This window comes from Cydia amplana, chromosome 13 (genome assembly GCF_948474715.1).
Source record: "Cydia amplana chromosome 13, ilCydAmpl1.1, whole genome shotgun sequence".
NCBI classification, from domain to species: domain Eukaryota; kingdom Metazoa; phylum Arthropoda; class Insecta; order Lepidoptera; family Tortricidae; genus Cydia; species Cydia amplana.
In genome coordinates this window covers 9,302,243-9,446,421 of record NC_086081.1, presented here as the reverse complement: position 1 = coordinate 9,446,421, position 144,179 = coordinate 9,302,243, and the positions used below count along the sequence as shown (strand labels likewise).

General features: G+C 37.6%; 11 protein-coding genes across 16 annotated transcripts; 7 read left to right on the top strand and 4 right to left on the bottom strand.

Annotated features, from left to right (window-relative positions):
- Nucleotides 1-34,337: 34,337 nt before the first annotated feature.
- LOC134653643 (uncharacterized) lies at nt 34,338-35,145 on the bottom strand. The gene has a single exon (XM_063509037.1). The coding sequence runs from the start codon at nt 34,941-34,943 to the stop codon at nt 34,338-34,340; it is 606 nt and encodes a 201-aa protein (XP_063365107.1). The 5' UTR covers nt 34,944-35,145.
- Nucleotides 35,146-36,462: 1,317 nt separating this feature from the next.
- Nucleotides 36,463-38,444, top strand: LOC134653274 (uncharacterized). Its single transcript, XM_063508599.1, has 3 exons — nt 36,463-36,705; nt 37,299-37,564; nt 38,049-38,444. Exons 1-3 carry the CDS (start codon nt 36,591-36,593, stop codon nt 38,433-38,435), a joined length of 768 nt encoding a protein of 255 aa, XP_063364669.1. The 5' UTR covers nt 36,463-36,590; the 3' UTR covers nt 38,436-38,444.
- A 22,979-nt stretch (nt 38,445-61,423) lies between these two features.
- Nucleotides 61,424-76,629, top strand: LOC134653469 (uncharacterized). Of its 5 annotated transcripts, none has more exons than XM_063508832.1 (7): nt 61,424-61,678; nt 73,275-73,380; nt 74,100-74,316; nt 74,448-74,644; nt 75,053-75,136; nt 75,318-75,568; nt 75,864-76,629. In XM_063508832.1, exons 2-7 carry the CDS (start codon nt 73,276-73,278, stop codon nt 75,988-75,990), a joined length of 981 nt encoding a protein of 326 aa, XP_063364902.1. In that variant the 5' UTR covers nt 61,424-61,678; nt 73,275; the 3' UTR covers nt 75,991-76,629. The 5 variants fall into 5 exon arrangements, with proteins under 5 accessions (XP_063364902.1, XP_063364905.1, XP_063364903.1 ...); XM_063508833.1 differs by having other exon boundaries at nt 61,425-61,678; nt 74,100-74,292; nt 74,427-74,644; XM_063508834.1 differs by having other exon boundaries at nt 61,426-61,678; nt 74,100-74,292.
- Nucleotides 76,630-76,924: 295 nt separating this feature from the next.
- Nucleotides 76,925-79,602, top strand: LOC134653273 (uncharacterized). Its single transcript, XM_063508598.1, has 3 exons — nt 76,925-77,181; nt 77,851-77,946; nt 79,133-79,602. Exons 1-3 carry the CDS (start codon nt 77,123-77,125, stop codon nt 79,566-79,568), a joined length of 591 nt encoding a protein of 196 aa, XP_063364668.1. The 5' UTR covers nt 76,925-77,122; the 3' UTR covers nt 79,569-79,602.
- A 1,802-nt stretch (nt 79,603-81,404) lies between these two features.
- Nucleotides 81,405-90,011, bottom strand: LOC134653467 (YLP motif-containing protein 1). 2 transcript variants are annotated; one of them, XM_063508829.1, is made up of 9 exons: nt 89,701-90,011; nt 87,191-89,171; nt 85,069-85,773; nt 84,813-84,961; nt 84,335-84,523; nt 84,039-84,263; nt 83,275-83,329; nt 82,202-82,311; nt 81,405-81,719 (listed from the first exon to the last, which is right to left on the bottom strand). In XM_063508829.1, the coding sequence occupies exons 1-9, from the start codon at nt 89,881-89,883 to the stop codon at nt 81,561-81,563; spliced, it is 3,756 nt and encodes a 1,251-aa protein (XP_063364899.1). In that variant the 5' UTR covers nt 89,884-90,011; the 3' UTR covers nt 81,405-81,560. The 2 variants fall into 2 exon arrangements, with proteins under 2 accessions (XP_063364899.1, XP_063364901.1); XM_063508831.1 differs by lacking the exon at nt 83,275-83,329 and having other exon boundaries at nt 81,578-81,719; nt 89,701-90,009.
- A 5,008-nt stretch (nt 90,012-95,019) lies between these two features.
- On the top strand, nt 95,020-96,743 carry LOC134653465 (uncharacterized). The gene has a single exon (XM_063508827.1). The coding sequence runs from the start codon at nt 95,296-95,298 to the stop codon at nt 96,724-96,726; it is 1,431 nt and encodes a 476-aa protein (XP_063364897.1). The 5' UTR covers nt 95,020-95,295; the 3' UTR covers nt 96,727-96,743.
- A 588-nt stretch (nt 96,744-97,331) lies between these two features.
- On the bottom strand, nt 97,332-98,909 carry LOC134653466 (ribokinase-like). The gene is made up of 6 exons (XM_063508828.1): nt 98,791-98,909; nt 98,560-98,692; nt 98,200-98,484; nt 97,990-98,111; nt 97,704-97,854; nt 97,332-97,571 (listed from the first exon to the last, which is right to left on the bottom strand). The coding sequence occupies exons 1-6, from the start codon at nt 98,856-98,858 to the stop codon at nt 97,383-97,385; spliced, it is 948 nt and encodes a 315-aa protein (XP_063364898.1). The 5' UTR covers nt 98,859-98,909; the 3' UTR covers nt 97,332-97,382.
- Nucleotides 98,910-100,558: 1,649 nt separating this feature from the next.
- Nucleotides 100,559-101,553, bottom strand: LOC134653272 (large ribosomal subunit protein bL17m). The gene is made up of 2 exons (XM_063508597.1): nt 101,289-101,553; nt 100,559-101,037 (listed from the first exon to the last, which is right to left on the bottom strand). The coding sequence occupies exons 1-2, from the start codon at nt 101,484-101,486 to the stop codon at nt 100,633-100,635; spliced, it is 603 nt and encodes a 200-aa protein (XP_063364667.1). The 5' UTR covers nt 101,487-101,553; the 3' UTR covers nt 100,559-100,632.
- Nucleotides 101,554-102,193: 640 nt separating this feature from the next.
- LOC134653485 (gamma-tubulin complex component 6) lies at nt 102,194-126,566 on the top strand. Its single transcript, XM_063508854.1, has 16 exons — nt 102,194-102,633; nt 103,242-103,434; nt 106,753-106,943; nt 107,705-107,825; nt 108,397-108,543; nt 111,029-111,240; nt 111,777-111,957; nt 114,143-114,275; nt 115,153-115,375; nt 116,454-116,685; nt 117,874-118,066; nt 118,936-120,103; nt 121,150-121,939; nt 122,436-122,659; nt 124,833-125,170; nt 126,307-126,566. The coding sequence occupies exons 1-16, from the start codon at nt 102,223-102,225 to the stop codon at nt 126,542-126,544; spliced, it is 4,995 nt and encodes a 1,664-aa protein (XP_063364924.1). The 5' UTR covers nt 102,194-102,222; the 3' UTR covers nt 126,545-126,566.
- Nucleotides 126,567-129,774: 3,208 nt separating this feature from the next.
- Nucleotides 129,775-130,927, top strand: LOC134653464 (uncharacterized). Its single transcript, XM_063508826.1, has 2 exons — nt 129,775-130,529; nt 130,619-130,927. Exons 1-2 carry the CDS (start codon nt 130,216-130,218, stop codon nt 130,677-130,679), a joined length of 375 nt encoding a protein of 124 aa, XP_063364896.1. The 5' UTR covers nt 129,775-130,215; the 3' UTR covers nt 130,680-130,927.
- A 7,581-nt stretch (nt 130,928-138,508) lies between these two features.
- Nucleotides 138,509-141,797, top strand: LOC134653642 (uncharacterized). The gene is made up of 3 exons (XM_063509036.1): nt 138,509-138,701; nt 140,805-141,136; nt 141,775-141,797. Exons 1-3 carry the CDS (start codon nt 138,607-138,609, stop codon nt 141,795-141,797), a joined length of 450 nt encoding a protein of 149 aa, XP_063365106.1. The 5' UTR covers nt 138,509-138,606.
- Nucleotides 141,798-144,179: the final 2,382 nt, after the last annotated feature.

Genomic DNA, 144,179 nt, shown 5'->3' with positions numbered 1-144,179 from the left:
CTACAGCCTTTGATCCTTTTGGGCTTAGCACGGTAGCAGTTATCACGCAATATGGTATAAAATATGTGAATAAAACGTTAGTTACCGACGATTTTATCATGCATACTATGGTAGCAGACGATATATGGAGTTATCCACATTTGACAGCGGTAGATGACAGAAGACAATTTGCATAACATGGGGGTTGGATAATTTGACATATTATCCCATTTTGACAGTTCAACTTAGTTAATTTTATCTAAGTGCTTCTTAGGTGACGATAAGCCTTGTCGTGAAAGCAAAACTAGTGAATAAACCTATTACAAATACAAATTACAGGTAAATATCCGTTTTTCTATGATTATATTGAGAGTTATTAGTTGCAATGTTCCGCTATATATAATATAGTCAATATTTAATTTGCAGGGAAGTCAAATTTTATTATTCCTACTCGCGGCTGCTGTTGAAGAAACAAAGCGTCGAAAAATCTCGTGCATAGCTTTAAGAAACGCTTGCAACCCGTTTGATATGCCAGACGAAGAGTTTCGGCATATTTACAGAGTGTAAGGAGTGTGCAGTGCATTTATGTGCCGAACTTAACGCAGAGTCTCAAAACGGTGATGGATTACCAAAACACCTTAAAGGTAAAGCTTAATAAAATTGTAGTGTTTCTTTAAAGTTAATATGTATTCCATGTAAGACAGGCGTCTCAATGACAATGCTACTAAACTCTTAAATACTATCTCATATTATAATTGTAAAAATTAGTATGTTAAGATATTCTGTTGCACAATCTTATACTTATGCTACTAACTTACTAACAGAGGTTACTTATTTAAGCCACTTTTTACCTCAACATTCATATCCTAACCTAAAGGGGAAAGTCTACTTACCTAGGTACTTGAAAATATTACATCTATGTTCTTATTTGTTTTAGGTTTTTACAGTATTAGCTGTAATACTGGTAGCTGATGGCAACTACCAACGCGGGACTAGTCAAGATGATGGCTTGTCCATAGGCCAGACTACTGTAAGTCAATACCTTTCTCGAGCAACTTGCACACAGAAGGTAAGTTCTTTTGAGCACTGAATTAAGTACTTACTAGACATAAAAAACTGTGACGTTCCACTAGGCGTGTCTTAGTAACTTTTTTGAATAAGTATGAGTGTGGCTGTATTGTGCAATGAGATAGGTAACTATTGTTTGATAGTTATGTTAAGTAGTTACTGGGTCTAGGATACATACTGTTATTCTTCATATTCAATTATTCATTATGTGAAAAAAACTGACAATCACAATATAAATTCCTGAAAATCTACCATGTGTAATTTTAAGTGAAATTGTATATTGTGAGATAAATAAATCATATCATATCATAATCTGGGAATGCATTTAAGGTTTAACTAAGGCATCCAGTTCTAGTTCTAATGTGCTGCATTGTTGACAAACATACTTAGTCATATTTTTATTCAAAAAAAAAAATACAGGCCTATTGCTTGATGACTAGCGGAATGCGCAGCAAGCAGCAACCTCGAGTCTAGGACAAATCTTAACTTTCATATTTTTGGTGTGCATCAGTAAGCGTTCATATTGCTCTTCACGAGACTCCAATGGATAATACATATATATAAAAACTAGCGGATAATATATATAAAAACCAATGGATATTATTCCCCGAAATGGTCGTTCCCGTCGATTAGTTACTAGTAGCTATATTTTGGGTGCAAATAGCCTGCACTCATGTGAAAATATTTCATTCATAGCTGCCACATGAACCTGCTGTTACTTATTTCCTTATTTTTCTTCCAGAAAACTTCTCGTGGATACAGGGGGAAATTAAGGAAGGCGCTCCCCGAGGACTTCCTAAGCATCATGCACAAAACCGGCTGTTGTTAAGAGCCCATCAACCTGCACACTAGCGCCACTGCTAAGTAATCGTGATTATTTCAATTTAACGAAATATATTTAAAAAAGGGGGCCGCTACGCATTGTATCTTGTATTAAAGTACCTTGTGAATATATCAAACTAGTTTCTATGTTGCTGAATTCGTCAATCTATAAACTCAAAACAAAAACGGCCGTTTTAACTTGGACGCATAGATTGACGATTGCATACTCGTACATCAAACTAGTTTCTATGTTGCTGGATTCGTCAATCTATGCGTCCAAGTTAAAACGGCCGTTTTTGTTTTGAGTTTATAGATTGACGAATTCAGCAACATAGAAACTAGTTTGATATATTCACAAGGTACTTTAATACAAGATACAGTACGTAGCGGCCCCCTTTTTTTAAATATCTTTCGTTAAATTGAAATAATCATGATTATTTAGCAGTGGCGCTAGTGTGCACGTTGATGGGCTCTTGAGAATGTGCGCGTGCGAGCCAGCTTAATAAATACTTATTTCGCCTATAACCAACTATGTTTTACTATCACACAAATACCTACCTAATCTATTTACCTATTTTTCTATGGTCAATCTTCATACAAAACAGCATTCCCCGCATGTAGGTGTCGCTTATTCTTATTTTTCATTTTAGCGTACAAAATCTGTCACTGTTACTACTTATAGCTTCTAAACGTATTTAATCCGACTTTCATATATATACACTATAGTATAATTAAAGCATTTTAAGCACGTTCTTATTTAAAGACGCATCTAGTTAGTCTGTGGCGGTCAAAAGGTTAAATAAGAATATTCCTAAATGCTCTATTATGCTATAAGTCTACCTACTTTAGTAACTATAACTACGGTCAGACAGAGTTTAATACTCTAATAATTAATGTTAAATTTTAAAAAACTATGTTAAATTCATTAACAACAATGTCAATATTCTCGCGGCGTTGGCACTGTTGTCAGTCTTCTATGTTTACTAGGTAAGTTAAGAGCCCGTCAACGTGCACACTAGCGCCACTGCTAAATAATCGTGATAATTTAAATTTAACGAAAGATTTTTTTAAAGGGGGCCGCTACGTATTGTATCTACATAGTATTAAAGTAACTTTTGAATACATCAAACTAGTTTTATGTTGCTGGATTCGCCGATCTATGAACTTAAAACAAAAACGGCCGTTTTAACTTTGGACGCATAGATTGAAGAATCCAGCAACATAAAAACTAGTTTGATGTATTCAAGAGGTACTTAAATGTGACGGAATCTATGAAAAGGGACCTTATTGTCGATGGCGCTTACGTCATTATTAAAGATGCTCCGATATAAATATAATGCCGCGCGATGTAAGCGCCATCGACAATAAGGTCCCTTTTCATAGATAATGCCCCAAATACAAAATACAGTACGTAGCGGCCCCCTTTTTTAAATACCTGACGTTAAATTTAAATAATCACGATTATTTAGCAGTGGCGCTAGTGTGCACGTTGATGGGCTCTTAACAATATCGGCTCTGTGCTGCTGGAGAGAATATTATAAATGGGTAAATAACACAACTATTGCCAAAAAGATAAACCAAGTTTATTTTCACATTAAATTATGGTATACAAACAAATCATTAATTGTCGTCCCCGGTGCGAAAGTGCCCATGATGCTAGCAACTTTTCAACGCTGGATTACTATGGGCAGCTTTTGCACCAGGAACGGCTCGGAGCGAGGGCCGTAATGTATAGGTATACATACGAGGGGTATTCAAAATATTCTCGGTATGAGAATGAAAACAAACAAGTACGAAAAGTTTGATATTTTTATTTTTCAATATACTCCCCCCCTATGTTCATACACTTAAAAGATCGATCAATTATTTTTTTTAATCCCTCGTAAAAATATTTTTTATCTTTCGTGTAAAAATGCTCCTCCACTGCCGCCTTCAATGCTTCATCGTCAGAAAATTTATTTCCACGCAGATCCTTTTTAAGATTGGGGAGCAAAAAGAAGTCGCTGGGGGCTAAGTCCGGACTATACGGTGGGTGAGTAACAGTTTTAAACCCACGTTCAACAATAGCTGCCTTGGCAATATGAGCAGTATGGACGGGGGCGTTGTCATGCAGAAGCAGAATACCTTTGGTTAACTTTCCTCGCCTCTTTTCTTTAATTACATCCTTTAATTGACGTAGAATGTTAGCGTAGTACTGTCCTGTGATATTTACACCTTTTTCTTTATAATCGATTAGTAATACTCCTTCACAATCCCAAAATATCGTGGCCATGACCTTGCCAGCTGAAGGGATGACCTTCAACTTCTTGGGATGAGCTGAACCCTTAATGTGCCACTGCATGGACTCTTGTTTACTCTCTGGGTCATAATGATGAACCCAGGTTTCATCTCCAGTAACTATTCTTTGCAGCACCTCATCAGGATTTTCACCGCACAGGTCAATAAAATCGGAACAACAAGCTACACGCATGTCTTTTTGAAGCCGAGTCAGCATTCGCGGAACCCATCTTGCACTTACTTTTGACATATTAAGATGGTCATGTATAATATCATGTACGGTACCAATAGAGAGATTGGTTACTTGTGCTATAGATTTTACCTTCACTCGACCATCTTCCAATATAAGTTTTTCCACTTTATCAATATTTTCTTGTGAAGTAGCTACTACAGGCCGGCCAGGTCTAGGGTCATCTTCAATACTCTCCCTTCCGCGTTTAAACTCGCTTGACCACTTTTGAATGGTAGATAAAGAAGGAGCGGACTCACGGTAAACACAATCCATTTCCTCTTTTATGGTTTTTTGATTTTTACCCTGTTTTGTCAAGAATTTTATCACGCATCGATGTTCTAATTTAGTTAACATTGTCAATTCGCACAGGATGTTCATGTTTGTTCAGCAATTGCAGAAAAACAAAAGACTATCTCGGTTCGAATTATACTTTTTTTTAATGTCAATGAATAAACCTTAGCGGCCAGTAACGAAAGAAATTTTAGAAGAGGTCGTAAGATATCAATACCGAGAATATTTTGAACGCCCCTCGTAGTAATGACCTGAAAAGGGAAAAAGTGTTTTGGTCTCAGACACACTCAGAGTACTCAGACAACGATATAACCGGAGAGTTAGCCACGGAAATAGGTACTTATGCAATTTATAGAGCAACGTAATCCCTCTAGTTAGTGTGCCATACTATCATTATTAATTAATCCGGTCGCCTGGCAGCAGTTCAGCGGTGGGTGTGAGAGTGGTTGGGCAACAACGGAGTTGTAAAATCAATTGAAGGTGTGCAATTTATAGAGCTCTGTGTTTGGTGTGATATTATAGCTAATTATGTATTTAATTCAAATATAACAATGCCAGGCGTTTTTGCTTTACGTATATAATCCACTCGTACTTTTCGCAATCGTACTTTTTGTACTCTGTCACAGAATAAATAATAGTACTACTCTGTTCGATTACGCCTAGGTATGTGTTAAGAAAAAGTAGAAGACATATACAACTATGCGTGAAGCAATTGTGAGTCAGGTGCAATTTGCTCATGGTCTTCCTGCAGGCGCTCAAGTGGTTTGTGTACTTTCATCACCTGACACTACTATTCCCCCAAATAAAACGCCTGGCATTGTTATATTTGAATTAAATATATAATTAGCTATGATATCATTTTACAACCCCTTTGTTGCCCATCCACTCACACACCCACCGCTGAACTGCTGCCATGCTGGATTAATTAATAATGATAGTATGGCCCACTAACTAGAGGGATTTCGTTGCTCTATAAATTGCATAAGTACCTATTTCCGTGGCTAGCTCTTAGACTAATATATATAATATACAAATACTTAAATACATAGAAAACATCCATGACTCGGGAACAAATATCTGTGCTCATCACACAAATTAATGCCCTTACCGGGATTCGAACCAGGACCGCGGCTTCACAGGCAGGGTGACTACCCATTAGACCAGACCGGTCGTCAAAACATATATATGTACTTACATAAGAGAATTTGGGACGTTAGCCGCGTACCCTGCCTCGTTTCCAGCCTTGGCCACCGGTGGACTTGATCACTTTATCTTTAGTGTATGACATCTATTTCAATTTATAAGAACTGAAACAAACTACTAATGATGTCGCGGGGTAAACTATAAAAATACTAACGCGTTGGCCACATTGCGCGACTGGCTCCGGCTAAGGCAGGGAAGGCTAGATGGGAACGAAAGGTCCGATCGCTGTGTCTCGCTACAACCTATGTTTGTCGCCTTAGCCGAAGCCAGTCGAGCAATGTCATGGCCAAGCCGTAAGGCTAAAGGCTTCGTCACACAGGCGCGTTTTCCGGGCGGGGCGTTAGCGGGGCGCGCCGCTTTTACATATAAAACGCTCACTCCCCGCCCGGGAAACGCGCCTGTGTGACGGAAACTTAAGCGTATGCTGAGACGCAGGCGACGTAGGTCACGCAGCGCAGCACAGAGCGATTTTTGTAAAGTATAGAACGTCCTTTAGGTACGCACACTCCAGAGTAAGGACGTTCCATACTTTACAAAATCTGCTCTGTGCTGCGCTGCATGAACTGCGTCGCCTGCGTCTCATAATACGCTTAGCCTAGTGGCATTATTCATAAAAGAGTTACTGCCCTGAATTAGCTATGAATCGTTTGTCTTTATCTGTCATTTTGACTTAGATAAAGATAAGATAAAAGATAGTTTATTCAAGTAGGCATAATTACAATGCGCTTATGAACGTCAAATAAAGCTAGGTAGACCGGCTCCCTTATGTATTTGAAAGAAAGGGATACAAAATTATTTAACTAAATCAGGTCCGTAAAGTTTTATGAATAAGGTGGTAAGTACATATCTTGTCAAATAAAAATGATATTTTTGATAAAAGTTTTTATTGCCGACTATAAAGGCCCCTGTACACAATGGGCCATCGCCGGCCAAACCAAGGGACGCAGCCATGCGGTAGAATGAGATAGCAATATCACTTGCTCCCTCTAACGCATAAATGCGTCCCCCAGAATGGCGCATTGTGTACTGGGGCCTTAACAGGCAATTAATACCTACTCATAAAAACAATTTCTAATAAACCCAAACACAAATTAGGTTGCTTTATATATATCAAAGAGTTTCTTTGACCACATCCTGCGTCCATCATCAGATATTCGGTGGTACCATAATATTGCGTTATCAGTTATCACCCAACTTAAATAATGTATATTAAGTTTTAGCTCAATCGAATAAAGAGACGTGGGGTCTAATTTATCTTGTAATATGTACTTGATACATTGCAACTTAAAGGTTTGTTAGAAAAAACCTTTTAAATACCACTGTAATAGTTTCACCTACATATGCTTAACAAATAAACACTTTTACTATTGACTTCGAAATGCATGGACGTGCCTGCTGAGAAGTGTGTTCCAGGCAGAAAGTCAGAACTTTTTTTGCCGCACTCTCTCGTTCTATAGCTAAATATTATGACTATCCCTTTTCTAAATAAGTCATTAAATAATTGAGGCTGCAGATTTTAGTTAATTTCTATCGTGTCCTCGATAACTTGAGTGTCCTCCAATATGTTATGACTGAAACAGAAACAAATAGATTAGATGAGGTCATGATTCTATAGTGGCGCAGGCTAGTACAGAGGTTCATTTGCAAATTATAAGAAATTAAAGTCATTTTTAGAAAGCTGTCGTTTTTAAGTCAGGGGGATTTTATAGTTTCATTGGTCCGATTTCGTTTCGACTGAAAATAAATTAAATTTTGTTCCAGTAACTATTAATCCGTTATTTAAAGCATTTTTGTTATTATTATTTTATTAAAGAGTACCTATTATGTATTAAAGTGTAGTCTATGCCACCTGCGGCATAAAAACATACCAATGAACATCTTATTCAACAATATTTGTCTCAGTAGTTAAGCTTTTATGCTAGGGTAATACACGACACAAACATACCCACACACATACATACATACCTACATACATAGGCTGCTAAAATCATAATTCTTCCCATTGTCACGTATACAATCAAACCACTTAGGGTATTGCAAATGAAAACATTTAAAATAAGAGTACCTACTTAAATCTTTCAATTAAACTGCTGGCAATACACACTAGGCTATGCCTGCGCAGTTTAGCATGTACACTGTACAGTTCAACTGCACAGGTAAAGCCGGTTTGGAAACTGCAGTCGAATGCCTTTTTACCTGTGCAGTTAGACTGTACATAAAAATTAAATATTAATAATATTTTATCCTTATGTCTTAGATTCATGGCACAAAGTGTGGTGGTGTTTTTCTTTTGTCAATACACTTGAATTCTTACATACAAAACCAGCTTCTACAATATTCAGACAGGGTAAAAAAAAACAATTTTGAAAGTGAGGTCTACGGGTTCCAAAGTTTTTAATTGTTGTTACAATCATTATGACCTTTTTCTGCAGTGTGAAAAAAATGTCAATTGGTAGTTTAGTAGTGTATCTTTCAATGTTGTTAACTCTAGTTTACCAAAAACAAGTATAACAAACTAGAACTTTCTAGTTAGGTAATTAATCTACAGTTGGATCAACTTTTACAACATCCATTGTTGCCATGACAACTTCATGCAATTATAGTAGTCATAGAACAGTTTTTAACAAACTTTTGTCACTTAGTAGAACATAGTCATAGTAGAAGATCAGTGTCAATAGTTTTAAATGGCACAATAAACTCTTCATGATTTTAGTTTAAGAAAGGTGTACTTACATCTCCAATCCTTGATTCTTCTGGATCCATTTTAGACAAGCCAGTTCTCCCGGTAATTGGTTGAGTTACCGCTCACTGCTAGCGGAGCCTGGGTTGCTGCCACATTGATTTTTCTAACTTTGCAGCTCAATTAATGACAAGTCTGACAATAAAAATAGAATTTATAGATAATTGACACATTTAACAGCTAAATTGTATTCAGTGATGACTTGATGACCCTACCTGCAACGGTAGTTAGAAACTGGATTTGGGCTAATATCAACAAGATAAACAACAAACATTAACACATTAACTGCCAGCGACTCACTAGGGGAGTTCACTGTTCGTAGGCGCTTTTTGCTACATACGGTTTTTCCCGTGTTATCGGCTACACTCGTAGCGCGTAGCTCGCGCTGGCACTGAATGTTTTAAGTAATGCTAAGTTATGGATGTTTCTTGTGTCCATACTACAAACTTTGCTTAGTTTGAGATGAGGTTGATCTGTATTAATTATTAGCATAGTACTTACCGACTTCCATGCCTGCTGCCACTGATCTGTACGGATCGTGCTCTCATAGAACTTGTATGCAGCACTGCACTTATCTCTGGCTTCCGAGAGGCTCATGGTCCTCCCTGTACTCCCTGTAGGCGAACAGGGGATGCTGAGTTATATATTTTGCTAGCATTTTCTTCTGCGTTAATGCATCGACTGAAAAACATATTCATGACAAAATCAGTTATGATCAAACGAATTATAACTTTTTCTGTAAATAAATTATTGGTTTTTAGAGAAACTTACATTATGCGTGGCATTTTCTTTAGATTTCACAGCAAATCAGTATTTTTCTTCAACTTGGTTTGTATTCTGATATTTTCACTGATCACGCGCGTACGCGATGCTTGTCAATGTCAAATTATTGTCAATTGACTCAATTGTCAAACACGATTATCCGTGCATGTTATAATGTAGGTCAATTTGTATAAAGCTGTCACTCATTTAAACACTTTTCAATTTGGAAGTGTAGTAATAAAATTGACTATTCATGTTCAAACTATGTCCGACACACGTCCGACATATGAATAAGGGCAGCCATTGAATAGATTTTTCATAAGCTCTACGCATAGACAGTCGTGGTCACTATCGTATGATAGTCGATAACTTTATTCAATATCGACGTGGTAGGCTTATCGTAGCTCGGGGCCATGCTCAGCGATATGACAAATTTACCAATAACGTTAGAAGACAACGTATCATACCACGTGCAATATGATACGCCCGTGCTAAGCCCGCAGGAGGACTTAAATATATTATACATTGATACCTATTCGTAGCTAATAGGTATTTATAACAATCATATACCTAAATATATTTATTTATAGTTAGTCAGCTGCAGAGAGAGGTGACCCCTTCTGCATATTATGTGATAATTTGACTTCTATCGCCAGTGGAACCTACTTCGTATGTTCGTGATTTTTTTTTATCGAGCAAAAGTCAAAACATCAGGTTTCAAATCGATGAAGTTACTTGAGAAATAAAAAAAATATATTTTTGGCAACTGTATTGTGATTGAAACAAGCCCTATGATTTTTCAAAAACTCTGCTGACTGTACCGTAACATCCGGACTTGACACACGCCGGCGCCGCGACGCATTCCTACCGTCCTAAGCACGTTAACATGAATCATCCTTTTAATTTTAATTTAATATTTAAGTTTTTCCAATCAACGCTTTTCATTGCCCACGTAGAGTTTATTAACGTCGCAAATTTTCTATTAAACCTTACGACTCTTAGCGCTATAAATGCCAGACACACCTAATAGAGAATTAGAATCACTATGCAATTAGTATCATTGCAGCAGTGGCTATTAAATTAGAATAAATGATTGGTCGTAGCAGGTCTTATATTGCAGCTACCCGCTGTTCTGACTGTTTAAGCGTTGAAAGCAGCTGGCAATTAACTTTACTTCAGAGAAACTATATATTTAGGTATGTAATATGTATTTGTATGTACGGTAGGTATATGTAACGGTCCTCACGATAATATCATACATAGCCGTATTTGTCCAGATATTCGTGATATATGTATATGTATTAATTTGTCAAAAATATTGTTTGAATTTCGCTGTTTTTATTATAGAATTTACAGAATTATTGGACATAGGTAACTACAAGACTGGTGTTTAAAAGCTAACTGAAAATACGAAAATAAGTATATTTTTTTGGCATTCGTGGTAAAATAATAGATTAAGTACCTACCTATTTTGTTTCGTTATCTTTGTAAATTTCATTATTATGTTTCATATTTTTCAGTTTTATAAACTAAAGGTACATAGGTATTAGGTACCAATAAACAACAATCAATCAAATCACCAAATGCACACGATAAGACCCACCAACAAATCTCCACTTAACTACCCAATAAACTGTGATAGACATTTAAAACTTAAAGATCTATAAATCACAACAGTTTATCACAATCCTGAAATCCTTGGCTTCCTCATTCGCGTAAGAATAGCTTTGATTCGATAGCTTTCCGGAAATCAAATGTTAGTATAGTTGGGTTTGATTAGATCGCTTTTAACGCTCTTATGTTTATGGTTTTAGAGTCTAATTTAGTCAGTTGTTAAAAGGAATCAAGTATTGGAAGATTTATTAAGTCTGTCATTGTTTGTGCTGTCGTAAATGTCTTGGGACGTCCACCGAGTTACGCGCCACAATTAGGCTATCGTGGGATTGAAATAAGTGCGTCAACAAACAGAGAATCCGGTCGGACAATGCCCTAAGCTCGCTAGTATCTGACCACGCTAACTTTTCACAAACTTGGCATTAAGAACGCATGCATATCCCTAAAAGCTCCATACTTGACGTAACACATGATTGTAACTTAATATGGTCCGACTCCATCGTAGAATTCACTTAAGTGTATCCATGTAAATACCGACTTGATTGAAAATGAAATACATATTTTAATAAATAGTAGGTACCTATGTATTTTTATTTTGTTGGTGACTGAACTGTACCGGAACATTTAAAAGGCTACATGTATGTTCAAGGAATTTAATTTCAGTAGCATCTCGTACCTTATCACAGTGAGGTCCCTAGCGACTTTCATATTGATTGTTACTGTGACAAGGTACAGTACGGCATGGTAGGTACGGAAATAAATATGTTTGACTGCACAAACGTCCCTAATTTATTTATAAGAGGGAGTTATAAAATTTTAAGCCAGGTAAAGATTTTTCTTAAAAAAAATTTTTAAGTCTAAATTTTCCCATACAAATAAGTAAGTCCCCAAGAAAACACACGCAGAACAGAAGAAACCTAGTCGGATAACCTGGCGCATATCGAAGATAACTTCATTAACACGATTCATTCCCAAACAATTAAATCTGCATTCAGTAATCGGAAGTCATTATCGAAGAAAAATCTTGATAGCGCGGTTGAGAATTATTGCTACACGATACAACGCTAGCGTCCCATTCGTAAATGAAATGTATAACTATTCCGAGAATTGTTTTTTTCTATTTCGAACAACGCCATCTTACGTTCAATTGGTGTAAAAAATAAAATCCATCAGTCTGCGGACATTATCAGAAAACAGCGAAACTAAAGCTATCGTGAGACTAATAAAATAAATTATCAAATCAAAACTGCAAATGGACAGATGTGCCCCTAGCTGAATCTGGTTTCCTAGAAACGTATATCTCTTTTAAACTGTCTACCTGAAAAAAAAAACAGGAAATCGCGTTGTCAGACAAAGTTTACTAAAGCTATAAATCAATTACATAGTAATAATTAAAGTGCATAAACACCTTAGATCGTGAGCAATGAAGCTTACACGAGAAGTGATATTAACACTAAAGCATGACTAAAATACAAATCAAGATCATAATATTGGGTGTCGGTGTCACAATAAATATTGAATAAAATAATAAATATTAAATATCGACGCTGTTAAAATATCCGCTTACAGTTTATGAGATCGCGCGGACATATTTACGTACGCGAGGAGGCAATCAATTGACTTTTTTCGTTCAAACTCACACACCTACTTTTTTGATACGCGCTTTCTCTGAATGCGTAATGCTTGAGATTCCGATATGATACAGGTCGTTTAGTGATTTAAGTGGTTTTTAAAGAGGCATGATGGAGAGCTGGGTTGGAAGTTAGCGAATTCTGAATAGGTAATATATTTTTCACTCTCAGCAGCTCGAACAAGGGTACTTTGCTACTTAAAAACAGTGAGCAAAATCGCATTTTGCTCACTGAGTGAGACAAAATGAGCAAAATGCGATTTTGCTCACTCGCGATTTTGCTCACTGTTTTTAAGTAGCAAAGTACCCTTGTTCGAGCTGCTGAGGTGAAAACTTAATTGTTGGTACAGTGAAACCTGGATAAGTGAGATCTCAAGGGACGAGCAGATTTGTCTCACTTAAAGAGGTATTCCACTTACCCAGGCTCTCAGTTAGCCAGGTACAAATAAATTTCTGTCTCATTTACAGAGGGTCCCACTAATAGAGGTGAGAATAGAGGATATATTTCAGTTATAGAGGTGGTTAATAAGGTATTTTGTAATTATCTTTAAAAATAAATAAGATAAAATAATCCTTGTCCCTAAATATTTTTTAAACCTGTTTAAATATTTCTTTGAATTTATTTTGGATGATTCTCCAAAGGTTATATTTTTTCAATTAAATTTGATACGGACTTCATTGCGTCTTAGAAATCTATTAAATGAAAATTTGTTTATTCGTGTTACTATCAAGATTTCAGCTTTCGTTTCGATAGTTTTAACTACATAAAGTACCTAAATGAAACTTGAAGTCGTTTAGACACAATTAAGCAAATGCGGAATTTGTGGATAGACTAAGATTTAGTAAGAATACGGAAATTGATCAATAAAGTCCAAGTTAGAGAGGTCAATTCCTATTAAATTCTAAAAAAAAACAATTAGGAAAATGTGATCTTATAACTATAGTCTCAGTAAAAGAGGTAAAATACACTCTCTGTCTCAATTATAGAGGTAAATGTGACTTTAAAATCACAACAACTAATCCCAGTTATAGAGGTTCGTTTTTTCTCACTAACAGAGGTAATTCAGTGCTAAAGTGTCGGGACCGCACCATGAGTCCCAGCTATAGAGGTTTCTCACTTATCCAGGTCCCACTTAACCAGGTTTCACTGTATATCTTAAGAAAACATGAGTGAATAGAGGTAAGTGATGAAGAAGGAATACATTTTTCGGGTTCTCTAATATGTTCTCACTGCTGAGGTGAAAAGTTTTGTGAACTACACGAGATCAAAGTTATTTACATCTCGTGCGCTTTTGAGTCCCGTGCAAGCGAAAGATTCTATACTAACTTTAGAATCTTTCGCTTGCACGGGACTCAAAATAAGCACTCGAAGAAATATCAAACTTTGATCTCTTGTTGTACAAATAACTATTACTTTGTGGTAACATGTAGGCAAGTACGTGCTAAAATACGTAAATATCATAATACATTTTACACGCAATTATCTACCATTTAACGTCACGTAACGTTTAATAGTTAAGTAGGTGCATTTACCATTTATTTAAGTAGGTATTTAGGTACCCCTACTGCATTCATTTTCATGAAATGTCTAGGTTAGGTTTCAGGAGACAATAAAATAATTTAAAATCGGTTAAAAGCGGTGGTTGCACCTGAGTCTGGGGCCTGGCTACACGCCTTGCCGTCTTCGCACTTGGGGACGTTGTTAGATAACGATTCCCTAAGGATTGGTGCTGCTTTAAGGCTCGGGTGTACTGTGTGCGAGCCTCATGTGTGCGTCTGTGGGTGGGGTGATGGTGGAGGCAAACGGGCACCATGGATTGAGTTGTGCGCGGTGTGCTGGTAGGTTTCCTCGACATCATGCGATTAATGATATTGTGCGCAGAGCGATGGTGTTGGCTAACCTGCCGTGCGTGTTAGAACCCCAGGGTCTTAGTCGGACGGACGGGAAGAGGCCAGACGGTCTCACTCTTGTTCCTTGGGCTAAAGGTCGGAGTCTGTTGTGGGATGCTACATGTGTGAGCACCTTTGCCGCATCGCATCTTGCACAGACAATACGTGCGGCTGGGGGGGCTGCGGAGAACGCCGCGAGACAGAAACATGCCAAGTACTCAAACTTGAAGCCGGTTTACGATTTTGTCCCTCTCGCTGTTGAGTCGGCTGGTCCTTGGTGTTCCGAGGCGAAGGTTTTTGTGAGGGACCTGGGAAAACGCTTGCGGGATAGGGGTTGCGATCCTAGGTCTGGTTCGTACCTGGTCCAGCGTATATCGTTGGCTATTCAGCGCGGGAACGCCGCTGGTATTTTGGGGACATTTGTGCCGGGTACTTACCGGATTAGGATATAGGTTTATGGCTTATTATTATGTATTTTGTAATGACCAATTTCCTTTATAATTTGACGATGCGTGTTGCGGATGACATATGTGACAAAATGCATTTTAATTTGACGAAGCCTGAGGTGGATGAGCTTTCTGTATGATTTGCTTTGTTATGAATTTCATTTCGCTTCGCAATAAATTCTTTTACTGTGATTACTTACATAGTTAAAACTTTTTCTAGCAAAAACGATGGATTGACAAAATAAAGCATCGAGAAACCTGTTATCTATAAGAAAAACAAGTAAAAGTAAAATATAGTTATTTAAAATAGGTAGTAGACTTTTTTTCATACTACTTAACGGAAGTACAGTACATACCTAATATAAATTATCAGCAAGAGACAGTTTAACCCTGTTTTAGTCGTTGAACTTTCGATGCCCCAAAGCGCAAATGGAAATTAATCACATCTCACCTTTAGCTTACACAATTGTTACTAAACACCCATTAAAATGAGATAAATCGTGCGCCTACGACCTTTAGAACACGTATTAATATTTAATTGTAGTCGATATCATCACGAAGCGCATAACTAACTCTTAATAAAGTGTACCGTTGACGTGAATTATCCACATAAGTCTGCCCGGTGTGTTCCACTTATACTTTTTAGTTGGATTATTTTAAAAGATGCACTGGACTTGCATTTTAATAAAGTGTTTGCTTCCTACTTTTCCTAGACTATTCTCTCAGCATGTCAGCAAGAATTTTATTCATAAAGATGTTATTTCTTAGACCATAAAAATTATCTGAATACTGATAGTACTGCGTAACAATTAGGCGGAAACGAAATGTATGTATATAGACATTTTAGACATACATATATGTATATTATATATTATAGTAGAGTCAGTAGACGTACGTAGTTAAACCTATATACCTACCTAAAACCTTTTTACTAGTGCCTCCAAAAAATATTTACGTATAAAAAGGAGTTCAAGAAACTGAGCCTCAATATAATATTTTAAACGCGATCAGTCGAGCCTTTTAAGATTTCTCTCAAATAACTTCATTCCTTAATGAAAAGCTCTTTCCTTTCTTTTTAATAAGAAATCGGTGCAGCGAATATACTTACGCCCTTTTTCTGTACGTACAGCTGACAGCAACATTGTTGCATAAGTCTCTTGAATATTCAATCAGGGCCCCTATTCGACATGTGCAACTGTCAAATTTCGCGTCATTTGAAATTCAACTGTTGAAGTTCATTTGAAGTTCATCAAGTGCTGAAGTTCATTTGGTACAAACAATAATTTAACAAAAAACAACTTTGTTTTATTATTACTTTAAGGTTTATAATGGTTTGGTTTGGTTGTCACCTAACTGTGGATTGCTAATGTCAAATTTTGACAAGTAATGATTCCAAATGTAGACTTTTTTCTCTATGACCTTCGGCTCCATCTTGGAGTTTTTGACGTGCGAAAGGGTAATTTATAGCAAAGAGTAAAACTTTTTTTTTTTCAGTACGTAAGTTTACATGAATTAATGACATCTTGTGAGCGATAGACTAACGAATGCGCTGTAGGCGATGCGGCGGCGAGTAGTGGAACTTACGTGACAATTTCCATCAATCAAAAAGGGACTACATTGCTGATGGTCGATAAAGGCTATTAATAATTGAATTTTAACAGCAAGAATGCCTTATTGACAAGCGATCTTTTTGTTGAACCCACACCTACACGTCAAATAATGCTTGCTCCACACATTCTCCTATAAACGCTCAAAATTGTAAAAAAATGAAACAATTTACTCATCACCTCTCTCAACTCAAGCTGCCTATTTCTAAACCACGTTAATAAACCACAAGTTGTACCTTAACACATTTCGTAAACCACATATTCAGAAAAGTCCGTATTTTATTACTAAGTGGAACATGAATAGCTTGTATTACTTTTTTGGCATAAAAATAATCTAAATTAGTCAAAATATTTTGACTAAATATTGCGCTACTGCTACCTACTATATAGGTACCTACTACCTTAGTAACTTGGTAACTTTGTCAGTCACCAACTATTTTGATGCTACCTACAAAGAGCATCAAAATAGTTGGTGACTGACAGGTCAGGCTCCGGTCTTGGTAAGTAATATAGTCAAATACAGTAGGTCATAAGACCTAACATTACTACCAAGACCTAAAAGTACCTATTGTTTAATATGTATCTACTCGGAGATGATTTTTAATTAAAGGAGATTAAATACATATATGTTATTCAACTACAAAGTAAAAATTTGATCTATTTCAGTTTACACATTTTTTTTTCGTTTAATTTTAATAAAACATTAAAGTTTTTAAGCATTCAACTTTATTTAATTTTCTTCACTTTATTATTTTCTGATATTTAGGTAGGTATGGTGTTTCAGGTTGGTAACAGGAAATAAGAAAACCACACCTCTCCAAAAACTCTGCTGGTGATTCACATCTGTAAGTTTAAATATGAAACATGATAAAAACACTTAAATTAAAAACTTAATGTCTGGGAGACCGAGTTTTGCTCTGGAAACATATAATAACCCAAAAATGCGCGTTTTCCCAGAGATAAAACCTAGCTAGATCGATTTTGCGCCCCCGTAAACCTCCATATAGCAAATTTCATCTAAATCCGTTTAGAGCCGTTCCCGAGATCCCCGAAATATATTATACATATAAATAAATAAATAAATATACAAGAATTGCTCGTTTAAAGGTATTAAAAACTTATAAATAAATTATTAGCCCTAAATCCTGGTAGTGAGTGTAGTGACCTACCAAGTGCGGTAGGGTGCCCTTCTGCAGGCTGGCCGCTTGCCCCGCTGGATAAGAATGCTGATCCGCATCATCAAAAGCATACAGATATAAAGCGCTTTGACAGCTCCTCATAGAGGCAACGCGCGCTAGGCCGCACGCCATAAATCTAAGCTAAAGTCTTAAATTCGAGATCATGAACATGAAATATTGTTCGCTATAATATTAAAATCATAGGTATTAGACCTATGATTTTACTATTATAGCGAAAAGTTAGCAGGAGACGGCCGTGCCGTGGTCGTGATAGGTACAGCATGCGTGGACCAGACAAGCAAACCCAGAATTATGTCCCTACCTATTTTACTATACCTTTGTTCACCATTATGTTCACCTATGTATATTTACTCTTCTTTCCAAGATAATCATCTTTTTCAAAATGTAACCCGTATAATCGGGCTGTATAATTGCCTCAATTTTTTTTACACAAAGTTGTATGTAATCTTAATTCGATAATTAATGATGTTTTACATATTTATCATATACTATTTTGCAAATTTTTCTTGGATATTACGTTGTTTATTTCGATTGACGTGTTTATTATTTTCGTTACTATGACAGCGTTTTTTTTTCTTTTTTGGCATTTACTACAGTAGCCAGTGTCATGTCGATATAAAAACACTTTAAAAATGGAAAGGTTGAGTCCTCAATACAGTGACATTATAACTCAAACAAGAACCATCCAAAGGGGGGTGGGGGGAAATTTCGTTATCTGCCTCTCTATCACTCTTGCATATACGAGCGAAATTTAATGGTGGCAGATAACGAAATTGGTTTCGCGGCAGGCCCTCTTTAAACAAACCGCCTTGATTCATCAATGTTATATTTATTAGGAACAAACGTTGACTGCCGACTGTCCTATATATTATACTACTCTTTGCTGCCCACTTCTAGCGCTGACGGTACACCGCGAAAATCAGTAAAATGCTGCAAATGGTGTTAAAGGTCTGAAAATCGGTACGATTGATCTTTAGGACATAAACAATTTGACCCGAAGCGCCAACAAATAAAAAAAAACGAGCGGAGTTATGACGTCATGTTTTTTTGTATGAAATAAAAAAAAAATGTTTAGAAACCTATCGTGTATGCTATTAAACGAAAGGGCTTTCTGAGACAATGCTAAAAATATATCACATAGTTACATTTCAGTCATTTTGTTTAAATTATAATAAAAATTGTTTTCAAAACATACCAAGTTTGGGCTTCTCCAGATACAATACCATAATTTTTTTTTTGTAAAATATACCTCAAATTATCCCTAATATCCTCATATCTAACCCTAATAAAGCAATTTTGAAATTATTTACATTTAGGTTTTTTTTTAATTTTTCAATTTTACAAAGTGTAATAATAGCCCTGCCGAATTACTCAATACGAGTAATAATGTCATTCGGGTAAAATAAGAGTATTGAAACTTGCTTTTTCTACTCCCGTACTTTTATTTGTCATTTAAAGGGTCGTGCACACACCTTTAAACCCCTAACTTATAGTTATCAACACAAGTCTTTAGTCTATTCCCCAAAAAAATATTTGTGCATACACGCAGTATCTTTTTGGCACTTTTACGATACTTCGTGTAATCACCATTTAAAAAATATTGTATGGAATACATTGTTTCCAACCTAATTTTAATTGTCATTTCTGACAGATGAGTAAACCATAGATATGTTTTGGTTAATGGTACGATTATTTTCATCTTTATAGGGCTGTATCTCCTAAACCGTGCGTCGTAGCACAAAAATAATCAAATTTTCGTTCCCCTTTGAAACTCCTAAGTAATATTTAGAAAACACGAAAAACAAAAAAAAATAAAGATTTTTTTTTATAGGGTTGTATCTCCTAAACCGTGCGTTGTAGCGCAAAAATATTAAAATTTTCATTCCTCTGTAAGAAACCCTAATTAATATTTAAAAAAAAAACACAAAAAAGAGATTAAAAAAAACTTTATAATGCTGTATCTCCTAAACCGTGCGTCGTAGCGCAAAAATAATCAAATTTTCGTTCCCCTTTAAGAAACCCTTAAGTAAGATTTAAAAAACACAAAAAAAGAAAAATAAAAGAAAAAAAAAAGAAAAAGAGGAAGAAAAATATTTATAGGGCTGTATCTCCTAAACCGTGCGTCGTAGCGCAAAAATAATAAAATTTTCGTTCCCCTTAAGAAACCTACGCACTGAACAACCTATCACATTAGGACATGAAACAATCATCATCATCCATTTTTATTATTATTTCATTGCATTTCAAAGTAAGTACTTGGTCGTAGAAAAAGTATTGTATGCAACGTTGTTTAACCGAGTCAAAAAATACTAGTGGCGTCTTTATTAACAATTTTCGGTTGTTGTTTGTTGTTATTGTTACTCACGCCACTCGCCTTTTTTGACCTCTCTTAAACAACAGTTGCGTAAAATACTATTACATGTTCCTTTGGTAATATCTAAGCTTTAAGTAAGAAAAAGTTCTGATGAGTGGGGGGTGGAGAACTCGGGAAAGGGGGGACGTTAAAGGTGAGTTTTTTCGGTTAATTCTTTCTTAATTATTACATAGACAATTTTTACTACGACTTATAGATTCCGAGATATAAGCGACTTTCTGAAAAAAACCGTTATATATTAATTTTATGCTTTCTTTTTAAATATTTAATTGAGAGATTCATAGATCACACTATGTAAAATTGAAAAATAAAAAAAAACCTAAATGTATATAATTTCAAAATTGCTTTATTAGGGTTAGATATGAGGATATTAGGTATAACATTAGAGGTATATTTTACAAAAAAAATTTTACCGTATTGTATCTGAAGAATCCCAAACTTAATTGGTATGTTTTGAAAATTATTTATATTATAATAAAAAAAAATACTGAAATGTAATGATGTGATATATGTTTGGAATCGGCTCAGAAAGCCCTTTCGTTTAATACCAAACACGATAGGTTTTTAAACAATATTTTTTTATTCCTTACAAAAAAAGATGACGTCATAACTCCTCTCGTTTTTTTTTTATTTGTTGGTGCTTCGGGTCAAATTGTTTCAAATGTTCTAAAGATCAATCGTACCGATTTTCATACCTTTAACATCATTTGCAGCATTTTACTGAATTTCTCGGTGTACCGCCAGCGCTATATAGGTATACTTGGTCAACCAGATCTTGACAGTAGAAAAAGTCGGCAATTTTGAAAAATGTAGGCGCGAAGGGATATCGTCCCATGGAAGATTTGAATTTCGTGCCTTTTTTTACTGACAAGATTTGGTTGACCAGCTATATACATATTATTACATATTATACTACTCTTTGCCTACGCCTTTGCTTTAAACTTTTTTTAACAAGTTTTCACAGACAATTAATAATTTGACATAGACACATCAAGGCGGTTTGTTTACAAAGGGGCCTATCGGGAAGTGCGAAAATCGAAACTCAGCTATTTGCCTCTTTATCGTTCGAATATGCAAGAGTGATAGAGAGGTTAGATAACAATATTTCTAATTTCTGACTGTATTTTTCTTTAAATATTTTCAAATATAATTAAGTTGCGTTGTTTTATCACAAAGTTAAAAAGACTTAAAAGACCACTGTCTGTATCATCACCATCAGATCAACTCGATGGTAACCATAAAAATATTGTATTGTCACCCATATTACATATTATGTACTTATGTAAATTTTCAGCTTCATTGAACACCCGAGAAGATAGGTCAAATCTAGACACGCGGTAGCGTGTCCAGCCAAGTTCAAAGAAAAAGGAACTGGCGACGCAGCAACCGTGTGTAATATTACACGAACCATTTCGAGCTACTTTTGACCCCTTCACAACTTGAAACCTACTTAACCTACACACATGAAATTTGGCACATGTATTCAAGTCCCTTAGCTTGTTAAAAATACACTATTTCATAAACATAGCTCAAATAGTTATTGATAAATTAACGTTTAAAAACCGGCATTTTTGTGACTGACTGACATATAGATCAAAAACCTAACCCACTTCCAGGTGACCTAGAAACTTGAAATTTGGCATCAAGGTGTATATAGAAGAAAAAATGTGAAAATTGGAAATGATTGATATTTTGATGGAAAAAAAATAATTAATACTTATAGACCAAAAACCTAACCCACTTCTAGATTACTTAGAAACTTGATATTTGGCAAGGTAGACTATTAGGTGCATATAGAAGGAAAAATGTGAAAACTGGAAATTATTGATATTTCGATGGAAAAAAAATAATTAATACTTATAGACCAAAAACCTAACCCACTTCTAGATGACTTAGAAACTTGATAGTTGGCATCAAGGTAGAATATTAGGTGCATATAGAGGGAAAAATCTGAAAACTGGAAATTATTGATATATCGATGGAAAAAAAAACTTATAGACCAAAAACCTAACCCACTTCTAGATTACTTAGAAACTTGATATTTGGAATGAAAGTAGACTATAAAGCGTATACAAAAGAAAAAATGTGAAACTGAAACTTTTTGGCAATTAACCGCGCGTTAGCAAGGGTCTCCTTTTCAGCTTAGGCAAACTGCTTTCATGATGAATACTATAGTAATTTCTGTACAAAAAGTAATGATATCCCAACAAAAACATAAATGTGAAATGAGAGCCAAGTTCAATATTGAGAATATGTGTCGTTGTTGACTCGCCGACAAAAGAATTGAGATCTATATGGGTGCCAAGTTCTGGGCTGTGTAGAAAATCCTGAAATTATAAAGGATTTGTCTTGGCTAGTTTTTACGTATAGGCATATAGGTAATATATATTTTTCTGTTAGTTTTTCAAAAACTTGGTTTGTTGTTAAAAACTAGCCAAGACAAATCCTTTATAATTTCAGGATTTTCTACACAGCACAGAACTTGGCACCCATATAGATCTCAATTCTTTTGTCGGCGAGTCAACAACGACACGTATTCTCAATATTGAACTTGGCTCTCATTTCACATTTATGTTTTTGTTGGGATTTAATTTGCATGATTTGATTGGAACCACATTGGAACAGACAGACAACCAACGGGACAGATAAAACTAAGTAAAAGCTTGAAAAAATGTGGCTTTTTCATTTTCTATTGCAACTTCAGATGAAAACGGGGTCTCTATTGTTTCCCAAATAGTTTTAAGCCATAATGTATTGTTTGCTCGAATTTTCGTTAGTCATAATTCATTTAGTTCAGAAACGCGTCAATTTTCAGGATTGCCATAAAACAAATCTAACCTAACCTAACCTATCTATAGGATAACCTAACTAAAATCTTGAAATGTTAACGGTTTCAGTTTTATGAGTAATGATAATATGACAAACAATACATTATGACTTAAAACTTTATGGGAAACAACGGGACCCCATGAAAACGTCCTTATTGAAGCATAAGGACCCTTAATTTATGGAAAGCCACATATAACAACCAATTCGAGGCTACGGGCCCTTACGCACTAGCGGTTAACCGCGGGGGCGGCTGGCCGCGCGGTCAGCCGCTTTTCCAATTTAATATGCAACCGCTTGTGATCGTACGCACTTAACCGCCACAAAATTTCAACCGCGGCGGTTGAATGAAGAGCTGCGGCCCGCTTCGCGGCTGGCCGCCAACTTGTCTATACGCACTGGCGGTTCAGGGTGCGGCGAGCCGCCGATGAGTTTGTAGCCGACGTATCCGTCCACGCGTGTATGTATGTATAATATTATTTAGCATGTAGATATAGCGCCGGCTGAGAATAGGGAGAATACGTTTGTGCCATATCCATTTTTGAGCAAAATCGTTTTTTAATTATTTCTAAAATAACAAAAAATATGCTATAATTGACACTAATCGGTTTTTGGTAAAACATATTTTTCAAAAATGTTGTGCCATATCCACATTTTACTATAGGATAATTACACTCTGTTAACAGAAAATTATGACAAAAGTGTGACATATCCAAAACTTTTGTGTTATATCATACATTGTACGTTTAATATTTACTCACCAAAAACGGATATGGCAATAATAAAATTGCTTTTATTTCATGATTACCACTATATATTACTTGTATAGAACTATATATAGTAAACATATGTGCCTAAATGATAAATAAGTTCAATATTTCCTAAATGTAAAACTTTTCGAGACATATTGTTTTTGCTTCTTTTCGCTCTCCTGTAAACTTTGTAATAAAAACATTCATATAAAACTTGCTTCTTCAATTCTTGAAAACAGCTTGCGAACTGGATTTCGTTAATGGACCCAAAATGCCGAGCGGTCCAACCGCTTAAAGCGGTTGCATCGCGGTTTCATCGCGGCTGGCCCCTATAGCGGCCAGCCGCTATATCAACCGCGTCAGGCGGCTGGCCGCTCAATCGAACCGCCTAAGCGGCCAGCCGCTAGTGCGTATGGGGCCTACTAGGTGGCAAAATACGACTCAATACGAGTAGGTAGGTCAAATACACGAGAGTATTAAAATAAGGATTTATATTTGGCCAAATATTCTTGTGACAAAGTTATTCTTCCTCGCGTTATCTCGATTTTGCCACGGATCATGAGAACCTATTGTTCTCTTGACAATTAATCCCAAGGATTGACGTAGGCACTAGTTTTTCCGAAAGCAACTGCCATCTGACCTTCCAACCCAGAGGGTAAACTAGGCCTTATTGGGATCTGTTAGGCTGTTAAAGTTTAAAGTTACCTACTCGTAAGTCTCGTAACACAACATATAAGTTTCACATAACAAAATTACTTACATATATATATTATGTACCTAAACATATTACTTTTCTAAAAAAAGGACTGAAATCTAGTGCTGCGAAGAAACGGTATTTTTGTTCGGCTTTTTTGTTGCTATTTTGGCATATGGATACATGGTAGAAGAAGTAAGTATGGAATCCTCCTCCGTTTTGCGTGGTCCGACGCACCTGGCCGGGTTTTCGCGATTTTCCGTCAATGTCTGTCAATACCTTATTTCTTACGAACACCTAAAATAATAAGTTTAAAATTAATCTCAATGTCTCCAGTTTGCTGTTCATTCAAACTGACAAAATCCAAATTTCTAAGGCAATATACGACCGCTGTCTTATATAAGCCATTAAAATTCATCATGAATAACCCCACGTTGCGTTGTTATAAATTTAATTAAATAAATAATTATTTAATTTAATTTATAACAACTAATTAGGCATAGCGTCCAATTTAGAATATGACACAGGCACTAGTTCTTACGAGTTTACCTTAATTTATTAATCAAAGGACCTGAGGTAAAAGTGAGAAGAGGTTAATAAGCAGATGCACCAGCTAGTCGCCGACGCTCCGCTTCCCCCGGGATTAGCCCTTAAGCCTGCACCTAATAGACTGGCTCATAGGGGGCTATGAGCTTACTGTTGCGTCAATTTTCATTTTTAGAAAAAAAACTAGTCTACTAACTACTAACAACACAATAAATGCTTATTTTGCCGCCTTCTTCACTATCTCTCCCTATTTCACTGCCATCTAACCCAGAGGACAAAAATATAGCTTATTGTGGCTACTGGCTACTCCGTCTTCCTCATGACTCATGATATTTTACTTCACCATAAAGTAATTGGTGTAATATCAAATGATATTTTTCACACAAGTTACAAGAAGTTCATTGCTAAGAGCCGGGGTTAGGACCCACGACGATTGGTTTAAAATTTAAACTTTATATACAATTTGTTACCTAGTTATTATACTAAATCTGTTTTCTTTTTGACATTTAGTGGTATATGTATTGCTGTATGTTTATTGTCAAGTTTTTTTTAATTCTGGACAATTGTCATATATTCGTTTTCATGATAGATCTACACCAACGCAACTGCATGTCATGTTCTTGCGGTTTATTTTTATAACGCCAAGATCGAAATTTGACTGTTAACTCCATCTTGCGTCGAGTAGAGGAATCAAAAAACTATAGAAAATAGAAATGCAATTTACTCTATGCCATAGAATCCCCTTTTAAATGTCATAAATCCGAACATGGCGGCCATACCAATAGACAAACAAGTCTAGCGATGAAATGATTTGTTTACATGAGATTCACTGACAGATAATGATCTTTACCTATTCGACAACCCATGATTGTTCAGATTCAAATGAACTTCAACATGCGACGTCAAAAGTGGCATGTCGAATAAGGCCCCTGATCACGGAATCATCATTTTGCATAAACTTATGTAAGTGGAATATAACTACTTTAGCATGGGATTCTATTCTGGAAACCATACTGATCACTTTGTGGGTTGTGGTTACATATAGGTACCTACTGCCTGCCTTCATAAGAAACATATGCTAGGTTATATATTTCGAAAAAAAAAAAACGAACTGTCAACACCTTTGGTAGCTAGTCATAAATTAATAACATTACCTACCTATGGCCAACTATGGCCATGGCAGCAAAAGTACGTAACGTTGTCAATTCTGGATTTTGTTCAACTCGGACAGGTATTTATTAAGATCCACGACATTCGTAATTTAAGTACAAATGAATGAGATCGATCAGATTGTAGAATAGGCCCGGGCCCGGCGCTGTGTCGCCTCGGGAAATGCTTTATACGGCGCAGGCGCTCCAATAAACGTCATAAATAATACTCGATCGTGTGAGACTCGCCACGGATATCCAACAAACGCGTATATCTGTTTATATTATACATTTAAATAAAAAAATACACACCGATAACCGTACATCACGGTTATTAGTTTCGATAAATAATACGAATAACTTTTCGATGTGATCGATTCAAATGTGTTGTTGTATTTATTGTAATTAGTTGAGCACTCCGGCGCGGCGGCCGCGCGGCGTGTGGAGCCCATCAAATATTTAAACTGTTTATTAAGAACTAATAATATTTGCATAATCGTATTTTAAAACATTAGTCTATATGAAATTCAATCTTAATCGGCCATTAATAATGAGAATTAGCTCGATCTGAGGCGGAGATAATTGAATAAATTTTATAGAAAAAATGCAAGCGGTTATAAAAATAATTCCAATAAATGTTTGAGATGTTTTTTTAGATCGATCATTACGTCTTTTAAAATAAATTTATATGGAATTCATATGTTACTTTACTGGTCGTTATCTTAGTAATCGTTCATAATGCAAAGCGGTTCCTTTGATTCTTTTTTATAAGATCAATGTACCATCATGAATAGAAGCCAAAAATGCAGTTAGGTACCTACTTTACATTAATATTTTAATACCTACTGGCACCGGTGATGTCCCTGACGTCATGTATTATGAATTTTCGCAAAATGTCCGCATTTCCGCAACTCACATGACTGACATGACTATGACTCGCATTGTAGGTACGAGAGGGCACAAAGGGAGTTTTGGCGTTTTGGGGTCACCTGTAAGCCCGCAAGAGTTTTTCGCGAATAAATAAAATGTCACAATTGGCACACGCGTTCTCAACAACCAGAACTGACTCAAACAGAAGCAACGGAATCCCAGGATCAATCGAACATCGATCACCGCTAACCGATCGTGCAGAATTAAAAAGGCACAAAGGTTATGTTCGCGTAAATCACAATAAAAGTCCGGAGAGACGCCTGGTGCCGCCGCGAGTTATTGCGCCGTAAACTTGTGCGGTGGACACGATGCAAGTGCAGCCAGGATTCGACATCTTCAAGTTTGAGAGCCTGTTTAATGTGTATTAAAATAATTAACTTAAATTACCTAACTAGAACAAGTTTTTTTTAACGCATATAAAAACTAAAGTGAATAAAAACACTAATGCGGGAACATTGTAGTTCGAAAAACTCGTGCAAAAATGAGGAATATGAGGATTTCTCCAGAACCAAGAGTGTAATTTAAATTTAGCGCTCGGTAATATCCGAGCTAATCTTCTGTTTTGTCCCGTCTATTAGTTAGCTTACTGAATTCCTGATGAATTATGGTATCGTAATTTTATAATAAAACAGCAATCGAACTCAACTACGTGCATATTAACCGCCCTAACTATAAACATTTAACTATCACATTTCAGCACTTGCAATTTGCAATTGTACCTACTGTAAATATTAGTGGAATATGTATGAAAATTATTAATTAATGGAAGGAGCGAGACATTCGAGGCGCATGGCGTGTAATATATAGCTGGTCAACCAAATCTTGTCAGTAAAAAAAGGCGCGAAATTCAAATTTTCTATGGGTCGATATCCCTTCGCGCCTACATTTTTCAAATTTGCCGCCTTTTTCTACTGTCAAGATCTGGTTGACCAAGTATAACGAATATAGGGGAGAGTGGGCGAATTGGGAAAGGCGGATAATTAAGTAAAAACAGTGAGATAATGATGGTGTCCCAGCGCGAGGGGAGGTGACCGTCCGTAAGCATTATAGCAGAAAAATAGACTTACATTGTAAAAAGCCTTATTAAAAAGTTTAACTACTTGATTTGAGCGGTTGTAATTTAGTACCTACAAATGCTAGTGGTATAATGATGGTGTCCCTACGCGGGGGAGGATTCCGTCCGCGCCGCGTGCAATATAGCATATACTTAATATAAAAATAGACTACCTTGTAAAAGGCCTTAAAACGTTTAACTACCTGATTTCAGCAGTTGTAATTAGTATAAATGCTGGTGGTATAATGATGGTGTCCCTACGCGGGGGGAGGTGTCCGGCCGCGCAGCGTGCGATAAAGCTGGCGCCGCGGGGTCCCCAGACCTCCAGCATGGCTGACACAAGACATGCAGAACGAGGACATGCCGTTCAATGGCCTTTTACAGCGAAAAACGATAATCGAAATTGCTGTATCTGCCTCGCTCGCTCGAAATATGCAAGAGCGATAGAGAGAGTCTGGTTGGTTTATTTTACTTTATAATGATGAGAACTGATTTAAACTTTAAAGCTTTTTATACATTATTATTTACTTAAACGAGACTTAAATCACTTAGGTATAATTACGAGTAAGCTACAATTACTCTCGACGACTATTTACTCTTAATATTTTATTTGTTTATTGACATTTATCATTTGTTAATGTTGACCTAGAGTATTGAAATTCAAAACGTATTACGTATATACGTTTAGTCTCTATTCATGTCAAATTTAACACAGACACAGGGCGTCCTATTTATCAAAGAGAACATTTTAGATTAAGACTACTAACGCAGAAATTATAGCAATTTATAATTTTATTTAAAACAAAAATGGTCACATTTAAAAAAAAAACACATAAGGTTAATTGGCCTATTTGAACCTGAAAAATTCTTTGAACCGACTTTTTTATTCCGCCATTATATATTTATGTTTCTTCAGGTGTACCAACATATTTTTATACGTAAATTATAAATGATTTAAAATATATAGGTACTACATATTTGCTGAATTAAACTTAACTTGTCCAGTTCTTAGTCATGTCCACTCAATTCTATCCCACGCGCGCGAGCCCACCGCACCGTGTAAATAATAATTAATTTTATTGTAAATGCTTATATTTTATTGCGGGATTTGTCAACAGTGCGCGCGATGTATTTTGTTGCCTGATATATTTATTGTTGGTTGCTTAATGTAGTGCCTAAGTGGACATGTGTCCGTGCTAGTCTTGTATCGCGTATGCAATTGCACACCTATGTAATCTACGTATATTTATATATATTTGTAGTTGTATGCATAGTCATTTGGTATTATAATTCCTTAGAGCTATGTTCATAACAGTAAGTTATTGTAGTCGTGGTCTTGTTATATGGATCTGACTAGGTCTAACTAGCTCTCGACAAACCGATTGCGTTTTCGAATAAAGGTCGGGTGTGTAAAATTTAGAATCGTTAGCCACATTTACATGCACATTTTGATTCATGACAATTGCTTGTAGGTAGTAGGTACTACCTAGGTACCGTTGAGAAACTGTTAGATAAGCAAGATAGGTAGGTACCCTTATACTTTTAAAGTAGCTACTTACTTTTTAAGTCGTTATTCTATTAACTTACCTAAAAAAATACATTGATTTCAATTTTTACTTAACTGACTGTACTTAAAATGTCGCATTAATTTAGATTACAATTGTGAGATTGAAGCTGCCTAACTTTATTAAGTTAACACAACATTAATCTTAAATATATAAAAAAAATCTATTTTATTAATGTACTAGCGACCCGCCCCGGCTTCACACGGTTCAAATTCCGTTCAGTAGTTTTTGAGTTTATCGCGAACATATACTACATCCGGGCCGGCAAAGAGAGTTTGAAATAGAGGCGGATTTTCAAAGTAAATTACATATGCAGCCACAGTAAATTTACTGCCATCTTTTGACAGAAGATTAAAACTCTGATAAGGTAATTTGACTTTTCTTTCACTGATATGTGTTCACACTATTCTCTTTGATCCAGGCAAGCCCCTTGATCCGCTTATTTGTCGATAGAAGCGCACGACACTGTTATTACTAGGATGTAAATGCGCTGCAGTTATGCAAAGGCAATGGATCTCGTTAGTAGTGACTTACGATAGCTCGCTTGAACGCCCGGGCCGCCCGGCGACTTAGCACGCAATACCATGCATTTGTATACTGTGACCAATGGTACATCTCGCTTTCTTTTCTTATTCCGTGTCGTAAATCTCAATACTTAGATACACATTTTAAAACTAAAGGAAAAATGGATAAATACAGGGCTTCGGGCAAGATTCGAAATGCGATTTTTTCTATTCCTTTCTTTTGTTTATATACGCCTTAGGGAATTTTCCGCAGACGATCTGATAGTTACTTTGTAGGTACTTTCGGTACCTTTAATGTAATTTTTAATACAGTAAAACATTGCTGTGGGTGTAGTTCGAAAATAGGAAGAGTCCTTACACCGGCGAACCGACCTTTTAGAATGTCTGATCATTGAATAAGTAAACATAAATCTACATACATATACTTACCTAATATTAATTGTGTTTAAATGAATGAAACCAGTTTACCACGAAATACGTTTTAGGAACAAATCTTCAATAGGAGTATGAACGCCAGGCCATACTCTTGTCAGCTGAAACACGTCCACTGCTCAACATAGGCTTTCCCCATTATCACATTATCAACGATCGCGTGCGTTCTCCTTATTCTACGGTCCGGTATAACGGGTGATGGGAACTTTATATAGGTCTAATTAATTCATCGCTTCATTATTTGTCGGTGCAGTAGTCGTCACTTTTCTTTATTCTCTGCCAAAGTCAAGTCTCTTGTACAATACAACTTAGCAGCCACACTCCCCTCCACTTGAGCTAAATATAAAATAGGTAATATCAAAACTAGGATCACATGCAATGTAGGTATGTACCTATAAATAAAATCGAATCGCCTTACACTACCGGATTCGATTTAGTACAAACACTAATGTCTATATTTAGTCGTCTATTAAATGTACGACATGGATACTTAACTGAAATGGGTCCTTACCCCCCTTATATGACATTCGATTTGAACGAAGTGCGTTTTACGAGGCATTTCAGTGGAATTCAATTTAGTCACGAAGGTAAACCTCTGACCTAAACACGATTTACGCCGATGGCAGGCATATTAGTACGTGAAACAGACGTACCATAATAATATGGTCGCATAAAACGGGTGGATTAAGTACCTGAAGTACCGGTGCTAGTTTAAATAGCTTTGCCTACACACAGTAAACGTACTTACACGGTTTCCATTGCCAATGTTGACGATGACTCGATCGTGAATTTGCCTGCACTGGGGCAATGGTACTCCATGCAAAGGTAGTACCTATTTTCCTCCTAATAAATAATTATGTGCCCCTTTCGTTTCTCTTTTTTTTTATTATTTTACTAGCTTTTGCCCGCGACTTCGTCTGCGTGGAGTTAGTAATTTTGGTAGCTTATTTTTACCCAATCTGCTTTTTAACGATTCCCCATACAAACTTTCACCCCCTTTTCACTCCTTTAAAGGGAGATTTTTGGGATAAAAACTACCCTATGTCCTTTCCCGGGACTCAAACTATCTCCATACCAAATGTCAACTAAATCGGTTCAGCGGTTATTGATTGCCCATACAAATTTCCACCCCTCTTTCCACCCCCTTAAGGGGTGAGTTCTGAGATAAAAAGTATGTATCCTATGTCAATCCCCGGGATTCAAACTATCTTCATACCAAATTTCAGCTAAATCGGTTCAGCGGTTTAAGAGGTAACACACAGACAGACAGACACACTTTCGCATTTATAATATTAGTATGGATGTGTTAGGAGCAAAAAACAAATTCCATGTAATATTTTAAAATCACCAGCCTTTTATAATAAATGTACCTACCTAATTAAAATTTAAAAAAAATCAAACGACCCATTTGCTATATATCTGTGGTTAATAGGTATACACCTATGTACCTATATCAAATTGTGTACAAATATTTTCTATATTTTTCCAAAGAGGAATACGTGGGGACGTTGGTATGGAAAGCAGTCACGTGACGTCGCCCCTTTCGTCTTAAATGTCAATGTCAGATATTAGAATGTCGAACTCGAAACATATGTGTAGATAGGTACATAAATAGGATCATTTATTTTTTTAATAATTTCTCGTTGTTATAAATCAAACCTTATTTAAATGCCTCGAAGCTATGTTAGCTAGCTGACAATACCCTGCATCCTGCAGCCATTAGGGTTGTCAATTACGACACGCCTGCGTACGTCACTTTCGCGAGTCAAATAGCACCCCTGAAGTGTTTACATTACGCGTCGTCATCCCGGGACATGTGTGCGGGCCTTATCTCACCACCGACGGCGTTAAAAGATGCCAGAGGTTCAATAGTTTTATGTCTATCAATTATTTGACTTCTCATTATATGCATGTTGGGTATTTTAGATAGTCTTTACAGACGTTACAACAGTTATTTAATGAAATTATAATTATAGATACTTATAGGTAACTTAAATCCTAATAGGGTGTACAACTGTACACCTTAGGAAAGGTACTTTCAAACCTTTAAATAGGTATTTATAAAAACATGGCTAGTAAAACTAGGTAATATAAAGTTTAATAACGTTTGTTGCTTTGTTGCTTTTTAGGGTTTCGTAGCCAAAATGTCAAAAATGGACCCCTTTAATGAAATTTCGAACATAGGTGTATTTTGTGAGCTGCTGCTAGGTCATGAAAAATATTTTTTTAATTCATTGTATACTTTTGGAAATAATTGCTCCAAAAGTTAAAATCATTGATTATTCTTATGGCTATTTTTAATTATTAGTAATAATATACAAATTTATATGTTGAAAGACACATCTTCTAATCAGCTACTTTAATCGTAGGTACTAGAATCGTACGAATTATCCTTTTCATATTAATTTGAAATATATTTATTAAATTATATTGCCTGTACAAAATTTACCAAATGTTTACCCACGCTTTTTAGAGCTGATATAAAATTATTACTTCACTAAATTACCCAACCGTATTTTTCACGAAAACAAGATGTTATATAAAAATATCAGCCAGTTTATAACATCACAATTTAGCTTCAGATCAGCTTCCAACAGTTCAAACCGATGCAAAGCCGGCCCGTAAACACAAGGCGATGACAGACCCAACACAGCAGCCGTAATTACCAGATCTTTACTTAAACAAAACAAAATACTTGTAATCTTCATGCCAATACAATACAGATAAAAATAAACCCTAAGGCTCAAGCCATAGAGACGCTTGCTAGCAACGAGTAATAAAAGCAAATCTTCCTCGAGTGGGATGTTCAATAGAATCTTTAAAGCCAACGCAGCTATTATTAGGTGCGAGCGTGATTATTTGACAGTTTGAAAACGTTTACAGATTGTAGGTACTTACAGCAACACTATTGACTGACCTTATGTGAACCTTATGTGTTTGGGATAAGGTTTAAGAATTGTTAGTCAACACTGTGGATATTGCAAGGCAATGTGGCTTCCCGCTTTTGAGGTAAACAGTGTTTTGTGGCCTCCGCTGAGAAACGCGGTGGTTCGCAGCGTTCTCATAAAGATTACAGATAAGGGTATCCGTTACATAAATAAACCTTAAACATAATTTATTTTATTTATAAAACATTACAAAATTTGCAATCACATTAATCATTCGAGAGATATAAATTGCCGCAGATAACAGAATATTGTAAATGAATGGATAATTATAAGTGCCAGTTGCACCATCCGCACTTGACAGACTGATCGTGATCAACGTCACCCAGCGCGCCGCGGCGCTTTACTATGAAACTCTCCATACAATAAAATTTAGCCAACTCTTTAACCATGACAAACAGTTTGGTGCAACCGACTCTAAGACTTCTAAGCTGCTCTTTAGGTATATACTTAATTTCTAGTCAGACTTAAAAATCGCATTCGCATCAGACAAACAACTAAAAACCACACTTAAATTATATTACACATGTTTCAATTAAACGAGGCTAATTGAGAATACCTACCTAAAATTATCTCTTACTTCATAGAATTTTGGGAGTTAACGAAATTAAAGTTAAACAGGTTGACATTGATTTGACAAAATTTAAACTAATCTAACTTAATCGGTTTCAATGCACAAAATATGGAAAAGGGCATTACGTATCCACTTTAATTAATAAATATCATTCTATCTGTCCGTAAGACACGAACAACAAAGTACACCAAATAAATAACATATTACATATTTTTATAATCCATCAGGACTTAATCTTCCCTCACTCCACTTCGCGTATCCTTCACACAACTGCAACAGCGCCGAAAACAGCTCCTCCGGCGGCAACTCCACATTCCTCAGCCTCCTCACTTCTCTACTCTCCCTCTTCCTCCTTCCGTAGCTCGCGAACTGGTTCTGTGGTCTCTTCTTTATCCCCGCGCTTAACACAAACGTCTGCGGCGTCGGCGCCGTTGGAGTCGGAAACGGATACTGCTGCTTAGCCTTCACAGCTTGAACTATAAGGCAAAGCAGATAACCCCCGAAAGCCAGGAAAGCCAACGTCGTCACAGACATTGAGAATAAATGGCTGATCTTACTTTCCTTCTTATGCTCAATCTCTTCGTAATCTCCTCTCTTTATCGGCGGTCCTTTCACAGCCATAGCCTGAGCCCCAAACCGCTCCAAATATGAAGGCTTTGGCGCCATAGTAACATTCTCATAACGCGCCGTGACCATATCTTGTAGCGACGTCTTCAGCCTCAATAGTTTGTCTAAAGGCAGCTCGTTCAGAAATTGTATTTCCTCCGTGGTGAAATCGGCTGAAACTTGCGTGACGATTATCAGTAGGAGTGGAAACATTTTTCCAGACACTTGCCTTAGTGGTTGGGCATGGAATGAGCAGTTTGAGACAGTTCGCTATTACCGTGGTCTGCTAAGCACGACAATCTAGCGGTCACGGCAAACAGGTCATGTGGAGATGACAAATGTATCTGTGCTAACTAACAGTGTCTTATCTTAAGACACATATTCATCTCTAAGACATCCTAACCTGGTAAACTAAATCTAATTTTCTAATTTGTAGTGTGAGGTTGTTGTTTGTCTTAACGGATTAGAAAACCAAGACGTAGGTAGGTAATTCTTAAAAAAATATATATTAATTCCAACAAACATTAATCGACCGAGCGAAGTGGAGTCATGGCCAAGTTGGCTTGCACTTTTCATGTTGTTAAGTTGTTAGATGATATCCTGATGAGTAACCTCTAACCAATGTTCATGGAATTTAGCAGGAAAGTAGTTCAGATAAATGCCATTATTAGGAATTTGAGAATAACCCGCCTAGAGGTTTGGAGATAAAGGGATCAAAACGTATGTATAATTTTTTCAGTTAGCGTAAAAAGTAAAAGCTATGACACCTTTACGTTGTAACAAACATTCGTACTTTTTTGGGCCTTAATTATGCGCCTTACGCCAGGCATTTGAGCCATATCAGCTAATGAACTCGTGGAGTTGTTTACTTTATTCTCGCATTCTCGCGCAATAAATTCCTAATTCAAACCGTTTTCTTTTTCAATGGCTAAGGTGCTAGGGTAAAAGGATAGTGCTAGAGTTTGTCTAACTCTGCACTGACTATGGCATGCTAGTGTGAAAGTGCCATAATAAATGTCATATTTAAATATGTAGGTATAAATTTTGCATTTATAAAGTTTGTGGCTAATTAACTAGCTTGTTTCAACTCAACTCCGAGCTGAGGGCTATACTTTCAACAATGACGAGGTTCTGACAGTCTTATTGATTATTTTTTGTCTTCGGATGTATTTAATATCTACCTGCCGAGATACGGAACACCTCAATTTAGGTAGATACCTAGGAATGTTAGGCAATGATGTCCCAATCCCAACACTTTAATATCGCTGATGAAAGTGTTGGAAGGCCGATGTTCTATTGTTTGTCTTTGTTTCATTTTCTTTGTATTTCGTTATATACAGCATGTTATACTCGTGACACTTTAATTTTTTACACAATAATAACATTTTGTAGGTTGTGATAAGTACTTATACCTACTATAAATACTGTCTATAGAGATGAAATATATTCTAAAATGCCTATTCTTATTCTAAAATAAGTTAAAAAATTATATTTCTCTTGAACGCTCTGTTTAACTACTTAGTAATAACTAATTACTCAAACTCAAATCAACTTATAAAAATATAAGTGAGGCGCGAGAATACCAGTAACGCCATCTATTAGCAGCGGCAAAATTAACTACAACACGCTCCTTTTGTTTACAACACGGCATTATTAACCTAATACCTAACTATCAATAATTATGTGAATTTCCTCAAATCACACATCCACAAATATGTATTTAGTTTTTATTATATGAAACTACATCCTATATAGCCTTTAAAATAATTGGTCGCATGCTCTGCTACTCGCGCGCATTAGCTCAACAAGCGAAGCATATCGCAAGCGCAGTGACACACTAGTTCTTCTAGATCTCTCGAGATGGCAGCACGCGTGTGTATGTTGCTTTTGGTGCTGAACGTGGTTTCAGGGCAAAGAAATGAAGGAATAATTGACCATTTGAGCAATGGGATGAAGTTTGCGAAGGATTTTCTTGGTAAGTTTTTTCTCTCATCTCATGTTGGAATCAAATATAAAATTAATATAATATAATAGTGGGGACTAGGCTCATGTAAAAACTTGTTGTTTAGTGCTTACCTATAACAGCGATAGGTATATATTATCTTTAATATTATAAATATATATTATGTAACATACAGTAAAAATAAGCACAGATTATGTGTTCGAAACTATTTACCCTTGTTTTAGGTACCCCCCTGTTTGAAAGATACTTAATTTATGTAACTTACAATTTTAATACAGCAGCAAATTTGATTTAAATCTGAAAAAGTTCTGTTTATCAATATTTTGTACTGTCATTGAAATTATTGGAAATTGTAGAGGCTGAAAGAACCCGTATCTTTAAACTAAGCGTACGGGATCCATAATCAACAAGTAATATTACGATGTAACCAATTAGCATTAGGTAGGTACTAATGGCCTAAATTTATGATCTATTTTGTTTTAAAGCTTGCTTTATGGGAATTTGAGTAGGAGATGTATCATGAATTACCTCACCGAATTTAGAACTACTGCTGCACTACCTATGTATTCGATTCTAATTGTCACTTTTCTTTACTTCCCTTCCAGGTTCAGAGTCAATAGCATTAAAAGTCGCTGAATTCGTCGTCCGCGCATTCCAAAACGCCAACCCTCCGCAAATAAACCGACGCAAACCCCTAGAGGGTTATGAAGATGAAACAGAAAACTTTGCGCAGGAAAATAGACCTTATTCTAATGTTGAAGAAGCTCCAAGTCCTATGGCGCCGCTGAAGAATTTGGTGAGGCTGTTTGGACTGCAGCCCAATCAAATTAGTGCAGTGGCTGTAAATGCTTTGGTTTTTGTTGCACAAATGGTAAGTAATATATTACTCGTGTATTGATAATTATCAAAGATGTATAGAAGTTCCAGATTACTTTAAAGTGTCCTCTCTCTGAGTATGACTTACTTATACACGAGAAGATAACAGACATCAGAAGTTTTTTCGCCAAGTAAATATTTCTGTAACTTCATCGGACAAAAAGCAATTTAAGATCAGACTAATGTCAACCAATTTACCTTACTCTGACTGCCTTGCTGTGAGCCATTCGCCATCTAGTGAAACAGCTAATATGTTGTCTACGAATACGAACTCGTCTTGTACTTTACACGTCCATTATTCAGGGGCTACCGCAAACACCGAAATTCGCATATTGCAGGCATCTTTCTCTTTTACTCCAATTAAGGCGTAATTAATCTGCTATTAGAGAAAGATGCCCGCAATTTGCAAACTGCGGCGTTCGAGGTAGGCCCTCAGATGCCTGTGCTAAGCTAAACAAACGTTCGACATTCAATTTCAGATATCGACTTTCCTCTCCGGACCAAAAAGGCCTAACCGACCATACCGTTACGATGACACAACCCAATGGATCCTGAACAAAAACTCCCGAAAACTGCAGGACATTCTCGCTACAGCCAAGAACCAATCTCTCCCTGACTTGCTAGAAGACATCGTGGAAGAACAAAGCCAGGGCGAAGAAGCTAGTTGTATTAAACTTCTTGTCTGTAAAATAACTCCGTTTGTGGCCAAAATGCAGACTGCTGTATTTGGGGAAAGCAAAACGGACGACGGCGATAAAGTTCTAGGCGTAGATAGTATGTACCGCCATCTACCGACGAGTAATGAAATTGAGGACCGCAGCGCCATCTGTGAGCAGAAGCATCGAGATTGCGATTTAAATGAATGAACGAGAAGTTTAAATAATTCATGAAACAAAGTACAAAAGTCTACGCTGAAGATGATATTTAGGTATTATAAACCTAAGGTATTTAGGTAGTAAACTTTAAATAATTACGTAGTACATACATTATATTATGTAAGTAGCATTAACAATTTTTAATGACATGTTTGTTAGTTTGCTAAACAATTTCATTTACACCTGTGTGATAAGCAAGCCTTGTTATTCAAATATTTTAATTTTATTTTATTGATGTAGTTTTTAACAAAAGTGTTTTTTTTATATTTTTCTAAACGCCGTTTCAGCAAATCAGCATGTTGTCAAATGCACTCGTATTTCAGTACTTAGGACTAATACTACGAGCTACAACAGGACCTATAAACTTTAAAAAGTACTTAGTGCTGTAGTCATACACCGGAGTCACCGGGGTGGCTTGTGAATCCGCATCAGTGTAATATCGCGAGTACAGATGAGCAAGTTGCGGAAAGTTTCCATAAAATTCTATAAATTCTCGGAAATTTCATGAAACTTTCACTAGGAAATATGGGAAATTTAAATTTAAGTTTCAATTCTCATACAAAAATGTAAGAAACTTTCCGAATTTTCCTACGTTAAATTTCCGAAACTATTCGCAATTTTGGAAAGTTTCCTTAGGAACATCATTAATCGCGAGGCGACAAAAGTGGGGCTGTCCAAAAATTTAATTACGTAAGGATAGAGCATCGACCGGACATCGTCGGATTGCTCTCGTAATTCGTTGCGCAACACATGTGCGAGACGGCGTGGCGTGCGAACTGCGCTTGCGATCATTAATTATTATTTTAAAACAGTGGTTAACCTTTCAGTTGTAAGGGGCCTGTTGAAAAAGAAATGCCAGGACCACCAGGAAATAACTTCCACAGTTGATGGTCCCTGATAGGCTATGTAGAATAAAGTCAACTAAGGGTTGTCATGTTTATAAGCTCCCAGGTATAGATTTGCGAGCTGGGGAAGTTTCAAAAAATCTGGAATAGTTCTCGGAAATTTCACAGGAGACGAACTAACTTTCATTTTGGAAATGAAGAATTTTAATTGCTATAAAAAATATCAGAAGTTTCCGAAATTTTCCAAGTGTAAACGAAATTTTGGAAACTGCGACGGCACATCAGTACTCCCAGGGATGCACATAGGTACCTATTACTTGCTATTACCATAGAGAAATATAGTAAGACAAGAGTGCTCACTCCATACATCAGTTCAGACTATTAATTTCAGTGTCTACATCTAGCATCGAGTAGCGGAACTATCAGTACTGCTACTTGACAATAGATGTAGCACCTACCGGAAAGTCTTATCTCAACAGCATAAGACTTTCCGGTCGGTGCTACATCTATTGTCAAGTAGTAGTACTGATAGTTCCGCTACTCGATGCTAGATGCTAATAGTCTTTTTGGTACTAAAACTGATGTATGGAGTGAGCACTCTATGTATTTTTTTCTCTATGCTATTACCTAAGAACCACGCGACGTTTCAAAGCGACGTGTCAGCGCCATCTAGCGGAACCAAGTGAGTTGTACTTACTGCCGGTGGAGCCATGGAGGCACTGACTTAATATAAAAGAAATAGACACACAAAGCAGAACAAAAACGTCAAGAAATGTGGATCCCAATGACGTTTCGCACCATTTGCATTGATGATAAAAACGCTTACGTAAATTTTGAGTCAAGATAAATGTTTCGTACAGAAAAGAGCTTAATGTCGTAAGCATTAAGTGTCAAATTTGCAAACATAAGTACCAACACTGTTAAAAAATTTAGTCCGATGGCACTAAACGTAACGTATTTACGTCAAACAACGTCAAACGAGAATAATGAACGAATGGAGTCAATTTGGTACACTTTAATATGTATTACTGTACAGTAAAACCAATTGAAGTAATAAATAAAACAAATTTAATTTAATCGGGAGCTCAAATAAAATTAATTCGTGGTTCAAATTCAAACAAATTAAATTTTTAATTCGTAAGTATACGTCTTTAAATACTAATTTCCTTGAAATAAATTCTACTTATTAAATAACTGTGTATTTAAGATCTACATTTACTCATAGCACGGGTGCACGGGGAAATTTAGATACTGATTGGATTTTTTTTATAAAGTCTACCTATACTTTATAAAAAAAATCCTGTGGTTGTCACTGTGTTCCGACAGGTTTAGCATTTACAGTTAGTCGATATAAGCCCTTATTGGTGGTGTATATGTCGGAAACAGGGAAATGGGCCGAACACACAAGTGCCGTTTTGCCTTGTTTAAAACTGCATTACCCCTATCTCTTGCTATAATTAAATAGCAGTCCACTTTGCACGTCGCATAGGTTTTCTTGGAAATCTTCAATTTAAACATAATATTATTTCTTATGAATTCCATATAAAAAAAAAAAAAATATTGACCTCACATCGACTCATTAGAATTTTGTTCCTTGACATCCCTTCTTTGGTACTAACAAATTAATTTATTCAAAACCATAAAATTACCACCAGATTACATAAATTATGTAATGCTATCCAAAGAACTAACCGAAAGAAATACATTCCATTCTTTTTCCTTGCTTTATCATTGTTATTTTTACATATTTTAACGGCACATTTCGTAATTGTTGACAACTTCACATTTGAGCGTTTCAAACAAGACTAAACGAAAAAGTAATGCATGATCTGTTTTGACATCACTTTTGTGGGGCCATTTTTGGCGGCTGATTGGGTATCCAGTTCTTTATACTATATCAATGCATGGAGGTGAGAGTAATTTCGACAACTTGAAGAAAACTGGATAAAATGGTCGACGATGGCATAGCAAAAACCGAAAAGATACAACAAACATGGCTATAATCGATTACTAATTCACCGCTTGATGAATTGGATTTAAATTCGGATAATATATGTATTCACGTTTTGTGTAGCAAGAAAACCGATTTTGCTTAAGACAGTTACTTTACCCATTTAATTCCTTTACTTAATTTAACTAAGTTTACCTATAAATTTTAATTCCACTGCCAACTTGATTGAACTCTGATCTGATATTTATGATACGGTAGTTAAATTATTGGACCTCGAAATTGACCCAATGCAACTGTTACTTGGAAATATTTTTGACTAAACGCACTGGATTTATGTCCAGACTTACGGCCGTTTACGATTTACACTATTAATCAATGCAGCTATGCAGCTATTAGGCATATTATGCAGTATGCACTATCACTATGAATACTATGATACACATCACGGATTTATGATTTGATTCAAAGTTCTATAGATAGCCAATGTTAATCGCACGGCGGCGTGGTGCTGAGAAACTTCGTATAGGCAGGCGTGGACACTCCGCGATTTCGTCGCTTTGCTGGTAGCTAAAATTACATCCGTTCGGCCCCAATTTTGGGGAAAGCCATAAGCCGCGCGTGGCGCTGTCGCCACCTAGCGGCCATATCTGTGCTGATCGTAACAGACGCGTTTTGTTAGAGAGTGAGTCTTCTGTACTAAGTACTATTATTTATTCTGAGGTATAGGTACTTATGTTGTACCAACTCGTATCGTATCCATGTTGCGACGCGTTGATGTCTTTCATATGGATATTATGGACAATCAAAACAAAACTTTCACGTGCATTCTTACTTTGAATAAACTGTTTATAATTTAATTATGTAATTTAAATCTCACTGATTATACGTGTACATTACTTATGTCCTTAGGTATAATCTAGTCAACAACGTACAAAAATTGAAATATCGCGTCACAAAAAATACATTAGACCAGTTTAAGTTACTAATTTTAGATTAAGACGAAACAGGAGCTGAGATTTAAATATTTTAGGTAAATATACCTGTCTCGCTAACGGGAGCGGCTCCTAAAACTAGTGCGATAAGGACAAGGCGAAAAATCCTGCGTAAAAATCTCAAAAATCGAGGTTTCGTACTCGACTGTTTCCTCCTCCAAATCGTAACCAAATTTGGAAATCTAAATGATTATGAAATTTTCTGTGTCGGACCGTTTTGATTTTTTGGCTAATTGATATCAGTTTTGAATACCACGCCTTAAAAAACAAAAATATCAAAAAAAAGCAAAACGGTCCGACACAGATTTTGACAATATTATATAATCTGTGTTGAAAAAATTATTGCTCTAGCTTCAAAACCCACGGAGGAAACAGTCGAGTACGTTTGTATGGAGAAATGACCACTCCTGTTGGCTCTTAATCTTAATCATAATTGTAATAATCATAAGGAAAATTATAATTCGGCAGCGGGTTGTATTACATGGACGCGTATCCGTGTCGGCGGGGTCGACGGCCGCGTTCACTTTCTCGCGTTTTGGAGCCTGTGACACCGATATTATCTTAAAGTGGTATAGCTTTATTTGTTTCGATGGTTGAGTATTTTAGGAACTTACTCTTATTATTGAAAAGGTGATCAGATGGCAAGCAGCTCGTGGATGGTATCCGATCTTATAGAGAGTAGTGATATAGAGATATAGGGTAATTGTGTCTGTTTGCCGTCCAGTGCCTGTTTCCGTCCACTTGGCGGAGTTGCTACAAAGAATTGCGGAAAATTTGAATATAAACAAGCCTTCTCACACATGTTTGGATTTGTTGCAATCCATAATGTCTAAGCAATATTTTTACCAAAATAAAAGTGTTATTTGACAAATAGCGGCTTTAAAAAAAATTATGTAAGTGGCGGCATTGCATCCAGAGCTTGAAAACGTCATTTTGCAAGAAAAAAAAAGTGTTGGCGGCAAATGTTCACGGTAAGTTTATTAATTAATTTAACTAGTTTAAGTTACGTTATTGGCACATACTGCAACTTAAAAGTATAGTAAACGCAATTTTAAGTGTTTTTTATAGTTTTTTCATAATAATCTTTGATAAATTTAGTGGACGAGTACTGACATACTAATTTTGAAAAATATTTAGTTTCCGACCACACGGACGGTAACTGGAACAGCTAGGTGAGTATTTGTTATGATCGTTTTACTTCAAAAGACTTATAAACTACTATATATTTTCTCTTAAAATGATGTTTCTTGCTTATAAGATTATACATTTTAGTTTTCGTCCACGATTTTGTCAGTGTTGCTTGATTAAAATCATGTTTAAAATACGTGGTCGAAAACTAAAAATAGCTTTAAATATTGTTTCAGTTTCCGTCCATGTACTATGAGTGGTGTAGACGAGATTTATTATTACATGATTACTGAGGGCGAAAATAGCAATTCGTGGATGAGTTTCGATTTTGTTCGACGAAATGAAAGAATTGAACTGAGTCCGACAATGAGACGATTCCACGAATTGCTATTCCCACCGGAGCATAGTGGTTTGCCCCAAATATGCGAGGAAATAAGTTAAAATAGGCAATTAATTATTTAAGCATCAAGCATTACTCGAATCTTAATATAAAAAATGTCAAATCTTACGATTTTCCCTCCTTAATATCTCGCGCACGAGTGTGGAGCGGGCTTTAAAATAATTGAAATGTCTATGATTATTAAGCAGTATTTACACGATGTTACAAAATAGTCCTGCAAGAATGAGACATATAATTGTCTCCCTATCTCGCTCTATATCCTACAGCATGAACTGATAGCTGTACCAGGCCGTGTGGATGCTGGTTTAATAAGTATCTGTTTTTCGCTCTCACTTAAGCCCCACATTCACACTCCTACCTTGTAGGCCGCCTCGTAGTCCGCCTCGTTGGGTAGGATTGTGTATGGGGGTTGTAGACTACGAGCCGTCCTACCGTTTAGCCGTTTGTAGGACGGCTCGTAGTCCACAACCCCCATACACAATCCTACCCAACGAGGCGGACTACGAGGCGGCCTACACGGTAGGAGTGTGAATGTGGGGCTTTATAAAACTGCGTCCTTAAAAGCCATCTCTTTCTCGCTCTCACTCATGGGTGCGGTTGTCTGTTACACGGCTTTAATGGACGTACATACGGCGGATCACCTTACACACGATCGAACGTGCGCCGGACCGCAAAGTCACGGTCCGGGCGTCTGTAAGGCCAAGCGCGCACCACGATTTTAATTTTTGCGAGACGATTTTAGAATCGCGCTGTAATTTATCGCAGAAAATTGACTGCGCGCACTGCGATGAAAAGTCGACGATTTGTTCATTCTCGACATGGATTTCGTACCAGTCGCCAGGCGTGAAACAATATGCAATCGCTGTATGACTGAGTATTTATACCACAAAGGTGATCTCCTTCTATTTCTATAATTAAACGGTCAACATCTAGCGTCTCATCTTGTGACTCCATTGGAGAAGCAGGTTCCGATATGTTGACTCTTGGAGAGCGAAATGCCGACTGAGGTCCGGGGTGCGATTTTATTATCGCAGTGCGCGCGGGGCCATACAACTCCGTATGCTGCAATTCACTTTGTGACAATGGCGTCGCGAGCAGTTGCGGAAAAATGTGACAAATCACAATTTTAAAATCGCTGCGATTTTTTTGTCGCATATGCAAAACAAAACTAAGTCGGTACTAGTAACGTACATAGCTTAAAAATAAATGATTCCTTATTATATTGATATTATATATTATAAATGCGAATGTAACACTGTTTGTCGGTCTGAGTCCTGAGGAAGGAAATATATATAAATATTTATCACGAAAATAACCATTCTACGCGGTCGAAGTCACGGGCAGAAGCTAGTAACTAACTAAGAATTATCTATATAACATAAAAACAAAAAATAAAGATAGATATAATTGATTTTCAATGCAATAATGCACCCTACAGTACTTTTTCATACAGTGGACGAAAACTGACTCATACGTGGACGAAAAGTAGCTCACAGGCGGACGGAAACTGAAATAACCCTACTTTTTCAAAATATATTTTTTATAAAATAAACCGTAAATATTATTTAAGGTCACGTAATATTAACCTAAAATAGACAATATGAGCAATACAAACAAATATAGCACATTTAAGTAAGACTACTTAAATATTTTTTTTTAGCATTTCAAAGTAGACATCTCCTATAATTGGACGGTATCTGACACAATTACCCTATATGACACCGTAAGATTGTGAACCCGTTAGTTTATAATCTAACGTAGGTTATGTTAGGTTAGTTTATAATCTCCCTACCGTCAGTTTATAATTTAACTAGCGAGATTATAATCTGACGAGTTAAAAATCATTTATTTACAAACAAGATATATACAGTGTATTAGTAAAAGAAATTAAAAACTAGCTTAAATCTGACGAGTATTTACAATTTTACGGTGACATATATATAGGTACCTGCGTTTTTACTACTTACTTATGTAGTATCTTGTAAGTATTTATAGTAATTGGAAAAATTACTTATAAATACCGCGTACTATTGTAATGCATTCAACATTTGTTTATTAGTAGTTTGGTAGTAAAACGTGTGACAAAGCTATAGTTATTTGAAAGATATGGAAATAAGTATTTAAGTTCATATAACCGGGTTAAACACACCTGTAAAAAGTTAATATTAGTTAAATAAACCTTCATAAATTTAAACATTCAATTTGAACTTTAGGTTTTGGCATTGAATAGGTTAGCTATATCAAATCAATGTAAATATGTAGATCGGACAAGATGGAAACTTAGAAAATCCAACTTTCTCCCAAAAACTTGGGTATTATCGTGAAGGTGCAACGGTATTTCCCGCCAGAATAACTTTTCACTTGGGAATAACGGACTTAAGAAAAATAAAGAAGAAAGAAATGAAAAAAAAAAAGATTAAGGGGTTAAATAATGGAAAAAAGTTAAATGCTAACCTTTAAGGATTCTTGGCATCCTTTAAATCTAAACCATGTCATACCAACTGACCAATGGTCAGCATTTTCACATTGACATATTAGGTCTATAATATCTGGGAGACCGAGCTTTGCTCGGAAAACATATAAAAACTCGAAAATGCGCGTTTTCCCAGAGATAAAGCCTAGCTAGATCGATCTTTCGCCCCCAAAAACCCCCATATAGCAAATTTCATCGAAATCGTTAGAGCCGTTCCCGAGATCCCCGAAATATATATACATATAAATAAATAAATAAATATGCAAGAATTGCTCGTTTAAAGGTATTAGATAGATAGATAAGTACAAATGGGCAATGGACCCTCATACATAGGTATCCATTAGGTCATAAATCATATCCATGTGCAATTACTTTCATAGTGCCCGAAGCTAGACCGGTTAGCAAAACAAACTGTCAATATTCACGTACCCGTACAAAAATCGAAATAAACAAACGATCGACGCGAATTAGCAAAATGTCAATAATCGATGTTGCATAATGTGTGACGCAATAATTAGATAATGGGTCTCCGACGGCGCGATTCGGAAAATGAATAAGAGATTCACTAGATATGATATAGTAAAGATATGTGACGTTCCACGGCAAAAGGTATCATTGCCCCGGCTGAATATTGGAGCGGCGTTAATAATAGCGTAAGCCCCAGCCGCCATAAGGTACCTTTTGCCGTGGAACGTCACATATCTTTACTATTTCATATCTAGTGAATCACTAATTCATTTCCCGAATCGCGCCGTGAGCGGCGTTGCGTAAGTATTTATATGAGGAAAGTCCAGTGGCCTGCCTGGAGGTCAATCTCCGGAAATGCTCCTTTCGCTCTCCAGACTCCAGAGGAACGACCGCGTTAACGGGTCACGGCTATAACCGCTAATTTCACAAAGTTTAAATAAGTAGGTAGGTATGTCTACTTACCTAATCTTATCGCAGGCAGGCCACTGGCTGCCTGGAGGTCAATCTCCGGAAATGCTCCTTTCGCTCTCCAGACTCCGAGGAACGACCGCGTTAACGGGTCACGGCTATAACCCTTAATTTCACAAAGTTTAAATAAGTAGGTAGGTATGTCTACTTACCTAATCTTATCGCTCTATTTATTGCTATAGTATATTGAAGTGCCTGAAATGGAGTTTAAAGAAAGACGAATTTCAAAAGTGTTCAGTACGAAACAAACGAAGGCCAGCCATAGAGGATCCAGTTTCGAAAAAAATAATCGATATTTGCCTGTCTGTCCCTCGAATTACAATTTTGAAGTTTAGAGTCGATTTTCGCTGTAGGCTCTGATGTTTAGCCAAGAACTCATAATTTTTATTTCACATTTAAGTAATGGGGTAAGTAATATAAGTAGATATCGAGTTAATACACCTTTTTCATCTTTGCGTGATAATAAGATAAAAAAAAACCTCTGAATCAAATTTAAATTAGAACAACACATGTAAAAGCATAATTTTACCTAACACAAAATACAATCATGGATATAATGAAATTAAACAAACAATTACCCGTTTCTAATAAGCATTAGAACTGTAATTTATTTAGAATTTAGGACACGAATGATATCAATCAACAGCCATCTCCTTATTTAACCTAATCAACTTTTACATGGGAAAACCATGCGCTACGGAAAACCCAATACTTATGTTATTCTTATCACGAGCTAATAAGGTGTATATTTCATTGCTGTAACGGCAATACCAGCTTTGCTAAAGGTATGTCCAGCACGATATACTGGCAAGTCCATTTAGTCTTGACCCCTAGACTTTGTAAGGAACAGTTGAAGATGTAAACGAAACAGCGGATCTAATAGTGCTGGTGAGTCAGGAGATAGGCGTTTTCCTGTGTCAGTGCGCTCGGTGAAAGTGAAGACGCGTCGCAGCCATTTCAACATTTTGAACAATATGACACATTTGATTTTGTTGTTAAAATGTTTCCTCGACCTTTTGTTCGATGGTTGAATAATGATTCCGTCAGGTCCAAGACGTTAATATGATCCTCAGGAAAAATATAAGCTAGGAAATACTAGGATTATGTAACATATTTTTATTTTGGGAAAAAAATACAGAATTAGGTTCTAAATACGGAGTTGATTAACGTGGTCTTATTGTCTTCATTCCGAGCCTTTTAGGCAAAATGCGAGTTAGATATACATGTGGATATTTATTGTGCTTATATGATTAAACCTGCTTTCCCTAAAAATCTGCTTTACAAGTTAACAAAACAAAAGAAAGATTTATTACTACTCACTTATTAAATATTTATAATAAACTTTCATAAAGTCCGACCTAACATTTTGCATTGTTATCTATCTCCTTCAATACCAATCTTCCGGTTTCGAGCCCTTGTATTATTTTACCGTCCTTCAACCAAGGTAAGAATGTGAAGGTCCCACAGATATGAATATCTGTGGAAGGTCCACCACCAATCATGTCATCGATACCTAACATGAAAGAAATTGTTGTGTACACACGATAGTCTATTTAGGCTATCGATGTAGAACAAGGTAGTTAACGTGACGACGTGAAAAGTACCAACAAATTTGAGCCAACCAATATATTTAATACAACGAGAAATTGGTCAGAATAACGAGAAATTATTTCACTTTAGGTATATTATTATGTGACTAAACCTACGGCGGGTACGCTAAGAGTATGATATCAAGGTAAAATAGTACACTAGTAGGTACATAAAGTATTTTGTCAATGAGTATATTCACGTGAAGATCTCCCTGACTCCTTATTGGATACTGTTTGTAATAAGATAAAATTACATGAAACCTATCAAATCAAAAAGTATGTGCCTATAGTTGGTAAATAGAGTCAGACCAAGCTAAGTTGGCAGCGATTTTTATAGCCCAGACGGTGCAAGTGTTATTTAAAGCGTAATAATTATTACAATACCATCAGGCAATAAACCACGGTCTATTAGACTCCCAAACGAGCGCAGATAATTACGTCTATAAATTATTTTGTAAACATCACAATACTGGAAAGTACCTACGAGACTACGAGATCAATAATACATAGATGCAAACTTTCGTTAATATAAGAATGTTTTACAAACGTTAATTATGTTAATTGTGAGCATCCGCGATCATTGTCCGAAACTGAGCAGGAGGCCAATTCAAACTTACATTTTGATATATATCTAAATGATACCACTTTGTTGTGTTGAGTTGACCGTGCATCTCGTTCGCACCCGTGCATAGGTACATTTACGAACAAGTACAAGGGTAATGCACGCGCGAATTTCAACTAAATTTAAAAAAAAAAAACACAAAATGTAAGTTCGAATCGGCCTCCAGTTGTATTCCGATCGCGTATCTCAACATTCTCAACGAGCGATTGCTTCAAGCCAACCGGTATTAAGTGTGTGTGTATTCTGCATTTTTTACGAATGCTTGGTCACGCTTGGTGTGGATATTGACCTCGTACTGTAGTGTAGTGTATGTTGTATTGCTTTGGGAATATAGTCAGAACCAAGCAGTGGAAATATCAGTATCTTAACTGCATAGGTTTATACCTATGGGCCCTCGCCCATATTCGCCCTTATGGGCGAAAACGAAAACCAGACATATTTTCTAACAAAAATAGTTTTGAATCTTGCCGGTATCAGTGGTGGGCTGTTTTAATTAACGCGCATAGTTCAATTGTGATATTTTGAAGCGCTAGGCGGGATGTGGCGTGGCGTGGCGGTGATATCTAATCTTCTGTATGAAAGACAATTCTAATAAGTCGCTTCCAATCCTCTATTCTATATACAGGATGTTTATAAAAAATCTACAGCGTGGCCCATTTAGATCGGTCAGTATGGGAAAATCTGAAATTATAAGACATACGATGTCATCGATTTTAGTAACAAGAAAAACTGCATTAAAAAAAATGTGTACTCAGCTCGGGAATCGTACCCGGACGTTTTGAAAAATAAAACTAAAATTATTTCTATTTATATATCGATTTTGTAGGTCTTAAGCAGTAAATGTTACTATGAAACTTGATGTCTGAAATGATTAAAATGCATTGTTTTCATATCCTTTAATTTATTTTAGTAAGTTTTCGAAATGACCACCATTTTTTTTCAATACAGTTTACATATTTTTTTTTTAATGTATGAATGCAGTTTTTCTTGTTACTAAAATCGATGACATGGTTCGTAAGAAGAGATCGTCGTATGTCTTATAGCTTATAGTTTCAGATTTTCCCATACTGACCGATCTAAATGGGCCACCCTGTATAGTCGACACAATGACCACAAAAGCGCAACAGTTCAAAGAGTTCCAAAGTCCACAACAATTGTTTACAATCAAAGGAGTTAATCATACCTTTTTATATTCGTAAACACACATAGCTATAGACGGTCGCGGTCTATATGTGTTTACGAATATACAAAGGTACCTACAATGTCTGTACTATAGGTACTGTGTTTCGGTAAAGGTATAGTATAATGTGACAGCCATAGAAAGTGAAGCGCTCTGGATGTGAAGCAGCACGGATCGATGCAAGCCGGAGAATAAGGGCGAAAGCAAGTAAATGATATTTGAGCGGCACCGTTGCACGTTGTCACGCCATGCGGACAGGGACCCCGGCTCTAAACACGTATCATTCGTGTACATGCCTAGGCAATTATATGTATACGGCTTTTATCTACATAATGATAGCCATAAGGAGTGTTTAATATGCTGTCATAAGGAGTGTTTAATCCATATGATTATCTAGCTGTCATTCTCCGTATGAACCCATTCCTCGTCATGCGATGTCACAGAGGTATTTTTTTTGTCAGAGGTGGAGGTAATCCTCATTGGATACTCCAGCCCGGCATCCGGTAGCATGCCCGACTCGGCTGTACTGGAGATTTTATTATACTCTCAGCCGCCTACGGACTAAACCCCTTCACCCTGTAAATTGTTTTGTTGCTAGAAACTTGGCGCTATCGGTATACAAGGGGAATGCATAGAGAGGTAATAAGTGAGATTATTCTTATTTTCCACCTTAAGGGTTAAGGGTAGGGCCATCCGGATCCGGGCGTAGGCGTAGGCGTCCAACACTTCGCTTTCTATCGAAATCATCACGTGATCATCGATCGACCGTCATAGAAAACGAAGTGTCGGATGCATCGACCTCGACCCAGGCCGTTCTAGTGTATCCTTATCATCCTTAATATGGAAAACTACGAAGTACACAGGAAAGGAAGAGAGAAACGGAGAGGGATAGGGAGGGATTGAGGAAGTACAAAAGATCCGAACCCGAGAGAGGAATGTACCTAGAAAGGAATCGGAAATAATAGTGAGGGATACCCGATACGATACAGATGAAGACATGAGGACTGAAGAGGAAAAGAGGACGTAGGTGGAATAAGAAGGATAAATGAGGGTGTAGTAAGAGAAACAGAAAAGGCTAGGGGAGTACGTAAACAGGGAGAGAGGGAGCACAACGGGCACAAAAACATTAAACCAAACAAACTCAGGCTACTTACCTAGTTACCCCCTTTTGTTGGTAACGGACTAAGACTATGAAAATTCAAATGACCACAACTTTAATAGCGATGCATTGATGTCATCTAACAATAGATACTAACTGAAAATACAGTACGGTGTACAGAATTAAGTACGGTCGTTACCTTACTTAGTGTCTGGTCTGGTGTTGTAAGTTCAATCGATTATGTTTCGGTATCTAAATTAAGGAAGTTGGTGTATGTATAACTGTACCTGAGGTGCAACTTTCATCAAGTTTAGATAGGTAAGTATCGGTAGGTTACGAGCCCATCTCATTTCTTACCTACTTATTTTCGAAATTTTGATAAATGTATAACAAATTATTATATTAGTAGAGCTAGACCAAGCTAATTTGGCAGCGATTTTGAGAGCACAGGCTGTGTAAGTGTTATTTGAAACGTTAAACTTTATGAAATTATGACGTTTAAAATAACACTTGCACAGTCTGTAACTATGATAGTCGCCGTCCAGTTAGCTTGGCCCAACTCTAAATCATATTTTACATTAGAAGTATCAGAACAAATAAAAATTAGGTATTTTCCTGATTTTTCAAACTATTTTCACTATTTATTAAATTATTTTTCTTGGTAGGTATATGACAGTTCATATTTTACATTTTGCGATTTGAGCTTTATCTAAATAAAATGCTTTATTATAACCTATTCTTTTCCTAATCATGTATTTTGCTAATCCGATCCGTGGTACTGTTGTCGAGATCGATAAGTCGATACCCTAATTTCGTTCATGTACCTACCACGGAGAGACGATTAAATTCTAAGGAAAGTCAATTAGCAGGTACAAGTACAATAAATACAGTAACGCAGCAGGTGATCCAATCAAAATTCATACCCAATCCTTCCTTACCCCCACTCGAACGCCACAGAATGCGGCAAGGACGATATTAGCGACAAGAACGAAAGCTGGCCCACTGACCCACACAGCAACTCAGTTTGTTTACCTCTAATTTTATTATAAAATACCTACCAGCGACTAAGTTGCGTAGACCTTCTTAGAAAATTATATCCGGGTAAGAAAATGAAGAATTCTTGTGTCATGAATTAGGTACTATTAACTAGGTAACCGTGCAAAGTAACTCGTAAACCCATCTATAAAATAATCGTAAATAGCATTTCATAAGCTTCATAATAATATTTTTACTAGATTGCTAATTCAGTTCGAAGACCCATCCAGCTTTTCTACAAATGTGTATAATAGGTACCTAATACAAACCTATAAAAAAACTTAACTTTGAACACCATACTTACCACGAACATCTAGCATGACTTGCTCGCACGCGACTTCATACATCTAGCACGACTTCAAGTATGGAGTAGCACGTTATAACTGTGGATGTTTAATTATATTACTGGATGTTTCTTAGTTTAAAGATTTCTACCGGGGCGATTTCACTGACTGAAGCCTGTATCTACTCAAAAGGTGTAACTACAGATATAAGGTCAGATGGGGCAAGGGACTTGTAGGGAAACCTCATACTGTTATTCGTGCCCCGAGTAAAAAAAACTATGTTTGTCCTTCCCCACATGACCTTAGGCACCTATTTATATAAACGAAGGCATCCCCGTACCTCTTACGACTCCAAGTTTAAACTGGCTGATTATAGAAGCTGCCGAGAAAGTTAAGGGCATAACATGAATATACTAACGGCTCGACAGTTTTTACTATTACTAGCGCTTTTGACCCCATACTTGTGGAACAAGTTGAACCAATCTGTCAGACCCGCCCTTTGCGGTTAGCTATGAAACCACTATGAGGTCGAATGACTGCTTGTGCCGATTCCAGTTCCGGTTAAAAGTGGGCTATCTTAGAAGCTTGTTAAGCCCATTAAAATTGAATTATATTTCAGTTTGAGGTTTATTTTCTTCTTATTCCGACGAAAAGGCATTGGTGCTTACCTACTTAGAGCATTCGCGTACATACATATTATGCAAACGAAACCAAGGCCCAGGTTCAGGGTGGCAGATACTTTTGGCGCGTTGTTTCATCCTCTACTATTGATGCTGACTGCTAGTGCTACCGACAATGTGTTTAATTACCGCCAAAGTCGCCAAACTGATATTCAGGCGGTGGGTTTGGCCTATATGTAGGTATATTGTGGCTCTCCCATTTTATAGCGAACATAGTTCTCATAGAAGTGAAAAGTACCTACCTAGGTGCTACCTGCAATAATTATTTTAATCTTATGATTTTTCACGGAACGCGAATACTAATATCACTAATCAGTTGCCGAGCGAGTTAATTTCATAGCCGTGACTTAAAGTTTATGGTGAATTTGGTCAAATTTTGTGTCACTGAATTTGATAAATTTATTTAGTTGCTATCCACTTGGAGTTAAAACTTTGCATAAATATAGATATTACTTAAGTATACCAAGCTCGTGGCCCGCCATTTGAGATGGCCCATCTCTATAGCTGTTTTAAACACTTTTCTCTAATTGTTAACATTATCATGCACTGACCAACTGTAGGAGGGGCTAGCGGAATATTTAAACACAGCCACAACGTGTTCATACTATCTTGACAAGTCGACCACAACCAGTCAATCATAGAGCATAAACGCATGGCATTCAAATGGTCGCGGCAAGTGCTAAGTAATCTAGTTAACATTAAAACCGACCAAGCAATAAGGTAAATGTGTGTGTATTTAGATCAGTAGAGGAGAGAAGTAGGCGAGTGGAACTCACATTCCAACTTTACAGTTACTACCACATGCAAATTGACAAATATTACCGGACCCACGATGGGCCATTCTTGGAACACTTTTCTTCATAACTATTGCCATTCGAGCAGTACCCTCAAGTTTGGCAAAAGTAATTTGAAATAGCTCAAATAGCTTAGACCGCCCTTATAAACTTCTGAACACTTCTACCTATTTTGCCATTATTTCCATGACACCTTTATTGTCAAGCGCGTTAGTTATTACATACATTTCTTTAAGTTCGTTTTTTAAAGTGCAGTGTGGTAGCACAAAATACCTGACAACCAACCTACTCTTTACAAGCAACGCATAGGTGTATGTACTCGTATTTATCTGAAAATCTCTGTATGTCAAGACCGAGAATAACCCAGAACCACCGGCGACGAACATTCTGTAAGCGCAGGTTATTTTCACTTCAAATTGTTACAGGTTTGTTAACCTGAAGATCACGTTGGAGCCAAGTAAGTACATGGATTGAGATCGAATGGAACTTTGCTATTATGCATTTCAATTATGTATCCGTTATCATTCTGATCCTGAAAATTGTGTTGTGAATATTAGAGATCAACTTCTGGCTTTGAAATTCATCCGCATGTAGCATTCCCAGCATAGTTCGATCATATACTAAAACCCATCCCTACTTTAATATCTTCGAAAATATATTAGGAGTGTTGCTTGCAAATAGACCTTACGGAGCTTCAGCAGCAGATTTCTGCCCTCTTACCTACCTATTTATTTTCAGGTATACTTAAATATATCAAAATTATCTTGATGTGTATCAGTATTCATTCGTCTATCTTCTTGTGGGGTCATGAATGTCATGATTAATTTCCAACCCAGTAAAACTATACATCAATTGATACCAACGGGTGAATGAAACACCTCTCCCAGCGGGAGGCCAACACGTTTAATGAGTCCCTAAGTCACTTTCTTTTCAACGCAACTCAAGAAAGTTATCGGTCCTTCCAGGGTCGTACGCAGTTCGTTGACGTTGGTCCACCCATATTAATGCCCATTACTAACCGGTTGGTCGAGTATAACCCTTAACTGTCTGATTTTAAAATAGCTGAACAGTTAAAGCTTTTGTAACGAATTGTCTACCATTTATGAGGTTCACATTAGGAAATTGAGTTTCCAAAGGAATATATTTATGGTTGAATCTTCTTAACTTTATAAGTAATAGGTAGTTTATAATATAATTATCGTCCGAATCGAAATAACTTTATTATGTCAGATTTACAGATTTACACATCAAAGTAACTTAAAAAAAACATACGATCTAAACGAAAACTTAAAAAATAAAACACAAATTACACTTAGACTAAATTTAACTAGCCGATAAAATCGCTCCGCGACCCCCCCCCCGATGCAAAAGTGCCCATCACGCTCGCTGCGTTGCCACGCTGAACCGCGATGGATAACCTTTGCATCAGGAAGAACCCAGAGCGAGGATCCAAACCCCTCTCCCGCATGCGTCTCCCCACCTCCCCCAAAAAGGCCTTGGCCTCAACACACCAGCACCCTGTGGTTTCTACTACAAGCGGGACAAACGCGCGTCTCTAATTATCGTTGGTTTTATGGTTCCTATTCATTTACTAGAATAGATTAATTAGAGAGAATAGGTTAATTTAGGAATACTGTCTATTAAGAAGAGTTTGAATTCCTTAGAAAAACATCGTTTTGTTAGATAGATCATAATATTCATGTGACGAAACAATAGGAACCGGGCCAAGAGTTATTTTACCTATAACAAAGTATCAAACATAAAACAAATCAGCCGATGCCAACAGGTATTATTCAAAGAAAATAAAGCTGTTGAGAAAAAAAATCTTATCTGGTATTTCCAGTTTAAGGAAACCCTTTTAAGACATTGGGTTTTTCCAAAGAAATGACCAGCTTTTAAACTAGTTAAATTTTGTCCTTTACAACAACGCACTTTTATAGCGATCATCACCTACCTAGGTACTATGACAGACATGTAAAATGTAAACAAAGACGTACGACAAGTATCAATTTGCCGTGACTGCCAACTGATTGTATAATTAATTACTATTTTGGTGCTAGACGGAAAACCTCGAAAGAAAGTGATATATTATGACTCATTTTGTGTCCGTACCTTTGCGTAGAAGGTATACGGTCGTGTACAGAAATAACATTCGCAACATCTCATCTCACTGTAGCGTGCGTGCAGTAATGGAATCTAAAACTTTAACATTAAGGTCATCTTTGTAACTACATTCTCGTTTGACTTTTAAATTATGCGAGAGTTGTCTTTTTTTCCTTTCATTGTACATATTATTATACGCACTTCGGTCGTAGCGAAAGTATTTATGTTTCCTTGTATCTTTGGGATTGACTTTCCTTTGCCGTTCTGTTTAAGAATCGATATGTACAAACATTATTTGTTAATGACTGAAAGTAACCTTGTTAGGGAGAGGATGTGTAAATTATACTACGTCAATTTGTTTTGAGACGTTTATTGTTTTTATTTTCTTTTCCATTTACAAGAAAAAACACTCAACAAAACAACAAGAGGATGTAACTTTCTTACTTACACAAATTAAGCGCTATTATACAATAGTAAGTAAGTGTAATTAGCCTATTATTCATCAATTTATCATGCTGCTCTTTCTCACATTGCACAGACTAGACGAAATTATGTGTAAATGTAAAGTCCGGTTAAGCTAACTTTGCACCGACTTCACCAGAACGAAGTGAGGGAACAAACGTCATATTTTCATAGAAATTTGAATTGATGATGACATTGCCACACAGGGCTAGCTAGGTCCGGCTCTAGGCAATTACAAAGTTGTACGCAAAAAGAAAACATCAAACGAGTATTGATCGTACTCACGGTTTTATTTATCCAATGTGCCCGCGCAGCCCACAACTTCACACACATCCAACTGCATTGGAAAACCTGTGAAAGAGAAGCTTATTACGGACAAGCATGTTGTATTAGGTGGAATTACGATAGATTTGCATGCTATTACGCGAATCACAAGCTTTGTCGGCACGCATTACCCCGAACTTTCACCCAATTGAGACAATAAAGCGCATGCATGGCGACTTTTATTTAAAAACATACGACCTACTCGTATGGTGGGTGTAGAATTGTAGATACTGTACATGCAGCATCGAGTCAAGCTGTTCTTGTGTACTTTATTGCCAAAACTGATAAGAGCAAACACTTCAACATTAAATACAAGAATGTTATTATTGAAGTTTATGTGATGTCTTTACTAAATAAAAATGTGGGTTTCTTCGAAATTTTGACAAATAACACAAAATAGTACACACCAGGAACTGGGAGGTAAAGAAGACTAATACATCACGTTGTATGACCTTTGATTGATTGAAATATAAAATTATTAATGGTAGGATAAACATACTTATCCTTTAGATTAAGAATAGGCACAAATGAACTCGAACAACAAATAAATTCGACCAATCATAGTGTCGCATTGACTATGTTTTGTCCCTCACGGATCACGGAGGCAAGCGTATACCACTTCTACAGGATTCTACCTTCTATACTTGTAAATTAAATAGATCGAGATTATCATCTAGCCATACATACAACGTGTAACTAGTAATTGTCCGCACACTGCACAAAGAAATGATGGGTGTGAAATGATAGCCCGTCGTGGGAACAGTGACCCACTGACTGTGGAGCCGGTGCTTTTGTTTCCGATCAGCGCTCTCTGGGAAAAGGTGAACATTTTGTCCGGATCTAGCTTTCATAAACAAATGGGACCTGGCAAATCTAATTTAAACCATGACATCCAAAAATCAGCAAGTATGTAGGTACCTATCTATAGTATAGGTTCCAGTACCACTTATCTCAGGCGGTTGGTAAGGAAGGAAGTTGCGGGGTGAATTTGTACTAATTTATATATTACATTTTTAACTTCTTACTTGATATACTTAAGCTTTCGAATACGTCGTTTCTTTCGTGTAGGTATGATAAGGATCTTGCCCAAAACTGTCAGTAATATTATTAGCATTTATTTAGAACATTTTTTTCTGCTCTATACTGTACGACTCAAGCTTGAACCCACGATTTTAAACCACATCACACATAAGAAAGGTTAATAAAAAAAAATATAGCGACAGTGAAACCACTCCGGCAGTAAATGTCTGAACTGAACAATGTCTATCACCTTTAACAGACGTGTTAAACCCCAGAAATAACAACTTCAAGGCACGAACATTACGATCGCTCCGGTAATATGACCATTAGTATTACCCGCCTCTGGTTCACGTAACTTCCTTTTACAATAGCTGAATCGCAAAAACCAACAATTACGACGATATAACGGTTTATCTTAACACGAACATATCCAAGTTGATATGTAACTGGGGGTTTTGCTCGTTTTTTAATGCAAACCTATTACCTACTACATATATTAACATCAACATAGAGTAGAATTCATATGGATAAATAAAAATAATTTAGTTATACCTACCTCAAATCGACTTACTTACTTTTAAGAATTTACTATAGGTACTCGTATTTAGTCGAAAGTCGTAACCTGCACATTTTTGTCGGTTTAAACGTAAACACCAGTTAAAGAGGTATATTTAGTTCGTTAACCCCATATCCACTTTCGTACATACAACATGGTACTTATATGCAATACTTACTCGGAATGGGTCAATGAATTGTTCTCTTACCATAACCAAGGGTCTTATTGGATAGATTACCTTGTTCACCGGATTATACCTGTAACAAGTGAAACATACATAAGAAAATATTTAATTACAAATTACAATAGCGAAAAAATATAGGCAGAAATGTCGGGATACAAATTTGAAAATATGCGGTTTGAATAATTAAAATAATTTAATAATTATGTTGGAGGTAAAGTATGTACCTATCTATATTTTTTTAATAGGAAAAGGTCAAAATCAATTCTCAATCAATTCTTAAATTGATTAACCATCACTTTCTTTTTTCTATTCAAAACCTCGAACCCCTCGAAATATCTAACTCTATAAAAGCCAAATCTAGGGAGGTACAGATTTTACGTTAGTCTGACCTCGACAGTAGGTAAATGAAATCTCTACCTTTTGTACACGTAATTACCTATTGCGGATATTCGCAACATCCCTGGACTGCGAAATTTAAACACTAAACTAATTATTCTAATTAAACTCGATTTCTTATTTAAAGTTAATGAAATAATAATTTTAATATATTTTTTGGCATAATTACGGGTCTATCTATAAAATGAGAAACAGTTCTTAAAAATTGTCAACGATTTTCACTGCTAAATGAGTATTAAAAAGAATTACATAAGGTAATCCATATTTATGTAAATTATTGAATTATCGGTACAAAATATATATGAAAACGATAACACTATTTGAGATATACCATTTCGTCTTAAAACAAATTTAACTGTAGATTTAAATACTGCACAAATTTGAATGAAAAATCGGGAAATGGATTAGTTTTATCTAGTATCGAAATAATATACAGGATCAAATAGATTGTATATGGGACCCATTGCATTAAAGTAACACAAAAGTCAGAAATTGTAGTCAAAGGCCGACAGTCGCACTTCACTCGCGAAACGCCCTATACAAAACGGCCAGAGGCCGTGACGTCAAGGTCTCTGGGAGCCCATCTTGTAGTATGGACAAAACAAGAAAATTGCGTTTTTGTCGGTGAAATATTGCGTTTATGTATATAGTTGCTGTACAATATTTTTTTGGATGAAATGTAAGGAATCGAATGGTACCCTTACTTTTATCGTTTTTTGAAGTAAAAAAAACTTAAATTTTGAAACTTTCTGGTCCTGTATTTTTGTAATTTTTCAATATTTTATTTTAATATCCACATTATTGTGATAAGTTGCTCGTTTGCTATCTATTTTACTAGATTTTGTTATAAAATTCAACATGTGTCATCATCCCTATTATATGTTTTTGTTCTGTAGGCTGCAGAGATGTGACTTATTTGAAATACTTGTATTTAAAATGCAAATACTAAATGCAAAATACCTATTTTGTATTTTGTATTTAAATACCTTTTGAAGAAAACTATTTTGTATTTTATTTGAAATAGTTTTTGGGACCTATTTTCTATTTTCAAAATACAAAATACTTTATAGTAGGTAATGTAGGTAGGAGTTACAATCTCTTCTGATGTTACAATCCTGGCAACTCTCTCATACTGTTGAATCTGTTTAGTAACGTCGCACATGACCACAAGCGTAGCGAGTGGTTAAAAAAGTGGAATCTTGAGTGTTGCGAGGGTTTTAAGGTACTCAGGAGAACAAACTTTTCTGCCCTGATGAAACTTTTCTGCACAAACGAGACGTTTTCATCACACTAAGGAGAGGCATTATACTAGCTGTAAAACATTACAAATCTAAATTAATGCTTTTAAAAATTGTCCGTTATAAACCATCATCCATCCATCCTTCCGGTTAATATGAGCAAACAACTAGAAATTTGCACTTTAGATAGAGGACTGATTGACACACTGTTTTCAAAGAATGAAGAGAGTCTTTTCAATTCGGATATTCTGAGTAATACTTTTTAATTCAGACTAGGTATTCACTATTCAGAGTACCGTTTATCGCAAAGTATTTGTATTTTTAAAAAGTATTTTGAAAATACCTATTTCGTATTTTGTATTTTAAATACAAATTCAAAAACTATTTTGTATTTTGCATTTGAAATAGTATATCAAGGAAGTATTTGTATTTTGTATTTCAATACTTTTTATAAAGTATTTTTCACATCTCTGGTAGGCTGCATCCAACACTATGCATTAATTAGTAGGTATATAGTAGGTATTGCTGAGTTGCCGGTTGAAATTTGTCTTGCACTTGAGGATGAAGTAACTACCAGGCAATCATGGGAATGTTTGGTATGTTAATATGACCGCTTGAAGCGCAGGCGCGAGCATTGTTTTTTTATCGAACGCCAGCTTTCGGGAGCGCGCGCGCAGGTTGATAGGTGTCCTTGAGAAGGTCCGAGTCCGAGTCCAGCCAACGGGATGAACAGGTTGGACATAAGGGCAGACAGACGACTAGAACAGTTAGCCGCCGCCGCCGTAACTGGGTCACCTTATATATATAGTGAAGTTCAAGGCGCAACACTCATTGCAAGTCAAACTCGCGCCAGAGCAACACGCACTTTCACCAGTGATAATCTACATCGTGGAAGACAGTGTATCAGTGATTCAGTGATTGCCAGTACCGGAACCAGATAAAGGTAAGTCGTGTTTTTGGCTTGGACAGTGCAATGGCAAGTGTGAAAGTTTAACGGGACTGAACGCATCACTCGATGTGACCACGTGATCTAAATTGTTATCAAAATTTAAGGTGTGATGTGATACCTGTGAATATGAATTATTAAAATGACCTGTGTATGAAAAAAAAAATATTTGTGGATTAGGAAACATTTTGAACTTTTGAATAATCATATGATTATGTTGTACTTGTATGTAGGAAACACCAGGGACGAGTGTGTGTTTGCTAACATTTAAAATAATTTTGAGTTGTTTGTAATTCATATATACAATTAGACTGAGCTTTATTTAATGTTTGACATAAACTAACTGAAATAAAGTTAAAGCCTAGATTTTGAATATACAGAACATATAGTATCGTTTTCAGGACCATTTTTCAAGTCTATCTTAGAAAATTAACACATAATACTAAGTACAAGGTTCTCTTAGTTAGTCCTTAGCTAGGTATTTATTAGCAGACACATAAGGTAGCTAAACACGTCAGATGACAGGTGACGATAGCCGTAAAATTAAGCGTAATAAAATAAAGTACATGTTCCATAGTGATTAAGTCCATTAGGTTAGTACGCCAGAATTCGAATGTAACATCTTTAAAATTGAAATTACTCGTACTTATGTTAGTATTTAGCAGGGATAAGCAGGTAATAAACCGAATTATTATATATTTAATTATATCTCGTGGAAATTTTCTTAGTAAAGGCTCCAGTTTATCCACATTTGATTATCATTTTATTTCGATTTGTCTTATATTTCTGCAGCACTACTTATTAGGGCGGAAATTATTACCTAAACTATTAAAATGACAACTTTCTCCAAAGCATTGTATACCTGTTCAAACAGACCTATTAACTTAATGACAACTTGGGGTGAAAACAAAAGAAACTATGGAGTAGGTAGGAAGGGGAACAGTGTTCATCCCAATACCTGTCAAAACAATGAACTTCGGCACAACAATTAAGGCACTTTAGTTCTCGTCCACGATCTTTTCACTATCCGTTTTAGTCATGTAAATAAAAACCTTCACTTTCCAAAATAAGAAAATGGTCGTCACACATTATGCCCCAGCCGTGGATTGGACACGGGTTGAAACAATACGGGAAGGCAATAGCGTCTTGGGCAACTTTACACAAATTACATAATATGAATACATTATTTTATTGAATGTCGTGCGACTTGGATTTGTTCGGTAAATTTTATTATGACATACCGACGCGAAACTTAACTTTTTTAACAATCCTTTTATTATATTACTTTTGAAATCAACCCTCTATGGTGTAATCATTGAACAATTGTCTTCAATTCTGCATGCAACTTCAAGCCTTCAAGCTTTAAGGCTCCATCTTGTATTAATTGGAAATTAAATTTACCGTTCATTTAATTCGATTGATAATTTTCTCTTTTATTTAATCATTAAATTTTTAATAATATATGTGTTGGTACATATTTTCGAAATTCTTTAAAGACAAAAATACTCACTAAGATCCCATCAAAATGCACACTGCTAAATAATCGTGATTATTTCAATTTAACGAAATATATTTAAAATAGGGGGCCGCTACGTCCTGTACCTTGTATTAAAGTACCTTTTGAATACATCAAACTAGTTTCTATGTTGCTGGATTCGTCAAACTATGCGTCCAAAGTTAAAACGGCCGTTTTTGTTTTGAGTTCATAGATTGACGAATCTAGCAACATAGAAACTAGTTTGATTTATTCAAAAGGTACTTTAATACAAGATACAGTACGTAGCGGCCCCCTTTTTTTTAATATCTTTCGTTAAATTTAAATAATCACGATTATTTAGCAGTGGCGCTAATGTGCACGTTGATGGGCTCTTAAGTCGTTGCTGACATACCTAGATACCTACCTACCTACATGTATACGTAATTCATGCACACCTTACATCATGGCTATTTCGCTTTCTCATTTCACGCCGTTTGTAAACAAAAGGCAAGTAGATGGGCCCGGCGGACGGCTATTATGATACTTGTGACAGGTTTCTGCAAGTAATTAAAAGTCTTGAAACGTGAACTGGCTGTCGAAAGTGGCGAGGAAAGCTGTTGCGATCGGAATGGTCAATAGCAACCAGGCTTGCGTGCCCGCCGCCTGTAGTTTCTCACACACTCGTCCACTGCAACTATCCAAAGAAATGTTTACATTTCCTTTGGCGTACAACGTGTGGATATAAATTAAAGCAATGAATTATAGTTGTCGATTAAATGAATGCGACAGATTTGTTGTGCAAATGCGATTCGATCCTTATCAAGACCTGCGATCTGGGGAAATATTATAGTTAATTGTCTAAGGCCCACTTGCACCATCCCACTAACCCGGGGTTAAAAGGTTAAACCGTTTACCAAGTGTCAAATTGTACTGGTAACCATGGTAACTCCAAGTTTAACCGGTTAACCCCGGGTTAGTGGAATGGTGCAAGTGGGCCTTAGCCTCCAATTATGCGTTAGGAAAATCAAAAGGAAGGGGGTAAAGTTTCAATTATGTACATAAGTTGAATGTCGAAGTTTAAAATTATGCGTCAATCCGTCAACAGGAACGGGGAAGAATTTCAATTAATAAACTTAACCCAAACAAATAACAATCAGGGCAAGCCAAATAAAACCGTTTAGTAAATAATTGTATTATGTGATTAAGTAAGTAATCATTTTTGTTTTCCTCAAGTCACTATACTCATAAACATGATCTGAATCAGTAAACTTCCAATGAAAGTTGTAAGATCTGGCGTTAATGTTGTGTAATGAGATTTTGAATTATAAACCGGAGCTGGACTCATGACTTCTGAGTATGACTGAAATCAACAAAATTGAAGGTTCCATTCAGAACTCTACAATGCCCCTTGGTGGTTTTGAATTTAAGCTTAGGAATTAGTTATATATTTATAAGGTTAAGTTATTTATTAATTCGCAGTTAAGACTTCAGACCAAACAAAATGTTATTTTTAAACCACCGTCAAAGATAAAGACATAATAAAGGCGATCTGAACATTAGAGCCAGAAAAAAAAGCCTGTAGGTAAAAATACATAGGTACTAACTTCAGAATTATTCAAAATCGAAGCCTTGAAATTTCTACATACGCTACAAGTAAATAGATAACCATTTATAGCAACAGGCACCTCGACTTATGTCATCAATAAAACCACTAGAACTGAACACTTAACTCTAAAAGCTGACAAATGAAAATCAGTTATGCAATTTTAGCATTTACCTACTTACGAAAAGGGTATTTAGTTGAGCGTACGAGACCAACCCTGCGTCTCAGGGGCGTTACAAGTCATGCGTCTAGTCCAGTTTAGTCCAGGACGACCTGGGATTTCATAATTATGAGACAAGACGATCCAATAAGATGATTTTAGTGAATATCACAATTGAAAAGTCTGTCCTAAATAGCACCAATGACCATAGCACTTTATTTGTCCTCCATGAAAAAAAAACCAAGGCATCAGGTGCTTAGTATTTTATAAGGAAATCTTTAATAATATTTTCCTGGATGAATAAGTCATGTGGAGAAACGCATACTGAATGAGTAGTGTGACTGGTCGTATGCCTATTACATTAACCTAATTTGTTCATTACAAAACACACAAACTAGAAAGAAATACCTTGAATACTAAAATCCCTTTCAGTCGCGTATTTCATGCATGATTCCAATGAATAATGTCACAATTACAACTTGAAGTGCACGTTTCGTATTTCATCACTTGTGGTTTCATTAAATATATAACCCACTATAAATTTTTTGCTATTTAGATTAATAACTTGCGTAAAATAACCATCACCAGTTGAAACTAACCCAAATATGTGAACTTTTGGCATTAGAATGACAGTGACATTGACAGCGTGACGTTCGGTCGTATTGAAGTCTGAACTCCTAGTACAGAGTTAATACAAACAGTCCAAAACGCCTAAGATTTTAAACTTCCCGCTATGTTTTGAGTATGTTTGCTACTGGTGAACGTAAAATACTTCCACACAGGAGTGTTTTTCGGAAAGAGACTAAAAATATCCCAAAGTAAAATAATGCTTGCAGGTTCGTGCGTGTAGAGGGGCCATAAAGCGTTCCTTTTTATTCTAATTTAGTCTACTCAAACTGGCTACCCAACTATTGCCTGTGAATGTGTGCGTAGACGTCATTTAGAATATCTCCGTCTTTCTCTAAGACGCAAGCGTGAAAGGGATAGATCTTGGTAGCATCGAACTTTACGACTTTTGACCTCTTCCTCGGTTATGGTAGCCTGGTACTTTTGGTAAACATTTGTCTTGATAAATCACTGGTCGTCGGTTGCATATCGCTAATAGGTACGGGGCAAATGACCTCTTCCTCAGTCATGGTATCCTGGTACTTTCTGATTAATGTTTGTCTCAGTATGTCGCCGTTATGTCGCCATTATGTCGCCATTATGTCGCCATTGTGTCGCCATTATGTCGCCATTATGTCGCCAGTATGTCGCCATTGTGTCGCCAGTATGTCGCCATTGTGTCGCCGTTGTGTCGCCGTTGTGTCGCCATTATGTCACCGTTGTGTCGCCATTATGTCGCCATTATGTCGCCGTTATGTCGCCAGTATGTCGCCATTATGTCGCCGTTATGTCGCCGTTATGTCGCCAGTATGTCGCCGTTATGTCGCCATTGTGTCGCCGTTATGTCGCCATTATGTCGCCAGTATGTCGCCAGTCGCCATTATGTCGCCAGTATGTCGCCAGTCGCCATTATGTCGCCAGTATGTCGCCATTGTGTCGCCAGTATGTCGCCGTTATGTCGCCATTATGTCGCCGTTATGTCGCCAGTATGTCGCCATTATGTCGCCAGTATGTCGCCAGTATGTCGCCGTTATGTCGCCAGTATGTCGCCAGTATGTCGCCATTGTGTCGCCATTGTGTCGCCATTGTGTCGCCATTATGTCGCCATTATGTCGCCATTATGTCGCCATTATGTCGCCAGTATGTCGCCAGTCGCCATTATGTCGCCAGTATGTCGCCGTTGTGTCGCCAGTATGTCGCCATTGTGTCGCCGTTATGTCGCCGTTATGTCGCCATTATGTCGCCGTTGTGTCGCCATTGTGTCGCCAGTATGTCGCCATTATGTCGCCATTGTGTCGCCATTATGTCGCCGTTATGTCGCCAGTATGTCGCCAGTATGTCGCCATTATGTCGCCAGTATGTCGCCAGTAAAAGAGTATAAAAGGCAGGAGCGGACCGCCGGTATTCATTCATTCTTCAACCATCGGCTAGCAGTGACTCTGGTTCTCGGGCGTTTAAATATTCGGTGAGCAAAGTTCCTCTACTACTGTTACTATGTTTGTTTTTGCCGGGAATTATCCTGGTGAATTTAAACGTGGAAATGGTGTCTGTGTTTGGTTTTGCGGGGACAATATCGTCGTAAAGCTGATCTTAGACTTTTGTGGAGATTCTTTGTTACCGTGTACGGGATTTAAATATAGTGAAGTTTCCTACGCAGTGTTTTTCTAAGTGCCGCCACGTTATGCAGGGACAATATCGTTGCATAGCAGGGACTTGGAAAGCGTGTCTGTGTTTAGTTTTACGGGGACAATATCGTCGTAAAACTGAACTTGGGCTATTGTGGGGATTCTTTGCTACTGTGTGGTGTTATAGTGAAGTTTTCTACACTGTGTTTTCTAAGTGCCGTCACGTTATGCAGGGACAATATCGTTGCATAACAGGGGCTTGGAAAGCGTGTCTGTGTTTGGTTTTATGGGGACAATATCGTCATAAAACTTAACTTAGATAACGGTGTTTACGGGAATTTCACTTCTGTGTTTAGTTAGTTTGATTTTGTGAGGAGTTTGGTTCGTAAAATAGAACCTAGTTATTTTAGTGTTTTACTATGGGGTCTTTTGCTATATTTTTTTAAAAACCAGATCATTGTTTGGACTGACTGTTTGTCCGGCTGGGCAGCTCACCCCTTGCGGTGTTAAATGTGAGCTGTCTAGGAGTCTTTTTGCTCCAAGATGAGGGTTATCTTGGCACCTTCTCTTTACCAACATAGAAGGTGAAAAACGTCTCCCTCCTTAGCTCTCCAATGTCCAGCTGTTAGATGAATAATGGGGATGTCACGTGCGCATCATCCGGAGTAATCTGGGCCCATTTGAAATCTACAGTATTTGGAGGCTTCGTATATTAAATATATTTATTTATACCACTTATATACATAATAGGGCCCTGTCTTACCCATGTTGCCACCCTGCCTTTGTGCAACCCGCCATGGGGGGAGACAAGACCACGAGCTGTTAGGTTGCATTCTCGGAATCGCTCGCCGAACTCTTACAGTTTCTTAGTAGGGATACACTTGCGTATATTCCAAAGTACCAGGTCGATGGTAAGTACGAACTGTGCTTTGGTTATACTAGAGTAGGGACAAGGGTAGGTTTAGGGTAAATTCACACACTAATTATTCGGAATTTAGAGTTCGTTTTAGTCTTGGTCTGTAAAACTGATGTATTTCTCTTTTTAAGGGACTTCAACTACGGTCTTGCTAAACTAAAATTGTGCGTAAATAGGTATAGGGTTTCAACTGCTTAAATCTTCCAATATTTTAATTTATTTGGGGAAAATAATTAATGTAAAATCTTATCTCTATTTTTATTTATGAAATTCTGGTTTTCTGGTGTAGAGACGAGGTACTGAGTATTATAATCTTGTTTCTAAGGTATTTACACAATAAAATCTTAAATATCAAGCTGGGATTAGGAACACAGTCTATTCGGAGATAGAAAATCGACGTCTAGCTGTTTTAGGGAACCTTTGGCAGGCAGGAGTAATCCAAAGGAAATTTTGAGTGAAATAATGCTCATCTTGATATTTCAGTCTCATAAAATATAGTATATTTTTAACAAATAAACTTAGTACTTCGTTTATACTTCTAAAAGACTAGAAATACAGTTTATATTTTAGTTCTGGGGAAAGGAAATGGGATTCGCATCCCTAGTTTTTGAAATAAAAAAGAATAGTAATTTTGATGACTGATGGATACTTTGACACTTCTTTCCATAGCCATCTAGGTACGCATAGGTTCCGAAGTGTTGGTCATAGCCCGTCTGGCTAAAGAGTAGGGTAGGAGTTCCAATTGACCTTGCTGATTGGACTAGGAGCCCCCAGTCCTGCATCGAGCGTATGGGTAGCATATTTCGTATAGAAGCTGGTAGATAATAATATTAAATGCTAGGGTGTAAATGGGCTTACCCCAGGAGTGCTACTCATATGTTATCCCGGAGGCTTAATAGATTGTAGCAGGCTTTTACCAACCCCATTTTTAAACTCATTTTACCAAATATATTTCTTTTATATTCATATTATCATATATGCTGCATTTACCTAAATAACATTATTTGAAGTAAAATATAACAACATTTACATTACAATAATAAATTCTGGTAACTTTCAGTACTATTTCTGTATTTTAATAAATTATTCTAGTAAGTTACTCGTTAACATCATAATAAATGTGCTTCCAATTTCATAATATATTTTTCCCAAAGTCCAGGTAATTGTAAATAAAATCAGAGTCCAAAATTTAGCTGATACTCATTAAAGAACCTAGGGTACCGCGGTTCACTTCGAGGGGTCCTAACGCTAGACTAGACGATCACGACTAAATCACATGGCCATATTCTAAGGGTAAATCTAAAGAGGGTGTTTATATTATGGTTAGTTAAGTAAGTAAGTAGGTAGTGGGAGGTTACAGTAGGTAGGGGGGCAATTCCATTATAGTTGCGTGACAAACGAATATGCAAGTGCCGCCCCTAAGATTGCTATGAAAAACCAACTAGCTATTTCATAGACAATGATGATTTGCTAGGTTAACTAGCTAGTTAACCTAGCAAGTTCCTTCTGAGCTCAGAAGGATCCTTAGCACCGAATCCCACTATCACACACAGGACGTGGGAGCCCGGAACTAATCCACTGACTATTAATATTAATACGTATCTAATAAAAACCATTTAGACTTGAAAATGTGTCGATGACATCGCACTGCATTAATGTCATCATCAAGAAACAGGCACTGAATCACTCCGCTCGTTCCATACCCAAAAAACTTTAGTGAAAGTTGTAGCCACGTGAGAGGCATCTTGTCATTCAGCGTTGGGTAAGAGAAATGATTATAATACAAAAATTATACACCGGCTTCTTTTGTATAGCCACCTTATTGGTGATTTTTGGTCGTGTCTGCTTCCACTAGCACCAATGTTAAGTAGGTAGTTCGGTAGGTAATATGTTACTTATAAAGCAGATAGGTACTTAGGCTAGGGAGTAGGGAACATCTTCCGGAATGGATTGAGTATAGTTTTTATATATTTTAACAAGTAGGTGAAGGTGTCAGCCGCTATTGAACATGTGCATCTAGAATCAGCGGTACCGTTGGATCCACATCGGGAGCGTGATACGGTTAGGAGCGCGCACGCATCTGATAGCGTCCGATCTAGCGAGACCGTCTGAGGCGCGTGCTATCCGTTGGTTCCTCGGAATTTCCTCGCGAGTAATGCTAATCTCAATTATAGTTAAGATTACAAAGTTTTCAGTTTAATCTTCGCTATTAGGAGGAGCTGCATTAAATACGATTTTTCATTTCTTTTTTGTTTTACCCATTTGTTTATTCGAAATTCAACTTTTAATCTTATAGAAATAAATTAATAGGTACACGGCATGGTTGTCCATGCCCACTTGTCGATTAGCAAGTCACAGTAATATATAAATATCGATGTTTATTGATTACGCAATCATGGCATAAAATTGAAGGGATGTTTACAAAAACAACATAACTGCTTAGAGCGGTTGACACTTTTTAAGAACATTGTTAATCGTTTCAGGTGTCAACCAGTGTAGTCAGTTATGTTGTTTTTGTAAACATCCCTTCAATTATACAAAACGTAAAATTCTAAATACATTTAACATTTTGGCTGTCATAATAATTCGTGTTAATCATGTTCATGATAACATATAGGTACCTATATAACTCATATTACGACTTATTGATTTGCGTTCACATCCGCGTCGAGAACACGCACTATTACTAAATTGTGCAGTTTTAGAAAGCGGATTGCACGCTGGACCAGTCAGCGGCGAAAAAAGGAGTCAAAAAACGACTCCACGGAAACGAGAAAACGTTCTAAAAATGTTTATGAACGTTGCCCACTCTTTAGAACGTGAGATAATGCTGAGCAGAACCGGCGTATGATACAGAGATACAAGTGTAAAATTGTTAGAGAAACCATATTTTCCACGGGGAATTTACAATGAAAGTGGCTTGTTGGGAGACAGAACTGCAGGTCCAAAATTAGAAAAACGTTAACCTTGCACGGAGGTGGCACACACGCCACCTGCCCGCGTCGCTTTCACCCATCACCATGTTTGCCGCGCCTTGCTGCGCTGTTCTGCGTTATTAGACAATATAATTATACTTGTTTGGAAAACCTATCTCTTAAAGACGGTTTTTCTATAATTTAAAAGGACAATACGATATGTTTTTCATTCAATAACTGAACGGATGAAAGGATGAAGAATGAACGGAAGCAATCACATAATAAGGGTCTCCCCAAACTTACCGACGCGGAATCGGCAATGCCAATAGAAATGAAACTTTATGTCCACGCAATAAGAGCGAAAAAGACGCCGACGCGTCGGCCGTGGAGCCGAACCGAACCTTACCCGTTTATGCTGTTTACTATCGGCTTTCGCCGAATCCGCGTCGATAAGTATGGGGAGACCCTTAGTTATCCTTCTTCGGCAAAAAAGTAGGTAAGTGACGACTGTTACCATTTTGACAGTAATCTCTGAATTTAAAAGGTTATGTCTCGTGAAATTTTGTTGGTGCACAAAATATGTAAAAATATCAATAGGTAATACAGAAAACCTATGACGCTATTATGAATCTCCGGCTAAGACATTCGAGAATGTATGCCGTTGGCGAGATCCGCGTCGATCGAAAGTGAGGTTCGTTTCCCGCGCGATGCACCGCGAAGTTCAGTCGCCTGCGCAGGTTACTAGGTCAAGGGGTCGATGCCATTTCTACCCGTGCTTCAATCCTATCGATAAGCCCTTCACCGCAAGAAAGCGGCTTCGCCCCGGGCAAAGAGCGAGGTACATATTTGCGGCCCACCTGATACTTAAAAATAACGACTGCATATACTTCCCAAAGATGTATGTAAAAAAGATTTCTCATATTTACGTTTACAATTTTTCAATAACGCATAGAGGGTCGAAAGGCACAGACTTTCTGATGGTGATGTTAAATGTTCATTATAGAAAATGTACAGGCATTTGCTTATTTTCTGCTTTCTCCCAACAAAGTACGCATTCGTATGCACATGCATTGCGCTCTTTTCTATGTTACGTTGACGAATGGATCTTTGTGTGCTCAGCGGTTGTAGCTAAACAATGCGCCTTAACTAAGGAGTAGCTAAATAAATACACGTACGTATGTGGTTTTACGAGTAAATAGTAACAAGGCATACATAAAACATAAGCAACGACTGGCCAAGACTAGCGACAACAAATTTCTCCGGAGAGAATCTCAACGGACGCGCTGTCACCGGCCACCGGCGCGCAGCCACAACGCGCAACGTGTGCAATTTGCTTTTCAATTGATAACCGAGACAAATAGGCTAGTTCATTCTATAGACAATCCGTCGTAACAATATTGAAAAGTAATTTACAGAATAGGCTCAAAATTCTGTCGCAAAAACAGGTTAATCGTTTATCGAGGTCAAGAAATTGACCACCTTTTTTTATTATGCATTTAACAGCCAGCATCACGAAAAAAGCATTCAAAAAAGTCAACAAAGTGACTAAAATGAGCATGATGCAACATAAGTAACGCGGTCGAAGCAGGTGAAAAATCACTCACATTTATCGGTCAAAGAAAGTAGACCGCAGAGGCCGATTCGTGACCGTTAGCGCTTAATAAGTAGTCAACACAACTAATTTCCGTCAATTTTTATAACTAGCACCTTATTTGAGACGGGTGGACGGAATAAGTGACATCCAACCTACAGTTAACGAAAACCGGGTTAGAATTTATGAGAACATATAAAATGTTTTATTACGTACTTATCAGCTAAAAATGTATTTTTTTATTTAAAATTGTAGGCATAAGTCGTTAAATAGATATATGTAGTTAAGTAGGTACCTGTACCTACTTTGTTTACGGAGACTGCATCAACTGGACGTAACCGTCCAAGCCTTTTAGCTCGTAATAGCCACACTTAGCCAATTAGTTTAATAGGCATCCTCTAATTAGAGACACAGTCAGCATCCTCGTAAAAATGCACCTAAGGCAGTGTAGGGGGCTACTTTCTAAGCAACTCCAAACGCAGGCAATCAATTCGCGCGAATCACTCATCAGAACACTTTCTAATCGACAACGTCCATTGCGCTAACGTATACCTAATTAAATAATATTCTACGTAGGTTATTTTACTCAAATCCTTTTTAAATAGGCAAAGTTTAAATGTTTGTAGACAAATTTGAGCACACTTACCTTTTCCTTTACCTTACCTACAATGATGACTTACCATTTTTTCCTTTTCCGCAGGATGAGTCAGAAGATCGCAGGCTGGGCACTTTTAGCCCTGATTAGTTCATCGACGATTCTTCAGACGATAGCGTACCCGCAGCACCACGCTCCCCTCATCTCACAGGTATGAAAAGTACCTAATTACTTACGATTACGAAATTACTCTTATTACTTACCTTACTCTTAACATGTTTGGAACATTTAATTGCAAGACGGATTCATGAAAAAAGTATTGTATAATAATAATTATGCCTTTGGCTGGCAAAAATTGTTTTGTTTTTATTAATGTAATGGTGCAGACGCAGACAATGTAAGGTGTTATATTTTATCACCACACCAGCTGGTAAAGGCTCTCTTGAACTCTTGATTGTTAAAAAACTTGATGACAAAGTTGCATTTTATCCACATGTGGGGCGAAGTAATCAGATGCTAATTTTGAGTTGTTTCCTTATGTTAGCTAGTAGAATTGACTTTCAAATGATGATTTTGAATGATAGTAAATATTTAAAATGAATTTTGAATTTGGTTTGATATCTTACATTACAGTTAATATTTTCTTCGAGTTGGTATGGTGAAAAATTTTGTGTTTCACTCGGGGGCAAAATTTGTTTAACCCTCGTGCTTTGAAAACCTCGCAACGCTTCTAGATTCCGTTTATCGAAACTTTCGCTACGCTCGTAGTTCAATTTTGGAATCTTTCGCTTGATCAATATTAGCACCAGCGGTTAAACAATAACATTGCCCTCTGGTACAACAAATAACTATTCGAGTTCAAGTCAAAGAAGTCTAATTTCTAAAAGACTTTTGGTAAATTGTATTGATTTAGTTTTATGGTTTTTCCAGTCAACAAGTCATGTCCGAACACAAAATCCGCAATACTACAGCAACTCGTTGCCTCTTCAACACGAGCAAGAGGCGCAGGAGCGGAAATTCGCGGAGAAACCCAACGCTCTCAAGAAAGTCGCGCTCGATGACATCGACGACATTCAGAACAACTCCATCTCCGATGGTGGCTTCTCATGGTCCAACATGCTTGGTAAGGAGTATAGTTATCTTCCAGGTGATTTGATTTGATTACTTTATTTTTAAAACGCTTGCTTCTAGACCTTCTAGTTAGTCCAATCGCATGTTTTTAGTTAAGGCATAATAATAAGAAGGATTAAATTTCAGGAATGATAAAACCATTTTCAGGAATGATAATGCAAATGTTGTTCAACCCCGGCGGCACTGGTCCCAACAAGAGTGACAGTATCGACACGGATTCGTCCTCTGTGTCTCCGTGGGCTAACCTCTTCTCGATGGGACTGAAGATCCTGACAGCCATCCTCGGCGGAGGCGCTTCCAGCGACGGTATCGACAAAGTCGACAACGGCTCCTCTCCCATGCAGGTACAAAACCCAGGATTTACTTTTTGCAAACACACAAAATAATTGCCAATTAACCGGAGTAATTCATTTATTTAAAGCATCACGCAATATACAACAATGGGCCATAGATATCCTTATCCACTAACATAATTTCTGTAGATATTGTCTTCGGTCACTGTTATAGTGTAATGGCACTTGCAAGGTTACTCTCACCCGTAGAACTGTCATTTAGTATCCATTGCGTAGTTTATAGAAACCCTAATACACATACAATAACTACAACCTTCACATCCAGGGATAATCTCAAAGAATTAATATATTTTTACCTATTTTATTAACGGATATGGTTTCCTTGAGGTTCTCCTGCCATTTGAAATGTAAATAGTCAAGTATGGTATTGGAACCGGTGTCGCATCTCGCTTGCTTCAGGGTATATTGGCTGCGGTACTGTCGACGGTGCTCGGTGCAAAAGATCCTGACCAGGTCGCCTCCATGGCAAAACAGGCTGGAGAGGTACGCGGCCCATCCTTCCTCTCTTTTTAATATGTGCAGTTTGATATACAAATAACCAATGTAGTATCAGGTAAAGCCAGGAAGTAGGTACGCTGGATTTAACAAGATTTTTTAAGTTGATCTCATGTTCTTTTCCATTTCTCCACGAGGCATTGTGCATAAATATTCGTACTATTTTCAGTTCATCAACATCGTAGTGAACCTGTTGGACGCCCTCAAAACGTCGTTCTCTCACCGATCTCTGGCCGCTCGTTCCATGGGTCGCAAAGACTCCGTCAGCGACGCCGCCATCGCCGGGATTGCCATGATGAAAACCTACGTCAGATCCTTCAACACAAGCGACGACAAATGCCTTCAAAAATATGTTTGTGACGCCAACAATGAGTGTGCTGCTGATATCGGACCCAAGAGCGTTTTCTGCCAACTTGGAACGTAAGTTCGCACTTGTCCATTCTACGGTTCTTTTTCTTGTTCCTTTTTTAATGACCTCGAAAATAAAAGGGGGGTTTCAACTCGTCTGAACACCCTTTGCCGTGTTCAGACGAGTTGAAAACCTCATTTTATTTTTGTACATTTTAAAAATAAAATAATATAGTATTTATTCGGTAGAACTTGGATCCCATTATTATTTTCATGAAACATTAACGAATTTCCGGACGGTAGGAAAATTCAAGTAAAAAAGAATAATCACAGTTCCGAATATAATTTTCCTCTGACTTTTTTACAGTTATGCTGCCAGTTTCGTGCTCGAGAGGCAGTCTGGTGGTACCTTCGACGACTTCTACGAGGCTGGTCGCCGAGGACGCGGTGGCTTCGACTGCCGCCAGATGTACCTCGAATGCAACGAAGTTTAAAACCAAACACCAACTCCATATTAATTATAAATCGCCAAATCATTTAACTGTCCAAAACTTTGAACTTGAAACCTTTAAAGTAAAATCCAAATTAACTGTAACGAAACTTCCTATTTATTGCTTTGGAAAGTTAACGCAATCGTGCAGCATTTGCTGCATTTCGATTTCATAATGTATATTTTTTTGTCTTACGATGAAACAATGTACACAAGGGTATAATTTTAGATTGCCATGCCTAATTTTTAAAGGCGTGATACGATCATATCCCATCGCACAAGCTAAGACGCGTTGAGTGTAGTATTCTAATAACTTATTTAAATTATTTATTTAACTTATTCTAGAAGTTAATTTGTAGAGATAGTATGAAAACAAAGAATACCTGTAACTGGTCTTATTTTTTAACGACCTAGTTAATTGAGCATTATTAAAAATTGGCATAATGTTCAGTGTCAAATGAACCATGTGTTAAATAATTATGGTTCCGCCAATTTCTCAATAAATGACGACTGATGTAAAAATCTGTGTGATATAAATCAATTATATCACTGAGTAGTTTAGTAATAGGTTTTGTATGTATTTAATGTGTGTTGTATGATTGAGGACGTCCTTGTGTGCATGTGTGTGTATAATAAAATAATAAATTATTACATTTTCTTTTATTTTCACATACTTCCTAAAATCTAATGAACTAAGCAACCCAGGTTATATTTCAATGTAGAAATAGGTAGGCATTTTTAAGCACGCCATCATTTGAATAAAACGTTGATAATATAAATAATTACTTGAATAGATCAATTTAAATACCGCCTGGCTTACCAAAGTTATTATGTACTAAAATTTTCTAATGATTACAATCATCTCTCCGTTTAAGCTGTATCGTATCAGACGTTAAATGGTTAGCTAGGTTTAATATAAAAAATGCAATTCCTGACAAGTCTAATCATTTACAATTCTACATTTCTAAACAAAATCGAGCACTTAAGATACCGCTACACTAACGTTTGTCACATCTTGAGGGCAATTTGACGCGAATTAGAGCATAATAATGCACCCGGCGCGCACGCGGATCCCGTCAGTGCCTTGACAGCCGCATAGAGAGCCGCGTGTGACATTGATAATACTGGCAGGAGACATGACTGTGGTAGATATGCTGTCACACATGGGAGTCGGGACGAAACATCTCAGTGAGAGGTTAGTACAGACAGTACAGGCCTAGCACATGATTGGCGCGACAATATCTCGCGGCGAGATAGAATAACCGTCTTTTTCTAACTAGTCTATCTCGCCGAGAGATACTGTCGCGGTCGCGTCAATCATATGCTAGCCCGGCTGGTAGTGTAATTTTGTATACGAAGGGTAGTCAACTTTTAAGACAAAAAACGTATCGTCCGCAGCCTAAACATAGCTGAAATAGGTAGGTAGTCTGCGTATATATAATTGCGTCAGACATTTTACAAACCAGAGATCGCGAAAGGGTATCGTTATGAAAACGTGCCATGCGTGACAAGTTACTCAAGTTAGGCGAGTTTTCAGAAACGCTAATATATTTTCACCATACGCGGCTATCAAAATAATAGAAATATGTATATAGTGAAAACAATAAGCATTTTCTGCAAAAGTTCAGCAATTTATAAAGTGCCAGGACCTGATACCTCTGTGTGGTTTTTATCTATGCAGATATTAAACTTTTAAGACTTAGAGATTTTACGTCCCGAATACAAAGTGCTGTCAACTTAGTGCACAACCTTGAGAAAATCCTCATCAATCATCATAAAAAACCATTATTATTCCGAGTAACGTTAGTTATTATATATATGCCTTTCCTATATGCCAAACAAGTTGAGATACACTTTGTGCTAGGTATTCCGACTACGCGCAGCCTTCCCATGACCAGCACGTGTTCTACGGGTACGAACATTCGCAGCCATCGCACGGACATGTCGCTTATTCTAAACAGTAAGTTCTCCTTAATCTTCTTCTTAGTAGTTAACTCTTGAGGGCCATCGTAGCCTTCATGTTGTGAGTTGCGAGCTTTACCACCCAGCTTTTCTCATGAGTACCTCAGTAAAGGCTATCGCTAATGAAGATTCCGCTACCCGACGCTCTAGTATAGCAAATTTACTTTAAGTAAGGTCCGTGTGAAAATGTTGTAATGCTGGTATCATGTATCATGTTCCTTTACATTCAATAACATGACCTTTGCAAATGGCACCCATAAAAAAGAAGTGTAGATACGCAGAAAACTACTGAAACCTATATTCACAGACGTATTCTAAATTTTTAACAGGTTTCTTTTGTTTCTTCAGAAGTCTCAGAACATCATTTTTAGGGTTCGGTACCCAAAGGCCAAAATAGGAACCCTATTACTAAGACTCCTCTGTCCGTCTGTCTGTCACCAGGCTTGATAGGCTAGACAGTTGAAATTTTCACAGATAATGTATTTCTGTTGCCGCTATAACAACAAATACTAAAAAGTACGGAACCTTCGGTGGGCGAGTCCGACTCGCACTTGTCCGGTTTTTTTTTATAAAGCTCAGTCAGACCCCTAAAATGTCTGGACTTTAGCTTTTGTCAGATCTGAAACCTGAAAGTGGAATGGGGGGCAATTTGGGTGTTAATTTTATTTTATAGAAGCCCATGTCTCGTTTTATCACGTTGAACCCTTGGAAGCCGGTTGCCATATTTTTTCTGTGTGTAATATTACGTGATTTTCCGCTCGCTGGCTTATAAGTCAAATAAGCCAAAAAATTTTTTTAACCAAATTTTAATTAGCAAGTATCTAAAACTAGTATCTCGTGATTATAAGTACAAGCGAACAATTTATACCATTAATTAACATGAATAAATTGTTCCCTTATAATTTTATTTCAAATACTTAGTACGTAAATAAAAAAAATACGATGTCCAGATAAACAAGACCAACGTTAAGGTTTCGTTCTTCGTTATAAATCCTCGCACTCCATTAGTTTTCAAAGGAGTAGGAGGCTAGGAGCCAGTATAATTGACGTAGAATATGTATACCTAATTCTGTTTGTAAATTTAAACGTTTTCACAACTAAACGTCATAAAAGCAAAAAAGTGCGCCCAACCGCTTAAACGATTTTTAGAAATAAGAATTAATTTTTCAGTATTTTTTTTACAGCGGTCACGCGGGCATTCACAAGAGCAATGCAGCTATGTCAGCTCTGACTCTGCTAGCGTTTCTGTTCTTTTTGCACATCCTTCAGCAATGCCTGAGGGACCACATGACCGCCATGCAACAACCGCAACTCATGGTAATGACAGGCGGCCGCATAGGAGAAGAAAACATCTCCAAAAGAGCGGATGTTAAAAAAATCGACAAAAGCGGTGACATTTCAACAAACGACGAGAAGCAGTCTCAAGCGGATCACAACGGAAATGATAAAAATAGTTTCTACGACGATGAAACGTCCGAAGATAAATATTTAATGAAAGTAATCACGGCTGATAAAACGCCGAAAACGGGTACGCAAAAATATAAATATAATTTTAAAAGTTACAGCAACCGAAGTTCCGGGTTTCCGAAATTTGTCAGTGCCTCCAACGACTATCATTGAATAAAAATATCGTAAAATGAATAATGTAAACAAATAAAAAATATGTAATCCTTGTAACGCTTTTATTACCTTCGTGTTTAAAAAATATACACCTTATTCAATTTAATTGTAATTAAATTAAAAGACCCTAAGCTCCATTTTTTTTGCCTTTCTTTAATGAAAGATGAGTTTTTTTTTTCATTTATACTGAAAATTGTTGTACACATGGTATATTTAGGAGCTTGGTGCCTTACTGTCCACCTGTCCAGTTGCGAAATATTCATATACCTAATAGGTTAAAAAAATGTTTCTTTTTGAGTACTTTTTTATTTATTTATGGCTCTGAACCTTTACCATGCTATTTCGAGCTAATAATGGTATAACTTTTTAGCTAAAGTTTGAATAAAGAGACGATACATAAATATACTCCGCAGACCATACAAAATATAACAATATTTATATGAAAACTTTGAAATGGATCCGGAGGCAGAAAATGAATTTCGATTACAGAATAATTTGAAACACTGTTTATTGGCATTATTACGCAACTTTTTGTAACTGTGCCCGAAGGATAACTTATACTTTTTTTTTCTCCATACACAAGTGACCCACCCTAATACCTATACCTACTTTGGCGAGTCCGAGTGCAGCAAATATGATAATGAACATTTTTGCAACTGGACATGCGACAAAAATATTATCTACTATCTACCTAATTTACAAATATTATTTATTATGTCTAAACAAGATCAAATGAGCCCCCAAAGGGTCACCTTCCGGTGAAATCCTCCTACTGCAGTGCACAATTGCTACACAAATTCCCAAGTTTTAAAGTTTTCTGTGGTTTTAAATCAATGAGCCGACGCGATCTGCATTCCTGTTTAGCGGGTGATGCAGTGGATGGCCGCCTTAGAATCAATAGACTTGATGAAAAACGTCACGTAATAAAATGATATCACCAACATCAGTCGAAGATAGCTGGAAAATGTCACGTATGGTCGGCTTATTGTGACAAAAGCTAAAATACTTTGAGACAAATTAAAATTAAATTAATTCCTGTAAGCTTCTATCGCTTGAAAAACTATGTCCTTCTGACCTGCTAGCATGAGTTGCGTTCTCGCGCGCGACTCCATACATCAAGCGCGACTTCAACTATGGACTCGCGCGCGAGAACGCAACTTATGCTAGACCGTCTGATGAAGATTCTATGTTCTATATATCGTTGGTACATAGTCAAAAAAAAACTCTGATGAAATACTCTAGAATTTCTTAATAAAAGATGGTAGGTATTTACTATGGGTACCTAATTTACTTGTGTCTTGCGACCAAGCAAAAGCTAGTGTTGCCTGGTGTAGGAAAAGTCCTACTATAGTTCGTTTTTTTAGCATTAGAAATAAGGTAAACAATCTTGATGTGTCTTTTAATTGAAAAACACATTTTAAAAATAAGTTACGGTAAATATGTAACAATTATGAATCTAATACGATCTTTTATAGTCTTCTGCTTTCATAAGTAATAGTTATTGATTTTTAAAAAGTGTATTTCAATTAAAAGACATGTCAAAAGCGCTTACATTCTTTCAAGTTCTTTCTAATGCTAAAATAAAACGAACTATAGCTAGATAATCAGAATTAGGTTTACATTCATATCAGGAAAAATATTAAATATCACATAAATAACGTTAACCTGTATGCCAGGAAATAAAACTAACACAAGCTAATTATCAGACATAACATAATAAGAAGGAATATATTTTATTTAATAAATTGTGCTGCGCTGGAGGCACAAACTTAAGCATAGCAAAGTACAAATAAGAAAAGATAAAGAAAAAAGTGATTAACAGTATCTTATGTATGCTACGCACAAATCTGCGACATTCATAATAAAATAATGTTTTTATTTGTTATCCGAAATGACTGCCTAGGTCTATACTGAAAACTTCAAACAAGTTCTGTGAACTGGTTTTACACCTTATTCAAGATTAAATGGTAACACTAAACTATAAGTTATGACTTAATTCCTTCTAACTCTCTCAATGTACTTAGTTTGAGTGAGCGCACTAGAACCCATAGTAGGATCTGTCATGCGATTCCAGTCCGTCTGCCCTACCACAAATCCGATGGCACGCATCTTCTCTTGCTGACTGCTCTCTTCTATGTCTGCCCAGCGTACCTGTTTTAATTACAATATGATAAAAAAATCGCGACGTTTTCTTGAACTAAATAACAAAAAAACTCACCTGTGTTTGTAAACTTTTGGTAGGTAGGCAATTGTCAAATGATAAAACTCTGACAAAACGAATTAAAAGTAGACGTTAAGGACTGTTGTCCAATCCATAAAATAATCGATATCGAACGCAAAACCACGGTTATTAACTTGTTTCAATTATAAAAGGCAAGAATTTTTTGTTTTCTTTTGCAACAGCAAATACGACGGGAGAAGCGCGGATTGTAATTTAATATATGTGGCGTTCAAAAGACTTTTCAATGTCTAAAAACGTTTTAATAAGCCTATTTCGTAGTGTTATTGTGCGCGATTGTAATACCACGAACACAAATAACAAATAAGGCGATGATATAAGTATCAAATTGTTAGGTACCTACTATAATAACATAATTGTACTGAAATCTGATTGGCTGACAGGGTAAACTTACCGTTTTCTTCCCTGGCTTAGCTGTGGTTGGTTTCCAGTCGTCTAGCTGTAGGTAGTCCTCCATTGAAACGTGCGAGGGCCGGAGCGGCTTGCTGGTGCCGTCGAGCCGAGCTGTAACAACGTACCCGAATATTCCATACGAGCGCAATACATCTTGATACTTAGAAACTGTTTTAAGGAGGTTTTCACCTCATAAATTAATAACGGAAGCATTTCAATTCAAACGTCAATAGAATACACTTGTATAATTATGATAACAAAAAAACATCATTAAGTACCGATATAAGTGTTTTAATTCAACATGTTTGACGTAACGCGTCAATATAACTTAAACAATTTCGCCGTCAGACGTACGAACGGGAAACATAGAATTTCACTTACGACAGTTACGACTGTGCAAGTTACAGTCGTAGCAAGAATGAAAGAAATAAAATGATGAAATTTGTCGTCACTTTGGTTGACGAAGAGTATAAGAGTTTGCTATTTTAGAACATAAGCGGTTGACTTTGACAGGTGCGAGACAAGATTGACAAACGTGTATCTATAATGTTAAGTGCAGTAACCAAGATCAAAGAATCTTCATTTTTATCACTCGATAAAGATGAAGTTTTCATAGATCTCATATCCAGAGGGGCTACCGCGAAAACCGTTTTTCGCTAATTGCGGGGATCTTTCTCTTTTACTCCAAAGAAGGCGTAATTAGAGTAACAGACAAAAATGCCCGCAATTTGCGAACTTCGATTTTCGCGGTTATAGCCCAGAACCCCAAGTCTCAGTGTTGCCATCATGCACATAAGTCCAAAATACACTCGTTATTTTATATAGTTTAACCATTAACCATTTATGTAGTCGTATGGCATGTTTTATAAAATAGGCAATTACATATATACATATACAATTATCGCGAAACAATAAAAGATGTCCAAAACAATACAATTATAGGTCAACATTTAAACCATTAACCATTACATAAATAAACTCACAATAAACAGCTAGAACACCAATCATCCTGTAGAATAAATACCTTAAAGTATAAACTTAAGAAAAATAATAATAGGCGGACTAATAACCTACCTAGTTGCGCCGCGTCATCCATTTTCTCCCACTTCGAAGTAAAAGAGCTTTCAACCTGTGACGGGGCAGTGGATACCTTTACAAAAGTCTTAATAAAAGCTGGAATAAAAGTTATTAGCCCTAGCCTATTCCACACAACTTAATGATATGAAAACCAATGATCAAATTCAGTCGAATTAGAACGATACGAGGCCAAATATTCTCCATCCGTGTAGATATAAGAATCATATGTCGACAATCTGCCGAAGTCGACAATCCGTACAGAACTTTGAATTTATACAAGTTTTTTTTGCGCCTGACTGTGAGATTGCTATACATAGTTAGAAATCATGTTATTATTCTTCTGTCAGTCAAATGTATTGTCATCACGAGGGGCATTCGAGAATTGCGAGTGTGTAAAACACATATGTATATATATGATTTTAATGAGGGCTACCGTTTTTTTTTTCACCAGTTCACGCCACCGCTGAATAAGTTCTGTCAATGTACGGGATTCGAAGCTTTTCCCGATAGACCTAAGGCCCACTAATCCACTAACGGTTACCATTTCCATTTGACACTAGGTCAACGGTTTAACCGCTTAACCACGGGTTAGTGGGATGGTGCAAGTGGGCCTAAGTCTAGTATTAAATTGGCGCTCATACCAGGGTACTAACGCGCGATAGCCCTCATTAGTGCTGTGAATTGCCAAAAAAAATTCAATATTTCTTGCAAAAAATGTTATAGCCATACGGCATACCAACGGAGCTCAGCCGAGCCCTCACCTCTGGTTCCTGCGCGTCCTGCATTATGATATCGTCATCCACGTCTTCCATCTGCACCTCGGTAATGGCCCCGCTTTGTAACAGCGTCGTCGCGTCCAGCTGAATGTGGTGGTCCGGGGTCGAAAAGAACCGAGTGGTTATCACTTGAATATCACCCAACGTTCGACCGTGGATATTCCTCTTGAAACATATCTGGGAATCCAACTCCATTGTACAAATGTACACCTAAAATTACAAATATATTAGACACATGCTTCTAAAGAGAAGGCTTCTAATAACTAATACGTTTTACTGACCTGGAAACCTTGTTGTCTAGCATAGTTCCAAATATCGGCGTAGCTTCTCAGCGTGTCATTCACTGCGTCATATATCAAAAAGTTGAAGTAGCCGTCAGTCAATGACCTTTTAAATGCTCTTTTCAGAGAGTTCATATAAGTTTCTTCTGATTTTGCTTCATATTCATATTTTAAAGATGGTTTCTTGACCTGGAAGTAGATATTTAGAACCATTTAATTATTGGATACCATCAAAATAGGAGGTTTGGTTTTGATTTGACATTGGCTAAGCCAGAACCGGGAGAGTAGGCCATAGGAACTTTTTTTTAATCTTAACCTCCTGAATGAAATTTTCTGAAAATATTTGGCTGGCTTTGACAGACATCCTAACCTTTTTGTTACCATGACCTAAACAAAAAATATTATGCTATGAAATTATGTCAAAGATAAATGTTTGTCAAAAAAAACACTTGATATTTATTAGTACAGTGTAACTTACAATTTTGCCAGTAGTAGGATCTTTTTCTTCTATTTCCCCTTCCTGCATGAAATAGTCGTCAATGGACATGATTCGAGCCGTTCCGCCGTGTTCCGCTTCGCGGTCTCTTATTAATTTTGCTAAATACGATTTGCCACTGCCAGGGGGACCTAAAAATGAAATAAAAACCTAGCTTATTCTTATTATTTCCAATGATAGATAGAGAAAAAAACGATGAACTTATAGAACAAAATCTAAAATATTTTTATCTTTATACCTCGTAAAATAATAACTATTTTCTCTGGCCTCATTTCACGACCTGGGGGTTCTAAAATATCGTCAATCATAACAACATGCTTGGGAGATTCATTTTTCTTCTCCACTTCTTTTGATTTCTTTGACGAGGTCTCGCTTATGTTACTTTCTCTGCTGCGGCCTCTTTTACGGGTGTCACGGTCACGACTCCTACTGCGATTTCTACTGTCATGGCGGTTGTCATCTCTACGTATATCTCTTTGTCTGTATGAATCTTCTCTATCTCGATCACGTTCCCGCCCTCTGTCTCTAGTAAAATCTTCGCGTCTAGGAAATTTGTCGCGATCATCGCGTCTTCTTTCATCATATCTTTCATTTAGCCTTCGTCTATCAATTCTATCATCATATTCGTCCCTAGGAGGACCTCTGATGTCCCTGTAGTCATCTCTTAATTCCCTATGGTCATGTCTTATTTCTTCTCTAGGATATCGTCGTTCGAAATCCCTTGGTGAATAATCCCTAGAGTTATCTTCAGCGGCAAAACGATTTTCCATGTAATCACCTGGACCGAAACGATTTTCTCTATACACATCTTCTGACTCGATTCTTCTGGGTTTCCTTTGGAATAATTCATCAGCCTCTTTTTCAAAATCTCTTTTCTTAATGTTATCATCCTTTGATTTGTGATTGTAGTCAAACATATGGACGGGCTCAATAAATTCACGAGCTAAAATTAAAAAATATAATTAGGATACAAATAAAATACGTGTTTTCATGGGCTACTCTTAAGGAAATTGTTCAATTCAAAACTTTACTACATTTCTGTGTCTGTAGTGCATTTTTATTTGAATTATTTGTTTGCTTATTTTTGACATTTGGTATTTACATAGTCATACTGGTTAGAGCACCAAGAACAATAGCTAGGGTTCGTTAGTCTTATGTTGTTACTAAACCTCGTAAGACCCACCATATAAAGTTTTCAAATTTTTAATTTGAACCTTATTGTATAAGTAAATTAGAACGAATTTAGTTTGTTTTAAAAAGCAATGAAACAAAATAAATGCTACTTTATTTGGTTCACGAAAGGTTCAAATTAGATTACACGAGTATGTACATTGTAATGTACATTTAGTCTCAGGAGGTTAAATATATGGAGAACAAAATAGTATGTGAAAGGCATATAAATATCCTAGGTAACTTTTGCAGGGCGTCCATAGAACTTTTTTCCCACCAGCATTCCTGTTGTAAGACTATCAAAAATGTATCCCTACAGGTGGCTCTAGTGGCAAGTATTACTCTTCAGTCAAGATTAAAAATAACAGGCAATTGTAAAAGCCGTAGTACTCTACAATACCGAAATGTATAGTAATATTTTCATTAACTACTTATTTTTATCCCTCATTGAGAAGTAAATTAAACGTGCGTATAATCGTATATCGAATATTTAAAGAGCCGTATGTACTATAAAACGTTGTACAATACACGTGCGAAAAGGTATTTCGCAACTCGTGTCGATTTATAACACTCCCTTCGGTCGTGTTTTAATTTATCGCCACTCATTGCGAATTTCCTTCTTTTCGCACTTGTATCGTAATGTACTGTATTTCCTAGCATATTCTTTAATACTAACTTTATAAGATTTAGTATCAGTTGCACAACACTTGGTGTAACCGACCCTTAAATTCAATAATGCCTTTAGTAATAGTTATTTTGAACTTATTTCATAATGGAGGCCAAGTACGATATCTATAATATGGGTTTCACTCGTCTTTCACACTCAAAAGTGGACTGTAGAATGAGATCAGGCGCTGCTGCGGTTGGTTGAGTGGTCCCATCATAAGACCAAGACCATAATAGTAATGGTATAAAATCTTCTACACACTGGGAAAATATTATTTTATTACTGTAGTCGGTGCAGTCCCATATAAACATTTCAAAGATGGCGGGCGTAAGTGGTAACTGATATTCATGAATACTTGAAAGTCCCTTTTCAGATAAGTAGGTATTAATCAACATGGCTTAAATCCCAAAAGCAGCAGCAATAACGTCCTTCATTCTATCATTAATTTTCCTATCTTTCTTCTGCCAAGACAATGAAACAAAACTAAACTGAAGAATAGAAAAATGTCACAGAATTTAATTACCTTTCAATCTTAGAGGTTTGTGTTCATATTCAACAATTATCGACGGAGTAAATAATGGTTCTTCAGTCCACTTCGGGCGCACCGGCTGTGGAAGTGGCGGAGGCGCCGCAGTTTGGTTATTCATTGCCTGGTTATTCATATTGCCAAGCATCCCTCTGTTATCAGGAGGCCCCCTTGAATAATCCTGTTCATCATAACCGGGCACGCCTGCCATGAGGGGCCTTGGTGGCGGCATAGTACTCATATTGGGTCTCATAGGCCTCATATTGTCAGGAGCTCCTCGCGGAGGTGGCGGAGGTCTCCTATTGAAATTATCATTCGGATAGCCTTGACCCCCTTGCATAAGTGGTTGGGGATTGTTTTGCATGTTAGGCATGTTAGGTCTCATAGGTGGTCTTTGTTGCATGTTTTGACCTTGCATATTCCTATCATTGTATGGATCCATTGACATATTTTCTCTGTCATTCCTTCTTTGAGGTGGATACTGCTGATCTTGCTGAGATTGATCACCATAGCCAGGACCTTGACGATTGTAGTACATGTTCGGGGGAGCATTACTAAATTGTTGGTTAGGTGTAGCATGATTTCTGTCCCACTGATTATTTGGAGGAGCACTCATATTGTTATTATATGGGGCATTTGGAGGAGCATTTGCGTTACTCATATTGTTATATGGGGCATTTGGAGGAGCATTTGCGTTACTCATATTGTTATATGGAGCATTTTGAGGAGCATTAGTGTTACTCATATTATTATTAAATGGTACATTAGGTGGAACATTGGAGTTATTCATATTATTGTATGGTACACTTTGCGCAGTAGGACCTGGCTTATTGAGAGTAGGAGGTGCAACTTGATCCCGAACCATTGAAAGGATGTTCATGATTTTCTCATCTCCAAGTATGTTGTTTATGCCTTTAGAAATGTTAGTAAGGTCTGGCGGGTGGGTGGTTTTTGGTTTGTCACCAGTTATATCAATAACCTCAGGTTGTTGCGGTTGACCCTCTCTGTCTTCGGGTACTAAATCCAACCCTGGAATGCCTTTAGCAGATCCAGCTCCAGGTAAAAAGTTTGTGGTCGTAACAGGGGCCGGGGAGTAATTACCCTCATCCATATCCTGGGTCTCATATGTATCCTGAGCGTCATAGGACTCAAATCTGTCTTGTGGGTCCACACCTTGATTATTGCTCCTGTTATAACCTTGTTGCATATTATTGTTATATTGCGCATATTGAGCATTACCTTGGTAATTTTGGGGAGGATTGTTTTTAAAGTTTTGAGTTGACATTTGATTATTATTTGGTCTGTAATTATGTTGTTCCTGTTGTTTATAATGGTTGCTTGGCTGGGCGAGATTTGATGAGCTAGTGTTGCTTTGGGACTGCAAATTAGGGTTACGACTGGCAGTCATAGTTTGTTGAGGAGGGGGAGCTGGGGATGGATTACCTGTTGGAGCACTGCCTGCAGCGGGAGCAGCCTGGCCCAGCAGTCGTGCCCTCTTCTGTTTCATCACCTGCCGACGCTCTAACAATTGTGCCCTGCAAGTTTCAAATTTTTGCTCATACTCATGATAAGCCTGTTTGTCCGGATGGTTCACATTTTCCCTTTTCCATTTTTGGATTTCTTCTTCCCACTTTTCAAACTGAATATCGAAGAGCCTTTCTTCCTCTGCTAGTTTCTTTAAGGCCTCTGCATTGGCCGGTAAGGAAGCTTCTTGCCGGTTTTCGTTTCCATGCTGCCAATTTTTTTGTGTGTTACCTGTAGGAATGCTAATATTATTAGAACTCCCTGTATGTTGAATTGGCTGTGATCCAGGGGCTGGTACTGGGTTGGGTTGTCCAAATAGGGGCTGGTTGTTCTCATGTGGTGGAGGTGGCGGAGGCTTCTCCGGTGGAGGCGGTGCTGGAGGAGGGGCAGTATTTGAAGTTGGGAGCGGTGGCGCCATCCCCCCCATTGCCATAGACTGCATTTGCTGTGCATACTGAAATACATTAATAAAGGTATTATCTAAATCATATTGTGAAGAGTGTGGCAAAGGATGTAAAAGCAACAACAATGTGCAACACGGTAAGAATGTGAACATTGAGGGCTAAGTTTTCATTTCATAAATATTGACATTCATGGCTCAAAATGAGTGACAAAAAAATTATTATAAAGACCTAACAAGACCTGAGGTACTCTTTGCAATGTTATATTAATCAGTTCTAAGTTAAAACTTTAACAATGACATTGACATGATTCTTTAAATCTGTTGATATTCCTTAATATTAAATTTCTGCTGTTAGCAAGGATTTCAGAATTTTTTATTAGTCTATATGGTTTAGGAGATAAATTCATATCTTAGACACTTGCTTTTATCTTCTTTACCCAACAATACAATTAAAAATTAGCTCTAAAACGCCATGCAATAGAAGCCTACATGCTAAGTTAAGTAATAAGGCAAACTAAATACAGGAAATATAAATAAGAACTAGCACAAGTAGCCCTTAATAGGATTAGCAATCTTATACCTTTTCGCCATACTGGCTTTGCCATTGCGAATACTGTTGCTGCCACTGGGTCCATTGCTGCCAATTCTGTTGCTGCATAACAGCCCATTGCTCAGGTGTGTAGGATCCCATGTTTAAATCTGGCGTCATTTGGTTCATTTGTGGAACGCCTGTGTTCCATTGACCCGGCATTTGCCAAGCCATGTTGAACAAGCCACCTTTCAACTAATTATAGTAATAATATTTAATATTAAAAACGTTAACAAATTAGTGATGACCAGTCATAAAACTTCTAAAATAGCACATTTTTTAGAGTAATAGCTGATCGCGTATGACAATACAAAATACAATACAATCATCAATACAATTTACTGTAACGTCAGTCACTTGGCGGCCATTTTGATCATATCAGTATTTCGCTGAGGCATGTGGAACACTAGTGATGCGACTTATATTCGAAGAATACGATCGATAAAATGTGATAAGTATTGAAACGTATTATCCTTCAGGTGGTCCTAAGTTGGTCCTATGTCTGTTTAAAAATAAAATAAATTATTAAGACAAATCACCATAAGGTATTTCCTAAACATTTATATGCTACGAAAACAGTAAATATATAAATGGCATTAAAGCAGTAGTAGGTAAGTACAAGAAATATGAAATAAAAATTCATATAATAACTATGGACAATGAAATAGGGTCAAGCTATAAAGCTAAAACGCTTCATACACCTTAAGGCCCCAGTTAGGGTTTGCAATCCGGATCCGAAATGTATGGAATTATCCGGATCTGGATCCGGAACCGCGGATATTCCCATACATTTCGGATCCGTCGTGCAAACGCTAGCCCCAGTACACAATGGGCCATCGCCGGCCAATCCAAGGGACGCATTTATGCGTTAGAGGGAGCAAGTGATATTGCTATCTCATTCTACCGCATGGCTGCGTCCCTTGGAGTGGCCGGCGATGGCCCATTGTGTACTGGGGCCTTTACTTAATTCAGTAATTTATGACAGGGACGCAACTATACATAGTGATAGAAGTGAGATCGTATAGCTGCGTCCTTGTCATCAGTTACCGAGTTAAGTAAGGTGTATGGGGCGCTTAACTCTGAATGCCATTTGCAATGACAAAGTGTAGCCATGTAATCATAAATGACAAATTCCTAAGAAAATATGACGTTTATAATAACATTCCCTTACTTTGTTCTATTCAAGCTGGTGCAAAGTTAAGGCCTGTCAACAATTTTTTGCCAATATGATTAAATTGACCGATCAAATAAGGCAGTGCGGACGCAAACGCCAATTTGGCTTGCCAAATTCGACCGTCCGTTTATGACCGATATTACCGATTAAATGGGTTGCGGAAAAAATAATGCCAATTTGTGACGCTTAGGGCTATCTATTCGCGTTTGGGGGCATTTTTAATTTAGAGCGCTCAAATATCACCATAAATTTTGAAATTGGCGAAATTGGCCAAATTGGCGTTTGCGTCCGCACCATCCGATTTGATCGGACAATTTAATTAGATTGACGAAAAATTGTCCTCGTCTAGACAGGCCTTTAGCTTAGATGGACTCTATAAAGATGACTACGTATTTTTTGGGTTTTTAAACTTGGCCATTTGCTACATTAAAATATGTAAAGGCCCCAGTACACAATGGGCCATCGCCGGCCACTCCAAAGGACGCATTTAGGCGTTAGAGGGAGCAAGTGATATTGCTATCTCATTCCACCACACGGATGCGTCGCTTGGAGTGGCCGGCGATGGCCCATTGTGTACTGGGGCCTTTAATACCAATTTAGAATACATTTAGAATACATGGCATTAAATAATACTTACCTATATAAAAAAAAATATCATAACGTTCCGCAATAAAGTTTTCATTAAGGTTCCTAAGTTTTGAATAACACGGTTTAATATCGTATGAAAATATATAAACAAAAAAGGCGGCATCGCAAGCGTAATAAGATGAAGTAGATGCGCGCTAGGTGCTTTTACATTTTATCGTCATCGTTCTCGGCACCAACAACAACACGATTTCTTGTCACAATTAAGCAGGGGACCTAAATATTATTATAGTTGGCCAAACCAAATTTGTCAGTAGGTACAAAAAAAAATACTCAACCTTTTCTTTTAGGTGCTAGTACTAGTGTAAGACAAACATAGTACGATTCTCTCCAGGGCCGGATCTAGGGTAGAGCGAGTGGAGCGGCCGCTCTAGGCGCAGGATGGCAGGGGGGCGCAAATGAAAAAAAAAGTTTTAAAACACGCGAGTGGGGGGGGGGGGGGTGTAAAATACGCTTGAAAACTTCAACGAAGGGCGCCAAAACCCGATTTCGCTCTACCCTGATCAAGGGCTCAGGCCGGCACTGATTCTCTCTGTCTATCTTTGAAATGAGACAGTCCTTTGACAAACTATAAGTCTCCTATTAGTCCTATTGCTATGCATGTCCTGCTCCTGTCATCATGTCCAACCTTGGATGATGCTTGTCAACAAATGCATCTACTTTGGTCACGGTTTAGCCAACGCCAGAAATCCTACTATACGTACCTATACTATAAACCAAACCAATGAACATGAACGAAGGATATTCAATTTCAATGTTCGCCTCCGTTCGTTGGCGTTTGTGGTACATCCGCATTTCTACCTAATGAACGCCATGCCCATGACGCCAACGAATTATTGATTGATTGAAGGATAGCAAACGATCGTCGGCGCCGGTTTGGTTTAAATTCGCATGATAATCAGGGAGTAATACTGTAATGTTCTGCCGCCAGAGGCAGCACTAGCACAAATCGTAAACCATAGAGTAACATTAGAAAGATAGGGATCTTCCGTCCGAATTTTTATGTTACGTATGGTTATGTTACGTAATACATAGTAATACTATTAGTTATAATATAGTAAGTTATGAATATACTAAATTTGCAGTGCCCTTACAGGATTCATAAATTGTTCACCATTCTAATTTAAGACCTTATTGTACCTATGAAAGCAATACATTACTGAATTACTGAATATTTGCATATCAATATATGTATACAACGACATACCTACATGGACCATGGACCCTGGAAAGTATTGTAGCAAAATTAGGTAGGTAGGTAATTAGTTCACAATATCACAGTTTTGTTATCATAAGCTTATACAGGGTGCTTCCTGTAACAGGAGCAATAAATTAAACTGTAGGCTGTGCTCCTCAAACTGACCAACATTTGTTCAGCAACTTTTAAAAATAACTCATATTTTGATTTTTATTACACTTTTAAGTTTATTCTAAGACGCAATGTATTGCAAATTTTGTTATGTTTAAAGCGTGACAAGCAACGTCAAGCACACTGATGTCAGCGTACATTGAAGGCAATATTTATTTTGTATGAAAAAGAGAAAGTCTAAAGGATTAATAATTTTCAAAAGTTGCTAAACAAATGTTGGTCAGTTTGAGGAGTACAGCCTTTAGTTTAATTTATTGCTCCTGTTACAGGAAGCACCCTGTATACACTATGCCTTAAACAGTTTTTTGACGATCCACACTTGTGAACGGGCCCGATGTCGAGCCCGAGCAAGTTGTTTTCCGTTTCACCAAATATCAGCACATATAGCTGGTCAACCAAATCTTGACAGTAAAAAAAGGCGCGACTTTCAAATTTTCGATGGGACGATATCCCTTCGCGCCTACATTTTTCAAATTTGCCGCCTTTTTCTACTGACAAAATCGGCTTGACCAGCTATTGTTGACAATATTTGAAATGTAAAAAAATTTTGAAATGCAAAAATATCAACACATTTTTGGCACTTAGAGACTAAGTATTTTAACATGCTATACTCTTCAAGAATTTTCAATGCAAATCTGTTTCATTAGTATTCTATTAAGCTTATAAAAATAATTATATTACGGCTTATTATTAACCGAGCAGCTAAAATATTAAACAGGAACTTTCATTGAGCATATAATAATATAATTTGGCTGTGCATTAATATTTTAGCGCCAATAAATTTATATTAGCCTCAAATATAAGCATTATATTATTAAAATAAACTGGCAACAAAATCAAGCCACCCCAGCGGGCTCAGCACGGTTCCGTTTTTATCGACTATCACTATGCCCGTCACTTTCGCACTTACATGCTTGTTAGAACGTGACAGGCATGGTGATAAACGATAAAAATGCGACCGTGCTACTAGGGCAAAAATGTATAGGGATAAGTTTAACTTCAAGTGATAAGTTGGCGTCTAAAATAATAAGCTGGCAACTAATATTTTAAAGCGATCATAAAATTTGGTTGTCATCTATTTATTCACACCTAAGTACCTAAGCATATCGTTTCAGGTAGTATTTTAATACGAAACCAGTTAAATTTAATGAATATTGGGTTTATTACACAAAACAACTCAAATTAATTTACCAATGCGCAATGGTCAGTAAACTTATAGACGAAATTCCTAATCATGATTATCATGAAACACCTAATGGCCATTATACCAGTAGATCTTTAATTTTTTTATTAGTAATTACAATAGTTACCACCACTGTGTTCTGCCAGAGTCAAAAGATAGGTGCGATGACCAGTGAAGCGTGGAGGAATGTGTTAGGTTGATCGTGTAGTGACCAAACAAAAAAATTACAAGAACTTTATTTTTGAATTAATAGATAGCCACATATAAGAATAGGTATGTTAGCGCTAATTTTAAGTTTTTTGTACCTATTTTATGTACTTACCTACATTGTATGTAGGTACATTTAACATTCGCAATACCCTTATAGGGTACCAAGACCCTTATAAGTTACCAGTACCCTTATAGGGTACCAAGACCCTTATAGGGTACCTTATTCTGTACCTAGTGTAAGACCTGTACACCAACATGAAGCCCCCTCCACACTCGTTCGCGAATAACATTCGAATGTCCTATAATATGTATTACGACGGGTCTTAATCGTCCAGATGGGAATAGAAAAAAATAGCGTAAAAAAAAGGGGACAGAAAAAAATTGGCGTCAATCTTATCGTTTACACGCATGAACTTTTATAGTGGAATCGGCGAGCCAATGTGCTTCATTTTCAGTTTTGCGTCCACACCACTTGATTTAAGTAACAATTCAATCAGTCAGTCAGTCGCTTTTAATATAAGGTCGATGCTAAAGGAATATTGTGGGTTATATCATATACGTGTCGTTGCAGTGGATAACCACGATAAAGTATATTATTTCATTTAATGTTAAAAGCATCCGAAAATTATAATATAAATAGTGCTAGAAATTATAAGACACAACTAGGACACAACGTCACACAACATTTTCTACATATCGATAATTCGAACTACATGAACGTCACGTCACTACTTAGACGCCATTTTTGCGTAGGATCTGTTGTTACGCTGTTGACTATCTTACGAAATATATCGTAATTTTATATGTTGGACACATTCCGTGCATTTAATTTTATTATTAATGAATAACTAAAACACAAGTATTGTGTGCTCATATACAGTGCGTGGCTCAGTTGCCTTATCGGCGATATATAGTGTGCGCGGGAAACCTGTCCCGAGTCCAATGCCTCTGCCTACCAAACACATCTAATATTTATGTTGTTTATCTTCAAGATTTGTCTGGAAAATGATTTCGCAGAGAGTTCGGGATATGCGGAAAGGAAGAATGACTAAAATGTCAAAAAATGTGGAACGTCTTTATAAAGAAGGAAAGTGTCGTGATTGTTCTGTAGTGGTAACTCGGATGGACTTTGCCAAGATTTTAGGCAAATTCACAAAGGTTAAAATTCAATATGAAAGTAGTACAACACCAAAAACGAAAAAAGACAGTGTACTTACCGTAAACTCTTCTGCAAAATTGAAGAAGAGTGAAAATGGGATGGTGTATATTAATAGGAAGGCATATAACCAGCGTCCCATCGACGAGTCAGCCAACGCTAAAAACTCAAGGAATATAAAGCAAACATTACCTGTTACATCGCCTCGTCAGGCTAGCAATATATTGAAAGAAAACAACAGGTTAAAAAAAGGGCCCATTGTAAAAGATAAGAATTCCAATTACAATCAGCAGAAAGTCAACTCTAACCTAAAAAGTTACGGCATTATTTTTATTAACCCTAATGTAAATAACAACAATGATGTTAAAAGTAAAACAAATTTAGCAGAACTACTGCCTGATATTAATAAAAGCATACTACCAAATGATGAATGGGTTATAGATTACTTTCCAAAAAGCGAGGAACCTAAAGAAGATAAAGTGTATGACCGAATTGCAGCCGAGTTAGAGGACCTTATGTATAATGAGAAAGCATCAAGTTTAGTTGACAAACCTGATACTGAAAATAAGGTGGATGACTTTCCCTCTATTATGGATATCTTGAATGATAGTACACCTAATAGTTCTAAGCCGATTGACCAAAGTAACACATTTAAGCCTAATTTAGAGTCTAGCGATGTAGAAGCAATGTTGCTTGGTAAAACCAGCACGGAGACAAGTCAACCGGAAACACTGCCCATGGATGTGGACAACACAGATATGGCCAATTTGATTGGAGAAGTAGGGGTAGATGCCATTCCTGACACAGACAAGAACCAACCAACTGACCAGAAGCAAGAGGAATCTAGTGAGAAGGAGGTCATCTCTCAATTAAGCCCATCTATCATTGATGAGACTTTACAAAAAGGTATAGAAGAACAACTGATATTTGATAATGCAACGAAAGATACTGAAGAAAAATCGGAAAATAAAGAAAGCAATGAGAGTAAAGTCACTCCAATGGACACAGAGATTGCGGCTACTGATGAGGCCAAATCTGCCAGTGATTCTGTTGTACCCAAGACTGAAGTTGTAACCCATGTAATATTCAAACAGACTATTGATGGCAAGTGTTACCGGTGTGTAACCTGTCCTAAAAACCTAAAATATAGCATTGAACTTAATGGTAAAGCTGCCGAGTTCATAGGAGCACCCAAGTTTATTTCCAGTTTAGAAGACTTGCAAGTTTTGTTACAAATTGTGAATGAAAGCCACTTGGAGAGTCTCTATGTACTTCATTAAATAATTATTTGTTGAAACTTTATTTCTTTTAGTCTATTTGAATGAACTAAGAGGATAAATTATTTTCCAGTTATGCCTATAAATTACTAAGACAAATTTGGATGCATATAATTGAATTTTTTGTGTTTTAGTTGTATGTTTGCATTATATATCCACAGTATATCAAGCACTCACACTAGCTTTATGTAACATATTTTATTTACCTTTATAAAGGTAAATTATTCTTCTGTAATTTTATTGCCTTTGCTGACTTTGTGTATAGTTTTAGATCTCTTACTGAAAATTGACTTAGGAATGCAATTGTTATGCTTATTCATACACATTATTATTGTTAGACACTGAGGAAGGTTTAAATATTAAATCAATAATTATGAATCATGTTTCAATTTGCACATAGCAATATGAATATGGTTCTCAGTGATTCCTTAGCTTTTGTAATGATAAAAATAATTATAGTAGATATCTAAGATACCTTTAAGATTTTCATAGATTATTAGTTGTAGAATTTTAATATAACTGAAAGAACATGTCTCAGAGATAATGGATAAAATTTCTGTTATAGCCTTGGAAGGTATGTTCATATTAAATATAAAGAACCTGGATGGTTAAAGTTTGTAACAAATAGTTTTATTTAATTCTTATTCTATTAGTAAATATCACAACTTTATAAAATCATATTTGTTGGTGAAAGCATCAATATTGGATGGGTAGCTTGTCTGAGTGCCTTCCTTTGTGACTGATATGGTAGCCACTTCACATGCTGCTCCAATGATCTGATGGAGGGGCAGATTCTTATGTTCCACTAGGAAAGTTGCTAAAGCTCCAACAAATGCATCTCCAGCACCCTGCAAAAAATAATTGCACATAATTTTAAGCACTAAGTATTAATATTTTTAATGAAATCAAGGGTTCATTTCTGTTCAAATATATGTAGATGTATTTTAAGCTAAGTAACCAAGTAATGAAATACTTCTTACTGTGGTGTCCACTGGTTTAACTGATCTGCAGAAGACATGAATCGGTTGGGGATCAGCCTTCGTAGCATACACAGCTCCTTTTTCACCTAATGTAATAACTACTGTCTCACATCCTGAGTCCAGTAATTTTGCCAGCACCTGTTTTGTATTCCTGTAAACAATCCAGTTTTACTGTTTATTTATAATACCATAGAGAAAAAAATACATAGTGCTCACTCCATACATCAGTTTTAGTACCAAAAAGACTAAACAACCGGTTATCACATGCATATCTGTAATGACTTACAATGTAGTAACTTCTGTATTGGTTATTAAAGCAGCCTCAGACTCATTTACACAAAGTATAGTACAGTATTGTAGAATTTGCTGAATGTCAGACCTTGCAGGAGCTGCATTCAGTAGTTTCACCTAAAAATTTATAATAAATAAATTAAAAATCAGCTATAGTAATCAGTAGATATAATTTTATAACAAATCTAAATGGACATTAACTTACTCCTTTATTTAACTTAAATGCTTCCAAAGTAGTTTCCAATGGAGTCTCTAGTTGGCCAATTAAAACATCTGCATGTGTTATTAGTTCTGCTGATGATTGCACATCAGATTTACTCAGAAGGTTATTAGCACCGGCAACAATAACTATTTGGTTTTCACCACTTTCAGCAACAGATATTTGTGCAATCCCAGTTGTCGCATTTGGAGTAGTAAAGAAATGAGACACATTTACTCCTTCTGCTTTTAAATGCTCCTTATACTTCAGTCCCCACTGGTCATCACCTGTCTATAAATAAATAAAAACTTAGTTAACAATAATGGTTTTAGATCAACAGAAATGAAATAAGGAGTTGAAACATACCCTACCAATCATGTATGTGTTCCCTCCGAGTTTTGCGGCAGCTACACATTGATTAGCACCCTTGCCTCCGAAACTAGTTGAAAATTTAGATCCATGAAGAGTTTCACCGGGCATAGGTAATCTTGGGGCATATCTGGAAGTTTATGTTATGTTACATAACCAAAGTTCCACAACATAAATAAATATAAAGTATCTAAAGTCTAAACAATGGGCGTGAAAGGTAGAACTTACGTTGTAAAATCAACACTACATGATCCAATAACAACTATTGACGGCGAAGATTTTGAATCGGAATGCATTTTACCAGATGTCCTATTGTGTGTTACATAGGAAAGTTAGATACAGAAAGATGCTGTATAATGCTATAATTTTTCTCACTAATCAAACCGGCTGATAAGAAGCCGAGTTAAATGATAAGAAATGATTGACATTTTGACAGATAAAAACAATTATAATTCATTTAAGCCGGCTTCCCACGGCCCGTGTTTATTACAGGCCAGACCGGATCGCGCCACGCCTGTGGATGCCTGTGCGGTTGATTAAGCCGGCTTCCCACGGCCCGTTTTTTCACAGATCTGACCGCGCCTCTACAGGCCGACAGATCGTGGGAACGGTCGCATCCGACGAGGCCTGTGCGCTGTCCCAGGTGAAATGAACCGACGCAGACGCGCCCCTACAGGCACCGTCGCGCCGCGCCGCGACGCGCCTTTGAAGTTACCGACTCCCGACGGATCGGACGGGTGACGACAGGCCTCGTCGGATGCGACCGTTCCCACGATCTTCGGCCTGTAGAGGCGTCGTCAGATCTGTGAAAAAACAGGCCGTGGGAAGCCGGCTTTATAATTATAATGGCACCATAGATGGTAGGATCCTATAGATGTGCTATACGCGTGCGTCCATGAGGGACAAAACCAAAGAATATAATACGCAATGCGACACTATGATTGGTCGAATTTATTTGTTGCCCACCATAATCCATACCTTCTATAGTTTGTCAAAGGACTGTCTCATTTCAAACATAGACAGAGAGAATCATGCTATCTTTGTCTTACACTAGTACTAGCACCGAAAAGAAAAGGATGAGTATAGTTTTCCTGGTTCTTAACGACTGACAAATTGGTTTGACCAACTATAAATTTACGGTGGGGATTAATAAAAATGTGAGACTATCGCTGCTACTCCTATTGAAATATACATAAGACTATCCCATTCGGTCATTTCCCCCCACCTCTCATGCCTGATCCAGTTATACTAGAATCATGAATGGCACCTACCCACAGACCACCAGTTTTCTGTGCACCTACCATAGATGGTAGGATCCTAAAATCCTAATAGATGTGGTATACGCTTGCGATAAAACATTGGCAATGCGACACTATGATTGGTCGAATTTATTTGGTGCCCACCACAATCCATACTATAGTGTGTCAAAGGTCTGTTTGATTTCAAACATAGACAGAAAGAATCATACTATCTTTGTCTAACACTAGTACTAGCACCCAAAACAAAATAATGAGTAGTTTTTTTGTTCCTATTTACTGACAAGATTTGGTTGACCCAGTATAATTTATGGTGGGGAATAAAAAAATGTGCGACTGTGACAAACAATAATAGCGCTTTCGCTGCTACTCTACTCCTACTGAAAGATACATAAGACTATCCCGTTCGGTCATTTCCCCCCACCCCTCATGCCTGATCCAATTAAAATACTAGATTCATGGCACCCACTCACATTGCTATATACATATCATATACATTTTTGTTTCTGTTTGAAACATGTTTGAAACCTTCATCTTGTTCTTACTTATACTTCAATTTCACTCTGTTGTGTTGATAAAGGGCATTAAGTTATTCCTTGGTGGGTATAACTATCAGAATGTAGTAAAGAACTCGGATCACCTTCATATTATGTTTAATCAACATTCGATTTTGTAGGTATTTTATATCAACTACCAACTCCAAATCATGCCCTACAAAGGAAGAAAAGAAAATGACAATAAAGAGGAACACATCTTATATAATATTCAAATGCTACAATGTTTACTGAACAATCACTATTTACAACAAAATACTCTAATTTTTATCACCACTTTCTTGCGTTGCCTCTACTTTGGTATTTGTGACCTGCTCTTCGCTTTTGCTCATTTTTTCTGCCATTTCTAAGTATTTTGACTGGCGGTAATCATATTTAGCTGCATCAAGCAGAATATTTTGTATCAGTTGTCTGTTGTTGCTCTGTTTATTCACCAAACTAGGGTATGGATTTCCTCGTAACTCCAAAACTGCTTTTTCCTGATTCCTGACATTCATTGCCCGTGGCGCCTTGTGCATCCTAGTGTACGACTTATCAAAATTTTCATATCTCGGTACCAGAACTTTGAAAAGTTTATGCACCAGTTCTTTCTCTAGAAGCCAGTAGTCAGCAATTTCCATAGTGGGTTTATGGCAATCGCCATATCTGATAGCATCAGAAATAAGCTGGAAAATATAAAAGTAGAATTAGTTAGTAGTTAAAAGATTAAAATATATAAATGACACCATAAAATTGTGCACCAGTTTACAATCTAACATAGGTTAGCTTAGTTTGTAATCATCCTACCGTCGGTTTTGTAATTTAACTAGCGAGATTGTTAACTGACGAGTGTTTAAAATTTTACGCTAACATACATAAAGAGAGGAGATTAGGTAAATAATAAAACAAATGAATATGGAATTCCTTTGTGCCTTACCCTTTCTGTATACTGTCTGGCTTCATCTGCTCTATTGAAATTTAGCTCGATACGCTCATGTTTTATTAGACCAGTCACAGTTTTACGTAATTTATTTAATCTACCTTCAGGACCGTGCGGGTTTTTAAGCTTGCGTGGTTGTGGTGGTATTTTTATTCTTAACTTAGAAACTAACTTAGCGACCTCAGCTTGATTCATATTAATTAAGATTTGTGACAAAATATATTTATTTTCTTCTTGTTACGATGGAGAATTCTTAAAATTTAATATAGTCTCTCTTAGGTTATGCTATAGTCTTGCTCACATAGACATGTCAAGATTAAGATTGTCAAGTGTCATCACAGCACAATTAAGACTTGTTCCGAAACCAGAACATTTTGCTAAGAATAGTAGCTTCTGCACGATAGCTTTAAATATCAAACCACCAATATAATAGCCCCAATGGGTTCAAAACAAATAATTCAATATGTGATATAATTTGTGGCATTTGGTGTTGCAGATTTTATGACACATTTGTGCATACGGCCTTCTAAATTGTGGTATCTGAACGCTACCGGTTTGCATTGCTGTTCAAGCTGTTCTTTAATACATGGAAGTTTACTTTTGATAACTTGATTTTATTTTGTGATTGAATTTTCATCAGTTTTTTCACTTAATATGTGTTAACATTTAATTTCAGTATACAAAAAATACATAACACCTTCTCCGCGTTTAAAAATGTGTCTAAGATCTAACTAAGGTATTGTTTTGTAAAATTTGTAAGTCAAGTGTCATTACTGTCATTATGGATATTGGATTTATTTATCGCTGTTTGTTTGAATATTGCATAGGGAACAACTGGTTGTGATCTAGTATGTTTATAAGTTGTAAGTATTACTAAACCGTTACTGTGTCTCACCGTTCAAATATTTCTGAAAAAAATATTTGTTAAAACATGGCATCATCGGTAGAACGAAGAGATGGAGGAGATGGAGTCTTCCAGCTCCTTACAGAACTATGCGTTAAAACGGCATCCAAATATGCTAATCACAGCAAAATATCTGAGAAGCATTTGGTAGCTAAGATGAGGTCACATTCATATGGAATTATTCTGGGGAAAAGCAGTAAAAAGGTGCCCGACGCAAAGGTTGAACCTGTGTCCGAATTGTGGTCATATTATTTTATTAATAAGCAAAATGTGAAGAATATCGCAGAGCATAAAAGAGCGGTAGAGCTGAAGAACCTTATTAGTAAAATGAGGAATACTGATTTTGGAGATGAGCAAGAAAATGTAACAAGAATATTAAAATGCCTCCTTTGCTTAAAGAATTCTGTAAATGTAGAATTTTCCCAGGAAATTTACAAGGTATGTATACGATATAGGCACTAACTCCTAAATGCAGTCTGAAATGTGTTGAAATTTAATTACTTTGCTAATCTGTGAAATAATAATGTGCTAGTCAATTTGTGCTAACTCATCATACTTACTTGCATATTTTGTGCATGCAATTAATGTTGACACCCTCCCACTTCTAAAATAAACTATTTATTTCAAATATTGTTATAAATATGTTTTCCTTATAAATATTGTTTACTGTTAATTCATTTACATCACTATTTACATTCATTATTACGTAAAAAAATGTTGATTATGATCATATGATCAGTGCCTCCCTCAGTGCCGGCCCGAGCCCTTGAGGGTAGAGCGAAATCGGGTTTTGGCGCCCTTCGTAGAAGTTTTCAAGCATATTTTACACCCCCCCCCCCCTCGCCACACTCGCGTCTTTTAAAACTTTTTTTTTCTCATTTGCCATTTTGGCACCCTCCTTGCCATCCGACGCCTAGAGCGGCCGCTCAACTCGCTCTACCCTAGATCCGGCCCTGATTATGATATACTAAACTTGAGTTTTTGTCGTATATTATTGTTACGTATATGTCAGTTTAAAATGTAATAGTAGATATTGTTATTTTCAGAACCCATTCACATTTGGTACTTTAGACGAGATGCTTCCCAAACTCCCACGAGAACCCTTTGGGTCTCCAGACCCATACCATTACTACCCGTCTCACGTGTTTGAGCTGCCCTATGCTATGAAGAGCCAAGGAAATGTGTTGTTTGAGCAAAAGTCTGAAGAATATACTGTAGAAAATTATGGCTCATCATCATGTAAGTTCCTAATCTTAAGGGGCCCACTGATTAACAGTCCGCCGGACGGTATCGGCCTGTCAGTTGTTTGGGACTGTCAAATTTTTGTTCTAACTGACAGGCTGATACCATCCGGCCGAGGGGATGGCATGAGTGGTGGGGATAACTGACAGAACGGGATAGTCTTATGTATCTTTCACTAGGAGTAGCAGAGAAAGCGCTATTATTGTTTGTCTTTGTCACAGTCTCATATTTTTTTATTCCCCACCGTAGTTTATGGTGGGATACAAACAATGCGTAAACGTCAAATTGGTGTGAAACATATGAACAGTGCAAAGATTATCAGGAAAAATATTGAAATCAGTGTTTCGTGTGCATGTAGTAGTACTTAACAATTCAACAAATATGGTGAATTGCTCAGTTTTGCGCTGTACAAGTGACTGCCGGCAAAAACAGGACAACCTAACATTTCACAGGTAAATACAGTATTTTATACTTCGGTCACTTTATCATGCTTAGTAACAGCATCCTACAATCTATATCAATTAAAATCTGAGTAGAAAAAGCATTTACATTAAATAATAACTCGGGTAAAAAAATTAACCTATAAATATTTCCTGATAAATTAACCGACCAAATTACGTACGCATATTGACAGTAAGCCGTCACCCTTTTAATAACGTGTATTCAATTTAGTCGCATTGCTATTATTCGAGGGATACCAGCCCGTGATGCATACAATTACCCCAAAATTCGGGTATTTTGTATTTTAATAACATTTTTATAAATAATTTTGCTGTAGAACTGGACATAATATACGAACAACAAAATTGAACTGTGTTTAAATTAGAATGTATTTAAGCATTACGGATTCTTTCTAACGTTATAGGGGGTTTTGCCACGACTCAGAGAATCTAATTGATATGCTGCAGGCACTAATTCTTAATTTTGCAATAAGAGTGACAGATTACAAAATGAATATTTCGTTTATTACCTCCAGATTTCCACACGATGCAGGCACGCGTGCTAAATGGATTTTAGCAACCGGAAGGAGAAACTGGGCACCGACGCAAAACTGCCGGATATGCTCAAAGCATATTACGAAAACCTACCTTTTCTATTTCTTCCTGTGGCACACAGTATGCTAAAAATTCTTTCTTTAGGCGTACTTGTAATATGTATAATGAATCGCTTAATGATATAGACATTTTTGTTCATAGTTTGTCCGTTTTCCAGAACAAATTTCGGCATATTTTGTTTACTAGTAATTGAAAAATTGTTTCAAGTAAATATTTTGCATCGTTTTCTTAATTTATTTGCGTGTTGTACTCACAACTATACCTACGGGTAATTTATAATTAAGTAACCTTTTCATTGTAATAGTCAACTTACTAACGTATGAAACTTTAGGCCTATTTTTAGTCATTTTTGTAAGACTTATTTGTAAAAGACTGTTTGTTTTCTAAATAAATAAAAAAAAAATTGGCCCATTGATATTTTATTTATCGCTGCGTCTTACGTAGGCGAACAACTCGCGAACGTGATTAAAATTACCCCAATATTTGATAATATTGGGGTAATTTTTACCTATATGGTATCCCTGGGTTTGTGACGTCATCTATGTCTATCCCTTACGGGGGCACGCGGTAGGCCACATCTATAGAAATACTACCATCTATGCATCCGGCGGACTGTTATCTGTCAGCTCCCAGTGGCTCATATATGAGCCAGAACGCTTATGGGTGACGTCATATCATGGGATTCGACAGGTTAATCAGTGGGCCCCTTTAGCCTGGGGCTTTGGCTGCACTGAATGTTTTGCACTGGCTAAAAATAGGTGAAAACTGTAAAAACAGAAACTATCCTAACATTTCTAAAACACATTTAGAGTTTACTACCTATTTTTGTTTCATAGCTTAGTTACTGTTTTGGAATAAACAAAATTATAAATACATGAAATCATGCTGTTTTTCTGTCTTGTCTGTTGTTAATAAAATAAGAATAAAATCAGTCTCACAGTTACAAGTTACCTGATTAAGGTTACATATCCTGACAAAAGTCTAGACATCACTCTAAAAATTCTGACAATTCCCAGACCGTAATTTCTCTAAAAATAGCCCCCCTGACATTTTCCACACCCATTACTATGATATGATAAAGTATAAAAGCGCCCATTAAATTTCTTATTCCAAAAAGGTCATTAGGCCCATCATTTGCCTCCATATGCTGTAGCTATGTATTCTTCCCAACTCCAAACTGTGGGCTAGCTTCTAGTGGTTGTGGTTTCTAAACTCTAACCCTCAGTCGAATTGACACATGAGACAATCATGTTCTCGCTTGATTATATTGTTTAATTTAATTTTAGTTTTGGACACTTGGAGACCATGTACATCTCTAAGTAATTATTTATTTTATTTTTAATGATTCTGACACTTGGAGACCTTTACATCCCTAAGTATTTATTCATTATATTATTTTTATTTTATTGTACATACTTATATTTTTAATGATTCGGACACTTAGAGACCTTTACATCTCTAGGTCAATTTAGGCTAGTAATTATGTGAAGCTATACCGTCTTTTATGTAACATACGAGCACAAAATGCTGTGTCTCACAGCTAAGTGTTATCACTATTTTAATATTAATATAGGCCGGTAGCTTGAACATGTCATGCTCGCTTAAAAGTCTTTGCTTACGGTGGCGTCGTTGATCGGGTCGCCACTTTCCCGAATGAAGGTTGAGGGAGGCGATGGCTGAGATACGCGTCGTACTCGTGAACGGGTGCTGTTTGTGGAGACGGGTCTGTTTAAGCTAACACGAATATATTTATTTAGTAACTTTATTTTTTAATTTAATTGCAGTGAGACGCCTCATTCGGTTCTCGTATGTTTTTTTTTTCTCGTAATGTGTTAATCATACAGGATTGTGACTCTTGGAGACCCTATACATCTCTAAGGATAATTTGATAAACTATGTTATTTTTTAGTTCTGACACTTAGAGACATTTACACCTCTAAATAAGTTTAGATTTTTTTTCCATGTATCTGTTTTGTTTTTATTTTAATATTATTATTATAGTTTTTTTTATGTAATTCGACATTAAGAGACCTTATACATCTCTAAGTAATTGTATTACGTTAGTTTGATTTGGTAGTTGTATTTAATAATTGTTGATGTATAATTATTATTATTTTGCTTGTATGTAAATTCAATGTTGACGTGTAAAAGTGCCCTTGTGGCCTATTTGCTGAATAAATGTTGAAGTTGAAGTTGAAGTTCACCAAGTCCTCCCTGCAAAAAGAACCAAAAACTGTTTAACATAATTTTTCTGTTTCAGTCATACTCGGCCGTTCTAACAACCAAACTGGTGGTGAGATCAAGAAGTTTGTCAGTCCTATATCTATCCCATCCGTCATGTCTATTGACTTTTCACCATATGCTGCTAGCAACATATGCAACTTTCCACGCCTTACTGGCCAGAGAGACCTGCAAATACCTAAAAGTAGTTCTAACAGCCAAAGTGTCAAGGTATGTATAAAACTAGAAGGTATAAAAAAAACAATGGGTTGCACTCAGGGAGTGCCGGCAGAAGTGATAACTCAATGACTAGTGCAAAATGCACTATGTATAATTGAGGTTAACGCCATCTAGCGTTATTTCGTCCCATTACTTGAAACCCCTAAGCACATCACTGTTAGTACTCGAGTTATATAAATACCAGTTAGAGCGAAACTCACTAGATGGCATTTAAATCAATAAAGAAAAACTCAATGACATTACATATAACAGTTTTTCGATCAGGTCACTTGTCCGTCTTACGGTCACGTTATCTCTCGCGAGTTTAACATTTTTTCCCCACCTCAAAAAGTGCACAGCGCCGCTAAAGAAGTTTTCACTTCAAAAAAACAGGTTTGGGATGGGTGACCATAGAAAGAGTGATTTTAGCTGTATTGTAGGAACCGATTTTAGTTTTATGTAATTATGACGCGGGTGACTTATATTATACTACATTTTAGGCGACTTTGTTTTTCAAACATTTTGTTTATTCTATTGTAGTGCAGGTACGCACAGAATAATATTATTGTATACATTGAGTGCCGGAAACTTACAAATTTGAATTTATATAAATATATATATATATATATATATATTATTATTATGAAGCTGAGGCTATCAGGTAAAAGGAAGTTCTAAGCTTCTTAAATATAAGGGTTAATACATATATTATCTGACAAAAATAAATTATGATGTTACTCCAACAATAAAGAAAGATGTGTAATATGTTGCAGATCTCCTTGCCAGACAGTAGCCAGCAAATAGATGTTTTGGAGCCTCAACACACGGATAATATTTGGGAAGTGGTCAGCCGGGTCGACCAAGATGTCCCTGAGGACATATGGGAAGTTGTTTGTAAGTTATTGAAACTATTAATATTTCAATGAAAGTCATATACCTGCTGTCATATAGCTACATGTTGAGTAAACAAAACATATACTGAGTTACTGACAAACAAAGAAGTGATAATATAAGGATTCCTTTTTTTTCTGAGGCATGGAACCCAAATGTGCTTTTGACTGGTCATAGTAAATGCCAGGGATTTTTTTTATAATATGGTAGGCAAACGAGCAGACGAATCACATGACGATAGTGCAAGTGTTATTTATAGGTAATAATTTCATAGAGAAGTTTGACGCTTAAAATAACACTTGCATTGCGTGTGCTATCTTGGTCTACATAAGTCTAAGCAATTATCATCTCCCATGAACACAAGCAACACCAGAGGGGTTGTAAGCGTGTTGCCGGCCTTTAAGATGGGAGTAGGCTCTTTTTTTGAAGGTTTGGAGGTCGTATCGGTCTGGAAATACCGCAGTGCATAATGTTGTAAAAGCATCTTTGGAGCATTACACCAAAGTGCTGCTACCCAATATTTTTAGAAGTATACTCATGGCTTGTACTGACATTAAATTTACATTAATTTCAGCAAAAATGCCGGCGGTAAACCAAAGAAGGCTCATAGCCACGTCGTCCAGGGAGGTGGGTCTGTGGCGGCGCGAGTACGGCAGCCGACTGTGCGACCTGGACATCGTGTCGGAGCGACAGCTCATCCGACATGTCATGTACCTCATCAGTAAGTTACAGTAACCAAAGAAGGCTAATAGCCACGTCGTCCAGGGAGGTGGGTCTGTGGCGGCGCGAGTACGGCAGCCGACTCTGCGACCTGGACATCGTGTCGGAGCGACAGCTCATCCGACATGTCATGTACCTCATCAGTAAGTTACAGTAACCAAAGAAGGCTCATAGCCACGTCGTCCAGGGAGGTGGGTCTGTGGCGGCGCGAGTACGGCAGCCGACTCTGCGACCTGGACATCGTGTCGGAGCGACAGCTCATCCGACACGTCATGTACCTCATCAGTAAGTTACAGTAACCAAGGAAGGCTCATAGCCACGTCGTTCAGGGAGGTGGGTCTGTGGCGGCGCGAGTACGGCAGCCGACTGTGCGACCTGGACATCGTGTCGGAGTGACAGCTCATCCGACATGTCATGTACCTCATCAGTAAGTTACAGTAACCAAAGAAGGCTAATAGCCACGTCGTCCAGGGAGGTGGGTCTGTGGCGGCGCGAGTACGGCAGCCGACTCTGCGACCTGGACATCGTGTCGGAGCGACAGCTCATCCGACATGTCATGTACCTCATCAGTAAGTTACAGTAACCATAGAAGGCTAATAGCCACGTCGTCCAGGGAGGTGGGTCTGTGGCGGCGCGAGTACGGCAGCCGACTCTGCGACCTGGACATCGTGTCGGAGCGACAGCTCATCCGACATGTCATGTACCTCATCAGTAAGTTACAGTAACCAAAGAAGGCTAATAGCCACGTCGTCCAGGGAGGTGGGTCTGTGGCGGCGCGAGTACGGCAGCCGACTCTGCGACCTGGACATCGTGTCGGAGCGACAGCTCATCCGACATGTCATGTACCTCATCAGTAAGTTACAGTAACCAAGGAAGGCTAATAGCCACGTCGTCCAGGGAGGTGGGTCTGTGGCGGCGCGGCGCGAGTACGGCAGCCGACTCGGATTAAATAAAAAAAAATAGTTTTATAAGTTTGATTCTTCTACACGAAAAAAAGTAGAAGTAGAAGATTGGATCTGCTATTTACCAAAATCGCCTATTGCACCCTGATCACTAGAGTCTACTTCATAATGACTAGTCTGAATAATTATCGTGATTTTATAATACTCTATGTTAGAGTTAGAGCCTCGATACTATGGTCTTTCGGCCAAATATGTGAGCCCTTTTGCGCATACATGCATTGATTGTGTAAAATGTGTAGGCGCTTCTGTGTTAAATGAATTGGCCTGATGACAAATTTTGAAATCCCTTTTATTATTGACGGTACACTTGTACTGGTTCCGAAAAACACAATATTTCAGCTATACTCATAAGATTTAACATAAATAACTGCATTTTTATAGCTAGTTTAAACCTCGCGCGAATACGCCTCGCAAGCCATTTGTGACGTCATTAGTTGGTGGAAGGGTGATAGACATTGTTTACATACTTACAGTTACGAGTTTTCCCTTGAATCCGAATGATATTGTTAATTCAGCACCATATATTATAATCAGGGATGATAAATACATTACAAACATTAATCACAATAATTCATTTTATACAAAAACCCTCACACGGTTGCAATTTAAGATGAATTATTTAGATACATGCAAATTCTGAGTGAAATCACCGAGCGCCGGTTTTACTTTTTAATTTTTCATTTTTTCTAGTTCCGACAGCCAACATGGCAATGATAATTCCATTCAGCCAAATAATTAAAAAAGTTTTTTGGTGAAATATCGTATTATTTAGCATTTTATTTATTTAATTACAAATAAATATTTACTTTACATCGGGTAGTAATATTTCTTGGACGTAATAAATGATTAGTGGCGAAATCTTTTTTTTTTTTGAACCTCCAAACTTTTTGGTGAGGATTTATGGATTACAGTCAATGAGGATTGATGACGTCACTCCTTAGCTCGCTTCTGATTGGCGTTTCAGTCAAAATGGCTGATTGGAGAATTTTGCACTTTTATTTAATTGAATATATTAATCATCCTAATGTTTATACTGAGATTGGACCATTTTTTAGAACCATATTAACATATATGTTTCTTTGAAACCATTATTTCCATGATTCTTTGTTACTGTCATCAGGCCAATTGTCAAACGTCTACTTAGACAACCATAGAGAGCCGTACGACGCCATCTAAATTAGCTGCCGAATTAGAATAATTCCAGCTCGCCTAGCACATGATAGGCGCGACAATATCTCGCCGCGAGATGAACTACCTGTCTTTTTCTAACTGTATTAATTAAAGAGGGACGGGTAGTCTATCTCGCGGCGAGATAGTGTCGCGCCGATCATGTGCTAGCCCGGCTGGTCAAGCAAATATTGTCATAAAAAAAGGCGCGAAATTCAAATTTTCTATGGGTCGATATCCCTTCGCGCCTAAATTTTTCAAATTTGCCGCCTTTTTCTAGTGAGAAGATCTACTTGACCAGCTATAATTTGTCGATTTAATTCCCAGAAATATTCACCTGTGATATTTTTTTTGCAGTTGGTGTAGAAACACCCTCCTTCCCATTCAGCCAAGACTTCAACTGTTTCTACGTCAAGGATAACTTGGCTTTAGAAGGAGTGTCGGTGACGCACCTTAAAGGCTACGTGAGTGACTTGTTGCTCATCGGCACTTACTATAAACGGTTGTACCAGTTCGCGTTCAACCACTCTGTGGAAGATCATTTTAGGAGCAAGGGACTCGTATATGAGGTTTGTATCCTTAGGTCCATTTGCACCATTCCATTAACCCAGGGTTAATCGGTTAAATCTGGAGTTACCATGGTTACCAATACAATTCGACACTGGGTTAACGGTTTTACCGCTTAACCCCGGGTTAGTGGGATGGTGCAAGTTAGATAAAAAGTGCTATATTGAAATGAATTAATTTAATCAAGACTGGGTAGTTTGCACTAACAACATTATTCGACTAAATTAAAACCTTTGAGAAAATAAGTCTGATTTATGAGTAAACTCCGCTAATATAAAAAACCCCTTAGCACATCACTGTTAGTACTCTAGTTATATTAATACCAGTTAGAGCGAAACTCACTAGATGGCATTTAAATCAATAAAGAAAAACTCAATGACATTACATGTAACATTTTTTCGATCAGGTCACGTGTCCGTCTTACGTCTTACGGTCACGTGACACCTGTTACGAGTTTAACATTTTTTTCCCCATCACAAAAAGTGCACACACAGCGCCGCTAAAGAAGTTTTCACTTCAAAAATTGCAAAACTTTCAGGCAGCACGAGAAATCGTAAGGAGATACTTACTAAACTTCCGTCTGACCGCAACAGAGATCTACGAAGAATGTACCGGGAACACAGATTGCTTACCCACACTACTGCAGATACTGCACCATATGGAGCCGCTGAAATACGAGATAGAGACTGTGGCGTCTATTTATAAGATGATCAATCATGGTATGTATAACGTAGAGCTTATAGTTATTGTAATAAGGTGTACAATAGGTTACGATTACGATCTTGTAGTAGTAGTAGTAAACTCTTTATTGTACAAAAAGACATATTAAAAATAACATACAATTAGTAAGAAGTACAAAGGCGAACTTATCCCTTTGAGGGATCTCTTCCAGTTAACAGTTAACCTTTGAGTAGATGAGAGGAGAAAGTGAAAAGCGGGTGACAAATGCAGCAAAATGTACAACAAGATACCAGAAAGATAATAGTTATTTGTACAACAAGAGATCAAAGTTTGATATTTCTTCGAGTGCTTATTTTGAGTCCCGTGCAAGCGAAAGATTCTATAATAGATTCACGAGCGTAGCGAGTGAATCTAATTTAGAATCTTGAGCGTAGTAAGGGACTCAAAAGCGCACGAGATGTAAATAACTTTGATCTCGTGTAGTTCACAAAAATTTCACCTCAGCAGTGAGAACATATTACAGAACCCGAAAAATGTATTCCTTCTTCATCACTTACCTCTATTCACTCATGTTTTCTTAAGATATACCAACAATTAAATTTTCACCTCAGCATCTCGAACAAGGGTACTTTGCTACTTAAAAATTTTGTCTCACTCAGTGAGCAAAATGCGATTTTGCTCACTGTTTTTAAGTAGCAAAGTACCCTTGTTCGAGCTGCTGAGGTGAAAAGGATATAAATACATACAAAATGTATAGGATAAACATACATATATTACACAAAAAGGAATGGGGAAAATACACTAAAAATTGGAAAGAATTAGAAAGATATAAAGCAATTATACAATAGAAATATAGACAAATTAATCAGTCAGATCAGATAGCCATAGCTTCTTTAACCTCTCCTTGAACGACGCAACCGATTGTGCCCGCCTGAGCGAAACAGGCAGCTCATTCCACAGCTTCACTGGACGCACTGCGAAGGACTTGTTGTAACCTCGAGATTTGTGAGGAGGGATGGCAAGTGATAAATTCGCGCTCGAACGCAGACGGTGGCCACTGCCTTCAGCCTTTATTATTTAGATCCCGCGCAGATAGACATAGCGGTCTGGAGTTCCGAATTCTGCGTTCAGAGCTTTGCGTTCTTTCGAATGTACGTGAGTCTTTACGATACCGCACACAGCAGACGGTCAGAACGCGGCGGTCAAAGCGGAGTTTTGACCGCCTGCTGTGTGCGTTATCGTAAAGACTCACGTACATTCGAAAGAACGCAGAACTCGGAACTCCAGACCGCTCTCTGTCTGCGCGGGCTCTTAGATCGGTTAGTATCTTTTTGGTTTACTCTATTTGGATCATTGAGGTATATAACGAGAGACGACATCTCGAACAAAATGTTTCCGCACCTCAGAGAAGTGCATGCACTTCTTTGCTTTTAGTACGTCACCGACCACTGACGAGATGCCACACATGTACAGAAAATTAAAAACAAAAATTAAAATTAAAAAATGCCTTCGTGTGTGTTAAAAAGTTGCAACAATAGCACAAGAAAATATAATAAAAGGGATGGAATAACATTTCACCGGTAAGCAATGGAATAACTGTTGATTTACTATTATTTAGTTTTCAAAGTAAATGTTTGGTCGTAGAAAAAGTATTGTATGCAACGTTGTTAACTGAGTCAAAAAATACTCGTGGCGTCTTTATTAACAATTTTCGGCTTCGCATGCATGCATACACTTCTCTGAGGTGCGGACACATTTTGTTCGAGATGTCGTCTCTTGTTATATACCTCAATGATTTGGATAATTCTATGTGAACTTTATACGTCCTCAGGTATAAAGAATCTTACTAGAAGGGTCTTTAGAGAATATCACCTACTTCAAGTGTTTAACCTACCTACCTACTTCTTTTGTCCTATGTCATGAGGTTGCTTGCCGAATTGCCTTCGAAGCAACTTTGAGACCTAGACCACATTAGGTCAGAATCAGAACCATATGGCGATTTAGATGCAAAGAGTGTAGTGCGACTGTCGGCCTTTGACTACAATTTCTGACTTTTGTGTTACTTTAATGCAATGGGTCCCATATAGACATTTGATCCTAAAAACAAACCCGATCGATTGATACCATAAATGAAAATTAGTCATGTAGCCTGTTCTAGGATGCGCAGTCATGTTTTTCCCCAGTACTAGTTAGTTTTATTTTACTTACTTATTCTTGTTGTAGACTCGAAAACAACGATACCGGCCGGCGCCGAGCTGATGTCGTATCTTTTCAACGAGATATCCCACGTCACTCACATCAAAACTGCTGCCACGATGTTCAGCGCGCTGTTTTCTGTGTGCCGTGTATACTTTAGGTAAGTTACTGTACTTATTGCGTTACATGTCTTTAGTTGCATGTTTTTTTATGTGTGCCTTGAGTTGAGCTTCAAGTTATTACCACAGACAAGACGAGATAATCATATTTCTTTTTAATTCAAAGCGTGAAATTCTTTGGTCGCTAATAAGGTATCGTCTTGGGTCGTCCCATTCGTTTTTCGTCAAGTTCTTAAATTAGTCCTATTCTGCTTTCGTCACATATTCTACATTCGTCACAATCGTCGGTGGCTTTCAATGTAGAATGCGTGACGAAAGCAGAATAGGACTAATTTAAGAACTTGACGAAAAACGAATGGGACGACCCAAGACGATACCGCTAATAATCTGTCTTTTAGGTCTTATTCGACTGAAGCACATTTCAATCGGACATTTCGGACTAACAGTCTTACGAATATATCGAAACTATAAGGATTCCTATTGCCTTTAACACTATGAGAACCCTATAGATGTAGATGTACATGTAGTGTAAGGACGCCCGGTCGGAAACAGGCGGGCGGTCGATCGCTTATTGCATTCATTCAGCCCAATTCCGAAATAGGCGGCATTCCCGAATCTTATTGTTTTCCTGCAGAACAGAAGGACATCCTTATATCCTTATCGGCCATGATAATGCGCGACCGGCGACGGCGGCGGCGGCAACCATAGGTGGGAACGAAAGGTCCGATCGTTGTGTCTCGCTCCAACCTATGGGTGCCGTCGCCGCCGTCGCCGGTCGCGCAATGTCGTCAACTTTAAGTTCGACATCCTTTAGTTTGCTGGGTCGCTCTCTAAGACTAATAATCAAGACAAAGTCTAACCGTTAATTTTTTTTTGGATTTTTATTGTTTGCTAAAAATCTGTGATATTGTCTTTCAGATTCATCGAGCGATTCATATTCGAAGGCGAATTAGACGACTGGTACAACGAGTTTTTCATAAAGAAAGACGCTCAGTACGCCAACAGCCGCTCCAAGCGCTACTGGGACAAAGGCTTCCATATAACTCAGAGCGTCGCCGTGCCGGAGTTCTTGAGGGTACTGGCCAAGCTGATACTGCTCTGTGGCAAGTCTCTGAGGCTGCTTAAACTGTGTAATCCAAACGTATGTATTTGTAATTTAGTAATATGTAGAATACAAACAACTTTAATTATTGATTTATTGCATACCTAGATTCCTAGATTAACTAATTTCGAGTCTTAAATCTTTGATACAACATAAACTTATACTGTAAAAATAAAAATAAACGTTAATTTCGTACTGTAGGTATGTAGTATATCTGTACCTATACAGAAACTTTCAAAAATAGTAATAAGGGTGGATCAACTGTTTCTTGTTGTTATTCTGTCCGGTCAGGCAAGAGACAATAGTAGCATAGTTTGTTAGAAGACATTGTACACCACCTTCTTCTGACACGCTTGGTAGAGGACCCTCTATGGAAAGCGTTTATAAGTTTCACAAAAAAGCGTGTTTGGAGAATTTAAATGCCTCAATCAGGTTTTAAAGAGTGACCCAGGGGAACGTAATCATGGCAACGAGTGACAAGAAAAAGTTGATTCACCCATAATCATGAGCCCGTTTCTGGAAATTTGTATCTTGCAATACAAACAAAAGTCTCTTATTGTTACGTCTACTCACCAGTTTTCAATAAAAGGAGTTAAAAAGAGGCATCTTGCGGTAATTTACGATTACACTAGCACCAACCGGCGACTGCCTCAATACATTGCTGTACTAAATATTCAGGCGCTGCGTCGGCATGACACTTAGCGCCACTTGTACCATCCCACTAGCCCGGGGTTAATCGGTTAAACCGTTAACCCAGTGTTAAATTGTACTGGTAACCAAGGCTCGGAACCGGTTTTTTCTTCATACAAAAAATACCGGTATTATTACGTTATTTTTCGTTCTTTGGTTTATTATTTCATTATTAATGGGACAATCTAATAATACGAAGTTGTTACCTAAATACATGATTTAGTCCTACGTCGAGAGCATAAAATAATGGTTTTAGAAAAAAACCGGTTCCGAGCCCTGCTGGTAACCATGGTAACTCCAGGTTTAACCGGTTAATCCCGGGTTAGTGGAATGATGCAAGTGGCCCTAAGCTACTTACGACGTAAAGCTTAAATGTGGTTATCCTAGGAACGTGTGATTTTGAATTCTAATTTTTTTATCGTTCTAGGATCCTCTAGTCCTCCTCATCTCATCCGACCACCCCTCCATAAAATGCTGCGCGACTTTTGAAGCGTTGTCCCGTCAGCAACAGCTCTTAGACGTGTACCGCACGCGCTGCCTGTTCGTGAGCGGCGAGCCTGTCACCTTCCAGCAGATCCTGCTCAAGAAGGAGGCGGAGAAGAAAGCCTTCACCGAGATGTCCGCCATGAAGCAGGCGGAGACGCTCGAGAAGATTGTTGGTGAGTTTGAAGCGCTCCCGTCAGCAACAGCTGCTGGACGTGTACCGCACGCGCTGCCTGTTCGTGAGCGGCGAGCCTGTCACCTTCCAGCAGATCCTGCTCAAGAAGGAAGCAGAGAAGAAAGCCTTCACCGAGATGTCCGCCATGAAGCAGGCGGAGACGCTCGAGAAGATTGTTGGTGAGTTTGAAGCGCTCTCCCGTCAGCAACAGCTCTTAGACGTGTACCGCACGCGCTGCCTGTTCGTGAGCGGCGAGCCTGTCACCTTCCAGCAGATCCTGCTCAAGAAGGAGGCGGAGAAGAAAGCCTTCACAGAGATGTCCGCCATGAAGCAGGCGGAGACGCTCGAGAAGATTGTTGGTGAGTTTGAAGCGAACTTCCACTAAATTGTGCTTTTGCTTTTCATTTTAACTTGTACTTTAAAACGCGACTTAAGACGTATTTCAGTAACATCTAACCGTCCGTCACATTCCTGACAACATGTATGGGGATTGACATTGACCGTCAGTTTTGTGACGATTGCTAACCGGCCGTTAATGGTACACAGTTAAGTGAAAATGCCCTTTTATTACAGTTTCCATTTCGTCTTCTTTAAGATGTACTCAAACTGGTTCATCGACAAGCGACTGAACATTATATAGTTCTTCAAGAAGTGATAGAACACTCCAAAGGTAAGTAATGCTAATAGCACTTATAACAGATCCTGCAAATAAGTGCTAATAGGTCTTGTTTGAAGTACTTACGTTAAGCATAAGATTGCATACGGCATAAGGTTCTTCAAGAAGCGAATCCGTACAGGCCCCGTAGACAACATGCCAAAGCGATTCGATGGCGAAGCGATAGCGATTGTCCCCTTCGCTAGGCTGGCTGAGCGTGGCTAAGGATTCAAAAAACACCCTTTACCTGCTAGGTACGTGAATACCTTGGAGGATACAACTAAACGGAGTGGCCATTAACAAGCTTTCCCCTCTGTCGAAAATAGGCGGCCAACGGTCATACACAATGTATGGACTGACGTTTATCTGACATGGCTATTTTTACGTTACGCATACATTTGACGTTCCCCTCCCCCGCAAAAATCGGCAGACTGTTTTGTACAGAAAATTACAGACAAGGCGTCTCCGTTTGATTATATCCTCTAAGGTGAATACCGATGTGTAATATTTATGAGTCTTATGTCGTACTTTCAGCTGAACGCAAACGCCTAGCGCAACTCATAGCGGCGGAGAAACAGCATTCCCTGCGAGTGCTCGAGGCAGCCATGGCCGAGGCCAAAGAGGCCAAGACGAGGGCGAGAGAGAGAGAGAGAAATAGGTTCCGTGTCGAGGAACAACTCCAGAAGGCGACCGATGACGTCGATGCCAAACTAAGGGATGACGAAAGGTATTCTATTTGACGACTGGTCTGGCCTAGTGGGTAGTGACCCTGCCTGTTAAGCCGCGGTTCTGGGTTCGAATCCTGGTAAGGGCATTTATTTGTGTGATTAACACAGATATTTGTTCCTGAGTCTTGGGTGTTTTCTATGTATTTATGTATTTGTATATTATATATATCGTTGTCTGAGTACCCTCAACACAAGCCTTCTTGAGCTTACTGTGGGACTTAGTCAATCTGTGTAAGAATGTCCTATAATATTTATTTATTTATTTATTTATTCTACAAGCTTTTATTTACTTTCACCTGTCCCGTTGTCTGTCTGTAATCAAATCTTGCAAGTTAAATTTGACCCACTTCCCAGTTTCCGATTGAGCTGAAATTTTGCATACACATGTAAGTCGAGTGACAATGCAATATTATGCTGAGCTGATCTGATGATGGAGACAGGAGGTAGTCATAGGAACTCTGTGATAAAACAACGGAACCTAATTGTGTTTGGGGTTTTTAGAATTGTCTCGATGAGTATTAGTTGTCTGTGGAAAAAAGTACAGTCAGCGATAAAAGCTTGTACCAAATGAAAATTTTGCCTAAAACTTGTTACTTGATATTGACTGAGATAAAGCTAAAATATACGGCTCTGATTTTAACCGTTGTTGTATGAATTGTAATTTTTTATCTCACTCCTTTGCTCCACTGTAGGCCTAGCGCAGGAGTGGCGCGACAGTATCTCTACCGCGAGATTATGCGCGTTTATCAATATATAAACTTATACATGCTATAATCTTTTTTTAAATTGTTAAATATGTGTTGTCTTCAGATAAAAATCCTAAAAATACTGAACCAAGAATACTTCATTATCTGTTCTATATTTCCAGGAACAAAATAATGGAATACTACTCAAAATTGAACCTGCAAGTTGAAAAGAGTAAAATTCACACAGAATGGAAAATAAAACGACTGCAGCTCGACCAGAGTAGAATGCAGCTTCTTTCCACCGAAGAACGGAATCTGAAGAGAGAAAAACTTGAACTAGAACACCAACAGAAAGATAAAACTGAAAATAAGATCATTGAAAAGGTATCTGTGTATGATGCGTGTGAACAAAGCGTTAAAGATACCAAATCCGCAGAATCAATTTCAGTTGATGATGAAATATCAACTTTGAATGAAGATACGTCAAATATTGATGGTGCTGACAAACCTGAACCAGCCCTTGATAAATTTTCTACACCAATGACAGAATCAACATCATCAATAGCTATGACAGACCTCACAACACAAAATCCGGAGTTTGACAATAACAAAGCAAAATCCATGTCATCTTCAGACGTTTTTAGTGCTATATGCAATGCTGCTAAAAACATTTTTAGTCTACGGACATCAGACGATAAGGAATGTGATAATAAGAAAGCGCTTGATGCCCAAGGAAATGTAGTCACTGACGGTTTAACAACTAAAACGTCAAGTGAAGTTATCGGCGCGAATTTGGACGGCGTCCATGATAACGAACAGTATCTTAAAATGAGGGAAGAAGCTTTAAAGAACAAACATAAAGTAATGACAAATGAATTCGGACAGACTGATCAAGAAAACAATAGATTGAAAGCTCCTGTACAAAACACGCTTGACCAAGAAAATAATATCAATACGGCTTTTGCTGAAGCTAAGCGGAATAAACTTAAAGTTCTTGGAGCGGAATGTGATATAAAAGCGAAAGAAGAAAAACAAGCTGTAGCAGAACCGAGAACAGATGCTCAAAAGCAAGCGCTTATAAACAAGCAGAAAGTTCTAGGAGTCGAATATAACTTACCAGCGGAAATTGCGAAACGAAATGAACCAGCTAATAAGGCACAGAAAGAAGCGGTTCAGAATAGGGATAAGATGTTGGGTTCAGATTTTGATGCTCCGTCTTTGAGTGCCAGACGAGAAAAAGGCGAGAGGGCTGGGTTGACACTGAACTTGAAGCCTTACAGCGAGATTTCAATGGCTACGTACACTATACCTACTCCCAGTAATGCCGTTACGCCTGGAGAGTTTCCACAAGTGAGTTTTTTAATCTACATATTTAAAAGAAGCCTTTATTAATGAGACATGTCGGCTCCGTTGGGGTTCTACATTACAGGGTTTCAATAAGTGTTACAAAGGGCGTCCCTTTGTTTCCCATAAATTCTTAAGGCATAATGTATTGTTTGTCATATTATCATTAGTCATAAAACTGAAACCATTAACTTTTCAGGATTTTCGTCAGGTTATCCTATAGATGGGTTAGGTTAGGTTTGTTTTATGGCAATCCTGAAAAGTGACGCGTTTCTGAACCAAATCAATTATGACTAATGAAAATGCGGGCAAACAATACATTATGACTTAAAACTATTTGGGAAACAATATAGACCCGTTACGAAGTGTTAGATATCAAAAAAACTGTACACGAAGCAGTTTTAGACAGGGGTTCCGCCAATGTCGAGTGAAAACCCCAATATCAGTTACTGCATCCACCTAGCTTCAAATAATTGTGCCCTCTTGTCTCGAGTCCTAACACATTCCATTAGGAAGTTCTGAACATCCTCGACAGAGTCGCAAATGTCGCGGTTTAACGACTCTGCTTTCCTCATCAGATGAGCAAACATATTTAATTAAATGTGACCGGACCGAAGCCTGAGAGCACGTACAATTTTCTCGGGTTGGTCTCGGACTGTCTAGAACACAAAATGGCTAGTGTAATATTTTGCCTATATCCCTTTTAGTCTACATCGCAAACGGTCTAGAACACAAAATGACTACAATTATTTAGACCTTTATTTACCTACATTTCGTCGGTTTATCTTTACGTTACCTATTTCTGTGCGGTTTGGCCTTCGGCCATTTGAAGATACTTAACGAACCTAACCTACCTATATGTGGTCATTTTGTGTTCTAGACCGTTTGCGATGTAGACTAAAGGAGATATAGGCAAAATATTACACTAGTCATTTTGTGTTCTAGACAGTCCGAGATCAAAGCATTTTCTCCCGCTGTGAGTTCTTGTTAGTTTTAGTCTAGACTCTCTCGATTTGTCTTTAAATGACATGACACATTTTTATTTATTTCAGTTGGACTTAGAAACGCCTACAACCGCAGACATACCCCTAGGAGCAATGACCAGCGACGTTTTTACTCCCCGAAGCGAAACCGGCAATATAGAATCAGCCAGAATTCCTAGCGATAAAGAATTCTTACGCGCCGACGGTTTCGACTTTTCACTTCTAGGCGATGAAGACGTGAAATCTGAAGAACCGACTATGTCAGAAAGCAATGATTTCAGTAAATCGGTCATAAATAATTCCAATTACCAGATAACAGACAATTTTAAACCGAAACGCGGCATCTTTAACTTGCTAGAAGGCACTTACAATTTAGATGACTTTGATCCGTTCGGCACTAGAGACGTAAAAAAATATACTAAAGACTATTTCAATAGTAAAATGTCGTTAGACGCGTCGGACTCTTGTTACACACATCCAGCAATTATCTTGGAGGAAACCAAGAAAAAGCCTTATACGAATATATTTGCATCTAATTTAGTCGAGGATACAGAGCAAATAACTTGCGATAATATAGCTACTTTAACGGCCTGCTTGCAACGGTCTGTAATGTTGCCTCTAACCTATCAGTTAGAAGTTGTGAACAATGCCATATTGACCCATTTTCTTGTAAATCTGGATATGTACGAGCATTTGCGGAGTTTGAAGGATTACTTTTTCCTTATGGACGGCGAGTTTTCGAGTAGCATTTGCAGGAATTTGTTCACTAAGCTGACGAAGACGCTGAATCCGCAAGAGTTGCTTAATTTTTCAACGCTACACAATATTCTGGATAAGGCGCTTGGATCTTCAATTACACGTAAGTCTTTTAATTTATCTTTTCTTCGCGGAATTATATTTGTGTCATTGGGCAATTAGAAATCCGAAAATTGCTGTACCTTTGTCTTCTTTAGACGCCCTTATTACTACCGCCTACGTAAAACTTGATAAATGAATTTATTTATTGAATTTATAGCCAGCAAAACTTTTTAGCTTAGCACCAAAAATGTATGCAGGGGCACAGAATAAATAATAGCACCAGGCACAGAAGATTCACTCTAACAAAACGCGTCTTTTACGACAGATATGACCGCTAGGTGGCGTACATTCCTTAGCGGTGCGCGGCAACTACTATGGCTAGACACCAACATTGGTGTGGGCCGCATGTACTTGTAGGCACTTGTAGCGGGGAAATCGCGGAGTAAGTCACGCCTGGTAGGGGTACTAAGCTAATAGTTTTTCTGACTACATGTCAATATAGACTGTGGGACATAATCAATTAGTCCACTGACTTTTATACCTTGTATGCTTCCCAGACGTTCACAAGTTCTCCGAAAACCTGTCGTTCACAATAACCGAGTCCCCTCTGAGCTTCCAACACACATCGCCCGATGTGCTGCAATGCCTGTCCCTGACATACGCGGTGTCGTGGCCACTGAACATCATAATGTCGCAAGACGCGCTGCTGCGGTACGCTAAAGTGTTCCAGTTCTTGATCAAGATGAGGAGGATATTCTGGACGTTGGGTGAAGACTTCCAGGTACGTAATGTTGAAGTTTGAAACACATAAGTATATCCCGAGATCCCAACGACGTATTACAATGCCTGTGTCTGACATACGCGGTGTCATGGCCACTGAACATCATAATGTCGCAAGACGCGCTGCTGCGATACGCTAAAGTGTTCCAGTTCTTGATCAAGATGAGGAGGATATTCTGGACGTTGGGTGAAGACTTCCAGGTACGTAATGTTGAAGTTTGAAACACATAAGTATATCCCGAGATCCCAACGACGTATTACAATGCCTGTGTCTGACATACGCGGTGTCATGGCCACTGAACATCATAATGTCGCAAGACGCGCTGCTGCGATACGCTAAGGTGTTCCAGTTCTTGATCAAGATGAGGAGGATATTCTGGACGTTGGGTGAAGACTTCCAGGTACGTAATGTCGAAGTTCGAAACACACATGTATATCTCGAGATCCCAACGACGTATTACAATGCCTGTCCCTGACATACGCGGTGTCGTGGCCACTGAACATCATAATGTCGCAAGACGCGCTGCTGCGGTACGCTAAAGTGTTCCAGTTCTTGATCAAGATGAGGAGGATATTCTGGACGTTGGGCGAAGACTTCCAGGTACGTAATGTCGAAGTTCGAAACACATATGTATATCCCGAGATCCCAACGACGTATTACAATGCCTGTGTCTGACATACGCGGTGTCGTGGCCACTGAACATCATAATGTCGCAAGACGCGCTGCTGCGATACGCCAAAGTGTTCCAGTTCTTGATTAAGATGAGGAGGATATTCTGGACGTTGGGTGAAGACTTCCAGGTACGTAATGTCGAAGTTCGAAACACATAGGTATATCCCGAGATCCCAACGACGTATTACAATGCCTGTCCCTGACATACGCGGTGTCGTGGCCACTGAACATCATAATGTCGCAAGACGCGCTGCTGCGGTACGCTAAAGTGTTCCAGTTCTTGATCAAGATGAGGAGGATATTCTGGACGTTGGGCGAAGACTTCCAGGTACGTAATGTCGAAGTTCGAAACACATATGTATATCCCGAGATCCCAACGACGTATTACAATGCCTGACCCTGATATACGCGGTGTCGTGGCCACTGAACATTATAATGTCGCAAGACGCGCTGCTGCGATACGCTAAAGTGTTCCAGTTCTTGATCAAGATGAGGAGGATATTCTGGACGTTGGGTGAAGACTTCCAGGTACGTAATGTCGAAGTTCGAAACACATATGTATATCCCGAGATCCCAACGACGTATTACAATGCCTGACCCTGATATACGCGGTGTCGTGGCCACTGAACATTATAATGTCGCAAGACGCGCTGCTGCGATACGCTAAAGTGTTCCAGTTCTTGATCAAGATGAGGAGGATATTCTGGACGTTGGGTGAAGACTTCCAGGTACGTACCCACAAATAAATTAATAGCAGAATAGAATAGACAAACAGATTGATAGGTAAAGTCTAAGAAGAAAGTACACGTACACATAGGTATGTATCTTTGAATTTCCAATACACATCTCCCGACGTGGTATCGTGTCGCTCACATATGTATTTTCGTTTCTGAATATCAAAATGTCGCAAGACGCGCTCCTGATGTACGCCAAGGTGTTCCAGTTCTTGGTCAAGATAAGGAGAATGTTTTGGACAGGATTTAACACTTGATCAGATTTTTCAAAGTGAACCAAATGTATGGTATCCAATGCAAATAGAGGAGTATTATAAGTTGAAAGTTGATGTTTGATGAACATAAATATCTGTGTCGCCGTCTGTGGAAATGTAGAGGCCAAACGGAAGAACCGATTCGAGTGCGATTTTTGTTAAACGATTTAACAAAAATTTACTCAAATCGGTTCTTGAGGTTTTGTCTGTCGAGATAGTTTTTAACCGTGTTTGGTGGAAATAAATGCAGTCATAAACTTTAAATAAATGTCATATACTAAGAAAAAGTGACCAAGGCCTTCAGTGCCCCAGGCTGGAAACGAACCAGCGTCCTCTGCTATCGCGGCAGGTGCCTGTGCCATTCGGCACTTAAAATAAAAACTCTAACAAATTAAAATATTTTCTGATAATAATTTAATTTGTTCTAATACATAAATGCAGTCGTTTCCAAGATACACAACTTTCATCTCATTGGAACGTTTTCATTTATAAAAAGTAAACATTTATTTACAGGCATTGAAGCTAGCAGTCAAAGTATCAAAACAACAGTCCCGTAAACTACTCGGGTCACCACAATACATCTCCGTCCAACTGCACAGACATATAATGTCGTCTTTCGTGCGAGCGCTAGACAACTACATAGTGACCACTTGCATACTAAGCTCTTGGACTGAGTTCGAAAATGATCTGAAGAAAGCACGGACGTTGGACGACTTGTACGACTGCCATGTTGTGTATATAAAGAAGGTGTTGTTTAGATGTCTGTTGAACAACAGATCGACGCCGGTCATGAAACTGTTGAACGATATATTCACAGTTATATTGAAGTTTAGTCGCGTTCTGAAAGCTGGGTAAGTTTTATCTAATACCTTTAAACGAGCAATTCTTGTTTATTTATTTATTTATATATATATATTTCGGGGATCTCGGAAACGGCTCTAACGATTTCGATGAAATTTGCTATACGGGGGTTTTCGGGGGCGAAAAATCGATCTAGCTAGGTCTTATCTCTGGGAAAACGCGCATTGTCGAGTTTTTATGTTTTCCGAGCGAAGCTCGGTCACCCAGATATTAGTCTTTATATGTTATAATACATACCTACAGTGCCATTTCTTCTTATCTATATTTTGTATGGATTAAATCAAAGGGGGAATTAGATAGAAAAAAATCATTTTTAGATTAGGGCAAACATTCAAATAAATCATCGGATCTGGAGAAATACTAACTGAGCTACAGAATCTTGTCCGATTTCGTTGACCCGGTATCTCAGAACCACTGGTTTGAATCTCGCACAGAAGGGATTTTTTATCACCTTTTTTGTCCAAAATGGTTGTTTCGTTAACAGACGTCTTTAGGCCCAATTCGCACGAGAGCTTTTTCAACGCGCGTTAAAAAAGCGTTTGAATGACACAAATGGATACATGAGTATTTATTTACACGAACACGATGGCGGTGGCGCTTTTTAGGGTTCCGTACCCAAAGGGTAAAAACGGGACCCTATTACTAAGACTCCGCTGTCCGTCCGTCCGTTCGTCCGTCCGTCTGTCACCAGGCTGTATCTCACGAACCGTGATAGCTAGACAGTTGAAATTTTCACAGATGATGTATTTCTGTTGCCGCTATAACAACAAATACTAAAAACAGAATAAAATAAAGATTTCAGTGGGGCTCCCATACAACAAACGTGATTTTTGACCGAAGTTAAGCAACGTCGGGCGGGGTCAGTACTTGGATGGGTGACCGTGTTTTTTGCTTGTTTTGCTCTATTTTTCGTTGATGGTGCGGAACCCTCCGTGCTCGAGTCCGACTCGCACTTGGCCGGTTTTTATCAAGCGTTGTTGGTCTTGTTGGCGTTTGGCTTAATAGTCGTTAAATCTAATTTAGCGTGTGGTATGGACGGATTCAAGCGCCTTAAAATTGGGCCTTAAAGTACAAAAATTAATTCATTAGCAGTGTTTAATTTATGGATAACTATTTTTTTTTTAAGAAAATGGTACCAAAAAGAACCAGAATGCCAGTTCAGCCACACCAGCTTCGCTCAGCTGGTGGAACTGTACCACATGTTCGAGAAACTAGCCCAGTACCTGCACAAGGTCATCACCAAACTCATGGAGTGCGGCTACCAGAGGCATTTGGCGGAACTGCTTATTATGGTCAACCTTAACCAGTATTATGACTCGGAGAAGAAGGATGAACAGAATTCTAGTATAGTTTCTAACACGTAACTCAGGGTAGTGAACCTTATGAGCAGTGATCGGGTATTTCTATGCCACTTGGGGTGAATGACCTCAATCATTATGCTAGTATGGATATGCCGCGGGAATCCGGGATTCGTGTGCGATATAGGAGAGTGTTTTGGCATGTTACTGTTAATCAATTAATCATGCATTGCATATATTATTAATATTAATAATTGAAAATTTGATTACAGATCAATTGAATATATCAATAAAACCACTAAGCTCGCATTACCTTATCAGTTTTGCATTGCCTTTCAACGACCGAGTCGAGACCCATGTTTTTTACAGTCCTTTATTTTATAAACGAATTATAAAATAAAGGACTGGACGAACAGTTTTGTTCCTATCGCGGGCCAAGTGGCGTATCCATATTACCATTTCGACTTGATATCCCGCGGTGTGGCATAGAAATCCCCGATCACTGCTTATGAGTATACATGAATCTAGTATTTTAACTGGATAGCATAGGGGATAACTGACAGAACGGGATAGTCTTATGTATGTTTCAGTAGGAGTAGCAGCGAAAGCGCTATTATTGTTTGTCCTTGTCACAGTCTCACATTTATTTTATTCCCCACCGTAAATTAGTATGGATTATGGTGGGCAACAAATAAATTCGACCAATCATAGTGTCGCATTGCCTATGTTTTGTCCCTCACGGAGGCACGCGTATACCACTTCTATAGGATCCTACCTTCTATGTGAGTATAGTTACCAGTTCTGGCCACGTAGCCAAAACGCGCCAATCGCTCACGCTCCGTAGCGATCGAAACGCAACTGTCACTGTCGCACTAATATGGAAGAGTGAGAGAGACAAAGCGAAGCGATAGCGATTGTCATCTGGGCCGGCAGAAGTAAAGGGTCGCCGCCGCCGGGTGCTTTCTGCTATTTTGCTGCTAAGAGCGGAAGGGAAATAACATATACCTGTCTTTGTCCGTCTCAACAGAATATGTCCGGCGAGCGGATAGATAAAGAGATCCCTTTGACTCACTACTATAGGGTGCGTAAACTATAGGCACAGAACATTGACATAGATATCTAGGGACTGGCTTTACGGGCAATAATAATGAGGCATGACAGGGGCCAGTACAGCGGTGTGAAATCGCTACAACGCGATTGGTTGATGAGTTCGCATCACGCGAGCGATTGGTTGACGAGTTCGTATTACGCGCGCTATTGGTCGCAACTAGTTGCGTTAGACTGCACGATTGGCTGGAATTCGTGAGTAACACCGCTGAACTAGTACCATTTTTAGTGCCCCATTAGCCCGTCCTTAGATATTATACGTCAATGGCACAGAATAAGTAATATACTACCGTACAAAAAGGACACTCCCTACAAAACCGAAGTTTGACAGCGATTCAGGGTCGAAACATGATATCCCTTTCTAACTTATGGCACTATCCCTTTCGGCTATTTAGGGTTGTCAAAATTCAAGTGATTATCTTATCTGTGGTCGTGCACACAAAGGGACGTCAAGTTGTGTCAACCCTAATAATTGCTCGGGGCAATGCTGAGCCGAACCATAGAGAAATATAGTAAGACAAGAGTGCTCACTCCATACATCAGTTAGACTATTAATTACTGCTACTTGACAATAGATGTAGCACCGACCGGAAAGTCTTATTTCAACAGCATAAGACTTTCCGGTCGGTGCTACATCTATTGTCAATTAGCAGTACTGATAGTTCCGCTACTCGATGCTAGATGCTAATAGTCTTTTTGGTACTAAAACTAATGTATGGAGTGAGCAATCTATGTATTTTTTTCTCTATGGCCGAACGGAGCCGAGTTTGCCCGAAGTCAGGAGTGTCTCCCCACTGCTATAGGGGCCAGTACAAGAGCCCCCAGGTTTTTTGGGGTGAAGTGTTAATGTAAAGTTTAAGCTTCCGAGCTTATAAGGCGCAAGTTGGCGCGACCAAACTGTAAAGGCAGTACCCGTTCCAAGTGTCAATGTCAAGCTCAAGTTTTCGATTTAGTCCACAAGATGACAGACCTAGGTATGTTTGTTGGATAGAAAAGTAGCCACACAGTTGGAATATGTGTAACTATTTTTGATAATGCTAAAAAAAATCTATTTTGATATATTTCCATTGTAATAACCATTTGGGTCTCCTTTAATCTGAAGATTTTATGATTTGCCATTATATTTAATTATTGTGATATTTATACCCACCTGTTGTATAGTATTATGGCTTTTAACGTAGCTTGTTAATCATCGAATATATTAGATCTAAAGTTGCATAACAGATTGTTGCATTTTGAACTCTAGTGGCCTTTGTATAGAGTTGAATTTACTTTATTGAGCTGTTTTGTTCTAATTGTTGTTTTGGCAACCATACCAATATTATTCTTGTTGGTAGAATTCTTGCCATTGCCGTTAAGTTTTACTTGAATAAGATGTGAATTGTGAACGCTTAGGTGTGTTGAGTTTGTAGCAGAATGTATTTATTGACTGTATTGTACATATCAAAAAAAGTGTTTCTAACATATTTTACTGATCATGGTTTTAACATTTACTAAAATAAATACCTACTTAATTTGAATCATTATCGTTTCATTAAATAGTATTTGTAGTAATTAGTGTTATACTTGGAGGATACAACTAAACGGAGTAGGCATTAACAGGCTTTCCCCTCTGTCGAAAATAGGCGGCCAACGGTCACACACAATGTATGGACTGACGTTTATCTGACATGGCTATTTTTACGTTACGCATACATTTGACGTTCCCCTCCCCCGCAAAAATCGGCAGACTGTTTTGTACAGAAAATTACAGACATGGCGTCTCCGTTTGATTATATCCTCCAAGGTGTTATATGTAAAGGGGGCGTTTAAATATTACGTAACGCAGTTTTCGAAGATTTTCAGATTTTTGACCGGAGCATACGAAAGGTTAAATTCACTTTCACCAGTAACTTCAGTAAGAATGTTCTATAAAAGTAGTGAAAAAATATCTGCTTATTGAAATTAATGCCATCTTTCGGTTTTGCTCGGAAATATACCGCAGTGAACTATAGGTACACGATACGTAGTATCTTAGTAATTTGTTAGTACACGTTCATGTAAATTGACAACAGATGGCGTTAAAAACGACGACATCTGTTGCCGAGTAGCAGAACTATATATTTTCACGTATTTTCGTTAATTAAAACGTTTTCGACAGAAACATGAGTCGTATTTTTTCGATTATAAATTTCTTACGCGTATTCGGTATCTTTCAATTAGCATTATAGGACAAAACAAGGCGATACTAGAATCAATTAAATAGTTTTCAATAGACGCCGCAGCGACAGTGGCGCCGACATTTTCCATATATCAGGGTTTGTTTTCACGAATACTTCATTCCACCGTAAATCGTCCTCGCGTGAACACCTGATCCTGATCGGTCCGCGCACGTGACAAACAAGTGAAAGCCGGCTTTTCCACTGTTTGTCCTTCAAGAAATAATCAATAAAATTCATTTTTCACCGTGTTTTACTCTGAAACGAGCCGATTATTTGTGAATATCAACGCGGAGACAGTGCAACGGGAAGCGCTTAAAAGATATCGATCCGCGTGCAATTTTCCGCGATCAGCGCCAGCTTTTCGTCGCAGCGCAACCAATATTCCTACAAAAACGTTAAAACCCAAGAGTCATCGTCACCGCCGAAGAGATGGCGTTCATGATGCCCGTCATGAAGAACGACTGGGACATATACAACTCGCAGCGGTCGCGGAAGGCGTCGGAGAACGTGGAGAAGGCGCCCGGTGGACGCGTGCGGAAGGTGTCGGAATCGCGGTCGGAGGGTCCGACGCTGTCGACGCGCTCGTCGGCCGCGCTGAGCCCGCACCGCTCGGCGCCGGCCATGCGCTCGCTGTCCTACTGCCGCGCGCCGCCGTCGCGCGTCTCGCTGCGCCACGCCGACAGCCCCAAGGGCTCGGCTAGCCCGCCGTCGCCGAGGGCCCGCGAGGACAAGTTCCACAGCAGGTTGGTCGAGAAGCTGAAGCGAGCGCTCGGGCGCTCGGACTCGCGCAGCGAGGAGCGGCGGTCATGAGCTAACCCTTGCTTGTGTGCAGGGCGCGCGCCGAGTCTCCGCCGCGGGCCTCGCGCTGCGGGGCCTGCGTGCCCTACCTGTGACGGGGCCCAAGGCCGGCCCGGCCCCGAGCCTCGCGCGCGCCGACACACTATCTGTGATATGTACGAACCGGAGGACTCTCGAGTTGAGTAATGTTTGAATGTGCTACTAATATGTAATAAATAACCGCCTGCTGGTTCTCGAGACGCTGAAGAACCTATTCGACTTAAATATTTCTGTTTCATCAACATGACGCAATAGTGTACCTTCTTTGCTTTCCTTCAAAAATTCTGCCGATGTTTATTTTTATACCGGAAAGTTAACTACTTATACCACTGCGTAGATTTGTAATTTAAAATAAATTATAGCATAAAAGGTTACACTTTTCTGTTGCATGTTCATTTGTGAATTGTAAGGCAGGTTTAATTATAACTAGAAAGTAATGGTAATACGAAGTATTGATTGATATATTGGTTGTCACTGTCAGTCAGTATTAGGTTGTAATGTAGGTATTGTATAACGGCTGTTTGAATGGATTAAGACTGCGTTAGGGTAAGTTCCCCGTAGGACGAGTCGGGCTATATAATACCCGATAAATAGAAACAGTATATTATACCCATGGCAGTTTCAGCATGCTATACTGTGATTCGTTGTTTGTAAGTTTATGTGGAGTTATTTATTTAAGCAGTATTGATGAACACCCACTCTGATGTTTATGTATGTTTCGTTTCATATTTCTGAAATGTGATCCACTGAAAATATTTAATTTGTAGTAAGTAGTTGGTGTCATATGAGTTAGATTTTTGGTCCTTCATATTCATATTTTCTACCCCCTTAAAATATATATTTTTTGTATTTTTTTTAAACTTCATCTGTTAGAAAGATCTTGAGTCGCAATCAACGTTTACAAAACGACTAATGAAAAATGAGCATCGACAAAATAGAAAAAGTTAATACAATTATAGGAATAACGAACGACATTAATGAGTACCTTATTATTCTAGAAATATACAAGTATTGTTAATGAAAACTGTCGATATTTTTACATTTAGGCAAAATGAGATTTAGTCGTCAATAGACAGTGAGAATAATAATAAATTTTAGTTTAATAGTTGGTTGACATAAGGGGTGTAGCTCCATTTATTTTAATCTTTTGTTATGGATTATGCATGAGTTTATGTGATGTTAATATAATTATATATTTCATCGACTCGACTGTGTAAATGGACCAGTTTTATAAAATGTTTATAATAGTAAAGCATTTCAATTGTCAGTGAAAATAATCAGAAAATTCTAAATTTTAAGGCATATCTGAATCTGTTTTATAATGTTAGTATTAAAATACGTATTGAGACGATAAAAAATTTCACCCCTTGCCATAAAATCTGTCTAGAATGTGTGTACAACCATTAAATAGGATTATTGGTTAGGGGTGAAGTAAGTACGTGCGCGAATCCATGCAATATTGACAATGTATTCGTGTAGGTACGTTTCAGTTCCTTGAATCAAACTGCCATACATTTTGGAACTACCCACGTTGTACGTCGGTGGCAAAGGGCAGGAGCCACAAAGGACCCTTGCACTTTGCCAACGACACGTTTTTTTAAGATTAGCCCTCAATTTTTCCAGAATTTGTAGTTTTCAATGTTTATCTGGTTTCTGATAAGTAAATATCTTGTTGTAAGTCTATGTCCAAATAGTACCTATATAAATGTATGCAAGCAGTGTCTGATTTAAATACATATTATAAAGCTTATTATCTAAAAACATGTTTTGATTATTTCCTTGACCTAGCAATGCCGAGGATGCGATATCGCTTCCTTGGCATTGAACAATCACAGTGCAGTGGGTTAAATCTACCTAATATCCATAACGATACATAAGTCCAGAATATACATAGGTACTAACGCAATGTGCTAATAACAGAAGCCATAATTAGTAATGACAGCAAATTAATCCAAGCATGATGCTTTCAGAGTAACTATAAAAAAAAACCGGCCAAGTGCGAGTCGGACTCGCGCACGGAGGGTTCCGCACCATCAACAAAAAAATAGAGCAAAACAAGCAAAAAAACGGTCACCCATCCAAGTACTGACCCCGCCCGACGTTGCTTAACTTCGGTCAAAAATCACGTTTGTTGTATGGGAGCCCCACTTAAATCTTTATTTTATTCTGTTTTAGTATTTGTTGTTTAATAGTGGCAACAGAAATACATCATCTGTGAAAATTTCAACTGTCTAGCTATCACGGTTCGTGAGATACAGCCTGGTGACAGACGGACGGACGGACGGACAGCGGAGTCTTAGTAATAGGGTCCCGTTTTTACCCTTTGACTACGGAACCCTAAAAACAGTAGGTAAGTACACATTTTAACTACCTCCAAGCCTCCAACAATCCCACACAACACAGCATAGGATTTTCATAGGATCATTCTCGCGTTGTTCCAGCATTTTGCCACGGCTCATGGGAGCCTGGGGTCAGCTTGGCAACTAATCCCAAAAATTGGCGAAGGCACTAGTTTTTACGAAAGCGACTAGTCATTAGCTATAAGGTACTTTATGTAGGTAATTAATTAATGTATGTATGGTAAGCAAACATAGCCCAGTAAAAGATTGTTACAGATCTCGACATCCGACATCACGTGTCACATTACTCACAGTGGAATCCGTTTATTATGGCTCCGCCAATACTGACCAACCGCTTACTATGACCTAATTAGTAATTAGTAATTACTGTGCGAAGTTTGGTTTTCATATAAAATTCTTAGTGACAAAGTCGGATAAGATGACTTCGCTTATAGTGACAAACCGCTTACTATGACCTATAAATAAATAAATAATAAATAAATATTATAGGACATTATTACACAAATTGACTAAGCCCCACGGTAAGCTCAAGAAAGCTTGTGTTGTGGGTACTCAGACAACGATATATATAATATACAAATACTTAAATACATAGAAAACAACCATGACTCGGGAACAAATATCTGTGCTCATCACACAAATAAATGCCCTTACTGGGATTCGAACCCAGGACCGCGGCTTCACAGGCAGGGTCACTACCCACTAGGCCAGACCGGTCGTCAATATATTCTATTTTCCTATAAATTCTATTTCATGAAATGATGTCCGGTTATAATGACACGTTCGCTGGTTTTCGTGGCCGCCCCACGTCTTTCCCCGCGAGGACGTTAGTGCGTGCGTGGCGTATAAGTTGTTTTTGTTTTGATTCTCAGTGACAAGTTTATAAAGTGGTACCAGGTTATACTCGTTTCTTACAAAGGAATTCGAGATTAAATCGAAAAAATTAACAAAAATAATAAGTTAATCAAAATAATCAACTACGCTTTATATGACATTCGCTTAGTATGACGTGTTTGTCACTTCCCTTTGATGTCATTATAAGCGGAATCTACTGTAATATTTTAATGATTAGCCTGAAAACTCGCATACGCTTTCCTAACCAATCGGAATACCTACATACATACGGCCCGTAGATGCTGACGTGAGACGTGACGCGACTGTGACGCACGATGTTGTGCCCTAAAATCTAATCCGCGATTCCCTGAATGTGATAATTTTCCTAATCTATACAGCCCGATATTACACGCCCAAAGTCAGAGATAATACATGATACCTTGAAGTAGCTCAATTTCATAAAGTTTATTAACTATACCTACAGTCTACTATACAAACCAAAGTATGTGCTGTCGTTACTTTTACTTGGTCGGAATCTAGGGGCCACACTACATTAGTACCTAGGTACCTAGCTTAAAGTCCCAATTAGTTAAGTTCCCAATCCACTATAACTTGGATCTTTTTAAATCGAGAGTGAATAGACATCTTTTAGGTAAGCATGTTCCATCCTAGACTGCATCGCCATTCGGCACTTACCATCAGGGTGAGATTGTGGTCAAATGCTTACCTACCTATTTCTAATAACAAAAAAAAAGTCCATAACAAAATGTTTTGATAACACAATCTAGAATACATGCTAATTACTATCTAGATTCTGCATTTGAAAACACTATCAAAATGGGATTTTATTATTGTAAGGTTAAAGGCGATTTGCGAAAAAGCTTTAATGGAGAACTTATCAATCAATCTCTTGACGTAGTATCGTTATTGCCTGACCTAAATGCATCGATAAAATTGGGCAGAAAAGTTCCATAGCTTCTACTTACTCGTATCGTACCTAACTAAATATTTACCCTGGAATCACTTGTCCGTTGAACGGGGTACATCACATGAATTATCTTTATCCCATCAAAAACATTACATGTAAAAAGGTGCAAGTCTCGCAACGCTTTTACTACAAAAAAGTTTTGAGATGTAATGTGAAACCAAGTCGGTTATTTTAATCAGTGCCAGTGGGTGTTAAAACCGTATCAATAAGATATCTTTAATTTGTAATACGTATAATGACTTGGCCATCGCACGGCTGCATAATGACAAAAGGATCATCGTCACATATTAAAAATAATTCTAATTAAACATAACGCTAGCGCTAATTGCAGTTTGAGCATTACCCATATTTACGAGTAGGTACGAGTAAAGCATTATGTGCGATTGCCAAGTCATTATATGTATTACAAATTAAAGATATCTTATTGATACGGTTTTAACACCCCCTGGCACTGATTAAAATAACTGACTTGGTTTCACATTACATCTCAAAACTTTTTTGTAGTAAAAGCGTTGCGAGACTTGCACCTTGCACTTGCTTTTTACATGTAATGTTTTTGATGGGATCTCATCTCTTTTTGTAGGCTGTCCTTCTTTTCGGGTACTCATACCCATACTATGTATACACAATACACATATCATAACTAAACATATCTTCATTTATACTCACATCGTACATCGTAGTGTACCTTTACTTTACCTACTATTTGTAGGAACTGCAACAGTAACTTTGTAATATCATATATTTATATGGGATTACAAACTTACTTATGCAGTTCTTAGATCTTTAAAACGTGACTGATATTGCAATATTTTTAGGTTTACCCTTTATGTGGCAATTAAACCCTAACCCTGTACCAAATTTCAGCTCTCTGAGTTTATGGGAAGTACTAATTCTATTCTGATGATCATGAGTGAATGAATGAGTGTCATAAATGCGAAACTTTGCTTTCGCTTAACTTCGGAACTAAATGACCTACAGACTTGAAATTTTGGATTTTAAGTATGTGATTATAGCTTACTGGATGACGAAAATTTCTGCGTTCTGGTCTTATCCAGAGGTTCTCAAATAGGGGCCTGAAAATGCGGCGAAATGGTTCCAGTAAAGGATGGTACGGCAGTGTTTGCTTCGCGCTCGACTTGGCGGGGGCACTGCCGTGCCCCCAGATTAGAGATACAGGTCACGGACATTCGCAGGCATTTTCCTGTTTTCTACGCACCCTCAGCAGATTTTTATAAGACCTTACATAACACAGGAAGACAACAATACCTACAATACAGAATATATAACTAATGTTTATTTGTTCACAACTGACGGGGTCAATGACCGATAAGTGTTCTTTGTAGAAAATAGTAATTGCTTGCTAAATTAAATTAAGTCTATGTTTGCCTATTTATTCATACTGAAGGCTATAAAAAGATTACTATAGAATAGGGTACTTTCCTACTAGTCAAATCTGTTTCTTTTTTAGAACTGTCAAAAATGATTTGCTAATATGGAATTATTATGTTATGGAAACACAGTGACGTCACGGTCAACTCACCTAGGTGCTGTTTTTCCAATAATTATCTGGTGCTTTATTTCATGCATGGTGTGAAATAATTTATTTTAATTACAGTCAAGTACCCTATTGTCGGTGTAGTAGTAAAACACTTTATTGTACAAAAATGGTTTGACACGCGCCCAAGTTAACCTAATGGTGATTACAACATTGTTAACGTTGGACTATATCATGGGGCCGATATCTGAAATTCGACCGCTCGATTTCGTGTATTTCGTCACAGATAATAAATAGTTACTTGATTTCGTTCAGTAATATCTCCACTACTAGGCATGTAAATTCTACTAATAGAATTGAAAACGAGTGGTCAATATCACTAGATTCCCAATTTATATTGCTCGTATTTCAAAAATCAGCATTTCGCCGTTTTCCACCTATTTTCGAGTGACGAAATCCATCGACCGAAATTCAAAAATCGGCCCCGCTCGCTTTCATGCGTTACTCACCGGTTTTGTGATCGTGACCTTCGTTACGGTAGCATTTTAACTTCAAAAATCTGATCTTTCATTTGATTTGATAGCGAATCTGGCTTGCATTTATTTATACTTACCAATAACGCTAACATATAAAAAACTAAATAATAACATCCTCCAACAATGGGGGAAAAAATGGAATGCCGCTTCAGTCTATGGAAAAGAACTAGGCTGTATATATTTATCGCACATTTACGGATTCCTTTAGCATTCAGTGCAACAAATATAAAATAATTCAATTATCTATACTCATCCTATTACACTCAACTAGTTACTTACTGCAAGCGAACTACAAAACATGAATAGAATTAAGTACCGTACTTTTCAAGGATTTACAGAATAAGGGCTCATTTAGACGATGCGAGAACTCGCATGCGAGTTTCATTCATTACATTGCGGGTTTTGATCGGTCGGTTAAATTGGACGTAACCAACAGTCCGCAATGTAACTAAAATCGCATGCGAGTTCGCGCGCCGTCTAAATCAGCCCTAATGTACCTGAATTAAATAGTCTTTTAACTTTTTTTCATTAAATAATTGGGAGAATATTTCTGTCACTAATGGTTGATAACTAGTATGTTATATTTCTGTTCGGTATCGGTATTCATAAGATGACGTAAACGTCGTAAACAAATAGGTATTACCTGTAGGTATGTATGTATATATACATAGATGTTACAAAAATAGTTTTGACCTTGCTTGCTACTTAGACGCACAGGGGTCAATAAGGTTGTATTAGATACTGAATTATTGACCTTGAAGAATTAATCACACTCACAGTCATTTACCTCTAGACACATGCCATGAGTTTGGAAATTTCCTGTAGGTCCCGACTAAAATATTAGTTTAAGGTAACTGACCGCTGCGAGTATACTAGCTAGTATTTAATTAAGTTTTTGTTCATTAATATTAATGTGTTTTTTTGCCGTTAAATATAGGTACCTATCTCTGCCCTACTTTATTTCCCTACCATCTAATTTCATCCATCCCTTAATATAGGCATTAGGATAGCCACAGAACTCTATAGAATCCATACCTAGTAAAGTCATCGTTCATAAGCTATCGTTCATATAAAAATTAAACAGTTAAAAAAACACACCATTATAAACCTAGTTCATAAATCGTTATTTGTTTTACAAGAGGGCAAAGTTGTTGTTTAAAACCGCTCGTGCTAATATTGATACCCGAGCAAGCGAAATATTCCAAAATTGAACCACGAGCGTAGCGAGTGGTTCGAAAAATGGAATCTTGAGCGTTGCGAGGGTTTAAAAGCACGAGGGTTACTTAAACAAAATTTGCCCCCGAGTGAAACACAAAATTTTTCACCACACCAACCCGAAGCAAATATTAAATGTAAAATATCAAACAAAATCAAACCAAATCAAATCCAAATGAATGTTATTAAATATTGATCATCCAAAATCATCATTTAAAAGTCAATTCTACCAGCAAACATAAGAAAACAACTCAAGATTTGCATGTGATTACTTTGCCTCACATGTGAATAAAATGCAACTTTGCTATCAGTTTTTGAAGTGCAAAGTAAGCCTTTCCGAGCTGGTGTGGTGAAAAAAAATTTAAATGAGAACGCGACGCGACCAACATCAATATTCTCACTGCAAAAAAAAAATACCTATCTACCTACCTACTCTGTGGTGGATCCCCGCCGCCCGCTACCCGCCCGCGGTTCACAAGCAGTGCGTAACAAGCTTTAGAAAGGGGCGCACGCTCGGTTTTTCGAATTCAAATGTGAACAATATCCAAAAACATGAGTAGAAAATCCTGCTGCGTCTCCGGATGTCAGAAGACGAATATATCGAATCCGGAATGTACATTTAATCCACTCCCTACAGAGGTGTCTAGGTAAGAGTTTTTACAATCACTAAGTATTACTTATAATTTTAATATTGCGTTGGTAACAATAGTAATGCTCGTTCACTAGCTAGATCACTAGTTTCTTGTACCTTGTACTTATGTATAGTATCGAGGTAGTTAAAGGTAGGTAAAGTAGCATACTTTATATGTTTTGTTTATTTGTTGGTACCAATCTAATTCCATCTTGTTAAAAACGATATTTAGATCGAAAATAAGTCTATGAAACATCGATACCTAGTAGATAATTGTCAACAAATTTTATTCTAGGTATACCTACCCATTTTTTTGTAGTTTGATCACGTGACGTGACTGGCATGTTAAAATTTAAAATGTCATTCAATAGAACTTGCAAACTATGTAAACAAAAGTCTAGTAAATTGACATTCAGTGTCAATTTTAGTACGGCGGTTTGTTTACATAGTTAGCAAGTTCTATTGAATGACACTTTAAAATCTAAGTCTGGGGGAACAAGATTTAAAATTCTATGAATAGTAATTTGGTAGGTAGGACTTATGTTTTGTACGAGACGGTGATAAAATGTGATTTAGGTTAGGGTTGCTTTTTTAGTCTGGCCGACTGCTTATTATTTTAGGTTAATCCATACCAATATTATAAATGCGAAATATTTTTATTATTATTTTAGGATTACAATTTTTTCTTTAGATAGACTTAGCTTAAGCTTGTTTTTTGTATAGTTGACGTTTGCTGTTTTGGGTTTAATATTCCATAGTTTTAAATTAAGTAAGTATGTAATTATATAAATTGTATTTTAGCTGATGCCTATGCATGATTTTAGGCAGATACCAGGAGTAGAAATTTCTTAGTGGGTCAGGTAGTCAAAATAATCTGAGTTCAACAATAAGTTTTTAAGAGGCTAAAAGATGGCTGGGGCCAGGCTGGCAGAGATGTACAAGATACCCTATAAAAAGTATCTAAAATACAAAATACAAGATACTAGGAAGTCAAGTATCTAAGATATCAGATACAAGATACTTTTGGAAATGGTATTTGAAATACAAGATACGTATTTTCAAGATACTTTTTTTAAGATAAAATACTTTTTGAAAGTAAACACTATTTGTTTTAAGGTTTATTTATTATTTATTGCAAACCAGTAGTGACTCTATTACCAAACAGAATAGAGTGTATGGAGACGGATTGTCAAAGTAAATTATGTAGCCACGGTAAATTTACTGCCATCTTTCGACAGAACATAAAACTGTGAGAACGCTATTTGACTTTGATCCTTATTCTTTCATTAATATGTGTTACATTTGAATAAAAATAAACTCGTTTATTAAATTATAAATTTGATTTTTGTCAAATTAAGCATTTTAGGGATTTAGTTTTTTATAGATAGATCGTTCAAATCAAAATTATCCGAATTCCGAATCGATTTTTGGCAAATACAAAAAACTCCCTAGTGACATGCGGTCTCTTTCGCTCTACGGTTAAATGACATTTAGGTGAGCGAGTCGGGCAGATACGAACTTAGACTTTTTTTCGCACTGAACCGCGAGAATTGTAACCGCCTTAAAAGACGGTTACAATATTCAAAGTTGATAGAAAAGTAAAGCTGCGTTTAGTTACAACACGCTGCGTGCGTTTTACAAAAATAAAACTGCGAAATTCATTATAAAAAGTATCTTGGTAAAAAAGTATTTACAAAATACTAAGATATCAACGGAAAGTATCTAAATACAAGATACAAGATAAATTTCTTAAAAGTATCTAAGATAGAGATACAAGATATGTATTTCGTATTTTGTATCTGTATCTTAGATACTTTTATCTTAGATAAGTCACATCTCTGCCGGCTGGAGCTTCCGGAGATTCGTTTTCTATTATGGAAAGCGGCCACGTGATCACCGATCAGCCGTCATAGAAAATGATATGTCAGACGCCCGGCCCGGGCACGGCCCGGTCTAGCGCGAGTAGAGATTCTCATGCTCTTAAGGATTAAGAGAATGAGAATCTCGCCCACTTAGCAACTTTTGCTGCGATCTGTACCCAAATACTAGGTACATATAGGTATCTTGGTCTAACCGTATCTCTTTAACAAAAACAATTGAACTATTTTGTTTGTTACAGACAACATGAGTGGCTAAAAGCTATTGGTAGATTCGACTTGGTACTTCAAGCTCACTTACACCCTGAAAGTTTCTACGTCTGTTCGTCACATTTCGAGGATGAAGACCTGAAATGTACCAGTGTTGTTTTACCCGACGCTTTACCTAGCCGGCACCTCCCTGTGACGTCATTTGCTGATACACCACAACGCTCGCAAACAGATAAATCTTCATCTGATATGGGAAACATCACTCTTGACCCAACTGTTCAAGAACATCGAAAGGTATTAGAAATTAAAGGTGATGAACAGACGCAAATTTTTGGATTGCAAGACGAGCTTACTAGAAACATGCGTAAACTAATAAAGGAACAAACTATAGGCGACAAAGATAGAAATAGTAAGGAGTTCTTAGTTTATGCGTTGAATTTGTATCTTTTGAACCCACAAACCTATAGCTTTATAAGAGAAACATTAAATTTGCCGGCCGAAAAGGTACTTAGAAAAATTAAATTGAAGATTACACCAAAACTTGACAAGGGAGTTTTGGATTGCTTATCTTCGAAATTAAAATCGTTTCCGGACAAAGCTAAATATTGTACAGTTTGCATAGAAACTGTGAATTTAAAAAATAATCTGTATTATGACATATCGAATGATGAATTAGTGGGTCTTCAGGAAATAAACGGAATAAAGACTGATGAGATGGCTCGTATGGCCTACGTAGTCATGCTGCGGAGTATCCTGGTCAAGTGGGACCAGCCTGTCACCTACTGCTTTCTAAGCGGAATTAAGAATGTCGCGCAACTCGAATCTTGGGTAGACGGAATCATCACCAGCCTTTTAGACATTGGATTTGAAGTTATGGCCTTGGTTACTAACCAAGGAAGCGGTGTCAAAAAACTTGCGACCGAAATAAAACGCATATCGCCAAAGGAACACCATTTTGTAATAAATAACAAAAAAATATATTACATTGTTGATTTTCCGCAGTTGTTCAACTATCTAAGGACTAATTTGGGTTCAAAAGACATAAGTTATAATAATAATAGGGTTTCATGGCAGTATATCGAGTCATTGTTTCAACTGGAAAGCAAGAAGACACATAAAATTATTCCAAAAATAATAAGTGGGCACGTAACGCTCCATAATGTCACGAAGATGGCTACGGTTAAGCATGCGGCAGAAACTTTCAGTAACACTATGTCCACTGCTATACACGCCTACGTAGATACAAAAGAGCTGCCCGAGGAAGCTAGAGAGACTGCCGACTTCTGCTTGTTCTTAAACAACCTGTTTGATGTTCTGAACTCGAGCACATACGAAAATGACAATATGTACAAATGCGCTCTCGGTTCAAATGAATCTCAGATGAAACTTCTCCAAGAAGCTTTAAATGTGTTTAGTAACTTACAATGGAAATTTGCTGAACACAAAAAAGAAACAAAGAAAACGAGAGGAGGAAATAAGAAAACACCGCATAACCATCGCACAACATTTCCGGATATACAGATAACACTTAATTCGGTTATGTCTATCGCACAAGATTTGAGTAAGCTTGGACATAAGCTTTTACTGACGCAACGATTAAATTTGGAGCCTTTAGATAAGTTTGCAGATTTAATTAGAGGTGTATCTTCAAAACGCGAAACAAAGGAAGCAGTTAAGCCTTCTGCTATTAAGTTTGGTAGAAACTTTTCCAAACAATTTGTTAAATATATTCTAACTAAGTCGCCGCTTTCGAACAGGCCAAGCGCCTTCCAAAAGTATTTTGAAGACGCGACGCGATTGGAAATAAGTAAGATAAGCGATATTCCGAGTAGGCCACTGATATTGTTAGGACGAGGAGAGACTGACTACCGAATGCAATTACCCGAAGATCATCCGACTATTTATGTAGCCAGTTACATATTTTACAAATGCCAAAAGACACATCATTGCAATATGCTTGATTATCACGTATCCACATTACCGGATTTGGCGAAAACTAAAGTTTATGACGTCTACAACAAAAAAGCACCGTTTTATGGCAAACTCAAATTGTTAACTTACCCATTTATTCGGTATATCGAGCAGCTCGAGCTTGCGTTTACGCAATTCTTCAATAAAGGTGTTTGGTCGGTGCCTGATCATCCCGGGTCACAAGCTTTTACCAATCTGAGAAGCATACCTTTTCCAGATCCACCTTGCAAATGCTTCCCGAGGATCTATGCAGTAAAATTACTGATCCGGCTGCGAATATATACCACATTGAAGGCATATAACAGACGAATTAAAAACCAGAATATAAATTTAAGTGAATTTCTTTCCGAGCTGAGTAGAGGATTGGAAGTGGAAAAATAAATGATGATTACTCTATAATATTTTGTTTAATTCTTGCTACTTTTCACCTACTTACCCCTTTTGTAACTACTCGCAGGCAGGATAAGGTATAACAACATTAATAACACACAATTTTCGATCTCTGAAACATCTGACTATCGGCATGCTTGAAACGATCTCACAACGCATTAAAAAACTTAGGTAACTAGTTATTTCCTATTATTATGCTCGGTGGACATCAACCAGCAATCAAAGGTCGACTCCGAGGAACAGGCATCGGCTGCAATCAATCAACACCAATAAGTGAATTACGTACCGCTTCGAATCCAGTTTGCACCGGTTACCATTGTGGCGCCGTAACAAGACTGAGGCGGAAATCGCACGTACGACGCTACTTACATAACTTTTATTCTTCAAAAATAACTACCGTAAAATGGGGTGAGTAGGGTTCACGGGGAGAGGTGGGTTATGAATGGGGAGAGTTATGAAGAGGGATGAAAGGGGGGTGAGATGGAATTTTAAGGCTCCAGCTACAAAAATAATGTATTCCAGTTTAAAATGGAGCTATAGTAATCAGGGATGTTGCGGATGCCGATTTTTTGACATCCGCGGATGCGGATGCGGATGCGGATGCGGATTTTTAAAGGCTCACATCCACGGATGCGGATGCGGATGTCAAGATAGTACCATAAAAAACGTCAAATATTACATTTTAGTAATTTTTATTTCAAAAACTGGCCAAGTGCGAGTCGGACTCGCGTTCCAAGGGTTCCGTACATTAAGTCCCACTCACGCTTGACTGCTCATTTCTAATAGGTTTTTTTGATTAATGACTAAATTACCTAGCAGTCTAGCACTTACGCCGATGCTAAGACGTTCCTGTACCGACCTGTTCCACATCCACATCCGCATTAAATCCGCATCGATTTTATGCGGATGCGGATGCGGATGCGGATGTTGAAAATAATGCGGAAGTTCCGCGGTTGCGGATGCGGATATTCGCAACATCCCTGATAGTAATACTCATAATAAAAAAAAACGATCCAACATCATCTTCCAAAATCACCTTTGTATGA

Excerpts from the sequence above, each read along its gene's own strand:
- LOC134653643 (XM_063509037.1), bottom strand. The coding sequence starts at position 34,943 with ATGTTTCCACTCCTACTGATAATCGTCACGCAAGTTTCAGCCGATTTC.
- LOC134653274 (XM_063508599.1), top strand. The coding sequence starts at position 36,591 with ATGGCAGCACGCGTGTGTATGTTGCTTTTGGTGCTGAACGTGGTTTCA. Across the intron at positions 36,706-37,298 it reads GTTTGCGAAGGATTTTCTTG|GTTCAGAGTCAATAGCATTA; the intron begins GTAAGTTTTTTC and ends CTTCCCTTCCAG. Across the intron at positions 37,565-38,048 it reads TGGTTTTTGTTGCACAAATG|ATATCGACTTTCCTCTCCGG; the intron begins GTAAGTAATATA and ends ATTCAATTTCAG.
- LOC134653469 (XM_063508832.1), top strand. The coding sequence starts at position 73,276 with ATGAGTCAGAAGATCGCAGGCTGGGCACTTTTAGCCCTGATTAGTTCA. Across the intron at positions 74,317-74,447 it reads GGAGTATAGTTATCTTCCAG|GAATGATAATGCAAATGTTG; the intron begins GTGATTTGATTT and ends AACCATTTTCAG. Across the intron at positions 74,645-75,052 it reads ACGGCTCCTCTCCCATGCAG|GGTATATTGGCTGCGGTACT; the intron begins GTACAAAACCCA and ends CGCTTGCTTCAG.
- LOC134653273 (XM_063508598.1), top strand. The coding sequence starts at position 77,123 with ATGACTGTGGTAGATATGCTGTCACACATGGGAGTCGGGACGAAACAT. Across the intron at positions 77,182-77,850 it reads ACGAAACATCTCAGTGAGAG|GTATTCCGACTACGCGCAGC; the intron begins GTTAGTACAGAC and ends ACTTTGTGCTAG. Across the intron at positions 77,947-79,132 it reads CATGTCGCTTATTCTAAACA|CGGTCACGCGGGCATTCACA; the intron begins GTAAGTTCTCCT and ends TTTTTTTTACAG.
- LOC134653467 (XM_063508829.1), bottom strand. The coding sequence starts at position 89,883 with ATGGCTTGGCAAATGCCGGGTCAATGGAACACAGGCGTTCCACAAATG. Across the intron at positions 85,774-87,190 it reads CAAACCTCTAAGATTGAAAG|CTCGTGAATTTATTGAGCCC; the intron begins GTAATTAAATTC and ends TTTTAATTTTAG. Across the intron at positions 83,330-84,038 it reads AGGACGCGCAGGAACCAGAG|GTTGAAAGCTCTTTTACTTC; the intron begins GTGAGGGCTCGG and ends GCCCCGTCACAG.
- LOC134653465 (XM_063508827.1), top strand. The coding sequence starts at position 95,296 with ATGATTTCGCAGAGAGTTCGGGATATGCGGAAAGGAAGAATGACTAAA.
- LOC134653466 (XM_063508828.1), bottom strand. The coding sequence starts at position 98,858 with ATGCATTCCGATTCAAAATCTTCGCCGTCAATAGTTGTTATTGGATCA. Across the intron at positions 98,112-98,199 it reads CATTTAAGTTAAATAAAGGA|GTGAAACTACTGAATGCAGC; the intron begins GTAAGTTAATGT and ends ATAAATTTTTAG. Across the intron at positions 97,572-97,703 it reads TTAAACCAGTGGACACCACA|GGTGCTGGAGATGCATTTGT; the intron begins GTAAGAAGTATT and ends TATTTTTTGCAG.
- LOC134653272 (XM_063508597.1), bottom strand. The coding sequence starts at position 101,486 with ATGAATCAAGCTGAGGTCGCTAAGTTAGTTTCTAAGTTAAGAATAAAA. Across the intron at positions 101,038-101,288 it reads CCAGACAGTATACAGAAAGG|CTTATTTCTGATGCTATCAG; the intron begins GTAAGGCACAAA and ends TATATTTTCCAG.
- LOC134653485 (XM_063508854.1), top strand. The coding sequence starts at position 102,223 with ATGGCATCATCGGTAGAACGAAGAGATGGAGGAGATGGAGTCTTCCAG. Across the intron at positions 102,634-103,241 it reads TTTCCCAGGAAATTTACAAG|AACCCATTCACATTTGGTAC; the intron begins GTATGTATACGA and ends TGTTATTTTCAG. Across the intron at positions 118,067-118,935 it reads AAACTAAGGGATGACGAAAG|GAACAAAATAATGGAATACT; the intron begins GTATTCTATTTG and ends CTATATTTCCAG.
- LOC134653464 (XM_063508826.1), top strand. The coding sequence starts at position 130,216 with ATGGCGTTCATGATGCCCGTCATGAAGAACGACTGGGACATATACAAC. Across the intron at positions 130,530-130,618 it reads GAGGACAAGTTCCACAGCAG|GGCGCGCGCCGAGTCTCCGC; the intron begins GTTGGTCGAGAA and ends GCTTGTGTGCAG.
- LOC134653642 (XM_063509036.1), top strand. The coding sequence starts at position 138,607 with ATGAGTAGAAAATCCTGCTGCGTCTCCGGATGTCAGAAGACGAATATA. Across the intron at positions 138,702-140,804 it reads CTCCCTACAGAGGTGTCTAG|ACAACATGAGTGGCTAAAAG; the intron begins GTAAGAGTTTTT and ends TGTTTGTTACAG. Across the intron at positions 141,137-141,774 it reads CGAGCTTACTAGAAACATGC|TTGTTCAACTATCTAAGGAC; the intron begins GTAAACTAATAA and ends GATTTTCCGCAG.